Raw genomic sequence first — 121178 nt, forward strand, 5'->3', positions numbered from 1 at the left:
ACTCAAAATAAATTGATTGTTTATCAAATCACAAATGAAATACGATATGTACAGAATATTACTGTAAACATCTGTATGAATTGTCATCAGAAGTCTTACCATTCAGACATCCGGAGAATCTGACAAACCTAGAAGTGCCGCCACCCTGGAAAGGCTCACCTAACCTGATTATAATCGCAAACTAGTCTCTGTGCGGGTATGCTGTTAATGTAACCAACCAGAAATTTGCATTTACACAAATTAAAGATATGTACTTTGAACCTTGTGAACCTTTTAAAATAACTCTTTTGACTCTGACGCATGTTCCAGATAAATCTAACTTACATATGATGTAATGTTATGTTACGTTATATATGAAACCGAGGCTAGCTGTCACAATGACTATACAGTATCTCAGTAACCCTAAGGTTTACTGAAAAAACGGTAACACTTTACAATAAGGTTTCATTTGTTAACGTATTAACTAAAATGAACTAACCATGAGCAATACATGTGTTACTGTATTTGTTTATCTTTGTTAATGTTAAAACATAGTTGTTTGTTCATGTGCATTAACTAATGTTAACAAATACAACTTTTGATTTTAATAATGTATTAGCAAATGCTGAAATTAGCATCAACAAAGAATAATAAATGCTGTAGAAGTGCAGTTCATTATTAGTTCATGTTAACTAATGTAGTAAACTAATGAAACCTTATTGTAAAGTTTTACCAAAAAACTCAACTGTATAATATAAAAAAGTTGTATAAAATTATAAATATTTTAAATGTAATATTTATTAAATATAATATTTTTACACATAAATAATTTGATACATAGTGATATCCAATGTAAAATGTAAGTATTTAATAGTTTTTTGGTAATTGAAATAAAGCTGAAATAAAATAAATATTAGATGAAAATGTAAACTTAAAATTAAAACAAAAATTTGAGATATTGCCTTGGCAACTACGAAGTACTAAAATGACTCAAAGCTAAAAAATACACAAATAAAGGCTATATATAAATATTAAAAAAGCTAAAACTAATGAAAACGGCAAAAGCACATAATATTACTTAAATCAAATTAAAACAAAAACATTTAAAATATGAATAAATACTATAGTGTTAAAAACACTTAAGATTGGTTCCACAGACAGGGCTTAGATTAAGCAAGGATTAAGCTTCAGTTAAATTACAACATTTAAGCAGCTTTTTAAAAATATGCCTTAGAAAAAAAAAATATATGAGAATAAAACAATGGCAGTGACATTTTAAAATATATCAGTGAAAGTTGCTTTCAGTTAAAACAGCTCAAACATGCACTTTAGTCTGGGACTAGACTTGAGCCTTGTCTGTGAAATCGGACAAGAATGTCTTGATATACATTTTGTGCCGTTTCATGAATTGTTTTACAGTTTAAAGTTTACGGAAACGCCTCTAGCAGGATATTTAATGGCGAGTTTCTATTGTGACAACATGCCCCGCCCCAGAACTGATTTAAACCAATTTATGTTCAATAAACTGTTTTTTTTTTTCTATGCAATAATGGTAGGAATTTTAAACCGCTTTTTTTGTAGCCAAACAAAGGTTTTTGTACAGCAATTGAATTTATATGGGATAAACAGTGATGAAAAGTGTGACAACCTACTAAGCCTTTTGTCTCCACTACATGCTTGAGTGGTGTGTGTCTTGAAGGTTCAAAACTGAGTGCTGAAAGGGTGATTTATGAGTTCACCCGACCCATTCCTCAAGGGCGAATGTCCCAAAACATGAACTGCAAGTTGGATTGGATAGAAAGTTTTTGCTAAAAGAAGACTAATGCACTATAATACAAGAGAACTATTACTGTACATAAAACCACCAATATGGAATCACAGTTATTACTGACAGTGAACGCATTACGTCATCTTTCTGTCTGAGAGCAGATCCTCAAGCATTATGGGATGTCCAAGATACAGGACAAGAACTTTCCCCATTAATCTGATCTGTGACTGGTTGTATATTTTATGTTACAAGTCACTAATCCTTGTTCAGACTGAAATCACGTTTTCTTTGCAGGGCTGCACAGTCTGCTGCTATTTCTGGACACTGGCATGCAATGTCATGCCTCCGTTCAGTCTCACAATTTTGCATATCACGATCACCAAGGCAACACTTAGAATCTTATTTGTTGTGTTGTGAATATTTCATCCTTGCTGCAGCTGCTTGCATGCTACCAATGTGACCAGGCAATGCAATGCAAGGGGCCTCTATGGATTTTTTAAAGAGAAACACACTTTCAATAATCACCAGCTGGATGGGTTTCTTTTGTCAGAGGATGGCACATGTGCACTCTGTACATGCGTATGCTTGAGTTTGCTTGCTGTGCATGTGTGCTGGACACAGCCCAGACAGGAGCAGATCAGCTGCTCACACAATTTCCCTCAGGAAGAATTTCTGTCTCATACTCGGTCTCTCTCTCGCTCTCTCTCTCTCTCTCTCTCTCTCTCTACCAGTCTATTCCCTGTTAGGGATGCACTGACAAGCGGTTAGCTGGAGTGGAAGATTTCTGCACAGGGAACACAGATGCGCTGCATGTATTAGACGAACACACACAGACTCACAGGAGCTTTGAAACAGAAAGATGCCAGCTCATCTGAGCCTGGCGGAGCAGGAACGGGAGTGGAGGAAGACGGGAAGAACGGCAGAGCTGGGTCTCGCTGCGATCGCAGAGAAAGGACAGCTGAAGATGTACGACACTGCGAGGAAACGGAAAGGTCGGTGAGAAGCAGCGATAAATATGACATTCATTCTCGTCATAAACTGCTATTCTGGTTCACATTTAATGCATCTGCTAATTCAGGGTCCAAAATAAACTGCGTACAACTTTGACTGGGCATATGTATCCTAAAATTCTGTGTACAAACATGGACTGTATAAGCCATAAAAACATAAAACCGTTACCCATCTAAATGTTTACAGTGTGTACTAAATTACAAGGTATTTCTTCATGGCTAGCTCAGATAGTGACGTATTAAGAATATGTGTGTATGTGTGTGTGATGAGGCTAGCTGAGCTAAAGGTGTTTATAAGGGTCTTGCGTCACATGTTAGATGTTCTATTATGTAAGGTGCCCCAATGACAGGTACATCTGCTTTAATTTTCTTAGAGCAACTGACTAAAATATTCATGCATGCAAATTCAGCAGTTCTGAATGCATCGTACTCCACACTTCGACCCTCGATGTCACTGTTGTGGTGCTATGAAGTGTTAAGTTCACCTCAAGAGTTCACTGTTAACGCTTCAGTCAGGCGCTGAATTTGTTGTTCTACACAGCAACAGTAAAACAAATGTTGCCTTTGTAATGGTGTACAGGCTTTGGGCTGTCTTGATTCATAGGACAGTCAAAACTGGCACGAGACAGGTCTCATGTTCATCTTTATATCTGCCTTTTGGCCCACAAGTTTTGTTTACAAAGGTGTTTTTAAAGACACTGCTGTGATAGAGAGAGGTCTGCATAGTATGGTAGGCCAAGCATGTATTTGCTTTAATACACTAATCGGTTAAATATAAAGGATTATCACATTAAACAACTCTAAATTATCTTTTTTTATCCCCAGGTTAAGGACACTTTTCTGGCTAAAGCAATGTTTAATACTAGTAAAGCACCGCTTTTAACCCTGGGTTTGTCTCAGTTACGAAACCGGATGCCAAAGATATGCAGTATGAAAACTTGAACAATATAACCCTGTGTTAAAAAGCCTTTTTTGTATGTGGCTAAAATGGTTCAAGATATATTTATTAGCTAACACCATGTTTTTCTTCATTATTTTGTGGTTCGGTAAGATTCCTTAATGTTTTTGAAAGAAGCCTCTTATGCTCACCAAGGATGCATTTATTTGATTTAAAAAAAAAAAAAAAAGTTTTCTATTTAAATGTATTTTAAAATTTTAATTTATTCTTGTGATGTAAAGCTGCATTTTCAGCATCATTACTCCAGTCTTCAGTGTCACATGATCCTTCAGAAATCATTCTAATATACCAATTTGCTACTCAAGAAGCATTTCTTATTATCAATGTTGAAAACAGTTGTGCTGCTCAATATTTTTGTGGACAACTGTTCAAAGAATCCTGAGAAAATGCACCAAGTTCAAAAGAACAGCATTTATTTGAAATAGAAATCTTTCGTAACATTATAAATGTCTTACTGCCACTTTTAAATCAATTTAATGCATCTTTGCTGAAGTCTTAAAGGGATAGTTCACCCAAAAATGAAAATTCTGTCATCATTTACTTACCCTCAAGTTGTTTCAAACTTGTATGAATTTCTTTTTTCTGCTGAACACAAAAGAAGATATTTTGAAAAATGTCGGTAACCAAACAGTTGATGGACCCCAATGACTTCCATAGTAGGAAAAAAAAAATACTATGGAAGTCAATGGTGTCCATCAACCCCCACCCCCAAATCCTTCTTGTCGGTTATTGGCTGGAACAGTTTGTTATGTTTCGTGGTGCAGGTTAGTCCAGTTTTCTTGCCGTTTGTGGAGCCTGGGGTGTCTACAGAGACCGCGTTTTTTTTTTACAGTGTGTTCAGGGGACAGGCAGCTAGCGGATAGTGAGGAGATGTTTGCTGTATGTGACAAAAAATGTTTTGGCCTAAAAAACGCGTGACATCGCTTAGAGCACCTTTCATTTCTTTACAAATCCTACTGACCACACTCATGAGACAACGCGATTGGTGCAAATCTGAATAACAATTATGAAACCAATACATATGTCACTCAAATGTTTGAATTAACATAATTGTGAGCTTGTTTGAAGAATTAGAATTTTGAAGATAAGATAGAGATCACCATGAAGGCTTCCACTATGCCAGTGGTTCCCAAACTGGGGTACGCGAGGTGACAAAGGGGATACGTGAGCAAAATGCTGAGTTTTGCCGTTCATTTAATTCCACCCCACCTTAAAATAACATTAAAACCGAACATGTAGTTCTAACAGGCAAAATAGTGCCGTAAAAGGTCAAACACATGACATCCAATCAAATTACCTCATCTTTTGCAGTCAAAACTGACTGCATCCACACAAACAGTGTGCATATGATAGGTTGCGTGCAGATTATGCTGCCTTATCAAATTGCACTGCATCACTGCCGTTCTCGACAATGTACCTTTGTAAAAGTGGGTATTTAGCACTTACTACCATGAAGCACAAATATAGACACAGACTGCATAGAGATCGATTTAGACAAACTCTCCTTAATACAAAAACATACCCTTTGTGAGTTCTTGTTTTGAATTGTTGATAAGTTATGAGCAAGAATGCAATTTTTCACAAATATCCACATGATTGCAAATGGTTTAATACAACAGTTCAACACAGTATTATCAATATAGTTTGCTCTATTTTGCATGAGATAATAGTTCCAACGAAAGCCACAGCAGAACTGTTGCGAGTGTCCAAGCAACACACAGCAGTGTTTCGTTAGTGAACCGATCTGCGGCTTTGAACGAATCGGGAGAGTCAATGATTCAATGACTGATTCATAAATACAGCCACTTGCTTCCTTACTGAATGAATGAATGACTATATGGCTCACTCATTAAGACAGTGACAATGCCACCTACTGGCAGTTTCAGTTTAATATTTAAAAGTATCACTTTGTTTTGATTCTTGCATATTTCTCTATTGATTTTAAAAAATTTAAATCATTATTTTATATAGGTAAAAAATCCACCTGAAAACAATTTAAGGGGGCAAATATTGTCCATTAATGGAAGGATGTTAAATGCCTCAGGGGGTACGCCACTAAAAAGTTTGGGAACCAAGCATTCAGCAAAGCATTCCTCACTCTTGTTATGTTGTAAATCATAACATCCCTTAACTTCTAAACTGCCAGTCTGCTTTTCAAACTGGGTTGGAAAGTCTGGTGAATTTTTAGAGATGAAAAAAACAAAGATTTTTATGTTTGGTGTTTACATACATCTATTTTTCTAAATACTAAACAAATAGCCTGTTTTTGTTCCCCCCCCAGATTCCAGATCTGATGTGAAACCCACAGCCCTGGAGCAGAAAAGCAAAGCATGTGCTCCACAGCACATTAAATCAGCACAGATTAATATCCATAAACGAAACGGAAATAATACAGGTCTGAAATAGCTAATATTGATCCATCAATTTAACTTGCGTTTTCCTTTCTCAAACCCTTCAATTTCCTGATACTGCTGCCATAGTCAATAAAGAAAAGTCTTTGAAGCTGGATCTTTTCTGAGCTCTTCCCAGCAGCTTATTTATACCAACATATTATATTATAATATGTGGGATAAAACATTTATAATGGATTTTTTTGTCATTTAGAGTCAAATGCGAAAAAAGTGGACGAGAGACTGCGATTGGCCCGGGAACGGAGAGAGGTGTACCAAAAACAGCTGGGTATTTTCCTTACTCTCAACATATAACATCATTACCAACTGAAGAACAAACAGAAAGACAGACTTCTCTTTTTGTGAACTGTAGCGCTGCGCGAGAATGGCTGGCTGATGAGGGAGGAGCGGGCCAAGCAGTTTTACGAGAAACACCTGGAGGAGCGACGAAAGAAGTTGGAGGAGCAGCGACAAAGAGAGGAAAGGAGGAGGGTGGCGGTCGAGGAGAAACGCAGACAGAGGATCAAAGAAGAAAGAGTGAGTTTGTGCATGCCATGAGATAAATTGTGACCGATGCTTGGTAGGAGAGATTTTCTTCGTATAGCTTATATATGCTACCAATATACACGTTTTACAGATCGGTAATATTTTTTAAATCAACAGCCCTAAAATAAATAAATATAAATAAATAAATAGATTTTATGCGATAATTTAATTACTATTATTGTGGAAACCATGATGATACCATTCAAACATTTGTGGTAAGATTAAACAAAGAGAGAAAGTAATACCTTTATTAATCAAGCATGCATTAAATTGATCAAAAGGGACAGTGAAGACATTTATAACGTTGCAAAAGATTTCCATTTAAAAAATACTTTAATACATTTAATAAATGTTGTTAATTGGACTTTCTATTAATAAAAGAATCCAGAAAAATAAAATGCATTATGGTTTCCACAACAATTTTAAACACTGATAATAATCAGAAATGTTTCTTGAGCAGCAAATCAGCATATTGTTATGATTTGTGAAGGATCATGTGACACTGAAGACTGGAGTAATGATGCTGAAAATTCAGCTTTGTCATCAGAGGAATAAATACATTTTAAAATATATTCATATAGCAAACAGCTATTTTAATTTGTAATAAAAATGTCACAATATTACAGTTTTTACTGTATTTTTGATTAAATAAATGCAGCCTTGGTGAGCAGAAGATACTTCTTTGAAAAACATTAAAAGGCTGTCAATTAGCACTGCATTATTCATATACTTTGTCAATAAATACCTTGAGATGGCTTGAAAAACACACAAACCCTATATTGTCGAAATCGTGTGTTTGTCTTCAAGTTTCAGTCAAAACGTTTCTGCTTTTTATTCGGCTGCTGCTTTAACAAATAGCTGGATGTCTTTATCCATATTAAGGATTTCCTGGAATGTCATAAGTTATTACTTCTATGAATCCGTTTTGAACTTTCTGTGAGAGAGCGTCCTCCGGCTTCGAAGCAGAGAGTTGGCGCTCCATAATGTTCAGATTGCCTCGTTTTAAACGACAGGTCATGCATTGACTATCTTGTCTCTGAGAATTTAAATCTAGATTTATCCACATTGTCCTCTATGTGAACACACTTGTCTGAAAAAAGTGCCTATAATACAGTTAGAATGCCCCTAAAATTAAAGATGTCAGGGCAAAAATTCCCCCTGTATGAGTTTGTCGTCAGATTTTTATATCATGATATGTTAAGCAATATCACACGAGTGCAGTTTTTGTCCCGAATAGCACGAGTGCAAATTATTAATTTTACTCAACAGTTCAATAAATAAGAAGTTAATATTGTGTTCATAAAGAGAGCCACTTACTTTATTCCTGAATGAATCAGCCGTTTCAAAAAATTGAATTAATGAATGACGCAATGACTCATTTAGACATTTACCTCCACCTGCTGGCAGTTTTAGTTTCTTAAGAGTATTTCATCAAAAAATAAAATAAAATAAAAAACCCCATTAAAGGTTAGCCTGGAAATCTAGACCCAAATCTGAAAGATTAAGGGTCTGGCATCGACTAATGAAAATCGCCCAGCTCGAGGGGCGGCACCAAGCATGCATTTGAAAATCTCATTGCATGCAATTGGATAACACTACGACCAATCACAACAATAAGCCCCATACGCTTAGCTACCAGCGGAGCTAACTGGCAGATTAGACTTTTGCCGTATCCGGTCGGCAAAACAGCAAAAACGTCCTTCTTGCAAAGGAAGGATTAGAGCGCCGTCTTCTGTTCCTCTTTTAGATAAAAAGCCAAGTCTAACTCATTCATTGTAGCGGCCAAAGCCGTTTCAAACAACTGGTGTTCATCCATAGCCATCTTGCAATGTTTACTAATGACTTCGGCGTCACAGCGCTGTCGTCATCTGTTTAGCTCGCCTATGGCCCGCCTATATCAGATAACCCGATGTGATTGGTGCAGCTCGGATACAAGGGCATATTTAATGCGCATCATTACTTGACGCCAGAGTAAACTCGCTGAGCAAATTCAATTTTTGCTCTCGCAAGAACTCTGGATTTCCAGGGTAATTAAAGGTATAGTTCACCCAAAAAATGTAATTCTGTCATTTACTCGCTTGACAGCCCATATATTTTTGGTAATAATATACATGCATACATATACACACACACACACAGACATTATTTAAATAAGGGTAAAAGCGTCTGCTTAATGCATAAATGTATGCATGTATGTATATAGATCAAAAGGTTTTTAAGCTCATAAATTAAGCGAAGTGTCCACATTTTTGATTGGTAGTAGTGTATATCATCAGTTTCATACACACTGTAGCAATGACTGCAGCAACGATGATGAAAAATTGCTCTTGAGATTTTGCAACCATGATTAAAAACATATGGAGCATGGAATCATGGGAGTGTTTTCATCCCATGTTTTAGGAGCGTTTTGAGTCTGTGGTGCGGAAGACGATGGAAAAAAGTCAGAAGGCCAAACAGAAACCTGGCCACTGCTCACGAAGGGTCACCAAGAACGAAAACAAAAATGGTGAATATCTCAATGCATGATTCAAAATGCAGTAACTGGCACTAAAACTGTCTTCTAGCCTCGCATCTATTTTCCCCAACTCCCTCTCTGACCACTTCCTGTTGGTCGCTGTGCTTTCTGCTCTTCTCTAGCTAAACACCGCTCTCTTAGTCAGTGGGAGATTGACCTTGTCCGTCGTCTTCAGACCCCTACCGTCTCTTATCTAGCCAGAAGCAAGAGTGCTGTGTGTCTGTCACGAGACACAGGTATCACTTTAGAGTGACAAACTGCATCTTTCATTCAGATGTTTAAAGTGAAAACCAAAGTATGCAGCTTTGTGTAATAAATATAAACTTTCTGTTTTCCTCTCCTGCTCATTGCTTCACCTGATTTCTCTGTACTCATTCATCCTTATCTTACACAAAAAAAAAATATATACATCTTCAGTTGTTCATGTTTGTCGTCGTTCAGCCTCATGTCATACCATGAACTCCAGCACCATGCGAAAGCCAAAGGTGCATTGTGGGAAAGTGCCAAGCAGGCCTGCAAGCTCAAGTCCAAAAGTCACCATCCGCAGAACCACCAACAGAGAGCTGGTGGGAGTTAGAACTTTTTTTCTTTTTCTTTTTTTTTTTAAATACAACCCCCCCGCAAAAAGTTACTTTGTTGCATGGAGTATTGCATGTAAATGTTTTTTTTTACATATATTATATCAGGTGGCAAAAGGTGATTTTGAGGAACAAGACTTGAAAAAGCCACAACTACAAACAACTGAAATCAAGCCTAAACAGGACACAAACCCACCGGGGCATACTGTCCTTCCAACATCATGGTACTTTTTTTTTTGTTTGTTTTTTGTAATCTTAGACTTAAAGGGATAGGTCACCAAATAATGTACATTTTGTCATCACTTACCCTAAAGTTGTTCCAAACCTGTATGAGTTTCTGTCCTCTGTTGAACACAAAAGAAGATATTTTAAGAATGTTGTTGATCAATCAGTCGAAGGTAACCATTGACTTCTATAGTAGTAAAAGAAAATACTATGGAAGTCAATGGCTACAGTCAACTGTCTGGTGACCAACATTCTTAAAATATCTTTTGTGTTCAAAGGAAGAAATAAACTCATGCAGGTTTGGAACAACATAAGGGGATGTAAATGATGACAATTAATTTTTTTTCTCCTTGTAATATCATTACTGTCTAGGCCAGGGAAACAATTGAGATAATAAAGCTGCACTATATGGAGGTAAATTTCAGTTTCATGTCATTTGTCCTTGCATGTCATGCAGCAGTGGCAAAGCACAACTGACATAAGAAACAACTCCAGCAGCGACAGAGAGGCTAAAGTTGTGTAGTACAGCTTTACAAAGATCTCACTTGTGATTTTATTTTCCTTCAAGAATGAGTAACACTTAACTTTTCTCACACTCAGAAAAATCAAAAAATGATACTGTGGGTAATTTTGACCCATTCTCTTTTTATATAACCATTTCCAAGGCTGCAGAACAGATCGCATGTCAGACACGCCACACTTAAACAAGATAGTTTACCTCCGCTGCCAGAAGAGGAGGATCCAGAACCAGAGTATGAACTCTCCTCCGGTCATCTACAACCTGACAAAACACTTACTCAACAATGTCTGCGAGATAACCAACTCCAGTTGAATCCAGCTGCTAATGGGCCTCTGAATCAACCAGCAGGCTCTCAGATTCCTAATGGTTAGTGAAAGACTCAAACATTTTCCAATGATTTCCACAATTTAATGATATTAATAAATCAGTTTAGAATCTTATGCTGAAATGGTTCTTTGTGTTGGGTATTTAGGTTATTTATTATTAAGGAAGGATTAAAAGATTAATTTGCTGAAATGCATACGAAGGAAGGAAGGAAGGAAGGAAGGAAGGAAGGAAGGAAGGAAGGAAGGAAGGAAGGAAGGAAGGAAGGAAGGAAGGAAGGAAGGATTAAAAGATTAATATGCTGAAGGAAGGAAGGAAGGAAGGAAGGAAGGAAGGAAGGAAGGAAGGAAGGAAGGAAGGAAGGAAGGAAGGAAGGAAGGAAGGAAGGAAGGAAGGAAGGAAGGAAGGATTAAAAGATTAATATGCTGAAGGAAGGAAGGAAGGAAGGAAGGAAGGAAGGAAGGAAGGAAGGAAGGAAGGAAGGATTAAAAGATTAATATGCTGAAGGAAGGAAGGAAGGAAGGAAGGAAGGATTAAAAGATTAATATGCTGAAGGAAGGAAGGATGGAAGGAAGGATTAAAAGATTTTCTGAAGGAAGGAAGGAAGGAAGGAAGGAAGGAAGGAAGGATTAAAAGATTTGCGTGCGGAAGGAAGGATTAAACGATTAATTTGCTGAAGGAAGGAAGGAAAGAAAGATTTGCTGAAGGAAGGAAGGAAGGAAGGATTAAAAGATTAATTTGCTGAAGGAAGGAAGGAAAGAAAGATTTGCTGAAGGAAGGAAGGAAAGAAAGAAAGGAGGATTAAAAGATTAATTTTCTGAAGGAAGGAATATGGATGGATGGGATGTTTTTATTAACAGATTAATTTTGCTGCAGGAAGTGCAGGATTTATTATTTAAACAATAGGCAGATTTATAATTTGTACACTGTGTTGGGAATAGGTTTCAGTATCTTTAACTAATCTTCTTTGGCAGTTCTTGTCTTGAGTTTTAGAAAGTGCTGTTGACACCATAAAAGTGTTTGTGGATATTGTGAAGGTATTTTCAATACCCTGGTGAAATATCTCTCTCCTCTTATTCACTTTCAGGACCAAGTCAGATTGGTGACGGCGCTCAAGTCAGACCAAATACTTGGACTACAGACCCGGAGCAGGCCAGTCGCATACTGGCAGAGAAAAGGAGGCAAGCCCGACTCCAGAGAGAGAAAGAGGAAGAGGAACGCAGACAGAAAGAGGAGACAGAGAGGTATACTTTAGTATTCTTACCTTTCCTCTATCAGTGTAAGATTTATTTTGTGTCTAAGTATTTTAAAGCTTAACTTTTCACGATGACAGATATAAATTCCTGAAGTGGTTTAGGTATCTCAATGAACTTGTGTGTCTCCTCTTTGCAGAAAGAGCAGAGAGGAACTGGCCCGTCGGAGAGCCGAAGAACGAGCCAGCCAGGAGGCAGAGGCCCAGAGACTGGAGGAAGAAAAGAGGAAGAGAGAGGAAGAAGAGCGACTTCAAGCTGAGGAGGAAAACGCTCGCAAACAGAAAGAGGAGGAAAAAAGGCTTCAACAGCAGGTATTACAGCTTTTTCCATTCTCAGTTTAATACGTAGAAAATTATAACGCCATATGAAAAGTGTTCAGTGATTTTAAGGCAGGACTGTCTATTTGTCCAACCGGTGACAGAAGGAGAAACGCTCAGGAAACATGTTGGAAAACAATCATCGTAAAAGACTTTTTGCAAAAATACAAACTTCAGCTTTAAATATAGTGCTTCATATGCTACTCTTACTGACATTACCATTTTATTTGCTTCAGACCATTTTTCCCCCCTTAAAATAAAGCAAGGATCATATCATATTAGATGGATCATCAGCAGAATGAATAAAAATTCCTATAATGCTCCATAATGTGTTCTCAGAGAGAGGAAGAGGCTCGTCAAAGGGTGCTGGCAGAACAGCAGAGACTGGAAAGAGAGAGTCGTTTCCAGAGAGAGGAGGCCGAACGCCAAGAACGGAAAAAGGTATACCTTAGGATACGTCTACTTTTATTCAGCAAGGATGCATGGGATCGATCAAAAGTCACAGTAAAGATATTTATGATGTTAAAAAAAGATTTCTATTTCAAATGAAAAATGCTGTTCTTTAGAACTTTCAATTAATCAAAGAATCCTGGAAAAAGATTCCACAAAAATATTAAGCAGCACAACTGCTTTCAACATTGATGATAATGAGAAATGTTTCTTGATCAGCAAATCATCACATTAGAATGATTTCTGAAGGATCATGTGACACTGAAGACCGGAGTAATGATGCTGAAAATTCAGCTTTGCATCACAGGAATAAATTATTATAAATGAACAATATTACTGTTTTTACTGTACTTTTGATCAAATGCAGCCTTAAGAGACTTCTTTAAAAAAAATAAAAAATGAATAGAATGATATTGTAGTTGTACATATTTGTGCTTTCAAATTTATCCAAATCAGCGCCTGGAACAAATCATGAAAAGAACAAGAAAGACAGACTCTGAAGAAAAGGTAAGCCTATCACTGTCTGGCAGGCTCTTTGTTTATGCCTCATCTAGAAGCCCTGCTCATTTTTTTGTCCCCATTAGAAAACAGCATCGGTGAAGGATAACTTGCCTTGTGAGAATGTGAAGCCTGTAATCAGGCTACCAGGTCCTGGAAAAACGCCAAATCTGGAGCTGAGGGACGAGGAGGATATGCTTCCCACTGTGGCCTTCAAGGAGCGCCGATCCTTCCGCAGTCTTTCTGGCCTGGATGAGATACAAGCCCATCAACAAACTGGTATGCAAATAAATTAATCTGTGGATAACTCTTGAAATCTTCACTTAAATCTAACAAAACTAAATATAACAATTTAATATTATGCAACTCAAGATTAAATTAGGTTTTTCAAGGATTAGATTAAATATTAGTATACTATTAAATGCATGGCACCTGTTTTTATATTATGAGTACATTAGATTTAAATAAATTCACATTTGAATGTTGTCATTCAGTTGGTATACAAAACATAATTTCTCCCCTCCATGCTTCAGAGGTTATTTAACCACCGGACCTGTCATATGATGCCACGACCGTCAGAGCAACTTCAGCAAGCTTGTCTTTCTGAAAAACACAAAAACAACATATGCACATCATTTCCCTGCACTTTAAAAAACCTAACAAGTCACAATTCCTTTCGACAGAACACAGTTCTTTACCTTACTGCCCAATTAAAACAGCCAATTACTGCTTGATTTGCTAGAGTGACATCGTGCATCGCTGAGTAGCCAGATAACTTTGGGTGACTTAATAATAATAATAGTAATAATGACTTAAAGGTACATTACCCACCAAATAAAACTTGAATGCTTCATATTTTAGCTTTAATTTAGTCATATGTTATGTTTTAGTCAGTACGTTTATGGTGTTATGAAGAGAAAGCTTTCTCTTTGAATCTCTGAGCAGTGATGTGATAGGCTTATGGATTTATTTGTCTTATCAGGCACATATAAACAGCACTTCTCTTGCACAAATGCACTACAGTTCAAAAGTTTGGGGTCAGTATCATTTTTTTTTAAAGAATTAAAACTTTTATTCAGCAAGGATGCATTAAAATGACAGTGAAGACTAAGATTGTTACGAAAAAATATGAAAAAAATTATTTTAAATTTTCTAACCAAAGGATCCTGAAAAAAAGTTTCATGATTTCCACAAAATATTAAGCAGCACACTGGTTTTTACCATTGATAACAATAAGAAATGTTTCTTGAGCAGCAAATCAGCATATTAGCATCATTTCTAAAAATTCAGTTTTGCATCAGGAATAAATGACAAGATATTTTAAAACAGAAAAACAGCTGTTTTAAATTATAATCATTTTTACAATATTACTGCTTTTTTTATCAAATAAATGCAGCCTGCATTTGAACAAAAATCTTACTAACCCCAAAATTTTGAATGTTAGCCATATGTGTACAGTATTTCTTTATAACCAGATATCTGTGTATTCATGTAATTAAGGATCTCTCTTTGCAATGCTGCTGTTTTGAGGGTACAAGTGTATACAGAGGTAATTTCCATCTGTCCTTACTGCTGAATAGTGCTTTTGAATCACAGTATTATGCCATACAGGTGAGCTCATGAATTTCCACCGTTTTTGTAGCTGGTTTTGCACTGCTGCTATTTAGCTGTTCCAAATAAGAACATTTCCACCACCCCTTTTTCGCAAATCAAAATGTATGATTATTACGTGCTCGTCTGCCTTATGAACCTTAATATAGTGTGCCGGTACCCGCTGACCTTGTGCAATGATAAAGGCTTATGCAAATAAGGTGTAAAGATGTAAACATTTAATTAATTTTTTTTATTGGTGTAAGTAAATAAGCTTAAAAAAACCAGACTGGTTGTTGGTGTGTTTTTTGACCACAGTCTACAAAAACACTATTAAAATGGAGTAACCATTGGATTTCTCATTGAGGTTTTGCATTAGCTGAAATTATTGGAAGACTGAATGTTCTTGTATCCAAAAAAACACTGTTACATGTTTGGTGAGTGGGCTGCCAGATGGGCAAACGGGAAAAGAAAACCTCAGATGAGAAGAATCCTGGAGAACTGAAGCAAGTCCAGCAGAGAACATGTAGTTCAGTACTGTTAATTGATCCCTACATGGACTGCGAACTAAATAAAAGCTTGATTTACAAAGAACTTTTAGCTTTATAAATAGCCTAATCATTTTTCAGAGGTTCTTAGAAGTTCTTACATTGACTAAATTGTGTTACAAATACATAATCATAAATGTAAATTATTGCGTGAATTTCCAAGAAAAAAAAATCACTCAAGTTAAAAAAATGGAAATGATCTTTTAGTAACATATGTATATATATTTACTTACACACACACATACATACATATGAATTTAGAAGAAATCTACAGATGCAAACAGATGGAGGATACACTCTAAAAAATGTAGTAAATCTGAGTAACTGCATCTGGTACATTAATAAATAAAACTGAGTAGAAATAAGTTAACATTAAACATTAAAAATAACTATTTATAAATTAACTTTTTATTTATGAGTAATTTAACTTTTTTCTTTATAAAATAGTATTCCATACAACCACAAATACATACATGACATTGGCTTTTATTGAAATTTTACTCAATTATTTTGGTAAGTTTAATTCAAACAATCAAGTAAGATTTTCAGAGATTTTATTAAGTTAATAAAGTTAAATATTTCTGTAATATTTACTAAGCCACAGAATATTTTTTAGAGTGTAGTAGGTTTAAAACAAACTCCATCTAAATGTGGATTTTGAAGGTTTTCTGATAACACCAAAATAATTAAAATGATGTAGTGCCTTGTGCAAAAATAAACAAATTATTAGTAAAACACGCCCCTCTGCTTGATGCACTTATTTAGGTTATTCTAAATATATACTTGAAACTAGTAGCATAGAAAATGTTTTCAAAACATGCACATTGTGGAATGGTTTCCTTTGCTGCTCTATAATAGTGAATACTAAGGAGACCATGGTTTCTGTGTGAACTGATTATTTTTTAGACATCTCTTGAAAATGAAACAATTGCGTGAGTTTGAGGAAGATCAAATTAATTTGCTTTTTTAATTAATTTTTTTTAAAGGAAGTCAGAGTTGCGTAAATATATATACTTTTTTGTAAAAAAAAACCAAAAACGTAATTATGAGAAGTGCCCTTTATTTCACTTGAGCCCCTGCCCCTCAAAATGTCTGTGCACGTCCCTGTGTATATATATATATATATATATGTGTATATATATATATATATATATATATATATATATATATATATATATATATATATATATATATATATATATTAAGCACTGTTAATTTAAAAGTAGCTACTAGTCATAAAGGTTGATTACATGTTAGATAATAGTTTATCTAACAAAAATACGATTTGTTCCCCCTAATGCTTAAAAAAAGCAAAATGGGACCGCATTGTAGGCTACCCTATTCCTGGAAAGTGCCAGATATGCAACATAACAGACACTAAACCTCGGGGGATTGAATTTTGCAGCACTTACCAGATTTTGTGGGATTAAAGTGAGTTTTAACAACATTTGGTTGGATCATCCGAGCAAAACCGCGTTAGATGACAAAGGCGTCGTTCTTTGAAGACGACAGTTGAATTCTCAACTAAAGTTCGGCTAATTGGATCACCTGTCCACAGTTACCGCTCGACTGTCAGAGTCGACCAACTGTTTCCTCCTCTATCATTTGTGGTCTCACACATGCAGAATATGAAGTAAGTAAATTATATCGCTTTGTGCTTAGCCAGTAGTTTTATTTGTGTGTATTTACAGCTATATTAATCTGAGGTGTTTCGACAGATTGAGTAGCTCGACATGGACAGAAGATAAGCAAACGTCGATGTTTGAGTCGACCAGCAGGTGACGCTACAAGCAAATAAATTAGGATTTTCCGTTTGTCCAGAGACAAGAGCAAGCACATACCTGCATCCAATTTCCAGCATTTCCTATTAAAAAGTAGTATGTGTATTAATATGTGATATTTTCTTTGCACAACACACACACACACGTAATTTCTTGCCAGTAAATTTTTTGAAGTGGTGGTTTACAAAAATGAAATGTTAAAAGCTTTTCACAACTTTGGTATGTCCAATATAATGAATACAAATAAGTATTGCATTTAAATCATTTTGACCGTAAAATATATTTCAGAAATTTTTCCATGTCCCTGAGGCACTTCACTGAATTTGTACTTAGAAAATATTTAACAAAATGTGCACAGTGTCAATAATGGCAATAATGTAAGTATTTATTTGTGTTACTTTCTTGTGAAAAAATAAATAAAAACAAAATAGATATTTTATAAAAACCAGACTATAAAGTTATGTCCCTCAGTCTGAACTCAACCCTGTCATGCCAACCATTCTACACCCATAATAATTTAGACTCCACTCATGTGACATCATTGACCAGGAATGACATAATTCAGGTCTCTTTACAGTGGTGCAGAAGATGGTATCATATTTTTTATTCATGTTTTTGAGGTCTACTATAGGTCAGGGATGGTACCATCAAGCTTTAACAACTCAACCCCATCACATAAAATTGAGAGTAAAAATGAATCTTTTTCAAAATTGTATTTTAATCCATAAGTCTTCATATACAATGCATTTTTTTTATTTCATTGCTGCCATATACAGTATGTTCTCAGGGTTGAGTTTTTCCACTTCACTTATGAGTCATTTTAATTAGGCTATATATACTGTATATATACGTATATACATATATCGCCAACACTCTTCAAGGAAAGCGGACAAATATATAAAACAACATGGATGCACCCAAGAGCCAAGCAATGGCACATGATAGACTATGCCATCTTTCGTAAGAGAGACATCTGTGATGTAAAAATCACAAAGGCTATGCGTGGGGCAGAATGTTGGACGGACCACCGTTTGGTCAGGACCATCCTGTCACTCCACATTGTCCCCACACACCGTAACAAGCCGAAAGCCATTAGACAAACCTTTGATGTTGCAAAGTTAAGGCAAACAAGGCGATGCGAAGAGTTGACCATCTGGATGAGCAATTGGAGCCTTGGCCCTTGGCCCTCTGACTGGAAGCACAACTGAAAAGTGGAACCAGTTCAAAACAACCGAATTGCCGATACTAAGAACTCTAAGATGTTCTTCAGTGCCATCAAACAAGTATGGACCAGTCAAACCTTGTACCACGCCTCTCCTGTCAGCAGATGGTCTTACATTGCTGAGAGACAAGAACAGCATCAACACGAGATAGAGAGAACACTTTAGCAACCTGCTAAATAGACCCTCGACTGTTGATCCTGATGCCTTGAACCAGATCCCCCAAAGAACTACAGTCCAAGCTCTTGATCTCCCACCAACAATGGACGAGCTCACAAAGGCCATCAAGCAAACCAGCCCAGGTAAAGCCTCTGGAATGGATGGAATCCCAGCAGATATTTAAGTCAAAGTACAAGTCATATAAAACTGTATAGGCTATTGTTCTCACTGGCCTCCTGTATGGATGTGAAACATGGACCTTGTACAGAAGACATCTGAAACAGCTGGAACAGTTCCACATACGCAACCTGAGGTCACTTCTCTGCATCTGCTGGCAAGACCGCAAACCAAACCTCGAGGTCCTGGACAGAGCCGAGACAACCAGCATCGAAGGCAAGATCTTGAAATCTCAGCTTCGATGGACAGGGCATGTCATCCGCATGGATGACAGCAGATTGCCAAAACAGCTCCTATATGGTGAGCTTTGCTCAGGCAAAATATTTGATGTAATGTGTCCACTTAAGAATTGACAAGCATCCTGTGTCAGCCGCATCATCAGCAGCAGAAAGACTGTGTTGTATATGCAGATATGTTGACCCAGAAAGAAGGGCAAAGTATGAGTGAGAGAGAGAGACAGAAAGAAGGGCAAAGTATGAGAGAGAGAGAGAGAGAGAGAGAGAGAGAGAGAATAAAAAAAATATAAAATGTCTCCCTTCAAATCTGTTACAGTTAGTACTTAAATCTGAAAAGAAAAAAAACCCTGAAAATAATAAAAGGTCTTTAATGCCTGAGGAGGGAAAATATGATATGCTGGGGGTTTGATATGTGCCTATATTATGTTTAGTCATTTAAAGATGAAAATTAATCGTATGTAGTTAAAAAAAATTCTACTTGGTTTTTGTCCATTGTGCAAAATCATGGACAGCGAACCTAAAGTATGAATTTTAAGGCTAAACGGCTAGACTAAGGATAAAGACATAAAATTAGGATACAATAAAGCACACAACAGTCGTGACAACCAAAGAATGTATCATTTATTGCACTCCAGTGCATTTTAACATGAAAATTTTACAATTTTCATTACAAAAGCAGGACATAGATTCACTTGGTGACTTTTAAAAATGTTAAAGACAAAAGTTATTTCCCATACACATTCTCATGCAGAAAGTTTGGCTTGTTCACAATTTTGGACATATTTTGTATAGGCGTATAAATGAATCAGGATGCATTAACATTCTGGCTTTGTCAAGAGTTCACTTTAATTTGCTATGATCATGCGACTAGCACTCAGCAGCCAGTGTGCTTGTTCTATATTGTGGAAGTGTACATTTCAGCTTAAAATGTAGGAAATATAAGAAAAAAGCAAAATTTTTACAACATAATTACAAGCCCCACAGGCTCAAATTAAATCCTTCCGTTTAGGGAATTATATCAGACCTGGAAAACCAACTTCTGTGTCAATATAATGTATTTGTGTAAAATGACTAATAAATGTGTCATTATTTTTGTCACTAATATATGGAATTTTTGTGTGCTATTGCATTTTGTAAAATGCATAAAATATATACTTTAAGTGCAGGATTTATTAAAAGAATAGGCAAATTCATAATTTGTTCACTGTGTTGGGAATAGGTTTCTTTTACTGAATCTTTGGCAGTTCTTGTCTTGAGTTTTAAAAAGTGCTGTTGACACCTTAAAAGTGTCTCTTAACTTAGAAAGCCCTATGTGATGTATAAATATAAATGTTGGTGGAACATAATCCTTTATTTGTGCTGAAAGCCTTCATTTTTACAAAAAATAATGCAAAAAAATAAAGGGGTCTATGCAATGCAATCACTTTTTTCAAAAGATACATTCAAAAAACTTGTAGCATAACAGCTTTAAAGCATACCAAAAACCTTCGCTTATTTTATACAAACATTTGCAGCCTTAAAGATGCTTTTTCTTCATATAGTGTACATACAAACAACATAAAAGGCCAAAAAGCACGTTCTTCTGAAGCATTATAAATAATCTATTGTGTAATTGTGTTGCATGTGGACCTGTAATAGTGTGTGTGATTACAAACTGATTACAAAAAACCTTCAACCAAAAAAAAAAAGAAAAAAAAGTATATATATTTGTTTGTGTGGAGATGTGAATGGAAATATGAAAGGCAACAAAGCAGATCGATATGGGCAATTTTCCAGTCTGTTTTATTTACTCATTAAACATTTGGGTCACGGGTCCTGATTCATGTCAAAGGGATAGTTCATAATTTTTTTTTTTTTAAAACACTACAAAAACCATCTGTCATAATTTACTCACCCTCATGTTCCATACAGCACAATAGGGAATGCTTCATCAGAATGTCTGTACTTTCATTTTTTGGGTGAACAATTCCTTTATGTCAGGAAGCTGATCTATAAGAACATGATCTGAGTTGTAGGTGTGAGCATCAATTCTGTTGTATAATAATATTGCAGTCATTCATCTATATTGAAGAGGAGTTTAGGAAGCATCCTTGAGTCAATCTGAGGCAGGACAAGAAGGCAGTACACGAAGAGCCAAGCAGCCAAGAGGATGTAGACAAGGTCGGACAAGGTTGTGTCATATGTGCTTTCCTGACTCACAGCAGTCTTGCTCTCCAAGCTGAAATTAAACAAAAGTGCACACACATAGTATTAGAATTTCAGCCCGTTGCTTTAAAATGCCCCTATTATGTTTTTAGTTTTTTTTCAGAGAATACTTTTCATGTAGTGTGTAATATAGCTACTTGTGAATGTAAAAGGTCTGCAAAGTTTCTAAAATCGAAGTGCACGATAAATTGAGTCATCGTCTCCTAAAAGAACCGATTCTGAACCGTCAGTAATTCTGCTCTCTCTCTCTAATCGCTCTCGCGGTACTTTGATGTCATAAACCGATCGGTCTGTGCAACGCCGGTTCAAGTTGAAGAAGCCTATACTCTGTAAGTGGTGGACCAATCACAACAGACTGGATCATCTGCCCAATTAGAGCAGACCGAATCCTTTATCAAAATGTTTCAGACACTTTAAAGGGATAGTTCACCCAAAAATGAAAATTCTGTCATCATTTACTCACCCTCAAGTTGTTTCAAACCTGTATGAATTTCTTTTTTCTGCTGAACACAAAAGAAGATATTTTGAAAAATGTCTGTAACCAAACAGTTGATGGACACCATTGACTTCCATAGTATTTTTTTTTTCCTACTATGGAAGTCATTGGGGTCCATCAACTGTTTGGTTACCGACATTTTTCAAAATATCTTCTTTTGTGTTCAGCAGAAAAAAGAAATTCATACAGGTTTGAAACAACTTGAGGGTGAGAAAATGATGACAGAATTTTCATTTTTGGGTGAACTATCCCTTTAAGAAAAAAGGATATGCTGCAACGTATATAATGAGAAAATGAAAGTGTTTTTTGACCTTGGATGCCTGTAAACTTGTAGTTAGACCTTTAAAATAACATAATAGGGGCACTTTAAATACCCTATGAAATCAGTTTTGTTTAGTCTGTTTCTGTTAGCTTTGATGCTAATCTATATGTTGGAGTATTCCTGAAAGTTGACTAAATGAACCTTTTGCAGATATACACATTTAAAATGTACAGTCTCTCTCTTCCAAGAAAACTAATCAAAAATGTATATGAATCATCTTGCACTGTGGTTTAAATAAGAAACATGTCAACAATGGAGGCAAACGATTGTCAAGTGACTTCATGGTGTGTTGAAAATGAAACTTAAAGGAGTCATGACATGAGAAATCAAATTTGCCTTGGTCTTTTGACATTTAAGAGGTCTTTGTACCGTTAAATCATCCTGCAAGTTTCAGAGGATAAAACGTCCTCCTCATTATAAACAAAGCATTTATTCAATCAAGCTCATATGGATGTCGGGGGATTAGTGACGTCACACGGGCAAATGCATTTGCATATGCCTGCCTCCAGAGCAAGACATCGACGAATAGTTTTACATCATCAAAACGTAGGCCCCGCCCACTGACGTTTAGTCACTTAACGGCTAACACTTGTCTACACCGCATGCGGGCGTCGCGTCAAAAGCAAATATAACCCATTATAAACACTGACGCTGTCTACACTGGATAGTATACAGATCCCTGTTCACTTTAGAAGCGTCAAGGAACACTCGTTTTGATGCGTCCTATTTAAACAGCTCATTTCCGTCTCTGTACAGACTTGATACCAGTGTCAGGAAACAAGTGAATGGTTTATTTTTAATGGCGTCCTGGATCGCGTCTGAGGTTTACATGTTTGTTCAGAGAATTGTTTTGTAAACGAGGCACAGTTTAGTTGACAAAAGAAACTTTTGTTGACAGATGAAGCAGTCAGCTGTATTGGATCCGACAGCTTCTGCATTGCAAATCTTAAGCAAATCTGTAAATGAGATTTCCACATACTGTATATATGTTTTTTATTTTGTAAAAACATTACAAGTAAACCTCAAGGAACATTTTAAAATAATAAAAACTCCATGTCATGACCCCTTTAAGTCAAGTAAAAGTAAAGAAATCTTATGATGTAAGATAACAGTACATTTCCGTGCAAAAAAAAAAAGTGTCAGGAATGTTAGTGTGTGTCTCAAAACAGTGTGCTTTGTATGGAGTATGGGCACTGGGCACCCACTGGCAGAAACACAAATCGGCGCCTATGTTACCTTTTATTTATGATGGTACTGTCCATTTTGCTGCAGTCTAAGGCTTTCCCATTTTGTCCCTATTAAAAAGAAACCAACAGATTGGTGAAATTAAAAAAGTGAAGTCAATATATCTAATACCAGAGAAAAGGCTGTCAGCCTTTATAAATGTTAATAATGTGGACACCTAAGATGAGATAATTATTACACTATTGTTCCAAAATTTGGGGTCGGTAAGAAGTTTTTGAAAGACGTCTCTTATGCTAACCAAGGCTGCATTTATTTGATAAAACATTCAGTAAGAACAGTAAGATTGTGAAATATTATTGCAATTTCAATGTTGATGTGTTTTCTATTTTAATGTATTTTACAATGTAATTTATTTCCGTGATGACAAAGCTGAATTTTCAGCTTTATTACTCCAGTCTTCAGAGTCACATGATCCTTGATGATGATGATTTGGTGCACAAAAACATTTCTTATTTTTATCATGTTGATGAATAGAAACTTCAACAGAACAACATTTATTTGAAATAGAAATCTTTTATAACTTTATCAATGTCTTTACTGTCATTTCTGATCGATGTAATGCATCCATTCTGAATAAAAGTATACATTTCTTAAAATAAAATAAAAATGAAAAATCATACTGACCCCAAACTTTTGCATGGTAGTGTTTATCATAACATATACTTGGGTTGATTCGGGGGCACAATCAAGAACATTAGCAAACCTTTGATTCGCTGGTGTCAGCGACCCTTCTCAAATGTATAGTAGTCAAAGGTTGGCTTGCATCCGTCACCACTTCGTCCCTTTTAAGAGCATGATACATTTGTTATGGTTGATAAAACACACATTTCATATGCCTCACTGAACTCTTATATGGACCGAAGTTACAATTAAGCTCATTTATTCATGACAGACTGAATCCCGTCCAATCAGCTGTACTGGAAAACGCACATTTTTATACAGTAACACAACATGCTATGAGATCAAAAATGTTTGCATCATTCATCTAAAATGGATATGACCTGTTCACCAAAAGTCAACCAAAGTTTTCAAAACTAAACAAGTACATTTAAGGCAATTTGCAATGGTTCTAAGAGGTTTATGAGGTCACATCCTTCAGAAAACAGAACGCACCCCTGTGGCACAGACTGTGTCTCTATTAATAGAGCCGTACCTCAGAGCCCCAGTGTTTTCTCTGGCACCAGCGCTGGGCAGGTCCTCATCTGTCTTAATGAGCTCACAATGCTCAGCTGGTGAATCAGGCTCCACCGCACCCCATTCTCCTGGGTGCCTGTCAAACAGGCTTTGCTCCTGGAGATGCAAAGATCCCACTCTGTCCTAAATGGACACATGCAGAATGGAGTGAATTTATAATGCAAGATTAAAGTTCAATATCCAGAATACAGACTCAAGCAATTTAATATTCACTCTGGTAACATTATCACTGTGATGACCATTCTTGCACAAGTATACTGAAGGCCATACAAATAATACAAGGATACATTAAAATGATCAAAAGTGACAGTAAAGACATTTATAATGTTTCAAAAGATTTGTATTTCACATAAATGCTGCCCTTTTGAATATCTATTATCTATCACGGTTTCAACAAAAATGTTAAGTAGCACAACTGTTTTCAACAGTGAAAATAATAAGAAATGTTTCTTGATCAGCATATTAAAGTGATTTCTGAAGGATCATGTGACACTGAAGACTGGAGTAATGATGCTGAAAATTCAGCTTTGCCATCAGAGGATTAAATTACATTTTCAAATGTATTAAAATAAAAAATAAAAACAGTAATTTTAAATCGTAATAATATTTTACTCTATTACTTTTTACTGTATTTTTGACCACATAAATGCAGCCTTGGTGAGCGTTTCTTCCAAAAACAGTCTGTGTGAATATGACAGAATCTCAAGCACTATTGTTTTCCCGTTTGGTCTTTTTACCACTCTTTTTAAAAGGTCAACTGAAAAAAAAGGCGAGTGAATAGGGAAATTGCATGAACCTGACTCAAACTCACACTGCCTCAGCATGTGTCAAGCTCCAAGAAAGCCAAAATACTTTTTTTTCCCCTTATCTAATGGTTTTACGGAGAGTGGATGACTCTGCTACTGAACCCAGCTCTTCAGAGAGCTGATCTACATACTGGTTATGTGAGGGGACTGAACTTGTATTTCATAGTTCATCTTAACTATCAATCTTTAATCATGAATGGAAATTGTGCTAGAGAATGAAAACAGGATTATTTCTTCTGGCTCTGAATACTTGGGCTATACTCACAGGACTCAATAGCAACTGTAATAGATCATTAAAAAAAAGGATCATTTTGAGAAATGCGCTCAAGTGAACTACATTTGGAAAAGGAGGTCATGACCCTAAAACAGCTCATATGCTGATACCTTCTGTTTGTAGGTCAGTCTGTGCATTAAACTGAGCCTGTTTTCTAGGCTAAAGGAAAGTGAGAATGAAAAATAACCTTTCTCGACTTAAATCCCTTGCCGTGTTCCTCTGAAGTGTCTTCGGTGTCCGTATCCGATTCGGTAAGTGAACGTTTAGGAGGTGCCGGCTGGAGCGGAGTCATGCTGAGAGACAGACGTAGCTCTGTGGGACGTTTTTCAAGGTACCCACGGACACCAATAATGGGCTCTGAGTCCTCACAGAAGGTTTCCGCTTCAATTGGTGACTCGAAGCTGGAAACTTCTAGACGCTGTCGCTGGGTTGAAGTAGACTCGTCTTCTCCATCGTGGTTGGTGGAATCAGAAAGAGGCACCACAATGGCTTCAGTGACAGATTTCAGAACGCCATATTGAGAGTCTTCTACTGATACAGGCCTGTTTTCCTTGGCCCCTCCAGGCTCCGTATTGTCTGAAACCTGAGCTTGGCTTTCACCATTTGTATTGTGGGAAAACTCAGTCCTCCTTATGCCGTCTGACCCACTTTCCATGTTGCTCTTACCTATAATAAGCAGATCTTCATGAATACCTTTACTCTCTCTTGGCTCATTCTTGAGATCACTTACAGATCCGTTTAATTCATTGTTCTGTTCCCTTGGATTGTCCTCAAAGTTTCCACCTGCTTCTGATTTACTGAAATGTCTCGAGTCTGAATTACAGTCCCTCTCAGTTGAGTTTAAATGGAACAGACAATCGTCACCCTGTTCGCTTGATTCAGCCGAGCTCTTCGCAACTGAACATCCACACATGTAACACACCTGATCTTCATTAGGAACCTCAACTTCTGTTTGGCTCTGGTCCGAGACAGGTTCTTCCAGGTTGTCAAATATCACATCCTTCACCTTAATTTCTGAAACACTTACTTGTTCCCCATCATGGAGGTCACTACTATCGTAGTTGGTTTCAGAATGACCATTTTCAAGATCATTTTTGCCTGGTTCCTCTGTTGGTTCTTCAGCCAGATCAGTGCACAGTTTAATATCCTCTTCACTTCCTGATATAGAAACCCTCTCAAACTGCAAAACTGGACATTCCGGCTCACTGTCATATTCAATCATGAAAGGCTTCTCCTCAGGTCCATCTGTCAATTCAAAAGCATTCCTCTGCAAAGCTTCTGTATTGGAAGACTCTACATTGTCCTGAAAAGATTCAGATTCCAGATTTCCACTCACTTCTTCATCAACAGTGGAAGTAAGTGGTCTCTCATCCTCAGGTTGAGCTGGCATGGCTTCCTTGTTATCCTGAAAGTATCCTGAGTCACTTTCCAAACATGAAAGATCATTAAAAGATGGCTTGACTGGTTCCTGGTGCTCCAAAGGATTGGTTTCGGTTTGTTCTAAACATCCTGAATCTGATTTATTCCTCATGTTGTCGCTGGGCAAATGATAAGCAGATTGTTCTTCTTTCAGATCTAAGATATATTTGAAAGCATTGTCCTCCTCAGATGGCGCAGTGGATTTGGCATGTAAACTATCCATGGAGCCGAGGGAATAGTTTCCCTCATCTATGAAAAGCTCACGGTCCAAATGATTCTCCGGCATGCTCTCTGGTGAAAATGGTGACCCTAAATCTGAGGTCACTTCAACAGTACCAGCTGTACCGCTTTCGCTTATAGGATCCTCATTGATCCGGTGAGAGTTAGTAGTCTCGCTAAGTACTTCACTCCACGAGTCGGGCGAGTTGACAGCAGAATCCGAGAACGAAGGTTGCGGAGAGCTTGTGGTGGACAGGTCTTTATTCAAGTCCAATGGGTGATAAAGGGGCTTGTCATTTGCAGGACTGGGACTTGAACCCATTGATGACCTTTCACTGGTCCATGGTCTGTCCTCAGGGGTCTGGGGTAGGACTGGAGAGGTGATCTGCTCACGATCTTCAGACACCGAGGAGATGAAGATCTTGGGTGGTGGCTGAACCAAGTCTCTCTTGACCGTATAAGACTCCCGTTTTCTCTGAACCCCATTCCGAACAGGAGGTTCGTTCATACGAGCACTGGCTTTACTTCTTTCCAGAATAACTGACGTTTCATCCTGGAGAAAACAAAGCACATTTAGTTGAGATGTATGAGACTTATTGTATATTGATGCTGTAATTCACTGACGTTCCTACCTCCTCAATTCCAGGAAAGTGCTCCAAAAACTGGGACACATAGGTCATTATGGACTGTTCATCAGGGGGATTCAACATTACATCTGAGGAAAGACTTTTTTAGTTCAACTCTGCTAATGTATTTCAATAGCTGCTGTATATTAAAACAAATCAAAGATATGACAAATGCCCTCAAGACCTCTGAAATGTAGCTGAAATACATTGTGTTACATTAGTAATTAATCGCTTAATTAATTTATGAATGTCTTTGCATTATGTCAAACCAATTGACATATATTTTACATTTACATTTATTAATTTAGCAGAAATTCAATAAAATCTAAAATTATATAATAATATATAATTTAAATATGTATAAATATAAAATATAGAGAAATGTATACGCGTTAATAATGTGTAAACATTTTTATATTATATATAATTTTATATCATATTTTTAAAGGAAATTAATACTTTTATTCAGCAAGGATGCATTAAATTGATCCAAAAAAAAGTGACTGATGCAAAGTTCGCAATATTACTGTTTTTACTGTATTTTGATCAAATAAATGCAGATTTTCAAAAACTTTTGAACAGTAGTGTACATTTTTGGGGCCACTAAATATTAACCGACTCTTTAATATTTACCCTCAGGTTCTAGGAGTCTTGGGATGCCAAGACTGTAGTGTGCTGTTCTAAATGCTTCCTCAATGTTCTCTCTGGCCGTTCGGAGCAAAGCCCTCCTCATATCCACCAGACTGGGGTCAATGGACTTTATCACAGCAAGGAAAGCCAAACCACTTGTCCAGCTCTTTCCAAAGTTCTGTACAGCAACTCCATATCTGGAAGAACAAAGTAGCAAGCGATGCTTTGAAATCTGGCATAAAATCACTAAAATCACTGGTCACTAAAATCTCTCTTACTTTCTAGTGCGTCTCTGGACCCAGTGCAAGAGGGTCTTGATTGCCTTCCCATGACCTCTTGGTGCAATGGTGGGCTTTCTCTCATCTGAGGGTGTGCTGGAATGCGAAGTGTCCGAATCAGAGCTGGTGGGTATGGAGGACAGGCTGGAGGAGGAGGGGAACTGGCTCGTAATGTTCCCTGTGAGTTCCTTGATCTGTAATACAAACAGCTCATTACTGAACGAGTAGATGACAACCATTGGCTCAGCGTGGTGGCCGTTCCTATCATGCTGCTCAGGAAACTCTTCGGTCCTATCTAAACACTGATTAGGCATGAGTGATAAGAGTTGTCATGTCTCAAAGACAAGATAAGATTAGTTCACATTTTGGACCCTAATCCAACCAGAATCAGAAGGATATCATAAGCAATCGTTGGTACAGTCAGACCTCATCGTTTCCCACAGCCACTTTAAAGGGATACTCCACTTTTTTTGGATATAGGCTCATTTTACAACTCCCCCAGAGTTAAACAGTTGAGTTTTACCGTTTTCGAATCCATTCAGCCGATCTCCGGGTCTAGACAAACTTAGTCCCGGTCACGTTGGAAGTTACCGAGCTGGGGACTATTTTCAGGCGCAGCGTCATATCATTGCACGCCTGCTGCACCCATTGTACGGCAGCAAAGTTTCTTGATTATTACGCAGGAATGAGAGTATAGTTCCTAGCCATATCAGCCTAGAAAATCGCAACTTTTCATTTTCCGTCGGTCTTAGTACACGATGTAACTACAGAAGTGTCAAGTTTTAAATAGGAAAAATATCGAAACTCTTTGGTCATTTTTTTTGAGAGAGATGCTAATGGTCCTTTCCGATTCAATGATCTATGCTAAGCTATGCTAAAAGTGGTACCGCCAGACCCGGAGTTCAGCTGAATGGATTCGAAAACGGTAAGACTCAACTGTTTAACTCTGGGGGAGTTGTAAAATGAGCCTATTTCCAAAAAAGTGGAGTATCCCTTTAAGCCACATAGAAAAGACTCTTGAGTCACAAATAACCCACTGATTAGCTATTTTCCCCAACTAAATTCAATAAAATGTGGACTAATCCAAATGTAAAAGCATAAAGATGTAGAAATAAAGAAACACAAAGGGAGAAAACAAGATTATGCTACCTGGAAAAACAGTATGATATTCCAGATAAGCCCAAGCACAATGGATGGATTGCCATCTGCAATATCCGTTGCGTCGATGCTGACTAATTTCACCTAAAACCAGACACATTTATCACAGTTTCAGGAAAAACATTCAGGGTATTTTATTTGTTATTTGTGAGGGTGTGTAACCTTAAACAATACTTACGTTTCTTTCTTCCAGAAATGTCAATACCTTGGCGATGTTATTGAGCCTAAAAATACGATGCGAGGATGGCTTAAACCCATGCAGCTGAAAGATCAAAGGTCAGCGTTTTCTTAGCCGTTTGTGGGAACAGATGAAGTACAATGATTCCGAAAATCGACTGAAATGATTCTCACCAGTTTGCATCCTGAGAGTTCTTCAAGTAGAGCCATCAGAAGCTTCCCGTCCTGGACATCACGAAACAGATCCCGCACCTCCAAACGAGGGTTACACTGCACAGCAAAAAAAACATGCAGTTCAGTATCTAAACTATACAAAAGATAATATTTCTGTCATATTCTTTTATCTTATGTATCTTTTTTAAACATTTGATCTACATTAAAAAAAACATTTATTTGTTGTGTTTTTGTCTTTTTTTTATACTTTAGTCATATGTGAATGTTTGAGAATACGGAATACCAACATCATGTTCTTGTTTTGCACAGCAGTACAATGACTATAAAGTCTTTTGATCCTTTGAATAAAATACAGATCTCATATAAGAGAAGAACTTCAGAGAAAAATATATTTCAAAATAAAAATAATACTATGAAAAACAATTTAAATGTCAAATAACAAATTCAAATGTTGACATGTGCTGGTTAATTTCACTGAATCTAAAAAGAAAAGAAAAAAAAAGCTGACATCCCACTATTCTTCAATAATAACATTTCTCAGAAGAATAAAAAGGATATGATGGAACAACAGTGGAAACTGGAGGGTTAAAGGTGAAATTTTCCACAAAAACAGAACAGACAAAGTGTAATTGTCCGATGGTGGGTCGAAGTTTTGAGAAGAAGCCAAAACTCAGGGGCACAGAATAGAGCGACATTGTGCATGAAAACAAAGGATTCATCGCTGAGTGTTTTCAGTCAGTATTATGAGGCTCTGAAGAACGGCAGCATTACAATCTATAAGCTGTCTACAACACAAGAAGAGCCGCGGAGGACTGCCAGAGAAAACAAAAGAGAAGGCCTAAACGAGTTGTGTTCAATGACTAATGCCTTATGCAAATGTATGTGTGTGTGTTTTGTGTCTGTCTCGCCATTTCTGGTAGGGAAAATATGATAGTGAAAGTGGGTGAAGAGAGCATCAGAAGAGTAAGGGCCAGATTTACTAAACAGGGCAAATTAGCGTGGGAGCACAATTCCAAAAAAGCGCAGATGGGAATGGAAAGTTCTACGTGTGATCTACTGACGACGCACAAATTAAAGAACACAGGTTCTTCGCAGCCGGATCATTTCCATGATGACCAACGGATTGTACCAAGAGCAGCGCAAATTAGCATCTGGTTTAGAAGTGCTTTTTTTGCCCGTTAAATAATGCCAAGAATACCAGTAAACTGACTAGCGCAAACCTTAGTAAATCACCTTGCATGATTCATTTAAACACTCTCCTCCCATAAATTTGACATATGAATGGGAAACTCCTACAAATGCATATGCAATAAGGTCAGCCGCAAAAATAACTGTGTCCATGACTTTTATGCACAAATTTTACACTGCGTGTCTCAAGTAAATCCTGATAGTAGTTTTTTAACGCCAAAAGAGGGGGGTAGCGCTGGCGCAAGCTGTTAGTAAATCTGGCCCTAAAAATCAAAACATGAAAATGTTTTAACTGATGAAAGTAATATATATATATATATATACACACACATATACAACACAATTGAGTAAATAAATTAAAAAAATTCATCCCCAAAAAAACATTTCCTCAGCCCTGATATTCTTCTTACAACTCAGGTTAATGTTTCAACCTCATGCATAATTAATGCTAAGAAATTACAATTTCAATTTCCTTCATTAATAATTCAGCAGAGAAAAGGAGGTATACATTTCCTGTTTGTAGTAAGGCTACATGTTACCACCACAAAGACGCCTCGATCCGTGCACAAGGAGGATAATCTGAACATCTGAAGTCTATAAACTCCATCTACTGGGTTCATAGGATCCAAATAAATTCCTACTGACCTTCTCTAGATGTAGATTCATCCATCTTGTGAATGTCCTTTTCTGCACCACCTCCCTCTCAACTGGAAGAGAAACAAAAACAACAGCGACACGTCAACGGAGGTAAATGCTGCACGGAGATGAAACGGCAAGAAGTTGCTTCATCTAAAACAGCAGCTCCATGTCATTAATCACATGTAGCCTGAAGCAATTGCTCACTTGTGAGCACGCCATGGCAACAAAGGCCAAACAGCACACAATAATTATAGTCAATGTGGAATGACCAGTGACCATAAACGGCAAACATCCACTGAGCTGTTTTATTTAATGAGCAGCCAATGGCAACTTTGCTTGCTTTTGCATTAATACGCTAAGAATCCACATACACTTGTAGAAACATCATTAATACCTAAATGTTTTACACTTTGCTTTAGAATAAACATTAAAATGCAAAGAGCAAAGCAAAACTATGCGTTTGAAAGGGTCTGGGCTAGTAAAAAACTACCATCATTGTGCTCTTGAGCAATGGACTTCATGTGGGTTCATATGCAGTTTCACTGATTAAACTTAATATGCTCAAAACATCATGAAATGTCTTAAACTCTTTTGTGTGTGTGTGTGTGTGTGTGTGTGTGTGTGTGTAAAGATAAACTGTGTATGCAAAATCCATATTGACACACCTACATCTTTGCCTTTCATCCCAATTACACTTTGCATGTAAACTGCTTTATTCAGGGTATCTGCAGGTATTTAAAATCAAATTTGAAGCTTTTTAAGACCTAATTTTTTATTTTTTATATTCTAACATTTACCGTACCATCATGTCATTCTAAACACGCAAGACTTTAGTTCATTTTCGAAACAAATACAAATATTTTAATGAAATCGGAAGAATTTTGGTCCCTCTACTGACAGTTTACGACTACCACTTTGATGCTTCAAAAAATTCATAAAGAGATCGTAAAACTAATCCATATGGATTGAGCGGTTCAGATCAAATTTTCTGAAGAGACACGATCACTTTATATGATGAACAGATTGAATTCAGGCTTTTATTCACATTAATCAGATATGGTAAATGGAAGCTCAAGCATGCTTGCTTGACATGCGAGAACCAATGAGGTTCATTCTTGTGTTACGCAGCACGTTTGAGTTTCTGCGAGAACCAATGAGGCTCATTCTCATGTTACGCAGCACGTTTGAGCTTCTAAAAAAAACAATGAGGTTCATTCTCGTGACACGCAGCACGTTTGAGCTTCCGCAAGAACCAATGAGGTTCATAAATTAATTTTTTTTTTAAATCAAAGAATTAGTTCTGTAACTGATGCTTTATCTTATGCTTCTTATGTTGCCACAGAGAATGGTGGGGAATGTAGTTCATCACACAAGTCATACAAACCAGCTGAGTGGCATTTTCTGTCAAGCTTTATCATTATTCTTCATCAACAGAACAAAAACCTGTTCAAAATGACCAATGACCAATAAAAACGTGCTTCTAATGTGAAAAAGGTAGATATGGTACTAAGTGGTGACTCTTTTACTTCATGTTTGGGAGGAAAGGTCAGATGTTTCTTTGGACCTCGTGTACACGCTTTGAAATAAAAGACATCTGGCCTAGAGAGATGGTGGTGGTTGGGGAGCCTCCCATGAGACTGTGCTTGATTACATGATCCGTCAGGAAAAGCGTCTACACAGTCTACCTCATGATGAATGCTTTCTTCTCAAGTTTTCTTTTCCTCAGCCGGCGGCTCATTTGGATTTTATAGGTGTACAGTACACACACAAGGAATGGGAAGATCCTGATGGGGATGTCACTGGAGGCATGGCTTTCCTCATTTATATTTAGTGCCAAAACATAAAGAGGCTCCATTTGCTGGAATCAATAACTGTGGTCTAAATGCCATGATGGAATAATGACCCAACAGTCTAACAGGAAGTCTAGGCATGTCGCCACATACAAAGAGCTCAACAGCACAATAGTGCACATTCAGAGAGTGGCCAAGTTAAAACCATTTTTGTGACAACACATTTAATAAGACCATAAATGCTTCACAGCAGAGCGCTTTCTTAATAAAAATCATTTTGGCAGATAATTCATCATTCAATGTTAGGGTAATGTGACCGCTGTTAAATGTCTCCTTGAATTCAGCTAGTGCTAAATTACGTCAACTAAAACACTTTACATGTATGTCTACGTTTTCCATGTGACTACATATTATTTAATTAAAATAAAACCACCCCCATGTTTAAACATGTAATGCATAGTTTAATGAAACAGAGTTTCCTGGCTTCCAACAGCTCGTTCTTTCTGGTCGGCCCTAAAAAAGAGCTAATCCTTGCAAAGGATTCTTGTTACTAATGGCTGCTCTTGCATTACCAAGCCCAGTATGACATGCTGGGGGGTGGTAAAGTTTCGATCACCTACAGCGCTTTAGATGTTTTTTCAAACCCAAAGATAAATGGAGTCTGTTCACACTAAAATATGCTATTTTTATTGGTTGGTCTGTGGTCTACGCATCCTCCAATTATCTATTAATTTATGTTTAATTTAGTTAAATGTACAATATGATGAGTCAATAATTAATAAATGGCTGATATTTAAATCCTGTACTACTTTGACTAAATACATTTTAAATCTAACACTCCAAAACTTTAACGCTAAAAACGAATATTGGAATAATATTATAATGTACAGTGTGAACATGGATATTCATTTTGAAATGAACTAAATATCACATTAAGCATTATTCAATTGTGAGCATTTGATAATGACTAAATTCTTCTAAACGTAAAAATAGATGAAAAATGCACATGAACAAATAAATACACAATACTGAACGATAGTGATAAATGTTTTTAAAAAAATTCAGCCAAAAAGGTAAAATAAATACCTTATTTTGTTTTGTGTGAACGGTTTCTACAATATTAGATGATACACATTTGTGTAATGCATAAAATCATAAAAAAGATATGAAACTAGATAATAACTTTGATCTTTAGTGAAGCAATATCAATTTTACAGTACTACAAAAACAATCCCTTTGTTGAAATCACAAAGACCATTAACACGCCAGCCTCCATTTCTTTTTCCCTGCCAAAGGACCTATAAAGCATTTCAGGCCCGGGGCCCCAGCCAAGAACACAGTCCTCTCCATCTTTCTGCACAGACCATGTCTGTTTAATGAGGGGGCCGTCTTCCAGCTCCAAAGAGCCAGCGCTCAAACAAAACAGGACAGCTTTGAGCTCTCAAGTGTGACAGACGGGCCTGAACTCTGTGTGTCTGAAGGTTCAACATGAGCAGAGCTGGAACCTTTCATGAGAATGTCTTTGTTAGGACTGTAGTTTGTTATGCTGTGGTCAGCAGTTCTGTTTGTATTTACAGCATAAATACAGCATGTAAACTGATTAATCTTAAGATTTTTTCCCCCATGTTTTGCATTATGGTAATGTCAACTAATATTTCCTTAACTGTCATAAAAAAATAATGTCACATTGCAAAAAACAATAAATGGACTTCAAAATATGCTTCATTTTCTTTGTGCAAAAATAATCATATATTTCTTTCTTTAGTTTTTGGTGAGAATTATGAGCCAGATATTTTTTCGAATGGTTTTGAGAGATCCACCCATAAAAATTATGAAAACAAATGAAGTATTTCCAACACTTACTTCTTTTGAAGTTATCATAAGTTATCATATCAAAAATATAAGTATCTGTGTTGCATATAAGATTAAGATCCCTTTATGGTTAATTTAAAACTTAAATGTTATGTTTAACAACAACAAATTGTTATTTTAATAAATTTTATTAATTGTTAACACAATGACTGCGCTTTCATTCTCTGTTATTTATTTATTTAAAGCTGCAGTCTGTAGTTTTTCCTCTTTGTCGCCATCTCTGTTCGAAATCTGCAATTACAGTTATTCGCGGAATTATCAACTTTAGGTGGGTTGTGCCTCGGCACGGCACAGCGCGGATGAATCCAGTGTTTTGAGGAGAATGTGCGGCTGTCCGTCATCGCGCCGGTGTGGATGCTGGCATTCAGAATCACAGATTCTACTTTTTTGAAGTATGACCAACTTAAGAATTTTCACCGGAAAATGTCGTCTGAACAAGTAACTAAGGGGAAAAAAAGCACTGCAGTAAATCGCGCTGATTAAATCTAACGATCGCTTATCATATCACGTCAAACCGTGCAAATTATACTTTGTTCTCAAATTGTTAATGTTAACAACATCAGCATTGCGTGACTACATTTAATGCCCTTCCGATATTTATCCTTGTTTTCGCATGGGCCCGGTTGCAGTCTCTTTTTTTCCGTAGCCACGCTGAAGTCCGAAGTCTTTTGCATTTTACAACGGGTGAATCTCCAGTTGTCACTGGTGATTGTCGTTTGAACCTTTCTGGATCCGCCATCAAATTGATAAGTTTAATTATATCAAGTGCTGTAAGAAAAGGCTATAAATCTCCACCTCCAACATCCTCACATGCAATATAGCTTACTAGCCGAGACTCCTTCTTTATGTGTACAGATGTGACGTAATGACGCAAAGACATGCTCGAATTTCCCGTGGAAATCCACCAGTACCACTGGAATTAAAAACATTATTACAAGCTTACCGTTTAGAATCGAGCTAAGGTAAGCAGATATTTTTGAACACTGGCTGGTTATGTACTTGCTCAAACATTTATTTTGGATAATTTTTAACCCAAAAAAGTTACGGACTACAGCTTTAAGGTTTTATTTGTATAGGGACAGATACAATAAACATAGATAAAACTGTGACAACAGCCATTCAATGCGTGTTTCATAGTGCTTGTAGCTAAACTAATTTGCAACACTTGTCCCCTGTGCATTAAGTATTTGAAGTTTAATGATGAAAGCAACAGTTAATCCTCACAAGGGTCTTTTGCAAAACTGAAATTATTGCTTTTACTGCAAAAATGTAAGTAAACATTGATTTTTTTTTATAGAAATTGATTTTTCAAAGTGCCATCACTGATGGAGATTCTCTGTGTGAAGACTCAACTAATCAATAATAAAATCGTTAATGAATAAACTGACTAATCAATAATGAAGCAGTCGTTCTCATTATTGTATCCATTTTATAAACAATTTAATCGTTTAGTTGTTGCAACCCTCAATGTTATTGTATTATGTCAAGGGCTTAATGAATTTAAAACATGACGGCTTTAAGTTTTATTCATATGCCAAGTATTAGCTGATTTGCAATAATTTTGCCTAACAAAGCAAACTCTGGTCTATTTTCAGTTCCCAGGCTCCACATATAACTAAATATTACATGGCACAGACACATTTTCAGTTGGTCCAACGTCTACATTGTGAGATCCACAGAAGTTCACTTCAGATGACTTTATGCTACGATGACTGTACATGCTCTTTAAAATAATAATCCATAGTAAATCAATCAAGAAACAACAAAGCAAAGATATGGGCATGCGTCCATGAAAGCAATGTTTTGTCCAAACAGAATGACATAATTCTTCTGGTGAAATGCAAATTCTGTGGAAGAACCGTCTCTCTGATATACAATTATCTCTTAAGACCTCAGATTTGCAGAATATGATCAAATTCAGAGTCAAATGCAAATAATTCAAAACCAACAGAATCACATAAGTTATCACAAATCAGTTACCGGATTCATTATTGTTCAGGACTCTTTACTCTTTCAGTCACCTGATAAATACACAGACTCTGAATCATGTGACTCTTATTTGCTTAACATGCAAAGAATGGTTTTGCCAAGTGAGATCATCCAGCAGGAAACCAACCATTCTTATCACCTGCATTGTGAACTTTTAACAGGAGAGTTTCCCATATATAGTAGGAGAGGGGAATAAAATAGAAACCACTAGTCACTTATGTAGTCATGAAAAGGGCTTCCAAAAGCACAACATTAGAGTTTGATTGATGGTGCAAACAAGGAGGTCTATAAACTGTCACCCTTCCCATTCATCTCAATGGAAGTTGATTGGCTGGTGCAGGATCAGAATTAGAAATCTGTTGTATAAACAGTTCTCCTTTTCTGTGAAGCCTGGGGTAAAAAATCTGGGTGTTGTTTTTGATGATGTTTTGAAATTTGACAAAGAGATAAATACAGTTGTCAAATCATGTTTCTTTCAGCATCGACTACTAGCAAAAGTCAATCCTATTCTGTCAAGTAAAAATTTAGAAAAAGTAATTCATGCCTATATTACTATATTACACCCAAAATACTGTATTTTGGGATTAGCCAGTCAGCTCTATCAGATAGTTCAAAATGTTGCTGCAAGACTTGTACCTAGTACTAAAAAACAGGACCACATTACAGCGGTTTTACGTTTTTTTGCACTGGTTGCCAGTGCGTTAGAGTACATTTCTAAATTTCTCTTTTAGAGTTTACATTTTTAAACATTTAGGCTCCTTCTTACTTTTCGGATTTACTGATTGAACATCGTCCAGCTTTGTCTCTCCGGTCGTCCAACCAGAGATTGTTGTGCATCCCGAAGTCAAAGCTGAAATGTAGGGGTGACCTCACCTTTTCGGTAGCAGCCCCCTGTGGAATCTTCAGTAGTAGATCTCCACCATCACTATCTGTTTTTAACTTAAAAACATATTTTTGATTTGCCATTATCAATAAGGAAGTTTTATTGCAATGTATTTTAGTAATGATATTGTTTTGTCTTAGTGTTCTGTTTTTATTGTGCAGCACATTGGTCAACCCTGGTTGTGTTTAATGGCGCTATATTGAGATTGACATTGATATAAACAGCTGTTGAGGAGTCAGTGGAATGACCGGCATATATTGGGTAACATTGAAGCACTGTGAGAAAAACAATCCAGACAGCATGGTTTCAAATCACATTTTACCAGGCATGTAGGTAGAATTTGCTTGAATTTGCTTATTTGGGTAGCCTACCAAATTAAAGGTGAGCTTAAAGGCATATCTAAAATTAAAAATGCCAATTGCAATGAAATTTTTGCAAAAACATATAAAATGTAAATCCATTGGCTGGATCAGCATTGTCCCCATATTGGCTTCTTTATAATATTTAAAATTGTACAAAATGTGATGGCACTGTGATTGGGTGGCCATGAATGACAACTTATCTGTCTGCATTTTGTTGTCCATTCTTTCCAGTTCACATTTATTAAACACTATACTACAGTCAAAAGAATGTCTTGTGAAATGTATTGGGGGGGGGGGGGGGGGGGGGGGGACTATTTACAAGCTTAAATAGTCAAAAACTGTACTGTATTCATTTAAAAGATGGCACAATGGATAATGTCACCAAGTCGTGCTTCAGTTATTCTAAAACTCTGAAAGCAGCCATTGTGAGCATGTCAATGTTTTCCGTTTAAATAAATACATTTAGATACGCTTCTGTCTCAATCGTGAGTGGGCTACACAGAGACCTGCTGCCCTTGTAGATGGAGAACTCAGCTTTATTGGAAAGCACTATATGTTTAGGTCACATTTCATCACATTCAAGATATATTTTGCATAAAGAAATAAAGTTGACTTTTAGAACTGTTTTTGCTTTGTACCTTTCTGCTCATGCTGATTAAATAGATTTTCCACCCAAATTCTCATTACCGGAACACATCCAAGTGTTTTTTATCTTTTAAGGTTTGTAATAAGGTCTGTAATTAAAAATGATAGAGATAAGGTTTTTTTGCATTATGGTAATGACAAACTAATATGTCCTTAAAAGCACATAAGTGTTGCCGTTACAGGTCGCATATTCAAAACAATAACAAAAGCGTAGCTAGATGACTCTGTGAAGGAGCAAGAAATGATGGGATTTGTCATCTTAACCTCCACTGTTGATGGAAATCAATCTGACGGGACTCACAAACCAGGTTCATGAATGAACGCTTGATCACATGATTTTATTTCATTCTAATTAATTAGCCGCAAGTAACGTAATGTTTAATGCTAAATTACTACTCATACAAGTCACTTTATTTGTCGAATTAAAAGGTGGGGTAACGCAGTGCAGTTTTACGCGTTATCTTTGGCGACAGATCCTGCTGCAAACGATAACGAATTGTCCATGGCGACTGCGAAACAACAACAGAGTGGCGTACTAGACGCTACAACTAGTACTTCCGCATTTTTTCATGAGACTCACTGTGTTGCCATGGTTTCTACGGCAGTAAAAACCGAGGATAACACGGACATTACGTCATTGACAAGGCGACGCAAAGAAGAGGGCCGTTACACTGGTTAAAATTGCGAACTTCTCTGGATTTAAACATTGTTGGAAACATTTGGGATAATGCAAGTACACAAGTGAACAAAATATATAACACTGTGCTAGAGGTTTTGGGATATTTTAAAGGGATGGTTCGGAGTAAAATCAACCTAGTGTCCTTTGCACCATGACCTCGAGCCAAACACCCCCCCAGAAGCCTTTTTTCCCTTGGTCGAACATTATTAAAGTTAGAGCTTATTTAGAGATATCAGCCGAATGGCTTAGTGCAGGCGCTAACGGATCCAAGGTTGTATCTCGTAAATTACCCCACTAATAATGCACGGAATAGTACCAAACTTCTACAGTAGTACAAATAGGTTCTGTACTCATAAAACGAGGCATTGGAAAGTTTGTAAGTACATCGGGAGTTTATTTAAATAACACTTGCCTGATGGCTGATGCTACCGCTAACGTGGTCATCGAGGTCACTTCTGTGATTTGGATCGAGGTCATGGTGCAAAGCACCCTAGGTTGATTTTAATCCGAACCATCCCTTTATTGCAAAAATCTTACATATTGTGCCTTTAATTGACATGAAAATTGTCACAAATTACAATGCAAAACCTCTAAATGGTCCTAAAAAGGCTTCATTTTCTTTGTGAGGTTCACCAATAAAAAGTATTTTGCAGCACTTACTCCCAGATAAAAGAGGAGAACACTGAAGCATTTACACGCTTATAAAGGGATTAAATGTCACAATTATATTTTTTTAGAGGCTTACGGATTTACAAGGTGAACAGCACTTTTCACATCAAACGAATCGTACGCATGTCACCGGAGAGGGAATGAGGGAACTAGTCAAGCTGTGCAATGTCAAGAGAAAAGAGCTCCCCTCCAATCACAGATATGCAGAATGTACAAAGAGATGAAAATACTGGGTGAATGAAGAACAGCACAAACATCTTTTTTGTAAAAACTTATTTTGAAAAACATATTTTAATGGCACACAGCCTATGTGTACAATCAAAAAAGTTGTATTATCTCAGTTTTGTAACCCTGGAGCATTAGTTCTGAATATCAGCAGAAGGGGTGTTATTGTTGGACAATGGCTATTATCTGTCAGCCGAAAGAATTTAATTAATCCCTTCGCAAAAACTCTACTTGACACCAAGAGACTCTTATGCAAGAGCAATTAGAGCTTGTTTCTCTCCCTAAGCAAGTTGCAGTGAACAATGTAAAACTAACAATATTTCAAAACTGTCATGGGAAAAAACCCTTCGACTCTTGACGGTTTGTGTATCATGAGCCATAGCAATCCAACAATATTCTGTTTTAGAGACAAAAGATGGATGTGTTATGACAAACAATGCCATTCATTTAAGTCCAAGTCATTACACCATTTGCTTTAGAATAAGACTTTTATCATCTTTCTATCAAGATGACTGGCTAATCAGGAAAACCAGGCTGTTTAGACAATGAGACTACTTATAAAACTGACAGAAGAACACTGATACTATTCATCTTTCATCACCAGAGGTCTGTGCCAGCCGCCAGAAACACACGCAACTAATAAAACAACTTTCTTGATGTTATCATTACCTAAAATAGAAGAAAAAAAAAAGTTCAGTAACCATCAGAAAAGGCACAAGTCAACAAAAGTGAAATGAATCTAAATCAAATTTCAAGTATTACATTTTTCTTTTTGGGCAGCAAGTATAAAAATAAAAGTTGACATGAAAAAAATGTGTTGCTTTCCCATGCAAAACTCACCTCCATAATGCAAAACGGAGTTGCTATACAGTTGCTAATGTGTGTAAACACTGGTGACTTTCTTTCTTCTTTGGAACATTATTTTGAGAAATGTCTTCTTTTTTCAAATACAATGATAGTCAATGGACAATGTTTTAGACAAGCTAAATGCCAAAGTTTTGTACCATGACTTAAGAAAACCAGATGTGAACAATATAGTGATTATTTCATTGGCAACCATCACTAATAAATTGCACACTGTCTCCATTATATAATCAATATGAAAATCTAAACTCATGCTGTATACAAGAAATACTTACAAACAGCACACTATAAACATCTTATAAGCAGAGCTTGATTAAAGTAATCCTTGATTTTCAGATTCCCCAGTAACTGGCCTGGAAACTATAGAGTTAACCAAGCTTACATAATTTCTCAGCTGCAGAGGTTTCTAGCACTCAGCTGAATCCTCCTTACATGCAGCCTATGTCAGGCAGGCCAGTCGCTCATGCGTGCAGGAGAAAGTGCCGGCTAAATATAGATAATGATACACCTATACAGCACGGCTCTCCTCCACCGATGATGTGGCTCTAGATGTTCCAGAGCCAAACAGAATCCCTGCAGATCTAAAAAGGAGGGTCATGGGAAATACCAGCGACTTCCCATGGTTTCCGAGTTCCTTTCTGCACTATAATAACTTCTATCTGAGACTCTTCAGGTAATTCCAAGAACATAACTATGCTTGAAGTAGATAAACAACAGGGAAAGCACGTTTCAAAAAGTGAATTACCTTTAAAGGGATAGTTCACCTAGAAATGTTCATTCTGTCATCATTTACTCACCCTCAAGTTGTTTCAAACCTGTATGAATTTCTTTCTTCTGCTGAACACAAAAGAAGATATTTTGAAGAATGCCGGTAAACAAAAAGTTGATGGACCCCATTGACTTCCATAGTGTTTTTCCCCCATACTATGAGAGTCAATGGGGTCCATCAACTGTCTGTTTGGTTACACATATTTTTCTAAATATCTTCTTTTGTGTCCAGCAGAAGAAAGAAATTCATACAGGTCTGGAACAACTTGAGGGTGAGGTCTTGAAGGGGTAGTTAATCCAAAAATGTAAATGTTGGTATAGATATTCATATCTGTTCCATGAAGAAAATAAGTTTGGAAGAGTAAATGATGAGGGTGAGTAAACGATCCCTTTAACCAAACAACATGCCACACAACAGGAATTAACTACTTAGATTTCATCATTTCATCGTGTTCTCTGCATAAACAGGGAACAGAAGGGAAGACTTTTAAGTGAGGCTAAATTTGTGCTGAGTGGATATCGGAGTAGCTTCAGCTGCCCGAGGAAAATTACAGATAAAAACAGGAGAATAACGGAAAAGACAGGGAGATAGTGTTCTGATTTCCAGACATTCTGCAAACTCAGTCTTCTACCCTACGGTCAACTCTTCTTGAAAAGCCTTCTAATGTAGACCAGCGTTTCCTAAAAAAAAAAGTGCCTAAAAAGTATGCAAGTGTGCATGTGAAACAGGGAGGGAGGGAGGGGGTACTTGAGCAATTTCTCATTCAACACTTCATATGAAAATATGTCCTGCTTGACAACTCATCCAATGAGAGTCCAGTATATTCGCACTGATCTCTACTTTATTGCACTTTTTCTACTCTAGTGCGCACTGGCTCTGTTTCAGCACTTCAGAACGCTTCAGCAGATGTCCGACTCTTATATGTACTAAATATTGCTATCATCAGCAGCGCTCTGCTTTGTGGCAAGTTTATCACCATTTTAGAGGATTTTTAGACCTTTATGATAAAAAGCAAAGTTTGAAATCGAACCCTGAATACAAACAGATGCTTTCCTTGTAGCATAAGCTTCAGTCTTCCTGCTTTATCCAGTCTAAATAAGGGGAAAAGCACTCACAAAAATCTAAAACATTGGCATTTGTAATAATACGTAATGTGTGCATAACTTGATTATGTTTCTATTATTCATTACATTTAGTATTTTAACAGTGTTGTTCAACAAAAGCAAATTGTTACTTGCTTTTGATACTTTGTTTGAACCAATTATTATTATCTCACTGTTATTAAACATGTTTGAAGTAATTTAAAAGTCTATTTTATTATTGCACAAAAAAACGGATTACTCGATTAATCGTCAAAATAATCGACTAATTACTCGAATTATTACTCGAATATTATTGCTAAAACAATAATAAGTGACAGACAGCCCTAGATTAGTCAAAACATTTCAAAATACACTCGTCCTGCATTGTTGTGCATTTTACTTTCCAGTCATATATTTTGTCATTAAAGATTTCATGAAATAGTGTTAAAATATTGTCTTGTGAACCCAATATTGTGTAACGTCTCGTAAGCTAAGTGTATCTTCCCAGTTCCCACCACTAATAAAATGTAACTTGTACAAAAAAAGAAAAAAGCCACTAGCCACAGTGGCTGGTGAGAAAAAAAAGTTAATGTAAGCCCTGATACTAGGAATTGAGAAACGTATATTCAATATAGTTATTTTATTTCGTTTTAGGCCTCATATTTTGTTAGTGAAGATATCAACTAGAAGAATACAAGAAAAATATTTGTTTCGCTCTCATAACACAGTGCACAGATGTCAAAATAATCCTCAAAGTGATATGGCAATCATGAAAAAGAGTGAATATACCACAATGAACTACTCTGTATCAACAATAAAAAATGTATTTCTCAAGTTGTCACCATATATTGTATAGTGGAACATGTGTGCATGCATAGATATGGATTTTGCCTCCTTTTCAAAACAAACCTGCAGCAGACATGCACTGAGATCAGTCTGCATCCCAAATTATCTAGAAGCTCTCAAGGGCCTGCAGAATATTGCATTGAAATTCCAGATGTCCAATGCAGAGGGCATTGCTCTTTCAATGAAGACAAGATATTATGTAATCTGCTTCCAGCATCTGTTTTCTGCAATGCTTCATTTATATTCTCCAGTAATTTCTCTGCTACTAAGCCCTATATACATCCTAAATCCAAGCCACATTACATCCTAAATCCTATTGCAATGAACAGCACTAGGGCACAGAAGCAGCCTAGAGGGCTTATATTCAATTTGAAAGTTTTCAGAGAGCTACTTTACAGGCCCTAATGTTCATTCTCTCACTTCTTGACATGTATTTAGTCATTCATAGTCATGAAACCTGCAATACTAAACACATATAACAGCCTGAAATGCCACCGGCCAACACTGAGCAGCGATTAACGGCGCACATTAAAGTAATTGATGGCAAAGCCGAGAACATGCACTGCACAATCAGTGATGTGTAAAACTCCTGCTCATTAAATCAATTCTTTCCAGGGCAACGATTTATTCTTGTTTATGCGTCAAATAAGTTGGACCGAAGGCTGCTCTGCAGGTGAACACTCACATGCAGACTATCTTCAGATAACTGTTGCTTCCCTTATCTAGAAAGTTGTCTCTAAAAAAGAAAAAAAAAGGGCGAAATTCATTCAGTCTTTTTCAGTGACCCACTGGTTCTGCATCATGACCAACAGATTTAGTAATTCAGTCAGGATGATTGCTTGGTTGTCTGAACTTCTCAAATGTATAGGGGTCTTCTATCAGCTGTCAAGTTATTAATCATACAAAGTACTATCATAATAATAATAACTATGGCAAGCCACCGTAACATTTATTCCTTGAAACTAACTACTTGTTACTCATACTTATTTTATATACTTATTTAACAATAGAAATGATCCAACAGTGACTAGAATATTTTTCAATTTTACAAGTCCATATTAATACTAACATCTCACTAGTATTTTATGCTTGTGCACAAGTACATATTTTCAAAAATTGACTAGATGGTGGGTTGCCTGAAAAAGAAGTTGTAATCTGTCTTATTTCAAAGTCAGACAGTTAATAACAAACAACAAGTAAAGATTACTTCAAAAACAACATCTCAACATACAAAAGAACATTCTAAAAAGAAAAAAAAATATGATCTTACTTTTCCCAAAAGCCAATTCAATATTGTAAAGAATTTCTCCATATAATTGAATGGTGTTTCTTTTTGTTACTAATATAATAAATGGGTAAAAGAGCAACTCAATTTAACTGACTCAATCAAAAAATAACAGTCAAAAGCATTGCTTTTCAAAATAGACTCCATTTGATAGCGTACACGAGGCAGTTATGCATTCTAGAAAGTTTCATCTTTTCCAGGGTCTGAGCTATTTTTCTCCAGAAGTTATGACCGATAAAAATGCCTCTGTACGTATTTTAAATTAAAGTGGAAGCTATCTCATAATGCCTTTACACTGTATTTTGTTGTTGTTGTTCCATCTCTTTCATTTAGTTTCATTTTGTGAAACAACCTTGTGGAACAACTAGGGATGTAACAATATATTGTGTCACAATATATAGCGATAAAAAATTGCAACAATATGTAGCCTATTGTGGATAGTGACAATCTGTATTGTGTATAAAGTTCACCCAAAATGAACATTTCTGTGTGAGAAAAAAGTTAAAGTTTACAGAGTTTCAGTTTCAGTACTAAATTAAACTACTAGGCTTATATATTGTTGAACATAATATATAATAATTCAATGGGGGGATATTTGTGGTTCCTGATAATGCTACTGTGTTGCATTGGCAATGGCTGCTGTTGCTAGTGTCACTGGAAATCACCAGCTATCATTGAAAATGAATATCTGAAAAATGTCACTGCAAATCGCTGACAATGCCCCATAACAGCTAAAGCACAGTGCTAATTGAAGTACCCCTGCTAAATATATCTAAACTACTTAAACTTGTATAAGAAAATAATTAGTTGAACTCACTATTTAAATTAATTGCCCATTCATTGTATCTAAGCAGCCTACTGAATAGTTAGCCTATTAGTGAGACTGAAAAATATAAACAGTCACTAGGCTACTAAATAAATTATAAGCTAATACTAAGAAAACAGGTATGAGTAACAAAAATAGATACAGCACGTTAAGGAATGCATGTTAAATTGGCTTGCCATAATGGAACACTAAAGCGCAACGCTGTTATATCTGTATTTGTTACATGTAAATGTAGGCTATCTCTTTTTCAAAGCGAGAGGTGAATGGAGACATTGGATCAACTCCAGTTACTTCAATACCAATGTTCGTGTCTTCGTGATCATACTCTTTTACCCATCCCATGCCTCCAGCACTCTTACCTTGCAGATTCTGCACTCGGATGTCGCTGATCTGCCCGATCAATTCCTCCCGTTCAAACCAATCATCCCACTCGTGTCCCGCCATCTGGATCAAACAGCGAGTTGCTCGTTATATGAGGCTCTCGTCCTGTGATTTCGGTAGATTTCTCTCTTATAAAGTGCCCTGTGTGGCGGGTGGCCAGGCGGTGGCCATGAGTGGAGTTTGTGGGGGTTTCAGGGGTCTGTATCCGAAGAGATGCTGGTTTTCGGCTCCCGCATTGCTCCAGTAAAGTTACTTTAATTCCTCGTGACGCACAGGAAAGTCTCTCCAGCGCAGCTTGGAGGAGGAAAATAAGAGGGAAATGTGTGAGGAATAACCACCTGGTTAATGTTTGCAGGATTCTCTGTCTGTGCACGCCCACACTACCTCTGATACTCTGATGGCTCTGTCTCTCTCTCTCTCTCTCTCTCTCTCTTTCTCTGTCTCATGTTTGATTCTTGAACGAATCATTGTTTTGAACTGATTCTTTTTCCCCCAGCCGAACCGAGTGACGAAGCGAAGGCCAAACTGATGTTTAAATCAATATATGATTCTCTTTCAGACAGGGCTTAAATTAAGCCAGGGTTAAGTCTTAGTTCAATCATGGCATTTAAATAGCTTTTATAAACGTGCCTTGGAAAAAAACATTACTGGTGTGCATCTTGGAACAAAACAATGGCAGTGACACATTTGAAGATATGTCTGTACAAGTTGCTTTCAGTTACGACAGCTCAAACATGTATTTTAGTCTAGGACTAGGTTTAAGACTTGTCTGTGAAACTGGAGAATTATGAGTTAATATCTAAATATATTGAGAATTTCAAAATAATAGAAAGCTTTTATCATAATTATGAGTAGCTTATGCCATCATATTAAGGAACGTTTGTAATTATTTAGAAATAATTATCATACAATAATGACTTAAGATTTATGATATTGAGAAATTGTCTCTGATTGTTTGTAGGCCTATGTCGTAATATTTGAAACTTTTTATGTATTTCCAATTATTATTTTTATTTAGCCAACAACTTTTAGGTTTCCTTTTTATTTTTTATTAAGGAATCAATTGAAAGTTACATTGTTGAAGATTGCAACATACATTGACAATAAACAAGTAAAGATTACTTCAAAATACAATATTAACACAAAATAAACATTCAGAAAAGAAAGAAAGAAAGAAAGAAAGAAAGAAAGAATAGTTATGTTTCTTGTTTCCAAGAAGCAAATTCAAGATCCATAATATTTAGGAGTGTATAGACATTAGACCTACATTGTAAATAATATCTCTATTAAATTTAGGCCTTGTTACTGTTTCATTAAAAAAAAAAAAAATTATAAGCATTGTGTCTCAATTTTTAGAAAAAAAAATTATAGAAGGTGGCACTCAAAGAAATACACTTAGCCTAGCCTATTGATACAAATTCACTTTTAAGCATAAAGTAATATGCATAAATGATATTAAGTTCAGATGCTCATACTTGTTTGCAGAAACAGGTGTGTAAAAACATGTTGTGCATCTAAAATATTACTATGAGATCTAAGCCATTATGAGAATCACTTGTAATAATATATAATTATTGTGTTTCAATCAAACCTTTCTAATCAAATGACGCGCGAAGACTTTTGTCGCTACTTTTGAAAGAAGACTCAATATAACAGGTGAATCAGTCGTGGGATTCGGTTCATTTGAACGGACCGTCAGAATGAATCATTTCACTAAAACGAATTGGACTTCCCAGATCTGCTCGCTCTCTCTCTCTCTCTCTCAGTGACGAAAGACATCTTGGAGGAATCGAGCCTGTGTGCAGGGTTGTGCAAATGTTAAGCACAAGTCGTTCGTATGTGGCTTCGCTGCATATGTTTTACTCAATGACCGAGCTAAATCTGCTTCATGTGATGTGAAAATCACCTACCCACCCCCATCTCGCGTGCGTGCACATATCCGACTATAAAAGTGAGCTGTAAATTAAACAGCCTGTAATGGACAACCATCTATCATCGTTCGTGACCACTCCTGCAGTGCTTTTCTAATGACACAAACAAATATGTAGGCCTATTATATCAGTATAGGCTACTGCACAAGTCAATCTGATAAGAAAGAAGAATAGTCGAGGTAAAGGTTATCGATTAACCTAAGCCTCGGTAAACTGGTTAGCCTACTACAAAAAGCAGTTGCTTGAACTACTAGGTTTTATCTCGATATGTTCTGAATTTAATCTTTCACGAACACTAGTGCACATGAGATTACTGATATATAACCCAGTGAAGCAGATTCTTAATCAGCTAACATTTTCTTATGATTCTCAACTCCAAACTCTTATCACTAGACAAGTCCTGACCGTGACCAAAATCAGGCTACTGTTTGCAAAAAACACATTATGATTATACGTACTATAGCCTATACTGTAGCCTAATATTTTACAATGAATGTTTAGTTCAATAGTAGTTTTTTTAAATACAAAGTGAAAGCTTAAATGTGTCTTAAGTCTGTAGTGTTTCATGTAGCACCCTGATAGAACACATACATCACAGAGACGTCTATTTGATGTCTACATTTAAATCTGTAATGTGTCTATAAGACGTTTCCTGTTGGATGTTAAATAGACATTTTGAAAATGTCTTTTAGATGTTTATGATTTAGAATGTATAAAACTGCTTTTCCTAAGGCCTTTATCAGATGTTTTTACACAGCAGAAATTTTCCAAATAAAGCGCTCTTTAGCAGACATCTTAGAGACGTACGTGTGCTATCTTGGTGAATAGAGTGCTGTTGCTAACTGCCTTGTGCATAAGAGAGATATGAGCAAGAGGTACAGTAACAGCTCTGTTGTTTCTGCATTTCAATGATTATGATGACATATGTCTCCAAGGGTCAGTTATGCAGAATATTCATAAAGATCGATGGACAGCAGCATTCACCCACCCTCTCTTCCAGGCAGAGGCGGCTGTTGTGTAACAGGGAAAAAGATGAGAAGTAAAAACCGCCCACAAACAGAAGCTGGAACAAAACATTTCATCCAAAGATCTTTGTCCTTAGCATTGTAATGCAATAGGCATTTGATTTGTTGAACTACGATACTGTCTGAGACATTCCATGTTTCCTGCAAATGAAATAAAATAGTTTGTAATCTTTAGGACTGTATGGATAATATTACTCGTTTGTGTTTCAAATATATCTCACCTTGTAATAACCACACAAGAATGCTGTGCAATTCACGCCAAGCCATGTTGAGGCTCAGGTTAAATTACAGCAGCCTGAGGGCTTCACGGTAGGTATGATGCGGTTGCAGACAGTCAATCTCTTGGAAAACAATGGCAAGTTGAAATAGGGGACATGAACTGAAGTTATAGGGGCTTTGGTGAATTAACTTTAATGCACCACTGGAACTCAATTATGAAGCTTAACAGACTATAAAACCAACTACATCTGAGATCATTAAACAATCCTTTGATTTACAATGATAGTGTTGGGGGATTTTCTTTCTTTGTATTTCACTGGTCTATTTATGTAATATGTAAGTATTTGTATGTGTCCAAATTAAACTCTACATAAACTTGACTGTTCAGAAATGTGACAGCTGCGTCCGAAAACTGATAAATGCTGCCTTCGGAGGACGCATTTCAAGGTCAGAAGGCATCAAGGCACGTCCAAATGCAATGTTAGTTTCACTTCATGTCTCCTGAGATACCTTCATCTGATCGATTTTTGAAGGCAGCAATGTATCATTTGCTGCCTTTGATATCCCACAATCCTGTGCTTTCCATTCTGTGACAGTTGAGCTAGAAAAATAAAGACGCCATGTCTGAAAGTTGTAGCTGACTGTCAGTTTGTGTGTAAATGTAAATTTTTTATCAATGTTTTTCACTTATGTCATTTCTAGCGAGAAGTTAGGCTACTATTGTAGTCATTAAATATTCAGTTTCGTGAGGAACCTTTGTGCGCAAAAACTGCCTGCAAAGTCATTGCGTGCAGCGAGGCAACAAGTCAGCTGCCTACGTTTTCGGATGCAGCCACAAGCTCAAGATATTTTCACTTTTTCTTATAAAATACATCAGTAATACTCTCTTGTGATTTTTTTAAAGCTTTCACCTGTCTTGTAAAAGGCGGATGCTAACAAGTTGCTAAAAAAGGCTACAGAGGTTGTCGTGGACATTAAAGTCGCCGTGAACCGGAAGTTACAAACGACTTTTCTCCAGTGTTGTGACGTATTTCCAAGTGAAACAGAATATTGAACAGAGGGCAGGGTTTTACTTTAGCGCTCCTCCTCTCCATCTCTGCTCATAGCAGACTAACGGTTTGAGGGGAGTGGTTTAGCGTTTTCAAGCCGTCAAACTGACGTCATCAGAAAAGGAACGCCATTCCAGACCGGAAGTAACTTTTCAGATTTTGATTAAAGATTACCACGGCAAACAATTTTTTCTGTGTATTAACTTGCACGGATTAATTGTTCACCTCAAGACTAGTAATATGCGCTAACAAAGTAAATAGGGGGAGTTTTGATTTCATGTCGACTTTAAACGTAATTAGCCGAACAGGTAAACTCATCTACTCACTAATTGGATTTCACGGCCTCATTGTGTTTATAATCACACTCTTGAAAACAATTCTAACTTTAACTTTCTGGGAAAATGTTTTTAAACAAAGACTGGGGGGCCGTTTACATGACACCATTTTCAACTAAAACGTTTTGGCCGTTCATTTACATGACGATGGCATTTTGGGGCCCTGAAAATGCAAACTTTTGAAAACGGGTTTCAAAGTGCAAGATTTTGAAAATGGTGACATTATGCGCATGCCTATAATGTGTTCAGTCTATAGGCATGTAGTGTTTCTTCACAAAGTGCCATCGCCAACTACTGGCCTGCTACGCAAATGCAGCGTTTTTAGTCGTTTTCGCAAATCCTTGTGAACAGGGATTTTTTTTCTTCTATGTTGTTGTCTGTATGCAAAAACTTCTGTTTTTAGTACATCGTTACCCTGAAAGAGTTGTCGGAAGCTTAGCGATGGTAACATTAAAGTCATGCAACCGTGGGGTTGTTCATACGCTTCAAAATTCATAAAAGTTGTGTTCACAGTCCTTCTTTTTTGCAATAATCCAAAAGCCAATAGAAAAAAAACCTATTGGGTTTTTGTCGAGGGATCCAAAGTGATGCTAATTTACAGGTTGGCCTACAACTATACATCCTACACCACTCTAAATGTTCATAATCGTTTATAGTCGTAAATGTTTATTTTGTTTTTTATTCTTACCTGAATAAAATACAATAAAAAACGTTTAAATGTATCTCTATCGCCCCCTTGAGTTTTAGGGTTTAACTATTTTAGCAACGATTTGTACAATGTGATCTGTACGAAATTAAATTTTTTTTGAAAAATTAAGAATGAAGGTCCACCCTAACCGAACTGTCAGTGTGGCTTAAGCAAATTATGCGAAAACATACAAATGAGATTCTACGAATTAGCCACCAATTCGCAAAACAATTATGAATTGCCATAGGGAGTGTGTTGTTGTGGGTATTGTAGGATTAATGTTTGCTGTATTGATCAGTATTGGAAACAATTATTTTAAAACCTCAAGGGGAGGAAAGTCACTGAGCTTTGAATTTTGATTAATACTGACACCAAATAAATCTATTTTTTAATTTAGGCAGAGATTCTGCAGCTAGACTTGACACTCACCTAATTTGAATGTGGGCCACAGCTGTTTTGTGTATCTTGTGCATTGACCCGAGGCTCTGATGTGATGCCACTAGTTGCTGCTGTAGCACTGATTGGATTTATTTTTTCTGCTTTACAGAGCAAGTGCTGCTAATGCTGCCAACACACTGGTGCCGACCATCTGTCCTCTGTGAAACATGGAGTAAGCAACGGCGATGTCACCGTTGAAGAGGGGTGGGTAAATGAACACTAATGGAGCACAATACTTGATCCATTCATTTTCACTCTCTGATGGTATTATATCATTATGTGACATCACTTCCCCCCCATCTGGCACCTGATACAAAACAGTGGGAAATTTGAACTGGTTTTTGTAGTACACCATAAAGGGCCTGTCCCACAACCCCAACTTATCTCTCTTCTAAACACACTACAAAGGCATCATTAAGCTGGGTTTAGCCAGTTTTAATTAAAAGGGTCATTTCATATATCGGGTCAGTCAGCCTGAGCCGTTTGCAGTCACCGCAGCTGAACCCAGCCCGTGCTGCTCTGATGAACATAACTGCTGGCATACAAAATACTCAACTACAGTAGCTGCAATAAAGAGCTTATGATAGGAGATGTTATCACAGGCTCTTGGTAAATTATGTCTGAATAATATGCACTTGTCACTGAACACACTGTTCAATTTTACAGCTGTTCATAACGTACACAAAACTGGTATTTTATATCCTGTCTGGGTGCTTAGCTAGTAGATAATAACCTAAAAATAATGAAGTATATCGACCACATCCGTGACATGCTGTCGATTGTAAAAGAAAATCATTTATATTTGTAATCTTGCGTGGTAATTAACTTATTTTCTAAAAAAAACTACAACATTGTTTTAGTGTTGAGCCCGTTCTAGGTGGATGATGACATTCTACAGGTGTAATTCTTCTGGGTGGTGTTTGCTCTGTGTAAACAATACTTTAAGGATTATTACGTTATGTACACCATTTCTAAAATCCTCTTGCATATATTGCAGTTACCGTGAAAGATTGAAAGATTTATAGCAAGTCTTATGTTTAACATGTATAATCTTAACATACTTTTTAAATAAATAATAATAATAATAATAATACAAATGATTTGATCAATTAAAACAACTGTTTTTAACATTGATAATAATCAAAAATGTTTCTTGAGCAGCAAATCAGCATATTAGAATGATTTCTGAAGGATCATGTGACACTGAAAACTGGAGTAATGATGATGAAAATTCAGCTTTACCATCACAGGAATAAATTATTTTAAATTATATTAAAATAGAAAACAGTTATTTTAAATTGTAATAATATTTCACAATATAAGTATTTTTAATTAAATAAATACAGCCTTGGTGAGTGTAAGAGAACTGTGGTGGTAACATTAAAATAAGGTTCCATAACCTTAACATGAACTAACAATAAAAAGTAAATCTACTTGAGGGCACAGCTGATTGGTTCCTGCTGTATCAGTAGCCAATGAGCTCGCTGCTAAGCCTTCAAATACTTGGTCAGCATTTGCAGTAGTGGTTCTGTGCGCTTTCAGAAACCCTCCACCTTCCCCAGCTCCACCTGTATAGATCTGCTACGGGTAATTCATGTACGCTATATTGTACAGCGGCATGTCTTACTTGCTCACAGCAGCGTGTCGTGTGTGTATTGGCAGTAGCAAGTCCCGCAGCAGCGTAGCAGATCTATTCCGCCAAGACCAAACATATCAATATTGTCATACACATTACCATGCCAATCACTCAGAGAGTTGTCATGACAGAAATATACACATACACACATACTTACACACACCCAAACTTAATTAGATAGACAATAGTTAATCTGCATTCGTAGACCTCTTTATTCAACAGCCAGAAAAGGGAGTTCTTCAAATGAAGCTTTTCTCTCTCTCTCTCTCGGGAGCTGTCAATTTGCATTTACAAGACTTTCCCAGTGGAAAGCACCTCTGACATGGAAACCTTGGCTGTCATGGCAACATGCCACAGAATTAAATATTTACTACAGAGGGACTGGCCAGCCAGTGCAATAAACTAGATTCCTCCAGCCTCAACTTTAACAGACCAGGTGCACAATGATATTAACCTTTTGTTCTGATTAATTAACAATGAAATAGTCATTGTTAGTGATATTGCTGTTTGACTTTTATAGTCACACAAAGCTAAACATTTTCCAGACTTCGGCACAGTATTAAGGCAACAAGAAAATCCCTGTCTTTAGCAATGCGAGTCATGTCCGGCACATTAACAACAGAAGTTTATCATGTGACCAGGAGCTCTTGGTGTGTTTTTCATATCCCATTTAAGCTAGCGAATGTGTAACTTGTTCTCAAGTCAAAAGTTAAGTGGCTAAATCTGATTACGGAGCACATCCGGCTGGTGTGACTAGAGCTTCATCTCTTAAATGTCTTCTGTCTAGATAATTCTATTACTATTACAGTGCAGATTTCCGTACACATCATGTGGTTCATCTTTATTTATTCAATGGATGTGGAAGGGCTATGCCAATAAAATAGAATAAACAAGGTTATAACTCTAGATTGGTGGGTCAGTGTTTGTGTAAAGCAGTGTTATTTTTGTTTTATTTATTTACTAGTATAGTATTTATTAACATTTTTAATTACATTTCTTGTTTTTATATTTCTACAGCTTTAATTGAATTTTATTTCAGTTTTAGCAATTTTAGTACTACAACTTAAACTTTTTTTATTTCAAATCTAGGTTTTAGTTTTTCATCTTATCTAGTTCTAGTTAACAATAACACTGGTGTAAAGCCATACCTTTACAAGGTTTCAAACCAGGTAAGAGTGTAAAGTCACCTCTTGTTTTGCAGATAAAGGGCACTTTTGCACTGGTTTTTGGTTAATGTTTCAGCGTTTAAAGTGTGGAGAGCTGCAAAAAGTTTAATGTTTCATAGCCGTGCTCAAATGAAATGAATCTGGGTAAGATCACTGTATTATTCAAACCCCATTACTTTCACCTGAATGGCTCATTTCTAATGTAATCTCTCAATCTGGTTCCTTGCTCCATAAATATTTGGGCATCAGCAAACAAACATGATTTGGATTGCATTGAGATGACATTTCCACACCAGAGAAACATCTTCTCATTTATACGCAGGAAGGAAACGGCAGTGTGAAATCATGTGGGTGAGTGTGTAGAATAGATCCAACTCTTTCCCACTCGTATAAATTAGGCCATGTGAGTGTGCTTTCAGAAAGTGGGCTTTACCATTAAAATCATAGTCATAGTGTATCTTTACGCCAGAGTTCACGTACACACCTCGAAGACAAACATCCACCTGACTACACAGCGAATGTCAAACGGACTCCGTTATGACCAATGTTTAACCAAAACATGTATCTGTGCAGTCTGATAGTGACTCTAAATGTTTTACCAATAGTTGTTCTGACAGTGGTGTGCAGTATTCTTCAATTATAACTAGTTTCCCTTTAGCTGGTGACCTAAATTAATTAATTTACAATTAGAACTAGCTGCAATTCTTAACTTAAAATTTGTTGAGATAACTTAAATATCCAACTAAACTAAAGTTAACTAAACTTACTATTTTACGTCAAGCACAAACAAGTACTTTTTTTAAGTTGAAACAACAACTAATGTTGAATTTGAAGTTGTGATAAATAATCACAGCCATCATTTTTTCCAGTGTAGTTTCCCTTTAGCTGGTGACCTAAATTAAATGTAAATGGAATAGGCAGAGAACCACACACGGTTACTTAGGCAACCCAGAAATGACAAATCCATGCAAATAAACACTCAAATGCGTATTTCTGTAACCATAGCTTTTCTAGAACTAAAATGTAAAACCTTCCTATAGCTTTGAAGCAAATTAAATCATACATAGATCATCAAGTAACCTCGGGCTGACCTCAGGACCTTACATGGCCGCTATAAAGCCGGAGAAGACCTAGCTGTGCGCTATTGCGTGATGTTTAGTCGCACCTGCAGGTTGGTTTTGTGTTTCGTTATCATCGCACATCTCGTCAGACCAGTTCAGCTTTGGTTTAATGCCGAATGCAGGCAAATAGATACGTTTCCTGCTAAAAGAGGATCACTGACTCACACATTTATCTATTCAATCTCAAGTCCATAGCAACAAAAGAGACACAAACAGCATTGAAAATGCACTGCATGTTTATTGCCTGAAATAAAATACAAAAATACTGGTTATATATATATTTTGTTTTTTACTATATATATTTATCAGTTTAAAGATACATTATACGAGTTTCATTCAAAATACAGTAATAAAATAAATGTTTAACTTGTATTTTGTTAATACATTGTCTTACAACCCTTCATGCATTTGAAGTCTAAATGTTGTAATTTCTACATGCGTCCAATGTTGTTGTTAGCTGTCTTTGAATAATTTCCAGTATTTTCTTCGCAAATCAAAGATTTCTCCAATGAGAAAATTCTTCCATGCACAGAGTGCTGTAAACTAGCTGTAGTAGCATACGTTTAATGAGCTTGAAACACAGTTGAACCATTTAACCAAATTTTGTACAGTTTAGCATTTGCAGCCTAATGAATCGCACAGTATCATTGATGAAACCTGTATACATCATTAAAGGGCTTGCATTGGCATAAAATGAGATTAAATACAAACAATAAAGCAGTGCAATAAATTGAAGTGCTGAGCTTCAATATTACGGTTTCTTTTCAGAAAATGCAGCATATTTTATGTCAAGTCTCTTTCAGACTATCACACTCCTATTAATGAATTTAACATTACATAGTGCATCACATATTAACGGATATTACTGTTTTAGCATAGCAGAGATATGCAGAGAGGTCTGAATATGATTTTAAAATGGCATTTTGCTACAGGATAAAAGCAGTTCAGTGCGTTGTGCGTTTGTGTAATACTACTTAAAGCTGAAAAGCCATGCAATTAGCCTCTAAATAATGTGTCTCACACTGCAAAAAGCCAGCTTTGAAAGACAAAGAAGCCTTCGTTCTGAACCAAAAAAATTATAAAATCAAGGCATTCCTTTCATCAAACCATGACCTTAAAGAAGCCGTCTTAAAAAAGAATAACTGAACTTAACTTCTGATGGTTTTGGGCCCTTCTGAGACCCAGCTGAGACCAAAAAAAAAAAAAAGACCAAGAAGGCCAGAGTTCCAAAATGATGTTCAAAAAAAGGCCATTCTCCCCAAACAGAGCTATTTTTACTGCATAAAATATGCCAGAAAAACACACATACAATAACCTATAACAATCAGAGGCAAGCCAATGCCAAAACTCAGTCAAGTCCAACAATGTGATTCTGCAATCTCAATTTCCAAAAACCGTTAAAGGAAAAATGTCAATTACATGAACGCATGAGCATAGCACCTTTGCTTTGGAGTGATAGAGGAATGTCTGTGTTGATTTTGACCATTTCCTCTTCTAAAGCTCACCAATATATGAAGAACACTTAAAACTGAGCTTAGTTTTGAAATATTTACATGGTAGTCTTATCCACCATGACTCAATGACATCAGAATCAATACCCGCAACACAGTGATAAGTTAAATCCGATTATTAATTATTAAACTAACACAGTTTAGTTTCTGAGTGGCCTGAGTAAAATAGCAAACAACAGAATTTAAACAAGACATATGAATAAAAACATGCACAATTCTGTTTAAATATAAGACATACCACAGTAAAATTATTTAAAGGGACAGTTCACCCCAATATGAAAATTCTGCCATCATTTACTCACCCTCACGTTTTGAAAATAAGATATTTTGAAGAACTGTTTTTATCCATTTAATGAACGCCACTGGGGTCCAAAACAACATGATTGGACCCTATTGACTTTAATTGCATTGACAAAAAAAAAAGTCTCAAAAATATCTGACAAAAGAAAGGAAGTCAAACAGGTTTGGACATGAGGGTGAGTAAATGATGACAGAATTTTCTTTTTTGTGTGTGCAAACTATCCCTTTAACATTTAGAAACTAGCAATAATATACAACGAACATAAAAATGCAAAGAATTTGCAATGGCTCCTGAGTAGATGTCTTTAAGGGAGTTTTGCTCTTTGTAAAGGCTGCATTGGTTTCTCTAAAGCCTGTAGAGAAATGAACAGCTTGAATCATGTTGAGCAGGTTGTGAGCATCTATGCCATCCACCCACTCACACTTTCACTCTCTCACACACAAACACAGTTTCTGATCTGCTGCGTCCACTTGTGGGTGTATGGTGGAGCAGCTGAGAACTAAAAATAAAATGACTTAAACCGTTAACAGAACATTGATAAAAAATAGAAGTATTTGTTACATAAACACAAGAGCAGATTGGCGCATTTAAAAACGCTGCTTTGGACTGTCGACGCTTAAGTGGGCGGAGGCCCGTCGTAGCGGAGCATGATGTTGAAGGAGCGGGCGAAGTTGTTGGACAGTGAACAGCTGGTGCCCTCGTCCATCATGGGCAGCAGGAAGGCCAGCAGAAGAAGAGCCAACAGCAGGAGCTGGAGAGGAAGAGCCACGCGACACACACGGTACAAGAATCCGAGACTGCTGTTCGTCTGCAAAACACACATCCACAGATGCCGTTATATGCTGATATCTATATCACAAAACCTAGAGAGTTTCTACAGGTGCGTTCAAATGGCTACACTGTCCAACTGTTTATCACACTAGTTTCACTGTAGTTACTGCTCAACTTTGCTGTATCAAATCGCTAACTCTCATTGGAAATGAATGACAACACTGTCAGTGTGAATTACACATAAGGCAACATCCTGACCTGTGACACAGTGACTGATTTCAAATGAGTGATTGATGAAAAGCTTAATTAGTTAAATCATACAAATGTTTAATTAAAATATATTATAAAAATATATGTATAATATATATTTTTTTTAAATCAAAATAAAACAAAAGGGAAAAATACAAAAGGGAAATATTTAAAAGATTTGTTTACCTACATGTCAATTGAATTTTAACCGACATCAAAGAACATGTTAAATTATTGAAATATTTCAAATCTCAGGGGGTACTTCAAGAAAATATTATAGGACAAAAAGGGGTTTGCTGACAAAAAAAGTTTGGGAAAAAAAAAAAATCACTGCTCTCTTGAAAACTAAATGAGATACAAAATATACATTACACGATTTTTTTTATTACATGCAAGAATTTTCTACTGATGCTTTTCAGTAAAAAAACAAAACAAAAAATTATACAAAACCTTCACCTTAACTGGTTGCAGTAGATTCTAGGATTGCATTAATTAAGAAAGATTTTTTAATTGTTACTTTAAAACTATATATTTATTGCATTTTGGACATGCAAGGCCAATACCCATTTACTCGAATAGGGAAAAACTGAAATTTCAAACCCTGATGGCCGAACTTGCATTTAAATAACATGTATAACAAACTGGCAATAAAATCTGACATTAACTGTTCTATAAATGTTGTTTCTTATCCTCAAACTGCATTAAAAATGGTATATTTCTGTTTGGTCCAGCCAATGCAGATATACAGTCCCAAGCGCACATCTCAGAAAAATGTAGTCTTTGGTGCCTTATGATACCTAAAAACGTTGCCAAGGTAGGTAGGGTTACTCACAACTAGGGTTTATTACAGAAATGTGTACACAAGATGAGCTCAAATTCTAAGTGTAAAGATACTTCTCTGAGTTTTAGAAGTTATTATAAATAGCCAGCACATAAAAAAGTACTATTACTCTTATAAGCTATTGGACTTATACTTTTCTCCTGGTGGATGATGAAAGGGCAGAACAAATCCCTCATAAATCTCATATAAATCCTCAAAGTCGTCAGATTACAAAAAAGAAACTCCTTGATAAAAAGATAGATCTTGGCTTGTGACTTGACATCTCTCATTCAATATACATCTGATTAAAACATCACAATGATTGAAGCTTTTTGCCTAGATGACTCACTGGGTGCCAAAAAAACTAATTCACACGGACAAATGTTTACCTTATAAAATGCACAGGGAAGTTTTTCAAGCTCCTGTGGAATTGTGGGAGTGAATATCCACCTACAGCAGCTCAACAACCGCCATCGCTCTGAGCGCCGGACTGTGAGATATCTGAACTTAATACGACCCTTTCTATTTAACGCCTCTGTAGCAAAGCTGAGGAACATGGGAACTTTTACTTTGTGTTTGAGAGAGAGTGCAGAAGTACGAGGAAGTGAGGAGGAGGAAATGTGGGTGGATGAAAAGCAGAAATCTCTTTCCACTCTTTCTCTCTCTTGTCAGCCTCTATTGAGGAAAATGTAATTACACTGGAAGGTAATTACAGCAGTGCTCAGGCCTGGCGTAATGTCCTTACAGATACACATCATCCAATCATCATATCGTTCTGGCTTGATAATTATACAATAGGAAAATATACTTTATCACAACAAATAACTATGTATTCTATGTGAGGAGCCTGTAATTAGTGGCAGAAAGATTACCTCACTGACAACTGAAGTGTCATCTTCAAAAGATGATTGTATTTGGTCAGTGACGGAGACAATCAGAGTGTGTATTTACCCTGCATGATAATGACAGCAGAAGGTGATGACGGTTTCCACGACAGAGTCAGACGCTGAGGTTCAGGTGAGCAACATTTGCTTGTGTGGTCTTATGATACATTAATGAGCAGCTTTAAATGCGTTTGCAATGGCAAAATACAGCCAAGAGAAAAATATGTTCTGGAATGGTTGGTTAAAAGTAGGAGACATAGCAGATGCTAAAAAACACAATTACAGTAGGGGTGTGCACACACAACTACATATTTGTAAAATTAAATAGATGATTGGTTGCTTGAAAGATTAGTAAACTAATTGGACATAAAGAACTCATATTATATACATATAATACTGCTTAAAAGGAAATCTTAAAAGACGTGGTGATCAATAAGCGTTGTAAAAAACACTTTTATACACACATACATATACATACATACATACATACATATATAAATATAAATGAAGCATCCAGACCAGAAACAAACAAACAAAACCCTCCTAATTAATTGGCATTATGTTTGGATGTCCCATAACATAACGATTCAAAAAAGTTTTTTTGTGTGTGACTGTGAATATTTAGCAGAACTAGTTCAACCAAAGCATCTGTGAATAGCCTTGATAATTGGAAGGTAATGCTGCATGTGCAAAACAACATTTCTATCTCCATCCACTAATATCTGCTTATGTAAATAACGCAGGCCTATCAGAGCAGTTTTTCATATGCAGTCAGCAGGGCACCTGCGTCTCTTCTCAAGAAGACATGACCGCTCATGAACAGATGGCCAGAGAGTGGGAAAAGAGGTGCTGAAAAAGGTGTGAACACGATACATTTGAGAAATTACTCAGAAAGATTAACACACTCCCCAGAGAGATGCAGTGGAGCAACTGCCTTGATGTTTCTAAGCGGCCCACGGAGCCAAAAAATTGCATTTGTCTTTGGGGGCTAAGACAGTGCTTTGGTTCAGGCTTTCAAAATGCTATTCATGTGCCTCTATTTCAAAGACCTCCTACTAATCCAGCTGAACAGTGTCCCACTTCACTTCAGAGTGCTTACAAACTTTTTAAGTCAACATGAAACGGCATTCACATCCCATTTTACTTCCATAATGTGACATATTTCAGAGTGAAATGCAATATATATATTAGGGCTGGGAATCACTGGGTACTTCACGATACGATACGATACGCGATACATATGGCGATACTGCGATAATCGATATATTATCAGTAATAACTCACAATATATCATGTTTTAAGAAATAGAAAGATTTTTTTTTAATTAGGAAAATTAATCTCCATTTATTTATTTTTGGATGAAACACAATAACAAAAACAACTTGTGTCTTATCAGTTGCAACAAAACAGTCACAGACACTATTTTTGTTTTGCTCGGGAGAAATCGAGTGGAATCGATGATGCTCGCATGGTCGCGGCTCGCAGCGTGTGAGAGGAATTACGAGCCGAGCCGAGCACGTTAAGAGCACCTCCCGACCTCCCGATAGTTTCCCGAAGTTTTTATGTTGAAAGGAATGGCTACTGTTCTCTGCTTTTCAACAAATAATTTGCACACACATTTATGTCATTTTTCTATCTGAAGCTTTGCCTGCATGCATGCAACATGACGGTCTCTGTGTTTAGCGCGAAAGCCCACGTGATTGCTGCCGGCTCGGGATAAAATTTGTGCAGGACAGTTGTGCCGTGTACCAGCTGCGCTTTGACGCGATTATCAGTTAAACTGACTCGCAACGTGTGCAATTTCACGACCTCCCGAGTGTCCGAACTCGCACCGTGTACGCCCGCCCTAACGGCTTTTAAGATCGATACTTGGCAAGAGCGCATCGAGAATCGATCGCGGGAGTAAATATCGTGAGATATCGCCATATCGATATTTTCGCGCACCCCTAATATATATATATATAAAGTTGATTTGAACTGCTAAATGAGCTTCAATATTTTTCTGTAAAAGCACTTCACTTTGCTGTGAAATGTGCTATAAAATATATTTTTTTGTCCATCATAAAATATGGGTGTTCCACACAAGAATGGAGCCAGATCTGACTAAAAAAAACAACAATATCTAATAGCCTGAGGCCAAGGTTTAATACAAAGTGCTAATAAAAATCCATATACCCTCCTCCAATATATTACATTAAATCAATTTGCAGGTATAAATCACCTGACACTGTAACACAGTGACATTGCACTGCAGAAACAAACTTCACCAGCCCCAGTTGTCAATAAATAAACACAGCATTCAATTCTGTTTTCACCCTTAAAAGGGAATACTTTCTTTTCAAAGAGTGTTCAAACAAACTTCACTGTCATATCAGATATTTATGAAACCCACTTCAAACACAAGCCCACTCACAGCATCAAGACCTGTGTTCAATGAATCAAACCTACCTTTCCAGCTCGGACAAGCTCCTGTTCATGTCCTCTGACACCCTGAAACAAACAGAAACATTTGCTTTATTTAGTTAGATCTGGCTATAAGCTGCTGCCCCCTACTGGTGGACACACGATACTACACAAACATCTTTGGTTAATGGAGAAAACATGTAGTAGATGATATATGACTCTTTCCTGGTATTCATCATATAACAATTTTGTTCACAATTTTTCAAAATGATGGCTTCAGGTTAAAACATTTATTCATGGCACAAGCAAAAAATGTAATGAATGTAAAGAAAAATAGGCAGACATAGGTTCTTGAGGAAAAATGTAATCAAATTCTATTTAGAAAAATCGAATCTAAATACAAAAAATAGATTTTTTTTTCCCTTCGTACCTTGTGTTTGAGCAGACCTCTGAGGTCACCAGCCTCTTGAAGTTTGGATTTGTATAACATCCAGCGATAGCGCAGCTCTTCTAGCTCTATGTCCACCTCCGCTGACTTACTCTGCTGACCAGACATCAGTTTCGTGAACTGACTCTGACCCCAGGCTACACCGGCACGTAAACCCTATACAGATATCAAGACAGAGTTACTAGTAGGGGTTTGTGTGTGTGTGTGTTTAATAAAGATTTGTGCTCCTATTTGGATCATCATCCAATTATTTGTTTAAAAATGTTTTACCAACCAATTCTGCCTTAGCAAATTGCCATCTAATCAAACAAGTTATTTAAAAAAAAAAAATGTATGCAAGTACACCAGTTAAAAGATTGGGGCCAGTTAGTAAAAAAAAAAAAAAAAAATGTCTTAAAGGAGAAGTTCACTTTTAAAAAAACTTTTGCTGATAATTTACTCACCCCCATGTCATCCAAGATGTCCATGTCTTTCTTTCTTCAGTCGAAAAGAAATTAAGGTTTTTGATGAAAACATTCCAGGATTTTTTCACATATTATGGATTCCATTGGGACCCAAACGGTTCAAGGTCCAAATGACAGTTTCATTGCCGCTTCAAAGGGCTTTAAACGATACCAGACGATGAATAAGGGTCTTATCTAGCGAAACGATCGGTCATTTCAAAAATAAAATAAAAAGTTGACGTTTTATAAGCACAAATGTTCGGCTTGCTCTGTTCTGTGATGCGCGTTCGTGACGTCACGTAATACGCAATTACGTTGAAAAGGTCACGCTTGAAAAATTGAAGAAAATGTTCTTTTTGGCTTTTTAATATTAAAACACTCAGGATGCGCACACGAAATGGGCATTTTAAACGATAAACTGACACAAATACATTTGAAAATGTTTATATGGTCCTCCTTCCGCACATTTGTAAACACATCAAACTTGACCTTTTCAACGTAATTGCGTATTACGTGACGTCACGAACGCGCATCACAGAACAGAGCAAGGCGAACATTTGTGCTTATAAAACGTCAACTTTTTATTTTATTTTTGAAATGACCGATCGTTTCGCTAGATAAGACCCTTATTCATCGTCTGGTATCGTTTAAAGCCCTTTGAAGCGGCAATGAAACTGTCATTTGGACCTTGAACCGTTTGGGTCCCAATGGAATCCATAATATGTGGAAAAATCCTGGAATGTTTTCATCAAAAACCTTAATTTCTTTTCGACTGAAGAAAGAAAGACATGGACATCTTGGATGACATGGGGGTGAGTAAATTATCAGCAAAAGTTTTTTCAAAAGTGAACTTCTCCTTTAAGTGTCATATAGCGGCTTTTATCTTAATGACACCAAAACATTTGAACGGCAGTGCACATGGAAATCCTGTGCATTTGTATGAAATTTTACAGTAATATCTCTATATTTATGGAAATCATCAAAAAATACAGTAAAATATAAATTACTGGGGCACTTAATCACAATGAAACAAGTGAGAAGGAAAAGGTACCCATGAACATGCAGTGTTTCCCCTTTTCCAAAACATTTAAATACATCTTGAGATGCACATGGTGTGAATTAAACTCTCACTCCTCATTACCAAATGCAGAACATTAATATAAGAACATCAACAATTGCTCTAAGTCTAAGGTAAACTAATTTAAAAACATTCATTTAATTAATGTTTTAATCACATTGCTGAGTAATTTAACAACTTCTTTATAGACAAAATGGCAAAATTGCAATGTGTCATTTAATTTCAGCCCACATAGGAATAATATCCAATTCACTTTTAAACACTTTATGAGCACATTATCCTGAAAATCTCCAAGTTATTCCTACAAGACGTTCTGTGTCTGCATTAGCAAACAGTAACTAATGGAGGAGGAAGCGGTTTCTACTAACATAAAGTCAGGTCTAAAGTCAGGTCTTAGCATTGAAGCATCTGGGACTTTATCAGCTGTATGGGAGATTCAAATAATTGAAAATCTCAATGTGGCTTCTTCGCATAGCACAATCTGCAAAAGATGTTTGATGTTATTTCATGTTGTTATTCAACAGGAAGACCACCTGTGACTTGCCGTTCAAGAGCTTTTCCAAATCTGAGCTGTGAAGCTGTGACTGAACAAAAAAAAAGTAAATGTGGCACAGTGGCTGTCAGCTCAAATGTCATCAGATATGACAGCTTCCAGGTATTTGTGAAGTTTGAATTTTTCTAAGCCTGGGGTAACAACCGAGCACAAGCCTTTCAAAGCTTCACAGATCTGCAACTACAGTCGCACTGAAGGAAACGCACACTACACACCAGACTCTCACAAACGTGTAGCTTCACATATAGAAAATTATCCAGCATATTCTGTGTGACCAAAGTTAAAATATCACACTGCGCTTTGTTGAATAAGATATCAAAGCTATCAAAGATTGTTTTTTACTCGAACACTTTTTGATATTTTGGACTCTTCATGAAACTTTAATCAAAAACAGATAAAAAGAAAGCAAAAAAAATTTAACAAACACCACCAACCTTGAGTGTATTCTGTCTTATCCTCAGTTCTTTAGCGCTCAGGGATATTTGGTTGTTCAGAATTCCTGTGAGTTTGTCATTTTCCTTGTGAAGCCACGCTTCAAACTCCCTCCTCTGGGCCTCCAGATCAGCATGACGCTGGGGCCCCTGAGAGCCCATCTACAGGAGAAATGGAAAGAGACATCCCTCTGTCCGTTTATTATTAAAGCCAAGGTATTGCATGCTTAATGATGGCTTTAGGGCTGAGTCATCTAGCTAAAATATTATCATGATATATTCTTAGTTCTTTTGATGATACATCTCTTTTAATGCATTTGCTCTGAAATAATTAAAGGCTTTTCCTCCCTTCAAAGTAACATTTTGACCAAACAGCCACTGGTGCCAGGGTATGGCTCAAAATGTTTGATGAAGTAAATTACAGAAAAAAACTTTATTAACCCAATTTAAAATAATGAAGGCATGTTTTCCATGTTACTATTATTTTATTTAAACTAAATTAACAAGAAGAAAAGACTGTATCGTTCAGAAGTTTGGAGTCGGTCTGATTTTGTTCATGTATTTGAAAGAAGTCTCTTATGCTCACAAAAGCTGCATTTATTCAATCAAAACATTACTATAGTGAAGTATTATTACAATTTAAGATGACTATTTCATTTTTTAATACTCTTTTAAATACTAATACTTAATTAAATACTAATTTTAAAAATGTTATTTACTGACCCCAGACATTTGAACAGTAGTGTATATGTACCAGTATAACAACGCATTAACAACATGCTTAAATAAAACAATAAATCGACAATAAATAAAATTACTGCCATATTCACTATATCATTTAATTATATCGCATGCAAAATCGCTACAAATATATTGCACGTTTTTGATATAATGCCAGCCCTAATGGTGACAATCAGAATAACAAGAATCATATTTTAATCATCCTAACCTGATAGTCATCAGTTGAGCCATAAGCAGCACTGGTCATTTCAGGTGGGATCTGTGCATCATCAGAAAAGCCGTATTTGACTTGCATATCCAGGTCTTCAATCCCAGACCTGGCAATGTGTTCTTCAACCCATTCACCAGTCCGACCACCGCTCCTAAGCAAGTCATCTCCGTAAGAGCCTTTTATCCCTATCTGCTTCCTGTTCACAGTATGGTCACTTCCAGACATGACTGCATCCACCTCATCATCCATGGACTGGTCTCGGTAACTCTTCTCTCTTCTCCTGACCTCTGAACGTCCAGGTCTTGCTATGCCCTCGGAGACCACAATTCGAATTTGATCCGGATTTGCTTCAATGTTCCTCTCCGGCTCTGGGTGATCTGTTGATTCTGGTCTGTGCCGGAATCTCTGATGCTGTTCCAGTCCTTTGTCACCTGTGGCAATTCCCACTTCAAAGTCTGAAGCAGTGCCCTGGTGATGCCCGCCTGGCCATCTGTCCCGCAGGAACTCAGTTTTCTGTGATAGGGAATCTTGGTCGCCTGTGGCAGCATGTCCATTTAGAAGCCTAACAAGTGACGGTGAAAGTAATAAATATGTTGTCAAAAATTCCCTTTTTAATATAATTTTATATTCAGTAGTGATAAAGAGAAATATATTGGCCATGTTGGCAATTAATCAGCCAACATTTTTAAATTGTTCACCTATAAATTGTGACACATATCACCTATAAAATAAATAGTTCAATAGGAAATGCTATATTCTAGATCTCCTGACTAGTAAACACAGAACTGATTCACATAGCAATCAACAATAATTGAGATTAACATGGGTAGGTGAACTGGTTGCAATTAAAAATTAAAAATATGCCCTTTGGAATTCCTATTATGTTTTTAAACAGGTCTGACAAAATTGTATCACAATTATGCTTCTTGAGTCACAGTTTCTGTCAATTTAATACCATCAACACCCTGCAAGCATTCCTTCTCCTAACCTGTAAAGATTGAGACTAAGCGTGTGGAGGGACGTCCAGGACTCTCGAAGGCGTTTAAGGTCCTGAACGATGTGAACTTTGCCTTTCTCCGAGGTTTTGGCCAGCACGGTCTGACCCTGAGCCTCTGTCTGATGAAGCTGAAGTTCCTTCTGTGGAAACTCTCCGAGCGCCCTCTAGAGGACAACAACAGTGACACAAGATTGAGTCATGAGTCATATCCTGCACATTGGGTGCTTTTGTGTCATGACTCAAGCGACTTGTAATAGTAATACATCAAGTATTTGAATCTTGTCAAATACATTTATGAATGGGTTAAATATATTTATAGAAGTGTAGAATGTTATCTCTTACAAAACAATACCATGATATATTCATGATTTCTGCCAAAATACAGGTGCTGCAACAATTACTGAATATAGCTGACAATAAATGTTTAATTATTATTTAGCTTGGACTGTATTCTAAAATTCAGGGATTACTTCAGATTACTAAAGTAAATAAATCAACAGATTAATCAATTATTCAAATAAAATAAAACCATAATAGTAATACCATTATAGTTATAAATGGGATCCTTCAAGCATCATAAAAAGCTTTCAGAAGCTTTGTCATGTTTATTTCATGTACTCTTCTTAATAAAAGCAACATCAACTGTAGTAACTAAGCCATAAGTGTAGCTCATAGGCGTACCTCAGCCTCATGCTGGCGGTTATCAATGCTCCATTCCCCATCCGATCCACGAAACGACTCCAGCTTCTGTCTCATGATCATCAACCACTTCTCCAAATTCAGAATATTTTCATGTAAACTCTCATGATCCGCAATGTTCTCCTCACTTTCATTTAACTTCATCTGGAATGAACAACAACACTCATACATGTGAATACACACATACATTGCATTATGAAGCTGAAACAGACTTGAGAAGGATTTTAGTGCAATAAAACTCTGGTATGTGTTATAAATTTTTTTTTTTTTTTTTATCTCGTCAGGCCACAAGTGCGCATTAAAACTGAAGTAAGGAGGTTTGATCAAGGCCTTCATAGTCATCTTCTTCATCACTATCATGATCAACACACAGCAGGAGGTATGGAAACCGGGGTGTGATCTCAGCGGTTTCCACAGATCTTCAGGGTTAAATCAGAATCACTTGTGAAGTTGGGCATTTTTGAAGTGGTTAGTAAAAATATATGTATGTATCCTCCCCTCATTATTCAGAATTTCATATTTCTATCAATTAACGATGCAAAAAAACTTGAGGAATAAAAGGAATAGTTCACCAAGGAAGAAAATTAATTTACTCTATGAAAATCTTCCTTTTGCAACAGCTCTAAAATCTCATTTGAGCTTATGCGTATTCATAACTTCATAGCTAAATTTGCCACAGTTACTGTAAAATTCTTTCAACAGGTCTTGTTTTGTATTACGGATGTCATGGGACATGATGTAACAAGATAAATTGTGTTCGTACAGTTGCGAGTGCAATGTTGGAGTATGATAATATGATAAAATATGATATAATTTCAATAGACTGCAGTCTGAGAAGATCTAAAGACATATTTGTATAAATTCCACAAAAAAAACTTTTGAACTTTCTATTTACAAAATAAATATTTTTTTTATGGTTTTCACAAAAATATTAAGCATCCTTGAGCACCCAATCAGCATCATAAAACAAAGGATCATGTGACAGTGAAGACTGGAGTAATGATGCTGAAGATTCAGCTTTACATCACAGTAATAAGTGACATTTTAAAAGAATTCAAATAGAAAATACTTATTAATTGTAATAATATTTCACAATATCACAGTTTTTTACAGTATTTTTGATCAAATAAATGCCGCCTTAGTGAGCATAAGAGACTTATTTTAAAAGCATTTAAAAAATCCTGGCTAGCGTAGTGTATGGCTTCCGGTAAATTTGAATATAGCATGAACTACTTCACTGTAGTCTGCTTTTGTTGTACAGAAAAGAGCAGCACAAACACTTCAAATTGTCTCATTTTGTGTTCCACGAAAGAAAAAAGAAAAGGAAAAAAAGAAACTAAGGATCTTACCCGAACTGCCTTATAAAGCAATTTCCATTCGGCATACAGACACTCAAACTTTGTTCTGTTAGCAGGGTTGGATGACACCAGCGTCTCCAGAGCTATGATATGGGCTTCACAATCTTCCAAGTCCTTTCTAATGACCTGCAGATAGATGCACACTCATTTTACATTCAGTCTGCCACTAGCGAGTCTTTCCCGCTCCCACCTGGACAAGCCACTCTGATCAACCAGCGCAAACACATTGATCTCAGCGTGACATAACTCCTAGCTCCTTAAATTATTCACATGACTCTTTTAGTGAGTGCCTGAAAGACGATCTAATCAAAAGTCACTGTACGTCTACATCTTACCACATGCAGAGATTAAAACCAAAACAGCTGTTTAGAAAGAAATTCAAAAAGCAACATTTTTTGAAGACTGAAAGAGCTACACGCTTGTGTTTTCTCTGCTGCTCACCCGGAGTTGATCGGCCTGGCTCTTCTTGGCTAGAATGTCAGGTTGAAGTTCAGCCGTCTTGACTTCCTTTATGATGGTCAGTTTTTTATGTATGGAGTCATAGGCATTGGAAAAGTCCTTCGTCTTTGATATCAAACACTGAGGGCGTACATAGGATAACATATATATATTATATAATTTATATTCACCCACTGATAGAAATCTGAAAATGGCGCTTCATGTTAAAAAGGATGCAGATGGCAGATATATATATTATATTTTAATAAAAAAGTAGATAAAGAAAGTGATTTGGAATAATAATTGAATAAAATTATTTTCCATGGAATATTTGGAAATGTAAACTGATATTTGGTACTGACACACAGCAGCAAAAGATATTAATAACTGGCTTATAGCCTTTTTTTGTGAGAATACTAACATGCAAAAGACTTTTGCACAGTACTGTATATATATGTAGATATACATTAGAATTTTTTTTTGTACTTTATAATTTTCCTCCATTATAATTAACATATTACACATATATATTTCTCTTTAAATGTTTTTTGCAGTTTTTTTTTTAATCTTTTCAATTTTATCTATGTTTGTATTCAATACCACAATTGTTCTTAATTGCTGTAGACATTGATAAAATACAAATAAAAATTCCTCTTCATTTAAAGGTAGATAACTCTATAAAAAAAAAATTAAGAATAGGTTGTTATTTTTACAACTTTATCTGCCTGCATACATTTATTCAAACAAAAAAGGCTTCTAGTTTTTTCAGCCAGATATGATAAGCTGTGACTTTGACCATATTTTCTGTTGTGTAAGACTATGCATGTTATGGCTAATGGCGGGAGTATACAGTCTGTATACAACAATAACATTTTGAGCTCTGGCTGTTGGTGTACCTGCAGGCGGTTCTTGCGCTGTTGGAGCTGGCTGTGGAGTAACTCTCTCTTCCTCATATCCCCGCTGAGCTCTTCCAACAGATCAACAGCTTTCTCTTGGCCAAAAACAGAGCTAAGCAGATCACTCTTCACCTGGAGCAAACTCAAGCGCTCCTGAAGCTGCACGCTGTTTTTAAGCAACTTCTACAAAGAACAAAACAAAAGAAGAAAGAGCACACTCAATAACTTCAAAGAGAACAGAGCATCAACACTGAATTAAGGTGCCGAGATGAAGGCAAAAATCACTTCAAATGCTTAAATACAATATGATCATATCCACAACCGATTGTAGCATAAACTGCATTTGTAACCTTTTTTTTCCTCAAAACAAAGTGTAAATCAGGTGCATTCAGAGTAAAAAAAAAAGAAAAAAAAAAGGCTGATCTTCAATACAGCTCAAATCTCTGCATGAGGTGTTCAAGACTCACCAAAAACCCAGTATGAGGGAGATTCAAACCACAGCATCACACAGTAATGTTATTTAGCTGGCTAACATAAATGGTTTTGTCTAAATTGTAAGAATTGCGTAAGATAACCCTAAAAACACCATTTAGAATGGGCTAAAATTATAAATAAATTATAAATCATTTTGCGCCATAAGCGATAATATCCGAGCAAGCGTGTTTATGAATTAATAGCAATTGAGTTACATAACAATATCGTTTCCAGCTATTATTGCAAATTAAAAAACCTATTACATTTTTTGTTAAATACGTATTTAATTTTAATTAATTAATTAATTTTACATTTTTGAAAGGGGCCAGACTAGAGTAAAAGTGTCTTTTTGTTGAGTCCTGGGGTTAATATTTGCTCTGAATGATTTGATTCACACAATTCTTTACTAAATGATGCAAAGCATGATGCAACCTGAAAGTCAGGTCACAATTGAATTATTTTGGTACGATTCTTAATTATTTCCAAAAACTGGTAACACTTTATTTTAAGGTGACGTAGTTACATACTACTACTACTACATGTACTTACTCCAGTAATAACAGTAAATTATGCATAATTACAAGTAACTAACCCTAAACCAAACCCAAACTCTATAGTAAGTAGTTAATTAATATTACTAACTAAGTCACCTTAAAATAAAGTGTAAAAAAATTGCTTCAGACCTATCCTGTTCTGTTTGTGGTCAGTAAGATTGTTTTAAAAGAAGTCTCTTGCGCTCACCAAGGCTACATTTATTTGATCAAAATACAGTAAAAACAGCAATATTGTGAAATTGTATTACAATGTTTCTATTTTAATATACTTTAAAATGTAATTTATTCCTGTGATAGCAAAGCTAAATATTCAGCATCATTACGTTTTCAGTGTAACATGATCCTTCAGAAATCATTCTAATATGATGATTTGGTGCTCAAGCACACATTTCCAATTATTATCAATGTTGAAACCGTTGTGCCGCTTTATATTTTTGTGGAAACTGTGATAATTTGTTTACGTTTTTTATATATTTTTTATGAATAGAACAGCATTTGTTTGAAATAGAAATCTTTTATAACATTATAAATGTTTTACTGTGTTTTTTGATCAATTTAATACATCCTTGCTGAATAAAAGGATTAATTTCTCAAGAAAAATAAATAAATCTTATTGACCCCAAACATTTGAACAGTAGTGTATCTGGAGGGACACATTTTTAGACCACACGCTCACACGCTTTTTCAAGAAAACTGTGGCTTTAAATAATTTACCTCTATATTCTGCACGAGCAGAGCGATATGGGAGAATTCCGTCACCTCGGCGGAAGCCTCCAGTACCTGAGAAACCACCTGACTCCACTGGCTGAAGCCATACAGAGGGTCCTGCAGTATCTGCCGGAGACTCGTCTCGCTTTCAGAGGACAGCCTGAAAGATCTGCCTTTCACACTGTCACAGGAAACACAAAACAACTCTACTGAGTAGTCCTTTACAGTATGAGCTTATAGGGCTTTCAACAGATGGCTGCCACAAAACAAATGCATAAATAAATGCAGTAAACCCTGTGTGTAATGCACTAATTGTTTGAAGTGCTTACATTAGCACTCTTTTATTGCTGGATACACATTGTTTACGGCTGACTAGACCTGTGTGAGTGACATCCCATTGACAGTAACACAATGGGAATGTGACGAGCCTCCCGTTGTGTCTGCATGATGGAATGTTTACCAACGTCAGTCTCAATAGCTAATGATTAATGAAATATCCATCAAAGTATTTCTCCTAGCCTCATTCCTCCTTTGCCGGAGGCTCTTTGGGTGTGCGTGTGTGGTTGCTGCTCACCTCTGGTACTCTTTTACCACTGCTAGCACCTCATCAGACAGGTTTTTAGAATCTTGTGGGAATCGGAATAGCTCTTTCAACCGGGATTTTAGCTGTTCCACCCCGGGCTCCTCTGCGATGAGCTTGTTGCGCACCTTCTGAAATGTGGATGTAGAGAACTAATCAATGAAATTAGTACACACATCATGAGTTTGAAGGGAGCTCATTCAAGCAGGGCATTAATGCAGGATTTCTCCACATGGGGTCCAGGACAGCTTTCATTGATCTAAAAAAAGGTTTTCATTCTTGTTGTTTTTTCCCCGCTGCTAACAGCAAACTTGGTCCAATTAATAACTTTGTCAAATTGACATAAAAACATCAGATTTCAAATGCCATTATAATCATCTACAATTGATTGGGTGTTTTCAGTAAATGTTTAATGATAATGCAAATGGAATATGGGTACTAATATCTATAGATCCTTATACAACCTTCTAGGGTCATAGGGCTGGAGCCTATCTCAGTTTCTTAGGCCAGAGGCACCCTGGAAAGATGGCCAAAAATAATTTCAAATATGTCATGTAATAATGAAAAATATATATAATGCATATAATACTTAATCTTAAACAGCAATATTATCCGCAATCTAAAATTATGCTCTTTTTATCACATATGTAATGCCATGACAACTTCTGACACTATTTTTGCTAAGTTTAAATCAGAAAACGTAATTAAATCATCTCAATGTCTAATAAGTCGAATTTAGACAGAAAAAAGGTGATTGTGCATGGTAAAGCCTTATGCAGTAAGTGAATAAGACACAAGATGTTTGCACTGAAATACTGAATACAAAGTGTCACAACATATCACCCTTGTGTGTCCATCATTTAGGAGGTATTCCACACCACAGAGCTCTTCCAAAAACTACTTGTAGAATTTGATTTACTACGGATCAAATTACTGTCACACCCCCAATAGGAATTTACCCAAGGCATTCCCTAAATCACTGTAAGTGTCATGAGCTGTCACAAAAATATGTTGAGTCTCCATCTGTGTCCTACAAGATGGCATTCAAAGTATTTGGGAGTGGTGAGAGAAATGAACAGAATGCTAACCGTGTGCTTCTTCCATTGAGCAACCAAGTGTTCCTCAGTCCTCTCCCCATCCCTGCTCTCCAGCTCACTGCTGAGGTTCTGGACCAGGGATCTGATCTGCCCCAGGTCCGCCCACAGTTCCTTACAGCGGTTTGAATACTCGCTCTCAGAGTCCAGTGAGCTCTGGAGCTCTTCTTGAATCTCCATCAGCTCTTGGCGTAACCTCTCCCAGGCCAGCCTCAACTCCTCCATCTCTTTTGTGATCTTCTCCGCACCTGCTGGAGACGTGTTGGCCTTCACCGCCTCAGACAATCTTTCAATGTGCTGGAGAGTGAGTTCTACTTGGGCTATACTAGCATTCAGCTCCTGGGGGAATAATGAATTCATTATGATTCATTGTACATATTCTTCATAAGATATTTGCAACAAGGCCTTCTTAACTTGGCACAAGAAGTGGAATGTGATCAATAGCCAAAGATGACCATCTCGATGTGTCCACACAGACCATTAATTAAGAACTCCTTATATTATTAACTCCATATATCATCATTCTTATATTATTAACTCCATATATCATCATTGTTGTTATTGTTAAACAAAACTACAACTAAATCTATAAAAAATCGTTTGCGCTAATTGAAATAAAGTTGACAAAATAAAACAAATTTTAGATGAACAACTTGAAAGAAAATTAGAAATGCTGCCTTGGCGGCAACTAACTGAATTATTAAACTTACTAAAACTAATATAATTATATACAATAATATATAATAATAAAAATAATAATGACAAAAGCACATAACAAAATTACTAAAAACGTAAACTAAATTAAAAATGAAATCTGAAAATAAAGCTAATTCAAAATATTAATAAATACTACAATAAATAATATGAAAATAACACTGTATAATCTACAATTATATTAAATTATAAAAATAATTAATATTAATAATTGTTACTTGTTCTATTATAACCACCATAAATACTATATAGTTATACTATTATAACTATTAATAACTATACTTAAAGTTATTATAATTTATTATAATTTTTTTAATCATTGTATTTTTGCCCAACATTGACACCATCACTAACCACTGTTCACATCTGTCAAACTCTAACTGCCATCATATAAAAAAATATGCAAAATGGCAGCAGCCTCAACAGTGAAAGTCAGGTCAAGTTTATTTGTATAGCAATTTTCAAAATACATATTGTTTCAAAGCAGCTTTACAGAAAATCACTCCTTAATCCCCCAGGGAGCAAGCCAAACATGACTGTGGCAAAGAAAGAAGCCGAGTCAGGGAGATACCTTGACCAATCTTATTATACTTTTTTTTCTTTTGTTCTTCAATATTTCGAGAGAGAATAAATAAATGAATGAATGTAATGACTAAGTATCTTCCTGTCAACAACAACAAAGTCATGAATCCATTTTGGCATGGTGAACGTTGCTATGGAAACAAAGAATAAGTCCAAGGATGTGAACAGATCAGAAAGGAATTTCTGAGCCGTCAGCTCATAGTTTTATTAATTCTGTTGAGACCATTTATATTATAGGGGAGTATAATTTTCTTTGGGTGTTTGGAAATAGCAGTACTTCCTCATAATTCCTTCAAGTTCCTCAACACAGAAATAGTGTTTATTCATTATTATTCATGTTTATTCGTCGCTTTTGCATCTATGGTTGCAATACATGTTTCACTTAATTAAGGTTCTGCATGTTTACATAGTACTAGATTTTACATAGTTTTAGACATAGTAATATGATTTTTCACATGCCCCCTTTAATACAGTAGCCTGAAATGAGAATGAAGACGCAAATTAGCAAGTACTCGGCTAAACTGGAATGACTTATCCACAGCATGGCTTCCAAAGCAGGGATGATTTTCCCAGTTGATCATTCTGACCTCCCCTCCCCCAAAATAAGTAGGTCAGTGTACCTGCAGGGCTTTCAGCCTATTCTGTGTCGTATCCTCCATGTCACTGAAACGTCTGACTTCTTCTGTTTTAGACATCAGCCAGGTTTGGAATTTATGAAAGCAATTTTGGTATTGCTGGTGCTCCTCTACAACTTTCTGTGCCAATGCCAACCTTTCCTGCAAATAAGTAATACTATTAAAGGACAAAGTCATATCTTTGACACTACAGTATTATTTAAAATGTTATAAACTCAATTAATTCTGCAGGTAACAGCAATAAATATGATTGATGCATTAAGAACACCAACATTAATAGAGGTTAAATTATAAATTACACCATTACTACCATTCAAATTTTTTTTTATAAATATAATACTTTTAATTTAGTAAGGATGCATTAAATTCTTAAAAAAGTGACAGTAAAGATTTTTACATTGTTACAAGGTTTCTATTAGGGTTGGGTATCGTTTGAATTTGAACGATTCCTTATTTCGATTTCCGGCTCGTAAATGTGTTTTCATGAATATATATTTTTTTACGTTCGCCGGCATCGCGCGCAGTTTTCAAACGGACGAGCAGAGGACGAGAGAATATGGTTGCAACTTGCAAGATACCGAAGAATTAGAAAACATCATATGTACGTTTTTAAGGTTTAACGTCAGGGTTGTTTGCTCTGAATACATTTTATGAGACGCTGTGTGAGTTAATAAGGCAACTCACACAGCGTCGCATAAAATGTGTCGGTTCGCAGTTTAGCATAACAATCCATACACGCTTACACCTGTGCTAGTACACGCATTTACCATGCCGTGTGTACGTTACAAATGTTTAACTAAAGTGTCAGCGAGTTAACATTTGGCAGTTTGAAATCGATTATGTAGTTACTTCAGTTCAGAATAGGGCTAGAAATGACTTAGACAGCGGTTTCTTCTTCCGGTCGGCGGACTGTGAATCGAAACTAGGTATCGAAATTTAAACTTTTGAACGATTCCGGGAAAATCGCAAAGCCAAGCTGTTTCTCAATTCCAAGAACGCAAAGAACAGACTTGCGTTCTCTTTGAGACTGGTCTTGCCAGGCGACCTTGAAAGAACGAATTTGGAAGGACGCGAGAACACAGAACGCATCTTTATGAGAATTGAGATGAGCTGCGATCTTGCTGCTTAACTGACCATCTCGGCAAATAGCGATTCACGACCAAAGCGCAATAAATACAACACAACATCACAAACAAATGTCACAACCTTTTAAACATTTCTTTCATATTATTATAGACATTGTTTTCATAGTTTATATCTTTTTTATTTTACCGTGTGTATTTATGAGTAGCCTATGTGTTACCTATGTTTTGTCAATGTTAAGATTCTTTTTAATATGCCAATAAAAATACTGCCGCTTTCTTAAGGTCTTTATCACTTTATTAAAATTAAGCAAAAGAGACCGCCAAATGTAAACTTTCATGAGCTGTCACGTATTTCGAGCTTGCAGCGGGAATCTCTTAAAGGTGAACTAAGTAACTTGTTTTACCTTAACTGAACAGCTTCGGAGTCATTGGAATGGTTATATTACTTGTTTCGGGTTGAATGGTGGTCGTTTCGCACCCCCCTGGTGCCCGTGAGCAGAAAATACGCACTTGCAACTTTGAGCCGGCGGGCCGCCGGCCGCTGCGTCAGTTAGTCTCGCGTGATATCAGGTCTCGCGATGTAAACAATTACTTTACGGCCAAAAGAAATCTGCTAAAATGCTGTCATTATTGCGCTCCCTCACGCTGTCCGAACCCGAATGAAGAAGACGTTTTAAAGAACGTCCCATCTGCTTTGATGTCGTTGATCTATAGCCTCTGGTGTCTGAGAATCACCAACGAGTTTTTACGACAGTGTTGTCAAATATCTATTCCGAAGCTGTGGGGGGAGCTCTAGAGAGAAACCTGCGAGCAAAAAGCGAGAATACAGCGAAGAAGTCCCGAAGCTACTGAGTGCTGCTTTAAGTGAGAACGAGAAGTTTAAAGCTTACAGCCTTCCGTACGTCTATGGCAAGCCGTTTTAACATTTAATGATTTAAACCGACTAGTCTCTATTTTCATGCTACTAGTACTTATTTTTTAGATACTAGTATCTATTCCATTAAGTACTAGTACTTATTCATTAGCTACTAGTGCTTATTCTTTAGGTACTAGTGCCTATTCTTTAGATACTAGTGCTTATTCTTTAGATACTAGTGCTTATTCAATAGATACTAGTACTTATTCATTAGATACTAGTACTTATTCATTAGCTACTAGTGTTTATTCTTTAGGTACTAGTGCCTATTCTTTAGATACTAGTGCTTATTCTTTAGGTACTAGTACTTATTCAATAGATACTAGTACTTATTCATTAGATACTAGTACTTATTTATTAGATACTAGTACTTATTCATTAGATACTAGTACCTATTAAATAGATACTAGTACTTATTCATTAGATACTAGTACTTATTCAATAGATACTAGTACTTATTCATTAGATACTAGTACTTATTCATTAGATACTAGTACCTATTAATTAGATACTAGTACTTATAAATTAGCTACTAGTACTTATTCAATAGATACTAGTAACTATTTATTAGATACTAGTATTTATTCCAAATGTTACTAGTAAGATTTTTTATTTTACTAGTAAGATTTTTAATTGAACTATCCAGTGGCCGTTCTGACTAGTCATAACATAAGATGAGTAAAAAAGCAGTTGTGACTAGTAAAATAAAAAATCTTACTAGTAACATTCGGAATAAATACTAGTATCTAATAAATAGGTACTAGTATCTATTGAATAAGTACTAGTAGCTAATTTATAAGTACTAGTATCTAATTAATAGGTACTAGTATCTAATGAATAAGTACTAGTATCTTTTGAATAAGTACTAGTATCTAATGAATAAGTACTAGTATCTATTTAATAGGTACTAGTATCTAATTGATAGGTACTAGTATCTAATGAATAAGTACTAGTATCTTTTGAATAAGTACTAGTATCTAATGAATAAGTACTAGTATCTAATGAATAAGTACTAGTATCTTTTAAATAAGTACTAGTATCTAATGAATAAGTACTAGTATCTATTTAATAGGTACTAGTATCTAATGACTTAGTACTAGTGTTTATTGAATACATACTAGTATCTAGTAATAGTTACTAGTATCTAAAAAATAAGTACTAGTACCTAATAAATAACTACTAGTATCTAATATATATGTACTAGTCACAATTGGAATACATACTAGTCAGAACTGAATAATTGATATCTGAATGACAGATCCCCATAGAAGTCAATGGCAAAAAAAATTATTTGTTACTAGTAACAAAAGAATAGTTACTAGTCACTATTGGAATAAGTACTAGTATCTAATGAATAAGTACTAGTAACTAATTAATAAGTACTAGTATCTAATAAAAAAGAACTAGTATCTAATGAATAAGTACTAGTATCTAATTTATAAGTACTAGTATCTATTTAATAGGTACTAGTATCTAATGAATAAGTACTAGTATCTAATGAATAAGTACTAGTATCTAATTTATAAGTACCAGTATCTATTTAATAGGTACTAGTATCTAATGAATAAGTACTAGTATCTAATGAATAAGTACTAGTACCTAAAGAATAAGCACTAGTATCTAAAGAATAGGCACTAGTACCTAAAGAATAAGCACTAGTAGCTAATGAATAAGTACTAGTACTTAATGGAATAGATACTAGTATCTAAAAAACAAGTACTAATAGCATGAAAATAGAGACTAGTCGGTTTAAATGATTAAATGTTAAAACGGCTTGCCATAGTACGTCGACTGCGCGCAGCGTCTTCTGGGATTTTTAACGGTTCGATTCTCTCAAGTCTGCATTTGATGCATCCTCGATATCAAGGACACATCCGGGCACTTCATGCGTCCTCTGTACTTGCGTTCTTGAGTATTGGAATTGAACTTCGACGGTTGATGATGACGTAGTACGAGAACACATGGACACAAGATCACTGAAGAACGCATATTGAGAAACAGCCCTAGTCCCGGTTCCAATCGATACTCGATACCCAAGCCTAGTTTCTATTTCAAAGAAATGCTGTCCTTTTAACCTTCATGCACTCTTCGATTTCTGGTTACAGCCTCTATGGTGCGGGTCAAATGGACCCTAATTGGATTCAACACAATTCCCCAAAAATCTTGGTCTTGGTGAGCAATAGAAACGTCTTTCGAAAACATTTTAACAATCTTATCGCCCAAAAACTTTACGTAGACCCCTAATAATACATTCTTTAATAATAACTATGGAAGATCAAACAAGTTACAACCAGTCAGTGACAGCAGTGAAGAACTGAAGAAGAATGTATCTTGAAACTAGATCTTTTGAATGACCTTCAAAAGTGGGTGTAAAAGAAATGAAATATTATAAGGCTGTTTTGAACTTATTTAACATGCTGAACAACCTTATGAAACATTAACAATATAATGCAGCTTCAAAGGTTTTCAAATTCTTGAAATGCATAATTTTATTGTAGAACAAATTGCATTCCATTAACTGCCTTAAAACATTCTGAAATGATTCAACACACATTTGTTCTGGTTGTCAGTGATAACTAAACTCTTGAATTTTAGTTATTGACCTGAACAGATGAAGATTTACCTGTGCTCGGTCTCGAATGTGGTTGTAGGCATCTTGAAGACCTTGCTGAGCCTGCTCATTTACACTGGGGTCCTCGGTCCGGTTGAACAGGGTTCCAGCCTCATCCAGGAGCCTCTCCAGAAACTGAGCCTGGGCTTGGATGTCACTGTGAAGGACCTGCAGATGATCCACCTGCCACAGCTTCTCTTGGAGACCCAGCTGCATCTCAAGCAGGGGCTCCAGAGCCCTGTGCATCCTCTCCAGCCAAATCCCAAACTCCTCATGGGCCTTTAGATATTCACTCCAGTGCAACCACACCCACTCGATACGACTAGCAGGGGGGAACAAAAAATATGAAAGAAATAAATACTTATATATTCTATATTCTGATTGGTCATTCATGGCATTCTGTGGTAAAATATTATTCTATAATGACTGCAAAACTAATAAACAAAGATTTCCTACATAGCTTTTAACTGTGTGTGTGTGTGTGTGTGTGTGTGTGTGTGTGTGTGTGTGTATACACTACCGTTCAAAAGTTGGGGGTCAGTAAGATTTTTTATGTTTTTAAAAGAAGTACCTTCTGCTCACCAAGGCTGCATTTATTTGATTAAAAATACAAACAAAAACAGTAATATTGTGAAATATTATTCCAATTTAAGACAGCTGTTTTCTATGTGAATATACAGTAAAGTGTAATTTATTCCTGTGATCAAAGCTGAATTTTCAGCATCATTACTCCAGTCTTCAGTGTCACATGATCCTTCAGAAATCATTCTAATATGATAATTTGATGCTCAAGAAACATTTATGATTATTATCAATGTTGAAAACAGTTATTTACATTTTTATTTCATGATGCTATGATGAATAGAAAGTTCAAAAGAACAGCATTTATCTGAAATCTAAAGCTTTTGTAACATTAAACACATTCAAAAGTTTGGGGTCGGTAAGAATTTTAATTAAATTTTTTGGGGAAATAAATAAAATAAATCAATACTTTTATTCATCAAGGATGAGTTTCAAGGATTATTCATCAAGTTCGGTATTTTACACTTAAAGCCCTGTTTTCAGATAGTTTCTGATGAAATACAATGGTTAAGATTGAAATTTGGACAAATGCTGCTGTCCCGAGAATTTTAGGTTTTTGTGGTAGCACCCCCCCACCTATACAACGGTTGCATAGGTGCACTGGAAAAATCGTTCGTTTACAAAGACGTGAAACTCACCGAGTGGTCAGGGGTGTTCACTGATATGCTCACACAAAAATCGCTGCAAAAGATGCTTTCAAACAGGTGTTTTACCATTCGTTGTAAAACTGTGGACCTATTTTTCCAAACGCGTCACACCCGTACATTCTTCCGTTGAGAGCTTGAATAATAGACTCTCCAGCCCAGTTGGTGGTGATAATGCACCTTTGCCAATTGCAAGCAAACCACTGGCATTTCATTGAATACACAGAAGAAGCAGAAGAAGAAGCGGCGGAGTAATACCGTAAAGGTGCTGCGGTCTCACAGCACGTCCTATACAAATCAATGGAGTTGGACAAAAACTACGATAAAACCTGTTGGAAAGCATCTTTTGCAGCGATTTTTGTGTGAGCATATCAGTGAACACCCCTGACCACTCTGTGAGTTTCACGTCTTTGTAAACGAAAGTTTAATGCGTTTTAGGAAGGATTATTCCAGTGCACCTATGCAGCCATTGTTAAGGTGGGGGGGTGCTAACACAAAAACCTAAAATTCTCGGGACAGCAGCATTTGTCCAAAGTTTAAACTTTGGATTAAAGTTTAATCCAAAGATGTATTTCATCAGAAACGATCTGAAAACAGGGCTTTAAGTGTAAAATACCGAACTTGTCCTTTAAACTGATCAAAAGTTACAGTAAAGACATGAATAATGTTAGAAAAGATTCTATTTTAAATAAATGCTGTTCATTTGAACTTTCTATTCATCAAAGAATTTTGAAAAAAATTAGTACACAACTGTTTTCAACATTGATAATAATAGTGAATGTTTCTTGAGCATCAAATCATCATATTAGAATGATTTCTGAAGGATCATGTGACACAGAAGACTGGAGTAATGATGCTGAAAATTCAGCTTGGATCACAGGAATAAATGAGTTTAAAATATATTAAAATAGAAAACAGTCATTTTAAATTGTCATAATATTTCACAATATTACTGTTTTTTATTATTATTGTTTTTTATCAAATAAATGCAGCCTTGGTGAGCAGAAAATACTTCTTTAAAAACATTTAAAACATCTTACTGACTCCAAACTTTTGAACGGTAGTGTATATACACCAGAGATGGGGACTCGAGTTTGAGACTCGGACTCGAGTGCGACTTAAGTCGCACACAGCGTGACTTCAGACTCGACTTGAGACTCGTCCTCGAAAGACTTCAGACTCGACTCGGACTCGAGCTGCGGGACTCGTGAACAATGTTTATTATTAGGAAACGTCTGACGAGCTCGCTGTTATTCCCCTCCCTCCGTTACCTATAACCCTTCTACGTGCGGCGTGCGGCCACACATGAGAGGACAACAAACATTTCGACTGCACCGGCCGCTGGCTGCTGTGCCATTCATCGTAAGCTTTGGGTTTAAAAACTTCAACAGAACTGCCAACTGTCACGCATTCACCGTGAGACTCACGCGATTGAGATCAATCAGTGTTTTTCAGTGTTTTTCATCCACGGAAAGGGGTCAATAAAAGTATATTTTTATAATAGTATATTTCACATCATTTGGTTCGTTGCAATAGTGTTTTGCATTTAGCTACAATGTGATGTTTTGCAGTTTTGCACTAAATAGGAGTATGTCAATTTTAGTACTGTAAGTGTAGGCTAAGGTATAACATTTTTATATATTTGGTCTTATAGCCCCACAGAGCCAGCACAATAGGAGCCAAGGCCTTTCATTATAATTCAGCAATAGACAAGGGAGTCCTTTTTCTTCAGAAACAAAATTTTTGGTCTGTACTGTATGTTCATGCTACAAGGAAAAATACAGATATTAACTTAAAAGTAAAGCATTCTTTGTGTTTTTGTCATGTTGCAATAGCCTGTTTACATTGAGTATATACCAAAATCAAAGCTGATACTGTAATAAATAAAGGAGTCATAATAACATATTACATGCTTTGAATTCCTTATAGCTATGCAGTGTTCTAAGTAGCCTGGATGGGTCGCTGTACGTGATGCAACACTTATTATAACCACAATAGACTTGAGACTTGACTTGGACTCTAGCTCAAAGACTTGAGACTTGACTTGGACTCTAGCTCAGAGACTTGAGACTTGACTTGGACTCTAGCTCAGAGACTTGTGAGCATCTCTGATATACACAGACACGCACAAAAACCCAAACCCACACCCACAGTAATATATATATGTTACGACAGGATACGTTGCCCTTAAGGATAATGTTTTTTTATTAATTTTTTATCCCTGGTCTTAAATTGCATGAAAACTGAAAAAATATTATAAATTCTAATCGAAAATTGATGGAGCAAAATAATTTGTGTAAAACGTTCTGATTGAAAATCATATAAATGTAAAAGTTTCTACATCTGAGGTAAAAGAACCAAAAAAGATTCACCAGAAATGGACAATTCCCCCAATGGCTGCAGTAATAAGTGGCAAAAGTCATATTGCAAATGTCACCATATGCAAATACTTTTTTAATATCCACCTTCATTTAATTAGGTTAGAGCGGGAGCAGGCAATTGTAATGGCAAATTGTGTCAGGCTTCCGGTATCATTTGCTTCCAGTTATTTTTAGTTGTACAGAACAGCTCGTTTTACTGCTTGATATTGCAAACTGGTATTTCTTACCATATTATTTTAATGTAGTGTCCTTAATTATAAACACGCTGGTTTGTAGCAAAAAAAGTTTTACAGTTTACTGCACTTTGATATATTTTTCTCGTTATTTCCCTATAGCAGCTAATAAATCTAAAGTCTCGCACATTCACATAAAACACCTTACTTCCACGTTGAAAAATAAGGTGGATAGGAAGACACTTTTAAGTATCATTTAAGTACAAGTAAATATGATTGGTGATACATTAGTGATATGATAGCTCAACCTATGGACAAAATCTGTACCTGTGACAGTGAGTGATGTAGGTTGACGTCTCCTCCCAGAGCGCTTTCAGATCTTTGAGTTTCGAATGAGTCTGATTCTTCATTTCTTCATCTCCATTTCGAAGCAGAGCTTCAGAAGCCACAAGCACCCTGTCCATCTTCACGTGGCCTTCAGGCTCTGAGCTAAGGATTTTCTTTACAACAAAGAAAAGTCATGCTTAAAGGTATAGCGGAGGATCTTTCCAAATTTTAGATAAGACCCGCCCTCTCCACTTTTTGAAAAGTTTGATTGATTCACCAGAATGATTGACAATTAGGAGGACCAATAGTTTAGACTACCCACCAGGAAGTAAAACATCCTCCGCTATACCTTTAATGGAACTTTTAAACCGATGAGATTATATACAATTTATCTCTGTGAAATAGAGTAGCACGATTCTGGATAAATTGACAACTATGATTTTGTTTAAAATAGAGATCATGATTCTCCCTCAATTCTGAATATACAACAAAATAACATAGAGGTTCTGACAAAATGTTATTTGTTGTAATCCATTTAAAATATCAAAAATAATGTGAATTATTTATTTATATATTTTTGAATCAGTTTGAATGAATGATTCAATGACTCACTAATAAAAACTTTACTTGTTTCATTACTGGATGAATCAGTGTTTTTTAATGAATCTCTTTAATAAAAGATTCAATGACAAATACATTTCTTAACGTCACTTGTCGCCACCTACTGGTGTAACGATGTAATACAGTCTTCATTTGAACCGTCAAGCTACTTTCAAAAGGTGATTTACTCTATTTTGATTGCTACTGTAAGCTTTTATCCCAGTACTTCTGTAATGATTTTAATTATTGTAACACAGAAATATTGATACTATGTGGTTGGAAAAAAGTATGTTTGTAAAGCAGTTTCATACCTATACATGACAACTGCTCTCTCTGCGGCAGCGCCATGCAGATCTGAAAGTTCACTGTGATCGTACTTGTCAAAGATTTTAATAGACGTAGCTGAATCATTGTCATTTAGGAATAAGATCACAAGGGTGTTTGAATCGAGATCACAATCTTTTAACGATTAGCCTAATCGTGCAGCTGTAATGTGAAACGATCACAATAGCTTCTTTAGCAAACATTAGACACATTTGAGAAACTGAAATGGTTCTAGTTTTGTACTACCATGCTCTAAATAGGTTAAAGGTCAAAAGAGGTCTCACCTCTGTCTCTCGGAGCCTCTCCTCCAGCGCTGATCGGGGCCCTTGGGTGTTATCATTTTGTTTAAGCCTCTCCTGGACGGCCTGCATCCAGGACTGGGCTTCCTCCAAACATTCCTTGAACTCATGATGCTCTTGCTGGGTCATTAGGTTAAGGCTGACCTAATGCAAAAACATAGGGGTCATATTACATATACATATGTATGTCTTCACCCTTTAAAATGTCACTGGTAAAGCCATTCCAAGTCATTGATTGAATTCCTAGAAAACAAATATACTGAAAAACTGTATACTTAGACCAACTAAGTCACTTTGGATAAAAGGGTCTGTCAAATATATAAATATAAAATACAGTAAAGGAATTTCTAAAAAAAAAAAAATCTAAAATTGTAACCATAATTTCTGCTAAAATGCATTGTAAATAACACTGCAATAAAACTGCGATCAAAAAATTTAATAAAGTAAGAGTAACAATTGTGGCAGGATCTTACACTGTTGGAAGGAGATCCCCTATACATTTACAGAACAAACAAACCGTAGTAATTATAGGAATTTGGTTTGCTTTGCTCACAAATGGTGATAGTTCATGAATCACCCCTGGCAGCTGGTTTGTACCAAACACCTTTTGGGTGCCATACAATGTGTGTAATCACTTAACTTAACCACTCCACCCAACAGCACAATGTTTCCGCCAAACCCTGTACATCAGCAATGCCGCATAACTTTTCTTAGGGGGAACAGAACACAGTTCCTTGTGGCTACATATGTTCTTTCAAAACAAGAGCAAAGCCAAATGTCTTCTTTTTTCTTCTTTACAGAGGGAGCCTTAAAAAGGATTACAAGCCACTTTCCTGTATGAGTCATATCTCCCACAGCATTCCCTTCTCTGGCATTCCCATAACCCTTTTCATATGAAAATACACAAACAATACATTTGGTGCACACTGTAATCCCCTGGCTAGTGCTTTGGTTTTCAACCATTTTGGTCTTGAAGGTGATGTAGTGGGAACGTGAACAAACATACACATACAAAATATCTATACATTTTGGGAATGTAGGCTATAGAATATATATTTCTATACAGAATTTATTCTGAATAGGGGATCTCTAGGTTTGTAATGTTTGTAAACTACACTGACAATTATAGTCCAATGGCTCAATTATACATGGCTCAAATTGCAGATTGTAAGAAATAAATGCCCCCTTTAATGAAAGCATTTGTCCACTTTTAACATGTTATAAACATAAACAGATAATCATGGCAAGTCACAACCAAAACAAACACACGCCCTCTTTTACACGACAATGCATTTGCATACATGGAGCAGTTGAAGGTCTATTCTCTGCCTGAGTCTGAATATAACATAAATTCAACCTTAAAGTCAGATATAATTCAGTGTAACAACAAAATATAGAGGATTACTGCCTTGACTGAACCATGCAGACACAGTTAAGTGCATTAAATCCCACAGTGTCACTTTTGAAGCTGTCAACTTTGTGTTTAGAAAGTAACACAGCACAGCAATGCAGCTTATACTGAAATAACGGCGTATTCAGAGCTTAAACAATCGATAAAGTGGTAGTACTTACGGATATATGTGCATCTGATGCGAGTATTAATGATAAGAAATGACCTCAAGTTGTTCTTCGAGCTACAAAGTTACTGTGATCCGCCAGGAAGTCAATGCAGGCCTGTCAGTTGCTTGGGCTGGTCGAGCCGTCGAGGAGGAGATCAGGCAGGCAGAAGCAGCACATCCGCTGAGTAACTGATGAGTGCACGTCACTGCGCGCCGGAATTATTCAAAAAAGGAGCGGGCTTTAGAACCTGATTTGATCTTAGATGGAATAAATATATTTAGCAAGAAATGTAATAATAAGCATATTCGACTAATTCTTCAGAATAAAAAATATAAAGTTGCTAAAGGCAAATTTTATTTATATTTATTTATAGAACTGGAAGGAAGCCTGGCTGTTACCTCATAAGTAGGCCTACTGCATTTCCTATAAGACTAAAGAAGTTCATTTTAAGGTCTTACATAAAATATACCCGGTGAATGATACTGTGGCAAAATATATGGATGTTGACCGTTCTTGCTAATTTTGTGGGAATAAGGATGAAACACTGATCCATTTATTTTTCCAGTGTGAAAAAACTCTAATCTTTTGGAATAGTTTATATCTTCATATAGATAAGCACCTTGATTCTTCCAAATCCTTTCAGTTAAAGGATATAATCTGTTACTATAAAGATAAAGCTAATACTTAAATGAATTACATTGTAAATGTTTTTATTTTGTTTGGAAAAAAAATTATTCACAAGAAAAAAATTCTCCAAATCGCAGCTAGCCCACTTTTCCACATTTCTTAATTGAAATGTACGCATTTCTCAAATCTTTAAGGTTGATTAAAAACAAGAAAAGTGATTGGTGTCTTGAAATATTATGATGATTCTTTTGGTAATACCACTGATGCATAATGTTTCCTCTGTTTATGTTTATCATGTTATTTTATATATGTATTTATTTTTCTTATTTAATTAAATTTTTTATTGATTATGTATCTGACAATAAGCAGACATAAAGGACAGAACATATAGATCTTCTACAGGAATAAAATTATATCAAATATATGTAAAGTTTCACACAACAAAAAATAAATAAAATAAAAAATAAATATTTTTCTTTTATATCAAATATATATTTTACAAAAAAATTACTATAAAATCAGGGATAGTTCACCCAAAAATGAAAATTAGCCCATGATTTACTCACCCTCAAGTCAGGTGTATATGACATTCTTCTTTCAGACGAATACAATCGGAGTTATATTAAAAAATGTCCTGGCTCTTCCAAGCTTTATAATGGCAATGAATGGCCATTTCTGTTTTGAAGTCCATAAAAGTGCATCTATGAAGAGTATGGAAGAATTAGTGAGTGATGTTCATTTATTTTTATTATATCTATTTTTTATAAATTATTTAGAATTGTATTATTCAAACAAGTTTAAAAAAAAAATGTATTTACTTATTTTCGCCAGCCCTGTTACGGTCAGTAAAACCCGCTCCTTTTTTTATTTTTCTTATTTAATTTAATTTTTTATTGATTATGTATCTGACAATAAGCAGACATAAAGGACAGAACATATAGATCTTCTACAGGAATAAAATTATATCAAATATATGTAAAGTTTCACACAACAAAAAATAAATAAAATAAAAGACCAAACTTAGGTCTATACTCCAAAGCATTCTTGAATTACAACCATTTAAGCTTGAATAGCTTGAATAATACATTGAATAGAATGGTTTCATTTTAATGTCCATTCTCAAAAAGGGGGGTGACAGGTAAGGGGTTAATCAGTTATTAAATAAATGAACAGTATTATTAAATTACGTTTGTTATTTCTGTCAGGACCACTACCATCAAATACGATTGACAATAATACAGTTTGGATTGGTGGTATGGTTTCGTTCTGGGCAAGAACTCCCTGCACATCCATGCAACCTAGCATGGATAAGAGCAGGGAGAGCAGCAATAACCCCCCTTGGGGTAAACAGAACAGAACCAACATGAAAGTTTGCAAATATATTTAATTCAAGATTTTAAAGTACAACATAATCGAGAATTACTCTGATTCAAGGGGAATCAGAATGCCAAATCTTGACTGGGCGAGAGGAGGAGCTGGGGTGGAGGAGGGTAATTAGCTCCTGAGAAACGCGATAGCTGCTGATCTTAGGTGTGTTCGACATCGGCTGCGGCTGGATGTAACCGATCGGCGAGAGTAGCCGCGTGCAGGCGGGGAGGAGCTGCAAACGGAGACGTGAAGTCGGACACTTTCTGGTTCCCGTAGTGACCGCTCACGTGGTGTTTGCATACTTTACCACAGCTGCAGTGAAATAAATGCAATATTTGCCAAATAATACACAGATGTTTCATTTCATGAGACATGTTCATTCAATACTTTATGTACTGCTTCATACAGCGTCTGTTTGAACAAGAATAAAGTTCAACATAAGCAACTATCAATGAAGTGGAGTCTACGTTTTTTAAGCAGTTTTAATTTGATAAACATGACACAATATAACATGACAACGACATGAAAAGAGTGTTCACTGTTATAATAAACTGATTTGAGAGCATTAGAGGAACTAAAGGTGTTCGAATAAACACGAAACACACGTGATCGTTGTCATGCGGTGAATCCGGCCAATCGTGGAACAGCTGTGTCGTCATCAGCCCTCCTGCAGCCCAGTGCAGCCGCTCTTGAGAAGCTGCGCTGGCTGAGTTCTCCGGCTACTCTCGAAACGCTCTCGCGGTACTTTGATGCCATACGTCACAGTCACGTGGCGTCGGCGCTGTATCAAGTCGGACAAAATTTCTAACCGGCATGCACTGCTTCAAGTCAGCCGCCGATCGTTCTGCGCAGAGCTGCATGAAGTCGAACAAGCCCAATACTGAAGGAGCTTATATATGTATACGGTGATAAGCGTCATATTCCTATTGGTAGATGTGGATCAGCTGAGGGTCAGCTGAGGGTCAGCTGATGCGAGCTTGACTAACGTGACCTGCCAGAACTAACGCTACGCTTGATTATTATTATCATCTGTTAAAATGACAGTTAAATGAATGAAAACAAGTTTTTTTGTTTTTTTTACAAAATGCACTTTAGTAAAAGTAAAATTACAGATTTTAAAAACTACTTTAAAAAGTAGAAATACACACAAAAAACGACTCGATTACGTAACGCGAGTAAATGTAATTCGTTACTTTACACCTCTGCCAATAATGAGTGAAATATTTATTATAAATATTACATATCTAGCATTACTTCAGCGAATGAATAAATTCAGACTATATATGATGGTTTCAAACTAATTTTCAACCCATCTATTAAATTATCACTATTAAAAAGAAAATGATCAAATAACCATATAAATTAAATGTTGTAGTTTTTTGTTTTTATGGACCCAATGAGGCAAATAATCTTTAAATTCCACAGTTTATTCCCTCAAACGTGTTATTAGAATAGCAGTTTTTTATTTATGAATAAAAAAAAAAGGTTTTTGTATATTACTAGAAAAAACAGCTCTACTGCTTAAAAAAAAAACAAAAAAAAAAAACGATGAATCTCACCAGAGCCATTTGACATCACTCAAATAAAAAGGACATTCAGGATAAAGGCTGACTTTAATATCACATTTGTATATGCTTTCATAAACATCTCATGGTGTTGACAAAAAGCAGGGACTCAGCTGTGAAACCTTACTATATTTAAAAAATAAATAAATTCTGCCTTCTGTCAGGACACAATAGTGATTTTTTTTTTTATTGAGTTATCTTAGGACAGGTGATTTCAGGGGTGATAATGTAATGCAACATAACTAACAATAACCTTCACCTTTATACATTTTAAAAAATACAAAATACGTTTAGATCTATACATATATATAATTTTACATTGCACCTTTTTTCTGGTCAACACATATTACATTCTTAACTTTTCAACAATTACAGAAACATCTTATGGAGTGGAACTGTCTTCATAGATTCAATGATCTGGTTATACCTTCAAATATAAATACAAACTTCAAGCACATATACGAAGTTCACAGCATTTTCATTTACAGCAACAGGTGTTTTGAAAATTTGGCATGTGATGCCTGTATGTGTACTAATGTGCACTAAAATTGTCCCACCAATTGTCCTCACCTTCAGTGTTTAACGTTGCACATAAGGCAGTTTCAAGTTGTATTCAAGACCATTTCATCACAAACTAACCTTTAGCCTGCCCTGACTGCCTCCATGAACAAGCTTTGCACTCAACTCTCGTAAGGTATCATGGCAAGTTCAGATTGGAGTATAACTGATATAAAATATAAGTAAAATAAATAAAACTAACATGCATACATAAGAACCACAGTAAAGACATACCGATTTATTTTGCATGAAAAATGGTATCAAATACATACACACACACACTCACTCCACATAACACGCACATCCAAACCACCCTCATACTGAAAGGATTCTTTCTTGTTACTGGTAATTACTATATATTAACATGAGTGTTTGCTAGCATAAACAAACGGCCTTGCCTAAATGAAATAAAACTGGACATTGTGCAGAAACGCAAATAAATAGACTAAAAGGTTTACTATATAATTTTAAGTTAGTGTTAATTCATTACATTTTATTTATTAATCACTGCCACTTTACATCGGAGCAGTTTAATTTGTTATTTGTTCTGTTCCTTTTTGTATTCCTTTTTGTTGAGTTGTATCTTTATATTGTATTTGGTTTGTTTTATATGGCCTTTTTGATGATTTTTGTAAAGCACCTTGAGCACTGTAAAAATCATGTATAAATCTTTGCTACATTAATAAATATATGAAGACTTCAGATGCAAAAGCCTCTAAGTGCCATCTGAAATTTTCTTCTAAAATGAGCATTTTTATCAAGCTTGTATGTTTATGTTCAGTTATTTTACTTTATTGGCAATGAAAATGACCTATTAATTGTCATTAAAGTGAAATTACTGAACCTAAATATGCGAGCTTGATAAAAATGCTAATTTTAGAAGAAAATTTCAGATGGCACTTAGAGGCTTTTGCATCTGAAGTCTTCATATATAAACATATTAAATTGCTCAAATTGCACAAAACAGATGGTCATGTGATCTAAACATGGCGGCTCCCATGAGGGTGCAACCCACCTTATGTAGAAAAAAACAAACAGGATTTTCTATGTCAATGATATGACTGGATCTCTTGACTATCCTTTCAACATATCTGTTAAAAGCACTATTATTATTTTTTAGGTATAAAAAGTAAAAGTGGAAACAATTAATTAGTACACATTTAGCTAAGAGTAGCTAAAACCAGACTTTCTTGCTCTGTCCATACCATAACATTAATAGACCAATGACGCAAACATGAAGAGAAAACACAACCCCGTACAAAAGTCTGATAAATGTTTTACAGTTAATTTGTTATAAACCTGAAAAGGCCTATATGAAGCACTCAACCATATTTCTCTCTGCATTTCGCCAGTCTTTTTGCGTATTAAAGTGACAAAGGTAACTGCAGTTTGGTATTGCATGAGCCAATGTTTGATGTGCATCAAAAAGTCAGAAGGATGGTTGTGTAAACCTCCAAAAGTCTAAAAGAGTGTAAGATGGATGTAGCTGGAGAACGATCAGCAGTACACCGACCAGTAAATAAGGTTGAAAACTATATAGGCTCCCGGGAAGATCATGCGGGAGTACTTGTCAATGGCATGCGTGTTCTGCATAATGCGGAAGGCGCGGATGCCCTTTTTCTTAGTGGCGGTGGACTCGCTGCTCATTGACAGGTGAACCACCATATGTTCCTGTTTCTCCGGCACCAATTCTTCATGAACCATGGGAGCCTCTGTGTAACCAGCCAAGCTGTTGGCGTCAGCCTCACTGTAGGTCCCATCCAACATCATGGTCCTGGTGTGGGACATACCGCAGGTGCATGGCAATGACTGGAACATATTGAGTTGGGCACCCAGAGAGAACAGAAAACAAAGAGAGCGAAGAAGAGATCATTAAAAAGGGCAAATTATCAGTTGGCATTAAAGGGATACTTCAGGATTCAGCATTAAGCTTTGTATTAGTAGAAAACCTGTAGTATTTTCGAATACCATGCTTTCCACCCTCATATCCCCCTGAGACGAGAGATTTATGTATTTTTTGTCTGGAAAAAAATCCTCCGATGACGCAAAAATCGTAATTTTGCGTCATCGGAGGATTTTCTGGCCAGAGTCTAAAGACTACAGCCAGTAGTAGGGGCTGTCCCGCATGTGTTCAGCCCGCCCAAAGAGGGTGGGATCTCACTCACAGAATGTACACAGTGTCAGTCGTCTTTCTTTGGAAGCTAAGCTAGCAGGCTCTTGTTCTGTGAAGAAAGCTGAATAGTAGGAGAAAGCTGAGTAAGTACCCTCCTCCTTTTCCCGGACTTGTCCGGCGGGCGAGATCGTTCAAAATGTACGGGATTCAGCTTTTGCTTTCTGCAGTCGCCATTCATTGTTTACATGCACACCTTTTGTTTCAATCTAACTGAATTCATTTCGATTGGTGAATCTGAATGTAGTGTTTACATGAACGCTCGGTTGATGTGCGTTTTACCATTGTTAAGAAAATTCCCGCTCCTCCGTGAGAGATGCGAGACCCTTATATATTGTCTATGGCGAGACCCGGCGCGTCTCAGTAATGACGCCACCGGCCTCTCGCCGTTCTCCCGCGGCCGTCAGCCTCGTCCTGCTCGCCACAGTAAACATAATGAATGAATGGCGACTGTAGAACGCAAAAGCCGAATCCCGGACATTTTGGGCGATCTCTAAATCCCTGGCAAACTCATCACGGAGACCAGCCTTGTTGTTTTCAACTGCGCACTCTTACCAGTAGGCGTGGCCTCCTAAGGCAGCGAAGCAAGTGCGTTCTGGGAGTTGTTGTCTTTCATCCACATAAGCCAAAAATACATTTTCTGGCTTTTCTCAGTCTAGAAAGCTCCAAATTCAAAAATGTCTTCACATTTCTTCTACTTAAATGACCTATTTTAAATTGACATTCATCTTCCCAGAGGTGAAGTATCCCTTTAATAAATCAAGGCCACTCAGAAAATATGCCACTATAAAGAAGTACCTCTTAAAAAATAGCCAATAACCTTTTAACATAAGTAGTTAGTATATAGTATGTATACAGCTCACCACAGGCAATATTTCTGAATGCATAGAAATACCTTTAAAAAGTGCAGTATACAGTACAACTAGTGCACACTGTGTGAAATACAATATCCCACAATGCAATGTGACAAAAAATTATTTATTTGAGTTGACTTTCCATTCATGGATAAGTCGGAAGTAATATCCACACAATCTTTTGTGTTTTGATATTAGCCATTGTGTAGTAAGTAGTATGCTAGAGTTCAAATATCACTTCTAAAAAGGAGTTGTGGCTATGGAATAGACCTTATTTAGAGCAGCGCCGTGACAAGTATGAAAGCGAGGCTGTGAGGGATAGACTTAACGTGTTTTCAGTGACATCCGCTGTATAAAGCTCCTAGATCACTTAGAATTTTCCACAGCTCATGTTGGTCTACTGAAGTTTCTTGGAAATATATTTTTGCAGTGTTTCATCAGCAGAGTAACCCCAAAACACATTAAATACAACTTAATGAAATACAGCTTACTGTATGTCTTTCCCTCACAACCTCGCTTTCAGTCCCGTTAAAAATCAAAGAATGGCACTGCTGTGAATAAGGTCTATTGCATACTGCCATAAATTGTTTTGCACCCAAATTAGTGGCAGAGCAAAACAAGAGTATAAAAAGAGAACGCCGTGCTCTGTACTGTATCCCACAATGCATTGTTCTCGACTTTCATTTCCATTTTGATGAATGAACCTGTAATCATTTCAGCCGTGTTTTTTAACAGCTCTTAAATCTTTCTAGACTCATTATTTGATTGGATTGCTAAAGGTGAAGACATTTTATAAACATTCTTAAATAATCCAAATAACCGTATTTATTTCCGAGATGAAAAAGCTTCACGAACCAAATAAAATATGCAATATGATAAGGTCATCTGACAACAGTCTATTTTTAGGTGTATGTTAACAGATAGATTACACTCGAAACTAACAAACAAAGACTAAAAGCCACAACACTCTACGTATTTCATGTATTTAAAAAATAATGCATCCATAATTGAAAATAGTTCATAAATTCCGATTTTTTACCTGCTCTTGAGCTGCTCGATTTCTGAGCTTCCGCTCTCTCCTCTCCTGGACCGTGGTCAGGTAGTTGACTGCCGCGTACTCCAAGACGGACAGGAACACAAACACAAAACTGACCCACAGGTAAATGTCCACAGCTTTGATGTAGGAGACTCTGGGCATGGAGGCGTTCACCCCTGTGATGATGGTGGACATGGTGAGCACCGTGGTGATACCTGGATAAAATCACCACATCCTGTTAACATCTGCAGGTGCGTGACACGACATAGGGAGCAGCAGTGACGCCCGAGGCCAAAATGCTGATTTGTGATAATCTTACCTAATGAAACCCTGGCTGGAACAGCCCTGCGATCAATCCAGAACGACACCCAGGACAACATCACCATAAGCGTGGCAGGGAAATAAGTCTGCAGCAGGAAGAAGAAGATGTGGCGGCGAAGCGTAAAGTTTATGTACAGGCGGTTGTACCATCCTAAAGAGAGATAAAAATGCAGATGGATGATCGAGTCAAATATTAACCCAGCAACCCCAAAACATTTCAGCCACACATTAAAAAATAAATATTAAAACAAGTGACATTTACACTTCTGTTCAAAAGTTTGGGGTTGGTAAGATTTTTCCATGTTTTTGGAAGAAGTCTCTTAATGCCTGCTACAGATTTCAGCAATCCTATAAGATCATTACAAATCACACTGATCTAATAAACTTGGGTATGACATGTATATAGACTGTACGATGGTGACACCTATTGAATCGTAGGCTACGGCGCAAGTTAGTACAGAAGAATAAAACGTCATCAGCATGCGCTAGTGGTAAACAAATAGAGCAAGATGAATCGCACTTTGGTAATTTAGGTTTTTATGTGTGCTGAGAAAAAGAGGAGGAAGCAAAAGAGGAGAATATGGACGCGGTCATTGCTAGGGAAAAGAGGCCAACTTGGCATGACAGTTTTGCAAATGGAACTTGAGGTAAGTAGTTTTAAGTTTTAACGCTGTCGTGTTATCAGGCCAAAATGAAGCTCGTTTGGTGTTCGTTTTGAAAGTTCCAGAACAGCTTGCCAAAGTGAACTTTGCAGAAAAGTTTGCTCTGACTGGTAAACACTTTTGACCTAGCATTGGTCTGTGGTAATAACATAACAGGTAGGTGTGCTCTGAGGCTCCCCCTTCTTTGACAGAACTTATTGGTTAATTTCCTCTGTTCAGTCCATCCAGAACAGACGTCCATCACGAGTAAAACGCAAATACACTGTAGGCTAGTGCTGCTTTATAGTAGACATTGAAGTTGTAGTCCTAATTGAAAGAGACACTGACATTGTTTGTTCATGTTTAAAACTGTAAAGCTGTTTGCTTTTAAACAATCTATTGTATAAAGCACTATAAAACGTGACTTTAGTGGAGAGCAGAATTGGAAAGCTATAATCAGATGCTTTCTTAACTGATGTTTTCTCACAGCTGTCATTTTTGTTGTGTTTATTTTGTTATTAAAAAATGAATTGAAAAATGAAACACATATTTACATATTCATCTAAATGCCGCTCTAAGCAGTGTGGGCGGCGTTGGGATGTTCGCTAACAGTATATTGATGGTCACATATTTCAAACAAAAAGGACTTCACCGTGAGTATATCGGGGTCTTTATGCTCATCAAGGCTGCATTTATTGATCAAAAATACAGTAAGAACTGTACTGTGAAATACTATAACTATTTAAAATAATATATTTAAAAATATAATTTCTTTCTGAATTTTCCACATCATTACTCCAGTCTTCAGTGTCAATGATCCTTCAGAAATCATTCTAATATGCTGATTTAGTGCTCAAGAGACATTTCTTATTATTATCAATGTTGAAAACAGTTGAAAAACAGTATATATATATATATATAATTATTACTTTTTTAATTGTAAGATTTTTTTATGAATTGAATGTTCAAAAGAACAGCATTCATTTGAGATAGAAATCTTTTCCAACATCATTAATGTCTTTAATGTCTCTATATTGTATATATATATAAATATAAATCTTAATAAGCTTTTGAACAGTAGTATATTTTAAAGCAAGACAGTGCAAGCACACTTTAAGCTAAATATTTCACAAAAATTTGTTTGTTAGGTTGTTAATGAAAAAATAATAATTATACATTTTCCAGAATTAGGACACATTGTGGTTGTTGAACACAATCTGATGAACCAGTGGCACCAGTTGGTTAAATGTCACTGTAAACCCAGCACAGAGAGTCAAGTTAGTTCGGAGGGAAGCTCTGGCACAATTTGCTTGCAGATGCCACTTGCTTTGATATTTAATGTAATAACATTCCTACACTTTTAAGTGTGACTTAAGTGTCCAAATCCATCTTGGGGCCACATTTATTTGAAATAAATCAACTTGACAAATAATCCCCAGATACCTGTGCTGCTGTAGAAAGCCAGCCGAGAGGTAGTGTGAAACTTCTGTATGAGGAACTGAGAGAGAGAGATTTTGTCATCTATACTCAAAGACTCATCTCCACTTTTCCAGTACAGCATCAGATCCTCATCCGTGTAGGCGTCTAGAAAAAAAAAAGGATCCAATTCAGGAAAAACTAACTTGGCAGAGTGGATTGAGCATGTGCCGCACTAAAAATAACACAAATTAGTGATTCACTCACAACTCTCCAACTCCAAAGTGCAGGTCTGTGTATCCAGTGGGAAACGGCTGAAGTCCATGTTGCAGGCTGCTGTAACTGTGACCCTGGGCATAAGAACCATGTATAACATGAATGAAAATACAGAAATACAGTCTTAGATCTTTATATTTCATCATATTGAGTTTTCGAACTCAAAATCCATGGAATTTTCATTTGCAGTTACAAGGGAAGTGGAACCTGTATTGATAATTCACTCAAAAATGGAAAATTCAGTCATCATACACTCACCCTCATGCCCAAACCTGTATGAGTTTCGGTCCCACTTTAAATCAAGTATCTGACTATAACTACTATGTACTAAGATTTAAAATAAATAATTTGATAGAATGCACTTATTTTGTGTCCATACATGTTTTTACATTGTACTTATATATTAAAAATACCTGTATATAATAACATTTTATTAATATCTGTAATTATATCCATAATTACACCGTTGAGCCTACACCTATCCCTTAACCAACCCTTAAACCTAACCATACTACCAAACCTGTCTCTAACCTTACCAGTATGTCACCTCAATAGAAGCAAAAGTGGGTAATAATTTATTTTACAGTGTCCTTGTTACATATGTTACATGTACTTACCATAGTAATAACAGTAAATTACATGCAACTAACCCTCAACCAAATCCTAATCATACTCGAACCCTATAGTAAGTTCATGTTGTTCATTATTATTACTCAGTACTTAAATATATAATTACACTGTAACAATGACACCTTAAAAAAAAGTGTAACCCAAAAGTGTTTTGCAATCCAACATGAATACAATAAGTACACTGTAGTAAACAATTTTTGTTGATGTAAGTACATAATTGAAGACACCCAATATACAATGTGACCTGACTTTCTTGCATTTGTGAAATGCAAAAGGAGTTTTACAGCAGAATGTCTAGTAGAAGTGTAAAAGAATAGAGCTGTAAAACCGATTAATTGCATCTAATATAAAAGTTTGTGTTCATATAATATATGTGTGTATATATATATTTATATTATATATGTGTGTGTGTGTACAGTATGTGCATGTCTATGTGTGTGTGTGTATTTATACACACACACACACACTCATATATACATACATATAAATACAAACATATTATATAAACAAACTTATAAACGATTAATCGTTTTAATGCCCTATAAAAGACCATCCTGAACATTCTGCTTAGCATCTCCTTTTGTGTTCCACAAAAAGAGAAATTCATGGGCTCTGGTAATAAAGCTTCTGCTAAGAATAAAAATGTAAATGAGATGTAAATGTGCTTAGTAATGCTAGTCAAGAACGGCATACTAGCGGCATTTACTGAACTGGCACTAAGGCCGTTTCATTTTTCTCTCAGTATTTCTCTCTGTCCATCATTTGTCGGACAATGGAAATAATCTGGGCCAAGCCCATCAATAATGACACTTTCCCTGGAGCCAGAACAGTATCTGAAATTTGACTTTGAACTCAGTGCTAGACCTTGATTATAGCCTGCACGCAGGTAGCTTGGCCTAATTTTTAACTCGCAGCACAAAAGACACGGCAAAAACATCACAGGCCAGAAGCATCATTCTAATTTTAACACTAAAGCAATATGCAAATGCTTAAGCCCAGCAAAAAAAAATATTAGCCTTTTCTTACATTGTACAAAATAAACACGAATAATAAATATATATATATATATACGTACATTAACATAAATACATTTAAACTCTATACATATATACATAACTTACAAATAATTGGAATTATAATGGCACACTTAAAAGTCAGAAATGCTAGTGTTGATAATCTGCTTTTTTACCTCAGGCTGTAGAGAACGTGACCATCAGGGAACACTCTCAGCATGATATTTTCTGTGGTGGTGTCATGAATAAAAGATCTTTTAGAGTGGACGAAGAAGACATCAGGAACCCAGATCTTCTTCACCAAGCGGCCGTCGAAAGTCATGCTTTTATTTGTGGTGCTGGCGAAGGACAAGCGCTCATCCTTCCAGTAGTGTCTCAAGTATAATGTCATAGTAAAGTCCTACACAAACGGAGGAAAAGAGATTGTGGGAGTTTTCACAATGTTCAGTCACAACAACGATCTTTACAGGAGGCTGTATCATCCTTGTTGTTTGAACATGTACAAAGGAGATACATTAACTTTTAAAAGTTTAGGGGGTTGGTATTTGTATTTTGACAAATTAATACTTTTATTCAGGAAGGATATATTAAATTGATCAAAAGTGACATTTTCAATGTCACAAATAAATTCTGTTACTTTGAACTATCTATTCACCAAAGAATCGTGAAAAAAATACAAAAGAATTGTTTCCTGAGCAGCATATCAGAATGATTTCTTAAGGATCATGAGACTGAAGATTGGAGTAATGATGCTGAAAATGATTTTTTTTTACTGTACTTCTGTTTTTACTGTATTTTTGATCAAATGCAGTCTTGATGAGCATAAGAGACTTTTTTCAAAAATATTTTTAAAAATCTTACCAACCTTAAACTTTTCAATGGTAGTATTTGGATTAATCTCATGAAAACCTCTCACATTTGACACACAAATAATAAGACAAAAATAAGATATTATATTTTGTGTTATTATAATAAAGCCTTTTTATAGGATCATTAAGATTTTTTCAAATTGGGACATTATCTCCCTCAAAAATCTTACTTCAAAAATCAAATTCTCAAAGTGAGGTGAAAAATATATGATTTTCAAAAGATAAAAAAAAAAAAAAAAAAGGGATCATTTGTCATTTCAAAACCATTTTGACTTTCTTTTTTACCTTGGACCACAAAATGAGACATTTGGAGACTGTACGTGTCTCAAGAATGGGGACTAGAGCTTCAAAAGGTACACAGAAGTACCATAAAAGTGGTTCATATGACCTGTGCGCAATAGTCCAAGTCTTCAAAGTCGTATGGCTTCTGAAGATTGAAGAGCATAGCGCATGATATGAATCACTTTTATGGTACTTCTGTGTCCTTTTGAAGCTTGAAAGCTCCATTCCTTGTAATTGCAATCAAAAGAGTGACCACATTATTCAGAAATTCTCCTTTTGAGATTTAAGGAACAATGAAAGTCATTTGTGTTTGCAACAAAATGAGGAGTAAATGCTGACATAAAATACCATTGTTTTTCTGCATTATATTAATTAGAATGGGATTGTATTTGCATTAAAACAATGAGAATTGAAAGAAAGGGATGTGATTAATTGTCAAAAAAACTAATGTCACAATGCTAAAAACCTTAATGTACCATTAAGTACAGTTGGCTTCATTTTCTAAGCAACATGTAGTTTCTAATTTCTTCCTTTTTTTTGGGATGAAAAATGATCTGGACATGCTCCGAAGTTTATGTGAGATTCAATTATTTCCTTGATAAATAATGACCATGTACACCAGGAATAGGCAACTCCGGTCCTGGAGGGCCACTGTCCTGCAGAGTTTAGCTCCAACCCTAATTAAACACACCTGAACAAGGCAATCAATGTTTTCAGGATTACTAGATAGATACAGGCAGGTGAGTTTTTATCAGGGCTGAAGCTAAACTCTGCAGGACAGTGGCCCTCCAGGACCGGAGTTGCCTATCCCTGATGTACACATTGCAAAGTTTTGGGAGCAACAAACGACAACTGTACTTCACTGGAGCAAGTACATGGCCAATTTTACATACAGTAAACATTTCTAACATGCCTCTCTTTGTCGTCTATCTACGTACCTCTTGATCCTCCACATGGCGGCTATGTCTCTTTAAATCGCTCAAGCAGATCATCCCTTCTCTATTCTATCTTTTGGTTACATAACCATAAACACTTGGAGCGGCCAGTAATTATATATGGTCAATAAAAGCATCACAAAGTTTCTTTGTTACATCACACAAAGGCTTCTGCCAAGAGGGAAATCCAAAACATGAGAACGGAATGACAGAATGGGTGTCATATTCTCTTATAAAAGAAGTAAAAAGAAGATTCATGATCAAAGTTTCTGCCATCAGAGATGCAGAAGCTCTTTTTTAGAAATACCCTTGTGGGACACAGTAACTGCGAAACAGCCATGTAATAAATGAGCAAAAGGCAAGAGAATTATGAAATTGAGGGTGAATCTTACAAAACCTGTTGAGAACATTTCATAATTCTCTTACCTTTTAAAATGTAGCATAAAGCCAATTTTTGCATATACTTTTTCAAGAAAATTTTGAAAAAACTTTCTAAAATAAAGAAAATATGATTATATACTATTTAAATTGTAAGATAATTATAAATCATGGTAATGATGACTGTTTTTAATTTTATATATTAGAGATGCACCGATTGAAAAAAATGTGACAGTTGATTGCATAATTTGACCGTTGATGCGCAGTAAGCCACTCATTTTGGTACTTGCGACTTACAAGTTGCTTGAGACTGAAAAGCGCGCTCCACTTTTATAGATTAGTGGTGCGCATACTGGGTGTGAGCAAGAAACCTGCGGGAATTTGAGACGAGTGAGTGAAAGGAGGCAGGTGTGTGTCACTTTGCCGTCGGAGAGAAGAGAGCAAAAAACACACAGTTGACGTTATTGCCTGTGCCGCTAGAAACAAAACGGACTGGCTCGGGATCGTAAAGACGTGAGACTGACCGTCCGGTCATCGGTCCAGGCTGATCATGTGGAAAATTGTCCGATTCCGTTCCCTGGTCGCTTGATCAGTGCATCTCTATTTTATATATATATATATATATATATATATATATATAATAATTTTTTTAGTAATTAAATCTAAGCAAAAAAACATCTAGGTTACATATGTAACCTCTTTTGTCTGAAGGAGACGTTCAGGCAAACCGATGCAAGGTAACGAGGTGCAGCATCTCGTTCCTCTTCTCAGAGATGTTCCCTTTCGAGTGGAACTTTGATTCGTGTCATGGAGATGACACTATGGGGAACCAATACGCACCCCGCCAGGCTGAGGGGATGCCTGCCTTACCAGGCAGTGGATATGCAAACCATAGTGGGCATAAAATAGATTGACTCTGCAGATCACCTAGCTGGAGTCAAAGCATGTCAACCCACAGGGTGCAAATTGCTTATGGGAGCCACTCACTAAGCTCAATTTCAGGGCAGGCAAATAAACCTAAAAGGCCCCAAGAGTAGCTTATCAAAGGGAGTAAATCAACTAGGGTCTTCCATGTACCACTACCTCCAAGGGTGAGAATATAACCCTCATTTTGCAAGGGATGCAAATATGAGGGTGGCATAGAATAAATGCCAAAACTCTTGCTAGATCCGCTCAACCCCTTAAACTCTATTTATTAAGCTCTACTAAAGACATAGGGGAGAGCGCGCAACCCTGTTTGAGCAAAGAACCTCTCCAGGAACCACTAGGAAACTCTGTTAGACTGCCTCTACTTGTCAGGTTTTCCCAGCATGGACCAACTAGAGACTTTGCACGATACCAAGCCATAGGGGAGCAAAAGGCCCTACTTCAAGACCCAACTGTAGATGGGGAGGGAATATACGAAACTGAGACATTTTGTAAATAGCTATCACAATCCCGTCCATCATGCTCTACCCTAAGGTTATCTTGAGGGCAGCTCAAGAAAGGGAGCATAACTTAAGTGCTCAAACCCTTAGTAATTAGTCCTTCAGACTATTCACTACTGATGCCTCTCCAAGGGAAAGCCTAATCCTTACTCCTATTCAGGGAAGGAGGGAAAATGAAAGCAAGGCATAATGCAGTGTGCCCAGTACTTCAATTTACCCAAACTTAAGCCCTACTTAAAGACCCCAATGTACCTGGAGGAGAGGAGCTTATCCCCTGCCTTGTGTAAGAATACATACACAGACAGCAAGGTGCCAAAAACCCACAGTAATTGGCCCTTGAGGTAAACGAAGAAGAGGAAGAACTGTAAGTACCCATTGTAATTTTGTCCACCTTGCTCTACCCTAACTTGAGCAGCTTTCCTAAAAGGGAGCAATCAAAATGCTAACTGACTTCCTAACTTCAGCATCACAGGCTACAACCTTCAGTGTCGCCACTCATCCACTTCTCACGCATTCTGAAAAGTGGTTGTACCTTGGCAGAGCAGCTAAAGAGTGAAGGGGTTGCATCTTAAAAAAAGTTAAGCAAGAGGGGTTTTATTTCCCTTACGTGGCTTACACCAGTGGGTGCATTCAGCTCCCTTGAATGCCAAATGCACTCGCTCTCCATTGGCAAGGCGGGAACCTTCCAAGAGGATGCAGCACCAAGGGAGAGATAGCTCGCAAGCAACTCATCAATCGGGGGATACTCTCATATTGATGCCCTCCAATAATTCGCTACATGGTAGAAACTGCATAAAGATTCCTCCATAATCTTGACCCTTCAATGTGGTGATCTTGGAGAGATAAAAGGCTCTGTCTTATATGCAGAGCAGCGGAGGTGGTGGAATATAAGTCAGTCAGGTCGGAAGGGGCAGCAGAGCGGCTTCCTGAATCAACAAGCCTACAATCCTAATGATCGCTCTTCCACCTCGGCAGCCATGATACCCGAACCGCGAGGTGCAGATGCTCAACTCTCATCTCTCAAGAGTGAGTTAAACATGGGCAGAGCTTGCCACAGTGAATTCCAACGTTGCATTACAGAGCATTACGGTGAATGGATTCAGCTCCCTCGAGAGCACGCGCTCTGTACAAAAGCTGGAATCTCATCACTATAAGAAAATCAGGCAAGAACAGAGCTTCTACTGCAAATGCATAGCTATGAGTGCATCCAACTCCTTAAAGAGCTAAACACGCTCTGTGCAAACGCAAGAATCTATCCATCGAGAGAGAATCAAGCAGGAATAAAAGCTCTTACCACGAGTGCCTCACAATGAGAGCATTCAACTCCCTCAAAAGCTGAAAGCGTTCCGTGCAAAAAACAAAAGCTCTTACCGCGAATGCATCACAATGCATCACAGCTCCCACAGATTCTGGTCTTACACGTGCATACAAACAAACAGCTCCTGAAGACAAAAAAGTTGATGAAGGGTCTTGCAGGTGCCCTTTTATACTCACGGGTGCTCTGCTCATGACGACACAGACTGCCGTCAGTCAATATTTGGCGTGTTTGGTACACGTGTTCAGACACCGTGAGGGTGTTCCCCATAGCGTCAACTCCATGACATAGTGTCACAGTTCCACTTTGAAAGGGAACTCAAAACACGTCTGGACATATGTCAATAATTTGATGAGAAAATGTGCTTGTGCTTAAGTGTAATAAAAATAATGTCACAATGCATTTTTTTTTTTTTTTTAATTAAACAGGCTTATTTTTTCATGCAAATAATAATTTCTTATTTTGTTAAATTAAAATGTAATTGTTTAATGTGTTGTTTAACACACCTAATGTGTGTTCATATATTCTAGAATTTAGAGTCAAAGAGTTGAGGATGTTACATAAAACAGCACATGTAAAAAGCAACTGTTTAGGATTACCTACCATGTCTACTTCTGAGATACTGTCCAAGCTTTCCACTTGTACATCAACTCCCACTGGAATAGCAGGACCTGAAAAAAACAAAAAAACAATTTATACAACATATACAACTCAGTTTGTCAATTAATTTACACCATTTACTCCATCCCACTGCTTTATGACCTCTTTTGCATATGCCATGCATTAATTTTTCATAATACTCATTGTTTACTGGAGTCTGACAGCTTCATACCAGTTGCAATTAGCAGGGTGTTCGCAAAGACTTCTGTGAGCATCATTAAATATGTCCTCACAGCCAGATCTGAATCTGTTTGCTTTCTGTTCACAAAAGGCTTAGCAGCTGCTTTGACATCTGACGGATTGTAAGGAATGCTAGTTCTCAAAGGACAGGCCTTCAACCAGAACTGTAGCTTTCATATCCTACATGGAGCTGCACTTGTAAGGTCTTTTGTAGCAAACATAAACCCTTGCTCTTTCCCAGGATTAGTGTAATAGGGCTATCTGTCACTCAGAAGGTAAGACATTTAGGTAAATGGGCAGGAGGGTACATATGGACGGGGATGATGCACAAATGTCAGACAGATTCGAAACGAGATTTCCAGTGTGTTTCACTCCTAGTCGTAGTAATCCGACGAGATTACTGGAGATGGTAAATGGTGGATTAAACTTGGATGCTTAAAATGATACTGACACTGACTGAAACTTGCCATTATGTGTCACTTAATGTGTCGCTAAAAAAAATCTTTATGAAATGCACAAGCATTGCTTAATATGCTGTAGAAAATGCATTTGAGCCCTGTAGATAAGTAACGGCCAACTGTGGAGATGACTTTTACAAATTTTCTTATGTAATCCAGATCCTCATGAGTAAACTATTGCCAAGCAATACCCACTGGACTCCATCCTGTCAATTTCCCTGTCATGTACCATCAAGGCTTTTCATTTCACACAAATAAGCCTAAATAAGGACACAGCTCCTAGGTAAAATCGATTTGTCCAAACTAATCAATACCCTGCTGTCAGTTTGAGTCTGAAACCATTAGAATGACCTTGAGTGTCCCATTTCTCAGTTATAGTTACCACTTGGAGGTGGTTATTTGTGCTTGTTCCATGAAAAACAAATGCAAATAACATTACATAAACTAGATATTAATAAAGGGTTAGTTCATCCAAAAAAAAAAACTATTATTATTTACACACTCTCGTCTTTTTCAAAACCCATGTGCCTTTCTCTCCTCCACTTAAAATTCATAAATATATCTAATTTTGTGTTCCACGGAAGAAAGAAAGTCACACTGATTTGGAGCGACACAATTTTAATTAAAGAGATAGTTCATAAAAACATTTTTTTTTACAATAATAATACTTTTTTGTCATTGTTTACACACTCTTATGTTGTTCCAAAGACAAATGACTTTCTATTCTCTTAAAAGTTCTACAAATATCTCTTTTTGTTCCACAGAAGAAAGAAAGGCACACATATTTGGAGCAACATAATGATTACAACAAAAATGTTCATTAAAGGGATAGTTAATCCAAAAAAACTATTTTTTTGTAATTGTTTACACACTCGTCTTATTGAAAACCCATTTGACTTTCTGTCCTCTTAAAATTCATAAATATATCTCGTTTTGTGTTCCACAGAGGAAAGAAAGTCACACTGATTTGGAGCGACATGATTACAACAAAATGTTCATTAAGGGATAGTTCATCAAAAACAAACAACAACAACCTACATTTTTTTTTTTTTTTATTATTTGCACACTCTCATGTTGTTCCAAACCCATATGATTTGTATCCTCTTAAAATGTATCTAAAAAAAAATTCATTCTTTTGTGTTCCACAGAAGAAAGTAAGTCAAACAGTGTTGAAAGGACATAATGATTATGACATACTCCTTTACAAAAACGATGAAATCACCCCGTCTCGGGTTGATTTTAATAATAGTGCTTTTCTTTCAAAGTTCCCGAGGCCACGCCGCTGAGCTGGTGATCGCTGGTTGATGTTTGGCGAGTGGGCGGTCTTTAAACCAGCTGTCTGCGTGGCAGGACAGGCTGGGATTGTTGCATGTGCTAATCCATGGGGATTGGTCCGGTCAGTACAAACCGCAGCCAGATTAATCTCGTCTCTAGCACCAGAGCGCCTCAGTCCATAGCAGATCGAGCGATCCTCCAGATGGACGAACCCATCAGCGAGGATCGCTTATGTCTTTAACGGGTAAAAAAAAAAAAAAAAAAAGTGAGAAAAGAGAGAGGGGCAACAAAATGTAATGTGATTACAATCGTCCACAGTTTTGCATGCAGCTTGTAAGACTGACTGATCCTTTTGCCGAATGTTGGAGTCCAGCAAATTTTGGCAGCACGAATAACATGAGAAACGCTGCTGGCTTCAAGACGTGGCATCCTGGCATGGAGAGGTTACTTGATATCTTTTGATCTTTCATTTTGGTTCGTATCTGATTTTCGGATGCTGCTGGCCCAGCAGGCCAGAATATTAGTATTGAAAGCAGCATTGCACATATGCAAATCTACAGACAGAAGTAAACAGGGATGCATGTCATCATACGACATGAGACAAATCCTTAATATGTGTAATCCTTCACATCAAGAAACACATACTGCCCTATAATGACCCATAAACACACAGTGAGTGCTATATGTTTTTTGTGTACATCAATAGATACTCCCCTTGTGGAGGATTAGGCATAAGCTTTATGCACCATCAGTTAGCCGTCTCTGGATTTAAACTAGACTGCAGTCATGCATTAGCAATTCTCTTTTGCTTCTGAAGTAAATCTCATTTATGCAGTATACACGGCACATTATCCCTGCGCTACCTTTGACTAATCATTGCTTAGGTAGAATACTGCAATTTGACGGTGAAAAGCATGCTAAAAAGCATTGTTTAATATTTTTCCTGCTTCAAAAGTGCATGTTCATAAAAAAAAAAACTGAATATTGACAGAGCTGTGAAAAGAAATGGTTCAACAAATCCATGCAAACACTTTTTGATACAGCAAGATAATTTTGAGTAACATCTAAATGCAAAAATATCCCCTTGTTCTGAACCGACCTGTTTATTTAGTAACTTGGCCTTTCATAACCACTTAAGTATCTTCTTTCTAATTATTTTGGTTTTAGTGCTGTCTTTACTTTAGTACTTTAGTATAGGCATTTTTCGCAAATCCAGTCAAATGGCGCCCGCTTTGAACATCCTTCACAACAAATTATTCCTTATTTCCTTCCAATTATGGGGGGAAAAAATGTGCCACCCCAGTGTTTTCAGTGGCATTTTTCGCCTCGCTCTTCGGCTTTTCATGGGTGACTTTTAGCTCCTTGTTGAAGGATGCTTTTGACACTATCCTTTTACATATTTGGCATTTGCTAAAAAATATTAATCACCTTGAACTAAACTAAAAACAGACAAAAATCTAATTTTATAAAAAGTCTATTGTCTTTAAGCTCATTGCAAAATTATTTTGAAATAAATATACTTTAAAAATGAATAATGAAATAAAATCTGTTCAGTGCTTTAAAAAAAAAAATCCTTTTTTGGACTATTTAGTGTTTTGTAATGCGATTACAATCGTCCACAGTTTTGCATGCAATCGTCCCCACCCCATGGGTGAAAATGTATAATACTATGAATCGATGACAGTTGTGAACTCATTACATCATGTTTTGAACTAGAAGCGAGATTTTCACCGTCAACCAGATGCAACAATGCATCACTGACAGAGATGACAGATCTGTGTATACGTCTGAGGGGGTGAATATGTTTGGGCTATTTTCATTCCCTTTGCTGTGACCCCCTGCTGAACAAAGAGCAATTCCCAAACGTATGCCGAGTCTGAGCATCCAAATGAGTGACTTTTTAGATACTCTATTCATAGGAGGAACAGCATCAAACACTGGAGTGTTTCTTTTTCTTTGCCCTATATAGGAACACATCATTAAAAAAAGAACAGGGGGGACTGTATGGACTGGCAGGAGAACTTTCATTAGTCCTTAGCCTTTACTGCTCAAACTTTTAAGTGTCGTACAAAGAGAAGTCTTGAGCTCCCCCTTATATCATCCTTTAATACCATTCTAACCGTGGTAGACTAAAGGAGTCAGCATTAAAGGAATAGATCATACAAAAATGAAAATTCTGACATGAATTTTCTCGCCCTCCTGTCATTCAAAACCCCTATGCTGTTATTTTTGTCCATGGATCACAAAAAGGGAATTTCTTTAATCTTTACACCATTTTAGTGACAATTCATAGTGGCCATGACTGTCAAACGCAACTGCCAAACGAAAATAACTCACCAAAAATAAAAACCATAAAAATCTTTTGAAGCCATATGAAGTAATTATTCCCTTATATTCTTACATTCTTGCCTATCAAAAATGGAAGGTTTGTTTACACACACACACACACACACACACACACACACACACACACACACACACACACACACACACACACACACACACACACACACACACACACACACACACACACACACACACACACACACACACAAACAGAGGTGTTTTGCTTACCATGACGATGACATGCCATTTTTAAATCTGGTTGTGTTTATATCATATGCCTAGAGATAATACAAACTTGATATACAAGTCACATGGACTACTTTCATAATACCTTCATGGTGCTTTTCATCCTTTTTGGAGTTTGAAAGTCTTGTTGTTACTATGATTATCACTTAAATTCCCTGAAAATTACAGTAGGGTAATGAGACAAAATGGGAGTGAATAAACAATGAACATTTTGGGGTAAACTATTAATATTTAAAAATCTCATCTTCCCAGAGGATCAATCTGCAACACACATCCAGCTGTTTTTATGTGATCTGATGGATTGTTAACGCTCCTAAAAGTGACAGTGACAATCTCATTAAAACTCTGAAAAAACCTTGAGGAAAGTGTATAAAGCTCCATCTGGCAAGCTAAAAAAGCTTAAAAAGTTTGAGTTTAATAAGGTATTGCTTTGTAAAGCAAAAAACAAAAACTTTAACGCCCATAATGCACTGGCAATGTTACTGTCCAAGACCACTCCCACCAGTCTGTTATGGATACGCTTGACCAGAGTCAACTACCACCTTGCATTAGTAGGAAGTACTACTAAGCAAACTTTTAGTCATAATGCTGTCGACTTGTATAGTTCCCGGGTGCAAGAATTCAAAAAGCAAACGTTTAGCGGGAGCGAGTTACTTTCGGTTGCCAATGAAGGATCCAGTGGCTAAAGGCTGCAAAGAATCAAAATATGGAGAGAATGCCGTGAAGGGAAATTTGAAAATCCTCAGTTTTTGTAGTTAGCATTTCAAACTGGATGACCATGAACACACTGTTTTTAGGCCAAACGGAGGGGAAAAACTGAAAGAAATTGCCGTTCTGTCAGTTCCAGCAAAACGCCGTCGCGTACAGGTATGAAAGTTGTTGCCATAGTGTTACATTTTTACCATAATGCTGTTTAAAGTGTAGACAATGTATGATACAATTTTCAGTGATAAACCTACCCTTAAAAAAACTGTTCTGTAAATAACCCTCTGTTGATCTGACTGTTTTTGGGCGGGGATACAGGAATGAGGAAGGATGACGTGAAACGCTGACAAATAAACCTGAATTTCTCGGCCCAGGTAATACAGAGAACAACTAAACATTGTTCATGACATTGTAGCAATAAAAAAAACAGGTTGAAAATTGGCGAAGTTAGGCTTTAACAGGAAATAATATAACGTACCAATTATATTAGCACCGTAGCAATTAGCATTTACCTGAACATTTTGAATGAATTAAGCATAAAGCATTTAGTTCTTCCCCTTTTGCTTTAATTACGAGCAACACTCTATGCTTTCAATGGAAGCAAAAACATTTGACTGTCTGTACAAAGAGTCACATGATCAATGACACAAATGTACTTATTGATTATAGTAACCTAGAAATAATGCAGCATCCATTTCTTCAAAATGTTATGCAGGTAATGGCTTAATATCAAGTAATAATAGTCTAAATTGAGAAAAAAAAATGGTTACACTTTATTTTAAGGTGTCATTGTTACAGTGTACAGTAATTCTATATTTAAGTACTGAGTAATATTAAGCAACTACATGTACTAGGGTAGGATTAGGTTTTGAATGAGGGTTAGTTGCGTGTAATTATGCATAATTTACTGTTGTTACTATGGTAAGTACATGTAACATATGTAACAAGAACACTATAAAATAAAGTGTTAACAAAAATTCCAATACTCAAAACCATATGCACTCCAATTAAACTGAAATCACAGTTTTTTGTACAGCAGGGCTTGATGGGGAAGTTGTTTACCCCCCTAGAGGGAGCCAATGTAGATTTTATGCCTGTTGGTCAAATAACTGAACTGAATGTTCTCCAATTGTGCATAGTAAATATGTGCAATCTGTACATAAGATTAAAACAATGCAACTAAAAATATTTGAGTGGCTTTTAGGCAAACAATTAAGTATGGAATTTATAATAACACTTTACCACGACTTTCTTAGTCTCATGCTCCAAGTACAGTTGTCTTATTTTTGACTAATCTTCAGTTATTTTTGACTAATCTTCATCCTCATGGAGGATGTTGACACTAAACCGTAAACACTTACGAATACTGTATAAGTCTTTGAAGATTTGTTTTTAAAATAGACTCCTAATGGAAATTGTGGCTTTTAAATTAAGGGAATTCAGTTCACATTTGCAAAACAGGAGAATGATGAACTAACCTGCAAATGCGGGCCTCATGGTGAAGTCATGATCGTCCACTTTCAACAACTGCTCTGTTTTCAGTCGCCGTGATTTTGTCACATCTGGCGGCTTCTTTGCCAGGGAGCTGCGGGTTTCAAAGTCACACAAAACACTCAGATCAGCTTCTTATATCATAGATTTGGACAATTTGCACTATTATTATGTGGAAATGAGCAGAGGTAACATGAAAAATTCAGCCTGAACCCTCAAAGTCAATGACATTTATATAATTTCTAAAAATGCAGCCGCAAAAGTGTAATGACGGATTAATATCATGCACAACGCTTGTATCAACAAACTGTTAACGCAGTGGCCAACTTGCTGCTGCAGCCGGATCTTTTTCAAATGACAGGAGATCTTATCGAAAGATAGAGCCCCAAACTCTGGATTTCATAAACTGTGCTTGTTCCAGTCAAGCAATGAGCATAATTAACTCTTTATGTAGCGATATAATAATCACTGACAGTGCCTCAAAAGAATCCAGTGAGTAGTAAACTGCCTCATTCCCCACATCGACTTGCCATTTGTAATTTATTTCCTGTTGAGAATATGAGACAGAAGGCAGCTTGCCATGACTGGCACCCTGTCTGCAGCGATACAGCTGGATTTACTCATGCAAATTTGAAGGCTTTTGCACTCTAAAAACATGTTAATTCTGAAGATTGCTTGTTTGTTTTAATTTCATAGACCCATGAGGCTGTACCCATGTCAGCTTGTCAGGACAGCTTTGTGCCAACGTACTGTCCTTGGCAGATGGGCGAAACGTGCCTGTGACACGTGGCTGTTTGTCTGAGTAAGAAGCACCAGTCCGAGCACACCATTGATACGTGTTTCGGTTCAGTGCCGGCATCATCTGTCTGGGTCATGTTAATTACACCCCGGCCCCTGGCCTCATTTATGGCACGCTACTGTCATATAGAAATCAGGCTAATAAAGGTGGTGGAAAAGTGAGTCTGCAAAAGACATAAATGGATGAGGTCACGCCATCACCTCAGTTCTTATGTGCAACATTGTCATCTCTGATAACATAAATCAGAAACATTATCATCAAATGCTTGTAATTAGTGATGAAGTGATAAATATCTGACATATGATATTTGACTATTTTGAGAGTACCAGCAGCATCAGCCGATAACTGTGCCCACTTGGTCGATTAACAGAAGTGTTTTTCTTTAGAAATAAGTTGCAAAGTCTGACACTTTCAATGAATTCTGAATGTTTAAAATACATCAAATAAGTTTTAATTTAACCTAAAATGCATAATATTCATCAAAGAGCACAGATAGGCTACATTATCTGTAACCTAAAACAACTTGTTTGGTTAACAAAAAATAATTTTAATTATAATTTAGATTGTGTGACAACTTAACTGAGGCATTCCTGGATTTTCAGATGAAAAGGTCACTGACAAGTATAGTAAAAATTGACACCCATACACATGCATTTTGGGGTTAATTTATATAATTTTGTATATCCCAATTAAATTGTATATCAGCCACTCTGCACAGTAAAAATCGTCATTGGCCAACTAAAAACCTGAAGTTGAATTACTGCCTTAAATAAGTAAAAATCTAATTCTTAGAATGCAGTAATATGTTTTCTTCCACTTTAAATGCTTATGAAGCTTAAATCAGTAGAAATGGATGTTTTGTGTAGCTTGCTTGTTGACAGACATTCATCAATCATCTTCAGTGCGATTATTGCTACATTCATCATCATCAGCATCATCATCTCCACCACTACCACAACAATAATCAGCATGAGCATCAGCAACTTTTTCATCATGAACAGTGAGCCCAGCAACGTGTAGGCTAGTCCACATCATCATCAACACGAGATGTCAATCCAAGTTTAGCTGTCAAATGTTGAATTTCCACTTACGTCCCATGCTTCTGAGTGTCCACAGCTCCTGTCCACCTCCTCTCTCTCGTTGCGTGTTTATTCCGGCACTCCCCAAACGAGCCCAGGAAGAGCGCTAAAACCAGGAACTGTCTCAGAGAAGGCATTATGCAGAAAACTAGGTGAAAAATCTACAGGTGTGTCCTGAACTCCAGCTTAATCCATGAATCCATGAAGGCAGCATCTTTCCGTTCTCAGCGCAGAAATCGCTGCAGCTCGCATCTCTGGCATGCGCGATGTGAGGATGGTTTAAATATCAGCGCGACGCGACGCATCCTGCAGCTCCGCGCGGCGTCTCTGCTGCCTGTCATTGGTTATCAGCCGCACAGCTGCTTTGACCACATGGCATCAGCGGTGGGTAGATACGCGCGCGCTTCCCACAGTTGTCCGTAGGGTTGGAGGAAAAGACGGATTAGACAGACACATATGACCAGAAAAAGCTCTGCATCGGAGACTATGCAAGCTTTTAAATCTAAAGCACGGGTGAAATGGATCCACTATGCCAAAACACCCCGTCTAAAGTTTTTGACGCAATTCCACATGATTCTCTCTGGCTCGTGGGATCAATGCAAAGCAGTTCTTGAATTATTATAAATTTGATTCACTTGATCCACTACCATGGCGAATGGAATTATGTTTAAAATACTGTGTAGGCTATTATATAATTTAGCTAGCCTACTATCTTTAGCTAGCTGCTAATCTATTTTAGATGTCCATCTTACACTGTAAAACCAAACAATCAAACTGAAAAAAAAAAAAAGTTTAATTGCTGCTTTGTTGCACCGCTCACTAATGACGTTAATTTTTAAAGCTCAATTTGCACTCAAGGCGTTTATTAGGCCTAAGGCCGTTTTTTTTATTTCTGTGTAAAATAAAATCTGTGGTTAGGCTATACACAAATTGCATGCAGTTTTGAAGCTGTTTGTTTGAAGAAGAAGAAGGAAAAAAAAAAAACGGCCTAAATTGATATATAAGATTCCCTGAGGTAATTGTAGCCCAGCCCTTATTTAGCAAATTGTTAGCAATTTACATAAAAAAAATGTATCAAGTAATGTTATCTACAGACCTTATTTTACTTACAAATCCAAAAACACCATTCTAAAAATAACAATCCCAAGGGAATCATGGCTTGAAAACTGTCTGTTCTGGATTTTAGGTCTACAAACATAACAGCTCTACTGGGTTGAAATTATTGTGCCAAGTTAAATGGATGGAAACAAAATGATGAAAAGCGTGCAATGCATAACTTCCAGTGAAAATCTACTGATATGTTCAGTTTTTTTGTTTCAACTGCTTAAAGATGTCTTTTTAATTTAATAAAGATTATAGGCTTTAACCATATGAATTGTACTTCTTCCAGTCTTACAAGGATCATAATGAACTATTTATTTAGTGATAATAAACTCTGATAGAAGAAACCCAGAGATTGAAAAAGAAAACAAAAAAATAATAGTCAATGCCTTTCCCCACTGTTTCTTTCCATTTGTAATTTCTTTCCTGTTGAGAGAACATCAGACAGAAGGCAGTTTGCCACGACTGGCACCCCACAGTAACACTGCTGGATTTTCTTTTGTTCATTTGCAACAAGACAAATTACGTCCTCTGAGCGATGGCCGCAAATGCAAATGTGTCTCTTTGAATGGTAATGATGCAGTTTAGGAATGACAACTTTGAATCACTACATACATGTGAATAATTTTGGGAAACATGCATAATATGAAAACATAAATGAGTATTTGATACAATTACAGATATCAGTAACACTTAATAAGGTCTCATTACTTCATGTTAGGCATTAACTAACATAAGCGCTACATTTGTTATAGGCCTATTTATTCATCTTTAAAAAAAGTAATGCACCTCTTGATGGAATTAACATCACAAAATGTATTTCCATCAAGAGGTGCATCAATGTTTGGTCAGGATCTTGTATTGACAATGCAAGAGTCCAGCACTCTGGAAAGTCTAGAACATCCCAAGGACTTTCAATGAATTTAAGGTCTGGACTCAGAGGTGCCGATTCATGTGTGAAAATGATTCTTCAAGCTCCCTCCCAACCATTCTTTCCCAGTTTGAGCCTGATGAATCTTGACATTGTCATCCTGGAATATGGCCATGATGTGTCTTCCTTCATGCTTGTTTAAGAAATGAAAAGCTACACAATCCACCAATTAGGGTTAGAAGAACTGTTGCCAAACATTTAACATGCAATAAATTTAATAATCACAGCAATAATGATCCAATCATAAACTCTTTAAACCCAAAGAGGTTTTTTTTTTGCCGGGCAGAGTAATTTTTCCATAATTTTTCATATATTTTTTCCATCACCACATCCCCTTAGGGGGCTCCATAAAATTAACATCAACTAAGATGAATAGATCCTTTAAAAGCATTTTTCATTGTTCATTTTAATGTAAAGTTACAATGAAATTAATATGGACAATTCTTGTTTTTTTAGTATTTATTATCAGTGATTTATCCATATATGTCAATATATACATTATATATTTTTCAATGCATGTGCCCTCATAAACTTTAATAAAACAAAGTGTTCCCTCTCTCTTGTTACTGGAGTGAGGGCGGGACAATCTGTCACTCACATGAGATCACAGCAATAGCAAACCACAACCAATCCAACAATCCAATCAATTCCCGATTAACAAAATCAAGTCTTGCCCTATTTCCAAGTCCTGCACTTTTCCTTGTTGTTTCATGTCGACTTTAACAAACGGATGGAACCTTATCGTAAAGTATTACCCAAATATCTGATTTCACAAAACATTAAAAGGAAATGTCTTTGAAACATAGCTCAAGTAAAACATTTGACAAAAAAAAAAAAAAAAAAATTAAAACACCTGTACTGTGAGGAAAACTCATAAGTTTCCAAAAAATGACCGACACCAGTTGCTTTCAAAGTCATTGCAAAAAGTAAAGTTATTTCTGAGAAAAGGCTATTTTGTTATCTAATACAATTTAATTTTTTTCAATCTCATGAAGATTTCACAAGAAGATTGGTGTGGGGGGAGGGGATCTCCATCCAGGGGCTTGCCTGAAGGTCTGCCTTTCTGCCACTGTCACAGCAGCAGATGGTTAGGCTCTTTTTTTCATGCATTTGTCCTCCCACTCACTCAGCTCTGGCTCTACTGCCACTGAAACTCAGCTTATCTGGGATTTCACAGCAATTCAGCGCTACCACGCCCCAGCTCCGTATCCACTTGATGCCTGCCACTGATCGAGCTGGAGGATCGCCAGTGTGTCACTAAAGGATCCGTTACGTAAAACTTTGTCAGGCCTCTCATATTAAAGGGATAAATCTGTCCCCTGCACAGTGAGGGCTTTTGTGTTGCAGTGTTTGCAAATCAAAATGGAGAAATTCAATTGGAAATATAAACAAAGCTATCCTTGGACCTTTTCTGAAAAGACGTGGCTGATGGCATGTAGGAGGCTTTACAAACGCGCCATGTCAGACTCATGATATCCAGCCCTACCTGTGTCCAAATGAGCGCTGCCACATTGGCTCTGCATGTGCTAAAAGCCAAATGAGAAAGATTGTCAATCTGATTGACTCTGATTGGAGGTTACCGCTCACGCAGACAGGCGACTTCTTTTGAAGTGCGGAGCAAAGCACTGTAGGGCCTCTTTTGCGTTAAATTTGCTCATCTCCTCCCTATGGTGGGTGCTGGAATCATTCTCGCAGTTCACACTGCTGGGAACCTCAAATTGTGGACTAATGTTGCATGCATTGCTCTTACAAATTTAGATAGTAAAGGGAGAGTGACAACCACGTCGTGTCTTTTTCCACTGTATTTGTTAAGCACTGATCTAATGATTGTTTGGCGAACTGCAAGGCTCGAGCAAACGATCTCATGATGAGATATACATTTCACTGGAGCTACTGTATGATGAAAGAATTACACAAAACATATGTGCAGTAATGAAATACAGACTGTTAATCTTTAAATCATAACATAGAGATTATGTACAGCGAGGCGTTGTCCCGCTTATTAAATTGCTTCTTAGCAAATAACTAGGCTAAATAAATTACATTAAATATTGATTTAAGTTGGAATTATTTTATTATGAGAGAAAGAATACCATAAGGTGTCAAGAGATAAGAAACTATGTAGATAATATGTAGTTGCCTGGGTCAATTATGCAAAAGTTTGAAAAATCTAAATCATGTTACTTATTGTAATATTCATTTCGCTATGATTTATCAATCAAAATGACATGAAATCCCGATTTGAGTTTAAATGGTTTTGTGAAAAAATGACTATAAGGTGATGAGAGATATAACTACACACTGTAAACAAATATTGTTGGTTTAAAAAAAAAAAAAAGTAAGTTACATGGTTGCCTTAATGTTGAGTTCATTGAAATGAAAAAATTTAGTTCATGCAATGAATGAGATTGGTTTAATCAACAGAAACTCAAAATATTATGTTATCTGAACCACATTTTCTGAGTTGATTTGACAAAAGAAAAAGAAAAAAGTTGTGATAAATCATGAAAATAATTTTTGTACAGTGCAATATAGCTTGAAATTCAGTTGCTTTGGACAAGTAAATTATGCAAAAATATTCACCAGGACTTGCCAATCAAAATTAAGTATTCTAGGGAGCAGTGTAAATTATTGTAATATTAATTTTGCTATGATTTCTCTCATAACATAAAAGGTCCCATGCAGCCTCAAAGATTATTTTAATTACCAATCAGATATTGAAGCGATAATAGATGTTAAATATGTGGGAAATGACTGCAAGCTCAGCATAATCCAACAAAGAAGAAAGATAAACCAGTGGTTATATAACTGTTAACGAATACTATGGGTTAATTATTAATTCATGAGCATTTCCAACTCAAGCATAGCAAACAGACGGTTTGAAAGTACATTAAAGCCCATGCAGAGAATTTTAGAGATTCTATATTTATTATGATTAAATTCACATGAGTGTTATGTAAATTTAATGTAGATATTTTTTTTACAGTGCATAGTGTATTCAAACATTTTTGGAGTTTGAAATGCCCAGTATTACTAAAAATGTATTAGGGCCGTTGCTAAAATAAAAAAAATAAAAAACTTTCTGACATAAGTTTTTTTATGTGAGCTTTTGACAGACACCATAATTAAAGCCTTTGTAGAGTTAATAGTTTTGATGAAAAAATATGTGGCATAAGTGACTTCAATGCAGTGTCTCTCTGTACACTCAGAAATGAAACAAGAGAAACTTGCGCAATGTTTCATCTTTCAGCTTTATGAATGATCTTCAGTATGGCCTTAGAAAT

General features: G+C 36.5%; 4 protein-coding genes across 5 annotated transcripts in view; 1 reads left to right on the top strand and 3 right to left on the bottom strand.

Moving 5' to 3' along the window:
- map7a (microtubule-associated protein 7a) overlaps nt 1-14384 on the top strand; it is a 16809-nt gene extending 2425 nt beyond the window's left edge. Inside the window, exons 2-16 of one of the 2 annotated variants that reach the window (XM_082143149.1) lie at nt 2479-2739; nt 5997-6110; nt 6320-6394; nt 6479-6642; nt 9052-9157; nt 9289-9402; nt 9608-9732; nt 9853-9968; nt 10635-10855; nt 11901-12057; nt 12206-12377; nt 12723-12824; nt 13290-13340; nt 13418-13610; nt 13865-14384. In XM_082143149.1, the coding sequence (XP_081999275.1) occupies nt 2607-2739; nt 5997-6110; nt 6320-6394; nt 6479-6642; nt 9052-9157; nt 9289-9402; nt 9608-9732; nt 9853-9968; nt 10635-10855; nt 11901-12057; nt 12206-12377; nt 12723-12824; nt 13290-13340; nt 13418-13610; nt 13865-13875 (1854 nt within the window). In that variant the 5' untranslated portion in view covers nt 2479-2606 and the 3' untranslated portion in view covers nt 13876-14384. The remainder of the gene's footprint in view (nt 1-2478; nt 2740-5996; nt 6111-6319; nt 6395-6478; nt 6643-9051; nt 9158-9288; nt 9403-9607; nt 9733-9852; nt 9969-10634; nt 10856-11900; nt 12058-12205; nt 12378-12722; nt 12825-13289; nt 13341-13417; nt 13611-13864) is intronic. The other variant, XM_082143150.1, reaches the window with a different exon arrangement.
- A 5261-nt stretch (nt 14385-19645) lies between these two features.
- On the bottom strand, nt 19646-47661 carry clmna (calmin a). Its single transcript, XM_082143145.1, has 13 exons — nt 47238-47661; nt 32099-32160; nt 30266-30361; nt 30093-30176; nt 29906-29998; nt 28757-28950; nt 28482-28675; nt 27855-27937; nt 25772-27775; nt 24464-24627; nt 24014-24092; nt 23302-23360; nt 19646-21260 (listed from the first exon to the last, which is right to left on the bottom strand). Exons 1-13 carry the CDS (start codon nt 47320-47322, stop codon nt 21095-21097), a joined length of 3363 nt encoding a protein of 1120 aa, XP_081999271.1. The 5' UTR covers nt 47323-47661; the 3' UTR covers nt 19646-21094.
- A 9424-nt stretch (nt 47662-57085) lies between these two features.
- Nucleotides 57086-89108, bottom strand: syne3 (spectrin repeat containing, nuclear envelope family member 3). Its single transcript, XM_082142887.1, has 18 exons — nt 88955-89108; nt 87368-87526; nt 86160-86332; nt 82065-82374; nt 77426-77581; nt 75504-75848; nt 74410-74546; nt 73842-74016; nt 72100-72282; nt 71207-71344; nt 70757-70891; nt 69390-69551; nt 68700-68872; nt 67709-68273; nt 66763-66921; nt 64237-64410; nt 63852-63893; nt 57086-59487 (listed from the first exon to the last, which is right to left on the bottom strand). The coding sequence occupies exons 2-18, from the start codon at nt 87509-87511 to the stop codon at nt 59296-59298; spliced, it is 3363 nt and encodes a 1120-aa protein (XP_081999013.1). The 5' UTR covers nt 87512-87526; nt 88955-89108; the 3' UTR covers nt 57086-59295.
- Nucleotides 89109-92554: 3446 nt separating this feature from the next.
- gabrr2a (gamma-aminobutyric acid type A receptor subunit rho2a) lies at nt 92555-116258 on the bottom strand. Its single transcript, XM_082143151.1, has 9 exons — nt 115875-116258; nt 113972-114078; nt 107227-107294; nt 101594-101817; nt 99766-99848; nt 99526-99666; nt 97440-97592; nt 97124-97335; nt 92555-94869 (listed from the first exon to the last, which is right to left on the bottom strand). The coding sequence occupies exons 1-9, from the start codon at nt 115997-115999 to the stop codon at nt 94558-94560; spliced, it is 1425 nt and encodes a 474-aa protein (XP_081999277.1). The 5' UTR covers nt 116000-116258; the 3' UTR covers nt 92555-94557.
- Between the last annotated feature and the right edge of the window lie 4920 nt (nt 116259-121178).

This window comes from Leuciscus leuciscus (genome assembly GCF_965113295.1).
Source record: "Leuciscus leuciscus genome assembly, chromosome: 17".
In the NCBI taxonomy this organism is placed as follows: Eukaryota; Metazoa; Chordata; class Actinopteri; order Cypriniformes; family Leuciscidae; genus Leuciscus; species Leuciscus leuciscus.

What these genes read in the sequence shown, in the direction of transcription:
- gabrr2a (XM_082143151.1), bottom strand. Translation starts at nt 115,999, where the DNA reads ATGCCTTCTCTGAGACAGTTCCTGGTTTTAGCGCTCTTCCTGGGCTCG. An exon ending in CACGTTCTCTACAGCCTGAG is followed by an intron (nt 99,849 to 101,593) that starts GTAAAAAAGCAG and finishes TCTTATGCCCAG; the next exon opens with GGTCACAGTTACAGCAGCCT. An exon ending in GGCTTTCTACAGCAGCACAG is followed by an intron (nt 97,593 to 99,525) that starts GTATCTGGGGAT and finishes ATCTCTCTTTAG; the next exon opens with GATGGTACAACCGCCTGTAC.
- clmna (XM_082143145.1), bottom strand. Translation starts at nt 47,322, where the DNA reads ATGGCGGGACACGAGTGGGATGATTGGTTTGAACGGGAGGAATTGATC. An exon ending in TGAATCTACATCTAGAGAAG is followed by an intron (nt 30,362 to 32,098) that starts GTCAGTAGGAAT and finishes TTTGCTGTGCAG; the next exon opens with TGTAACCCTCGTTTGGAGGT. An exon ending in AGTACCATCATAAATAAAAG is followed by an intron (nt 21,261 to 23,301) that starts GTAACATAGGCG and finishes GTTTAATTTCAG; the next exon opens with CTTGGAGAGCAAGACTGCTG.
- syne3 (XM_082142887.1), bottom strand. Translation starts at nt 87,511, where the DNA reads ATGACCCAGCAAGAGCATCATGAGTTCAAGGAATGTTTGGAGGAAGCC. An exon ending in AGAGGCTCCGAGAGACAGAG is followed by an intron (nt 86,333 to 87,367) that starts GTGAGACCTCTT and finishes TTTGTTGTAAAG; the next exon opens with AAAATCCTTAGCTCAGAGCC. An exon ending in CTTAGTCTCAATCTTTACAG is followed by an intron (nt 68,274 to 68,699) that starts GTTAGGAGAAGG and finishes GTCACTTGTTAG; the next exon opens with GCTTCTAAATGGACATGCTG.